The sequence below is a fragment of the Tachypleus tridentatus genome, chromosome 12 (genome assembly GCF_004210375.1).
Source record: "Tachypleus tridentatus isolate NWPU-2018 chromosome 12, ASM421037v1, whole genome shotgun sequence".
Classification (NCBI taxonomy): Eukaryota; Metazoa; Arthropoda; class Merostomata; order Xiphosura; family Limulidae; genus Tachypleus; species Tachypleus tridentatus.
In genome coordinates, this window is record NC_134836.1 from 120863487 (window position 1) to 120983017 (window position 119531).

Here is a 119531-nt window from a genome sequence, read left to right on the forward strand (position 1 = left end):
TGTGGGGAAGAGACTCTCAGAGTATGAGAATGTGGGGAAGAGAATGTCTAGAACAGAAAAATACTCTCAGAGTATGAGAATGTGGGGAAGAGAATGTCTAGAACAGAAAAATACTCTCAGAGTATGAGAATGTGGGGAAGAGAATGTCTAGAACAGAAAAATACTCTCAGAGTATGAGAATGTGGGGAAGAGAATGTCTAGAACAGAAAAAATACTCTCAGAGTATGAGAATGTGGGGAGAGAATGTCTAGAACAGAAAAATACTCTCAGAGTATGAGAATGTGGGGAAGAGAATGTCTAGAACAGAAAAATACTCTCAGAGTATGAGAATGTGGGGAAGAGAATGTCTAGAACAGAAAAATACTCTCAGAGTATGAGAATGTGGGGAAGAGAATGTCTAGAACAGAAAAATACTCTCAGAGTATGAGAATGTGGGGAAGAGAATGTCTAGAACAGAAAAATACTCTCAGAGTATGAGAATGTGGGGAAGAGAATGTCTAGAACAGAAAAATACTCTCAGAGTATGAGAATGTGGGGAAGAGAATGTCTAGAACAGAAAAATACTCTCAGAGTATGAGAATGTGGGGAAGAGAATGTCTAGAACAGAAAAATACTCTCAGAGTATGAGAATGTGGGGAAGAGAATGTCTAGAACAGAAAAATACTCTCAGAGTATGAGAATGTGGGGAAGAGAATGTCTAGAACAGAAAAATACTCTCAGAGTATGAGAATGTGGGGAAGAAATGTCTAGAACAGAAAATACTCTCAGAGTATGAGAATGTGGGGAAGAGAATGTCTAGAACAGAAAAATACTCTCAGAGTATGAGAATGTGGGGAAGAGAATGTCTAGAACAGAAAAATACTCAGAGTCTCAGAGTATGAGAATGTGGGGAAGAGAATGTCTAGAACAGAAAAATACTCTCAGAGTATGAGAATGTGGGGAAGAGAATGTCTAGAACAGAAAAATACTCTCAGAGTATGAGAATGTGGGGGAAGAGAATGTCTAGAACAGAAAAATACTCTCAGAGTATGAGAATGTGGGGAAGAGAATGTCTAGAACAGAAAAATACTCTCAGAGTATGAGAATGTGGGGAAGAGAATGTCTAGAACAGAAAAATACTCTCAGAGTATGAGAATGTGGGGGAGAGAATGTCTAGAACAGAAAAATACTCTCAGAGTATGAGAATGTGGGGAAGAGAATGTCTAGAACAGAAAAATACTCTCAGAGTATGAGAATGTGGGGAAGAGAATGTCTAGAACAGAAAAATACTCTCAGAGTATGAGAATGTGGGGAAGAGAATGTCTAGAACAGAAAAATACTCTCAGAGTATGAGAATGTGGGGGAAGAGAATGTCTAGAACAGAAAAATCTCAGAGTATGAGAATGTGGGGAAGAGAATGTCTAGAACAGAAAAATACTCTCAGAGTATGAGAATGTGGGGAAGAGAATGTCTAGAACAGAAAAATACTCTCAGAGTATGAGAATGTGGGGAAGAGAATGTCTAGAACAGAAAAATACTCTCAGAGTATGAGAATGTGGGGAAGAGAATGTCTAGAACAGAAAAATACTCTCAGAGTATGAGAATGTGGGGAAGAGAATGTCTAGAACAGAAAAATACTCTCAGAGTATGAGAATGTGGGGAAGAGAATGTCTAGAACAGAAAAAATACTCTCAGAGTATGAGAATGTGGGGAAGAGAATGTCTAGAACAGAAAAATACTCTCAGAGTATGAGAATGTGGGGAAGAGAATGTCTAGAACAGAAAAATACTCTCAGAGTATGAGAATGTGGGGAAGAGAATGTCTAGAACAGAAAAATACTCTCAGAGTATGAGAATGTGGGGAAATGAGAATGTCTAGAACAGAAAAAAAATACTCTCAGAGTATGTATGAAGAGAATGTGGAACAGAAAAATACTCTCAGAGTATGAGAGAATGTCTAGAACAGAAAAATACTCTCAGAGTATGAGAATGTGGGGAAGAGAATGTCTAGAACAGAAAAAACTCTCAGAGTACTAGAACTCTCAGAGTATGAGAATGTGGGGAAGAGAATGTCTAGAACAGAAAAATACTCTCAGAGTATGAGAATGTGGGGAAGAGAATGTCTAGAACAGAAAAATACTCTCAGAGTATGAGAATGTGGGAGAAGAGAATGTCTAGAACAGAAAAATACTCTCAGAGTATGAGAATGTGGGGAAGAGAATGTCTAGAACAGAAAAATACTCTCAGAGTATGAGAATGTGGGGAAGAGAATGTCTAGAACAGAAAAATACTCTCAGAGTATGAGAATGTGGGGAAGAGAATGTCTAGAACAGAAAAATACTCTCAGAGTATGAGAATGTGGGGAAGAGAATGTCTAGAACAGAAAAATACTCTCAGAGTATGAGAATGTGGGGAAGAGAATGTCTAGAACAGAAAAATACTCTCAGAGTATGAGAATGTGGGGAAGAGAATGTCTAGAACAGAAAAATACTCTCAGAGTATGAGAATGTGGGGAAGAAATGTCTAGAACAGAAAAATACTCTCAGAGTATGAGAATGTGGGGAAGAGAATGTCTAGAACAGAAAAATACTCTCAGAGTATGAGAATGTGGGGAAGAGAATGTCTAGAACAGAAAAATACTCTCAGAGTATGAGAATGTGGGGAAGAGAATGTCTAGAACAGAAAAAATACTCTCAGAGTATGAGAATGTGGGGAAGAGAATGTCTAGAACAGAAAAATACTCTCAGAGTATGAGAATGTGGGGAAGAGAATGTCTAGAACAGAAAAATACTCTCAGAGTATGAGAATGTGGGGAAGAGAATGTCTAGAACAGAAAAATACTCTCAGAGTATGAGAATGTGGGGAAGAGAATGTCTAGAACAGAAAAATACTCTCAGAGTATGAGAATGTGGGGAAGAGAATGTCTAGAACAGAAAAATACTCTCAGAGTATGAGAATGTGGGGAAGAGAATGTCTAGAACAGAAAAATACTCTCAGAGTATGAGAATGTGGGGAAGAGAATGTCTAGAACAGAAAAATACTCTCAGAGTATGAGAATGTGGGGAAGAGAATGTCTAGAACAGAAAAATACTCTCAGAGTATGAGAATGTGGGGAAGAGAATGTCTAGAACAGAAAATACTCTCAGAGTATGAGAATGTGGGGAAGAGAATGTCTAGAACAGAAAAATACTCTCAGAGTATGAGAATGTGGGGAAGAGAATGTCTAGAACAGAAAATACTCAGAGTATGAGAATGTGGGGAAGAGAATGTCTAGAACAGAAAATACTCTCAGAGTATGAGAATGTGGGGAAGAGAATGTCTAGAACAGAAAAATACTCTCAGAGTATGAGAATGTGGGGAAGAGAATGTCTAGAACAGAAAAATACTCTCAGAGTATGAGAATGTGGGGAGAGAATGTCTAGAACAGAAAAATACTCTCAGAGTATGAGAATGTGGGGAAGAGAATGTCTAGAACAGAAAAATACTCTCAGAGTATGAGAATGTGGGGAAGAGAATGTCTAGAACAGAAAAATACTCTCAGAGTATGAGAATGTGGGGAAGAGAATGTCTAGAACAGAAAAATACTCTCAGAGTATGAGAATGTGGGGAAGAGAATGTCTAGAACAGAAAAATACTCTCAGAGTATGAGAATGTGGGGAAGAGAATGTCTAGAACAGAAAAATACTCTCAGAGTATGAGAATGTGGGGAAGAGAATGTCTAGAACAGAAAAATACTCTCAGAGTATGAGAATGTGGGGAAGAGAATGTCTAGAACAGAAAAATACTCTCAGAGTATGAGAATGTGGGGAAGAGAATGTCTAGAACAGAAAAATACTCTCAGAGTATGAGAATGTGGGGAAGAGAATGTCTAGAACAGAAAAATACTCTCAGAGTATGAGAATGTGGGGAAGAGAATGTCTAGAACAGAAAAATACTCTCAGAGTATGAGAATGTGGGGAAGAGAATGTCTAGAACAGAAAAATACTCTCAGAGTATGAGAATGTGGGGAAGAGAATGTCTAGAACAGAAAAATACTCTCAGAGTATGAGAATGTGGGGAAGAGAATGTCTAGAACAGAAAAATACTCTCAGAGTATGAGAATGTGGGGAAGAGAATGTCTAGAACAGAAAAATACTCTCAGAGTATGAGAATGTGGGGAAGAGAATGTCTAGAACAGAAAAATACTCTCAGAGTATGAGAATGTGGGGAAGAGAATGTCTAGAACAGAAAATTACTCTCAGAGTATGAGAATGTGGGGAAGAGAATGTCTAGAACAGAAAATACTCTCAGAGTATGAGAATGTGGGGGAAGAGAATGTCTAGAACAGAAAAATACTCTCAGAGTATGAGAATGTGGGGAAGAGAACGTCTAGAACAGAAAAATACTCTCAGAGTATGAGAATGTGGGGGAAGAGAATGTCTAGAACAGAAAAATACTCTCAGAGTATGAGAATGTGGGGGAAGAGAATGTCTAGAACAGAAAAATACTCTCAGAGTATGAGAATGTGGGGGAAGAGAATGTCTAGAACAGAAAAATACTCTCAGAGTATGAGAATGTGGGGGAAGAGAATGTCTAGAACAGAAAAATACTCTCAGATTTTGCTTGGCCTGAGAAATGCGCGCCTTAAACTATTGGATTATGGTGAAGCATCGAGAAAATAATTCCACACACAAACTTTTATTCCAGTTGTGGATCAGTTTGTTATCTCATTGACAGAGAAAATAACTGCCTATGATATTGTCTATAAACGATTTGGTTTTCTTAGTGAACTGGAAGACTTGAATGCTTCTGAACTCGACTCTGATACACTAAGATTGTGGGTCGAGCGCTTTAACCACTCGGATCCGGTTTGAAATGAATGTTAAAACTACTCATATTAAATTCAAAGTCAAAAATAAAAGTTAATTTCAAAGTCAGTTAAACATGTTAAATTATTAACATTTCTAAAACTTACGGTTATATTTTTCCTTTAACACACTCAGAATCTAAGCGTTAATTTTACAAAAAAAGCATCGTTATAGAATGGAGGTAAGAGTTATGTGATTTTGGAAGTAGTATGGTTTGTATCTCACGCAAAGCTTTACGAGGGCTATCTGCGCTAGCCGTCCCTAATTTAGCAGTGTAAGATTAGAGGGAAAGCAGCTAGTCATCACCACCCACCGGCAATAGTGGGATTGACCGTAACTTTATAACGCCCCCATAGCTGAAAGGACGAGCATGTTTGGTGTGACAGGGATTAGAACTCGCGACCCTCAGATCACGAGTCAAGTACCTTAACCACCTGGCCATGCCGGGACTCGGAAGCAGTACGTATTTATATATTCACGTAAGAGAATTTTTGCGCCATCTATTGGTTACATACGTATTAGCTTCTTACACTAATATAACATGCAAGTGGAACACTACATTATACAATTTTCTGATATTTATCTAAAGTTTTTCTTGAATCCACGTCCATGTTGCATATTGTCTGTAAATAAGGTGTATTTACAGACTTCAAGCTGAAAGAGAAATCTTAAGTAATTACCGTAAAACTCATACTTTAATTTGATTTTACAGTAAAAATGTATTGTTCTTAAGCCTATTTGCTGCGGAGGAGATAGCAGAGGAACCACTAACGTTGGATTACACGAAGAATAACGTCTGTTAAATTCTGTGAGAACGTCTTGATGTAGGTAGATGGTTGTCAATGTCGTATCGGAGTATGACTTCCATCGTTTCTCTGCTCGCTTACGAATAATGAGATATCGAAAACCATCTTACTATATAACGCCAAATTTAAAGTCATTTTGACTTTTACTGTTGCTTGTGTTATCTGAGAGTGAAAATTTGTGATAACATTTCCAGTTATCTTGAGCAAAACAAACGAGATCTCTAATATCTGTATTTTGGAAACTCGTTCCAACAGTCTATAATTTTAAGCTAGTAGAAAACAAGCGGTCAAAAGCACGGTCCAGCATGTCTTTGGCCCCTCTCCACTATGAACTCTCAGATTCACATTTCAGTCCCACTAACCACTAAGAGACAAAAACATCTTATAAACTGCGCTACTAAATTCTCACCAGAGAAGTTTTAAAAAGTATAAGTTATATTGTTTAAATGGAGAAAAGATAAAAATATTTTTAAACGGCTCTATAAGAAATTACGACAAAGAACGCCATGTAAACTAGATTGTTGGATTTTTAGAGAGAAAGTAAAATATTCCAAACTTTCGGCTTCGGCAAAAGAAGGGTAATATAGAACCACCATTAACTTGTATTGCAGAAATTCACAGGGGGAAACACCACAATAAATCTGTAGTGGTAGAAAAACAGTGAGAATATAGCAGTACAGAAGCGTTACAATTTTGGGACTTATAAGAAGAGGCTAAGCCTTAAATAAAGTTGAGTGTAATTATAACTTAATCGATGAATCTGTTTCACGCAGTAAAGTTTACTGTTTATTACAACTAATTATATATATAGCGTCAAGACTACTATTATGTCTTTTGCATCTCAATTAGTCTGATGAACCGTGGTTTTGACGAAAGGCCTTCTCGGTATTAAATATAGCAGATGCAGTATGAGTAATATATTGTAACATATCGTTTTCTTTGCTTTCACAAACGAGTTTATTAGAATAAACCTTAAAGTTACAGTTTCAAAATTGATATGTAAAACTACAGTGAACCTGGAGCGATTAGGAACATACTGCAAGTTTGGAGTAGCACGGAACAGTACAACAACGTATAAACTTAACGTTATAGTTTATGATGAAAGCAACGGAACACAGTGTCATCTTCAGTGAATTCCCTACCTGTATCGTTCATTCATTACTTTGTAGGACTCTAACAGATCCTTCGTCATTGTTGATAATCTTCATACCTTGAGTACACCTGGCACAAACTCTGACATTCTCATATGTACTGATTCAGTTTTAACTCTGCTGTAAACTGGTTGCCTTAACAGTATCAACTGGTATCACTCTGTGATTCTGTAACATCACCACTATACACTTCTGGATACCACTATACAGTGAACTAACGTAATTCTGGATCGTCACTATACAGTGAACTAACGTGATTCTGGATCGTCACTATACAATGAATTAACGTGATTCTGGATCGTCACTATACAGTGAACTAACGTGATTCTGGATCGTCACTATACAATGAATTAACGTGATTCTGGATCGTCACTATACAATGAATTAACGTGATTCTGGATCGTCACTATACAGTGAAGTAACGTGATTCTGGATCACCACTATATAGTGAACTAACGTGATTCTGGATCGTCACTATACAGTGAACTAACGCGAATCTGGCTCATCACTTCATCAGGAACTAACGTGACGTCAGGACAGCTCAATCTGCAACGTTAATTTATCTTATGTGAAATCATTTTAGAGTCTACTGACTGAGTGACAAGCAGTGGTGCGAATGGTTAAAACACGTGACTCTTCGCAGACTTCACTGGTTATTTGTTCCCCTCTTCACGTTTCATATTACCCCTTATGTTCTGAATCGGCCATGTTCTTCTTCCTCCCATCTTAACAATTGTTAATAACCTGACAAATGTTACCAGCATTATTCTTACATGAGGATCATGTCCTTGAATAATATTTCATTAGTGGAATGTTACTCCTCTTTCTATCTGATCACACACGGTTGATACGGTAGTGTGTCGCTTCGTTTGATGGTATATGTTCGGAAACAGTTCGGAAGTACAACGTCACTTGTGTCACAAGATATTTCCGCCAATGAGTATTCAATAATTTTATGTCTAATGTAGATGGTCTTGTTCGTGTAACAGAAATCAACTGGAGAAGGATTCTGAACCCTATCATAATCATGTGTGACAAGGATTCTGAACCTTATCATAATCATGTGTGACAAGAATTCTGAACCCTATCATAATCATGTGTGACAAGGATTCTGAACCCTATCATAACCATGTGTGACAAGGATTCTGAACCCTATCATAATCATGTGCGACAAGGATTCTGAACCCTATCATAATCATGTGCGACAAGGATTCTGAACTCTATCATAATCATGTGTGACAAGGATTCTGAACCTTATCATAATCATGTGTGACAAGGATTCTGAGCCCCATCATAATCATGTGTGACAAGGATTCTGAACCTTATCATAATCATGTGTGACAAGGATTCTGAACTCTATCATAATCATGTGTGACAAGGATTCTGAACCTTATCATAATCATGTGTGACAAGGATTCTGAACTCTATCATAATCATGTGTGACAAGGATTCTGAACCCTATCATAATCATGTGCGACAAGGATTCTGAACCCTATCATAATCATGTGCGACAAGGATTCTGAACCCTATCATAATCATGTGTGACAAGGATTCTGATCCCTATCATAATCATGTGTGACAAGGATTCTGATCCCTATCATAATCATGTGTGACAAGGATTCTGAACCCTATCATAATCATGTGTGACAAGGATTCTGATCCCTATCATAATCATGTGTGACAAGGATTCTGAACTCTATCATAATCATGTGTGACATAGCGATGTATGTCAGTCAGTGAATCATTTTTATAGAGTTTTATCAGAGTAGTGGAACTCGCAATTTTTGTATCAGTCTTTTATGGGAAACATATTTCCACAAGAATGTAGAATATATGCATCTTGGTAGCCAGGGGCGTAGATTTGTTACACCCGATGGGGGGGGATGATTTTTGCAACCACTTATGTGGACTGTTCAATTTGCAAATTGGTAATCTCTGATTACGTGAACCTGAAAGCTGTAAGCATGCAGTCACAGAGTAATCTTGTTGCCACGATACTTGCATGTATACTTAGGCCTACTGACTGATACTTACGAAGTATCGCTTAGATCGAAAAGCTTAGAAGCACGCCTATATTAAATATGTACATTTCGGCTACTGAAAAAGCCTACATCTAGGCCTAATTATGTGATTCGATTGTCAAGAACGCGAGAATCACAAGAACAAACACACAATTTGTAGGCCTGTGATGCAATAAAACGATTCAACAGACCAAACTGTAGGGGAGGATGATTGTATGCACCATACCCCCACCTAAAATGAAGGGGGAAAGTATCCCACCCATCCCCACAGGATCTACGCCCCTGTTGGTAGCCTAAAAGCTGTAGTTATTAGTGAATCTTTAACAGTTTGTAGCTTTTTAAGATGTGCTGAGACACGTGGCTGGCCAAAGCCTGAACGAGTGATAATAAATATTGCATATAAACTAATTTGTCTTATTTTATTCAGTTCTTTTATAGGTCAAGATTTATTATCACTTGCTCACACACTGACCGACCCCGGGCTCATTCTGGCCTAACTTTGGCTACGTTTTCGCTAACTGTTCGTCATATATATGTACATATTTATTTTAATTTCAGCTATAAAACTTTTGATATTCCGATACACCCCAGAAACTCCCGGCACGTTCTTACCTATTAGAATTTTTGTTTCAGGTATAGATATTGTATTTCTATAAATCTATTACAATCTGTGGGATCGTATTTATGTATCCATATTTACTGTTAATGTAAGTATATTTTTTCTTATTATTGATCAGTGTTAAAATGAAAAAAAGTACAGGGCGATTAGAATACTAGTACTAACCACGTAGTTTTGTTTTTATAGTTTCCTGGACAGTGGTAACTATCAGGTCATACATTTAACACAGCAATTTGGTCTGGCCCCTTTATATGTATATAAGCAGCCCCTGTATGGCTCTGTGACCAAAGATATATGTTACATTATAACATTGGATTGCATGACATTGCGTTAACACAACATTATTTTATAAAATATCCGGGTTGTTCGTTCTGTGAACGGTAAGCATTTGATCCTATTTAACTAAATGAAACAATTATGTCTTAGCACGTGATCCCGTCAATTCGCTTGGTGCAGGTAGCCCTTGTGTAGCTTTGCACGAAATTCAAAACAAACAAACCGTCAACTCGCTGATCACTTATCCTCCTCTTCACGTTTTGCACCATTCCCTGTTTCTGTAAACTAGTTTGTTTTGTTTTTCTCTTCAGTTCTTTTATAGGTCAAAATTTTTATCACTCGATCAGGCATTGGTCGACCACGTACCCAGTTAGGCCTAACTCTTTGGCTTCGCCGTTGCTAACAGCTTATCTTTTCTCTTTTCTTTTTTTTTTTAATTTGAGCATTCGACAACAATAAAAGGCAGTTTTGAACTGTTTTTTTTTTCATCTTGTTGTTGTTGCACATCAGTTACACACTTCGTACTTATCTCAATTGATAATATTTGTTTTCTGAAAGTTGGTGACAGAACAATGTACAATATTTCTCACAAAATATTAAAAATTTTTTTTTTTACGATTTCGAAAGAGAGTTAAATATCTTCATTGAAGGGGTCCCAAAACTGATAACAATTTTTGTTGTTGTTGTACTATTAGAAGACCTCAGTACTGACCACGCGAATGACACTTGGAAACAAACGAACAAAACATGAAAGTAGTCTTGCAGTTCTATTTCAGACATTCAGAACTATGGCGAGTAAAACAGTCAATAAGTAAAAAATAATTTTAACTTACGTTCTATCATTTTTTTTATCAACGCTCTTTAGAAGCAATAACATTTTAACTCCAGAAGAAACAAAATATACAACATCCTTAAAAGTGAAAAAAGTTGCTTGTGTTATTTTATTAAACAAAACGTGTTGATGCACATGCAAGGTCTGTGAAATTTATTTTCTGTAGGTTTCAAACAGTCAGACAAAAAATAATGATTTAAACACATTGTTCTTTGCGAAATCTGATTTCAAATTCTAGTTTACTTCTTTTTTATATGCATTTCGTGGATTATTTACCTTAGTCGTCCCAAACTTGGAAGGGTTAGGGGAAAATGAGAATAGTCGAGGTCACCTGGTGTCAACTCTTGGGACTAGTGTTCACTTTAAACAGTAGGGATTGATTCGCAGTATAACTTCACCACGGCTGAAGGCGTTGTAAAGTGACTGTAAGTCCCACTATTCCTTGTAAAGAAAAATAGTCCAGGAATTGACGGTGGGTGGTTTCATTTAAAACAGGGTCTAGGTGATTAGAGCACTTGACTCACAATCTGGGTGTCCCGGGTTCGAATCATCGTTACACAAAACATGCTTGCCCTTTCACAGTGTAATGTGACGGTATCCCTACAGATAGCGGTTGGTGGTGATGACTAACTGCCTTTCCTCTAGTCTTTCACTGCTAAATTATAGATGACCAGTAAAGACCACCCTTATGTAGCTTTGCGCACAATAAAAAAAAATTAAAATTCCCTAATTTTGAGTTATAGCTAGCTAGCAGTACTCACCACCACAATGGCTTCATCTAAACCTTTGAACTGAATAATGGAACCACCTGCCATTCGTATAACACATTCACAGCTGAAAATGTTCAGAGGCATCATTTGTATAACACTAAATCTCATCCCGACGTATTAGTCACAACGCCACCCTCGACCCCACAAAAGAACAGCAAACGATAATCACTCGAATAGAGGGTAAAGGTTAACAATTGGAATTTTAATCTTGACTGACATAACCGCATAAAACTCGTATACAGGTTTTATACTTGAAATAAAAATGGAATATAATCATAACAAGAAGATCATGGAGGAATGAAGATAATGAATTATAAAAATAGGGTTAGTAACTATAGTGGCTTGTCTATCATATTTATTTAACTTTCCATACTTCCTATGAATACGTATTAAATCATTCTTTTTTTGGTACCAACGTCGAAAATAAAGTTTAGACTAAAACACAATATTAAGGCTGGCAATGTCACGCAACAAATAAACACAGTTCGAAGCACGCTTGTATACGGACATAAGTCTATAGTTTTTTTATTAAGTACAGAAGTTGGCATGTAAGATAAATGATCAACTATGTGCACTCGTTTGCTTAACGTTATATTTATCGAAATAAGCCGAATATTAATAAAATAGGCCTAAGGTGATAGTGCTAAAACTGGAGCTTAACATGTTATTCATAAAATAAACTTAAATGAGATATTACTAAAATTGGGCCTAACACGTTATTCATAAAATAGACTTAAAGCAATATTACTACAGTTGGGCCTAACACGTTATTCATAAAATAGACTTAAAAGTAATATTACTACAGTTGGGCCTAACGTAATGTTAGGTCATCCCTTAAGTAATGTCGTTGTTTGAGATAGGATAAGTTTAAATGCACATTTCTTGGCTAGATGAAGTTATTCTCAAAGTCATATAAGTTATATGGGGTGACTTGATAGTATTAACTGTAAGCCAGTTCATTTCTTTACTGGTTATATGGGATTACCAGATAGCATTAAGTGTAAGCCAGTTCATTTCTTTACTGGTTATATGGGGTGACTTGATAGCGTTAACTGTAAGCCAGTTCATTTCTTTACTAGTTATATGGGATTACCAGATAGCATTAACTGTAAGCCAGTTCATTTCTTTACTAGTTTTTGTTTTATTTATTTCAGAAGCCCCAGTTATCATAGAGGTATCATAGGAGCACATAATGTTTTACATGTCCAGAAGAGGGAAAAGTGCTACCACAGCTACATGAAGCATTCAAGAGGTGCAGGTCAATGACATTCTGAATGTGAGGAAGTGTCAAAGATGGTTCAATAAGTTTAGAACTGGTGACTTCAGTTTGACAGATGCAGCTCGTACTGGGTGCCCTATTGAGTTTGATAACAAGGTGCTCCTAGCAACACTCGTGCTGTAACTGTTGAAGAATTAGCCCAGAAACTCGATTCATCTCTTTCCACTGTCCATTGACATTTGCAACAACTTACTAGAGTTTCAAAGTTGGAAAAATGGATACCACATGAGTTGTTAACTGATAATGTGACAGAACAAATAGACATTTACACATCTCTTCACTCTTGTGAACTTCAAGCTTAATGACTGGAGATAAGAAATGGGAACTCTATCAAAATGTTAAGTGTTGCCAACAGTAGGTTAGTGCACGAGAACCAGCTACATCACAGACAAAAGCAAACATATACCCTAGGAAGGTTTTGCTTTGAGTTGGTATAACCAAACCAGACAATCACTGTTGAAAGATACTATAATCAACTGGATTGACTAAACACTGCATTCAGATAAACCAAGAAAGCGAGCCCTGTTCTGGTGAATTAGAAAAGAGTTGTTTTCCACCATGACAATAAACGTCTTCACACCACTAGGATCACTTGCAGATAAATTGAAGAGTTTGGGTGGGAGAAACTTCCCCACCCCTCTTATTCTCGTGATTTTACTCCTTCAGATTATCATCTTTTAAGAAACTTAAAACATTATCTGAATAAAAAACAGTTTACTTCTATGAATGAATTAAAAAATAGCCTTTGTACCTTTCTTATCTCAAAACCACCTGATTTGTATAAGCATGGTGTTGACAATCTATTCAGACATTGACAGACTGTTATTGAAAGTATTAGAAAATACTTTATTGATTAAAGTTGTCATTTGAGTTATTTTTTCTCCATTTAAATCTTAGTGTTACAAACGACATTACTCATGGGATGACCTGATACTAAAATTAGGTCTAACATGTTACTCATAAAATAGGCCTAACACGTTATTACATTAATGTACTATACAACCAAAAGTATGTGGACACCACTTCTAATGAGTGGGTACGGTTATTTCAGCTACAGCTATTGCTAACAGGTGCATAAAATCAAGCATACAGCCATGCAATCTCCATAGATAAACATAAGCAGTAGAATGGGTCGTACTGAAGAGCTCAGTGACTTTCAACATGGCACTGTCATAAGATGCCACCTTTCCAACAAGTCAGTTCGTCAAATTTCTGCCACACTAGAGCTGCCCGGTCAACTGTAAGTACTGTTATTGTAAAATGGAAACGTCTAGGAGCAACAACAGCTAAGCCACGAAGCGGTAGACCACACAAGCTCACAGAACGGGACCGCCAAGTGCTGAAGCGCGTAAAAATAATCTGTCCACAGTTGCAACACTCACAACCGAGTTCCAAACTGCCTCTGGAAGCAACGTCAGCACAAGAATTGTTCGTCGAGAGCTTCATGAAATGGGTTTCCATGGCCGAGAAACCGCACACAAGCTTAAGATCACCATACACAATGCCGAGCATCGGCTGGAATGGTGTATAGCACACCGTCATTGGACTCTGGAGCAGTGGAAACGCGTTCTCTGGAGTGATGAATCACGCTTCACGCAGTCTGACGGATGAATCTGGATTTGACGGATGCCAGGAGAACGCTATCTGCCTGAATGCATAGTACCAACTGTATAGTTTTGTGGAGGAGGAATAATGGTCTGGGGCTATTTTTCATGGTTTGGGCTAGGATCTTTAGTTCCAGTGAAGGAAAATCTTAATGCTACAGTATACAATGACATTCTAGAGAATTGTGTGCTTTCAACTTTGTGGCAACAGCGTGGGAAAGACCCTTTTTTGTTTCAACATGACAATGCCTCTGTGCACAAAGCGACGTCCATAAAGACATGGTTTGCCGAGGTTGGTGTAGAAGAACAAGACTGGCCTGCACAGAGGCCTGATCTCAACCCCATCAGACACCTTCGGGATGAATTGGAACGCCTACTGTGAGTCAGGCCTTCTCGTCCGACATCTCACTAATATTCTTGTGGCCGAATAGGAGCGAATCCTCGCAGGTATGTTCCAAAATCTAGTGAAAAGCCTTATCAGAAAAGTGAAGGCTGTTATATGGGTGTGATAGTCGGGTGTCCACACACTTTTGGCCATGTAGTATATATAGCCTATGCATTATATCTGAAATGTACATTCAGCCAAGTTTTAAAAAAAATCAGTAACATTACATTTAATGTTTATGCTCATGAATACAAAGTTCCTATAGGGGAGCTACTTTGTTTTTATGTTTGAGCTGATATGGGAAAATAGATTTATAAACATTCTCGAACGCAACGAAATCATAATTCAGAAACTAACAAATTTGTGAGATGAGAGACTAGAGAGAAGGAAACTTGTCACACCAACGTTTAATCAAAGTTTGAAGTAAATATTTGCTACAATGGGTTGCGAACTACACACCTCCGGGTTCTCATTCTGAACACGCTGAATAACATACCCGGTCCAGTTAACTTGCAACTTACCGTTATATATCTGATGGAGAAGCTAAAGGCTATTCTGTTAATACAAGTCAAGTGAGAGACATTGTTCAAAACGTTTAAGTTTAATAACGAACACTGCATCCATTGCCAAGAAAACAGACATGAAATTATATTTAGGCTTACGAAACTTCACCTATGAAAATATCTTTATTACAATGACACAAGCTTCTGATAAACTAGGAAAAAATCTAGATAAAACGGCAACAGACTTCTCATACAGAACGTTTGAAATGTCAATAGTAAAAAATTATTGACTCGCACATACCACAAGCAAACAGACAAAATTACTAAAACATTATATTGAAATTAATATATTTTCCTTTCTTAATGGATTTAGAATTTATTAAAAGTTTGCTTATTTGGTCCTAATCACACCAACTTGTTAAAAGAGCCAGTAATAAAGTAGAGAGAATATAGCAGGTGTCTCGGTTTACAATTTTCTGACCCCAAGTCGGAGGTCAAGAGGCAGAAATTATCGGGGGCGCTCATAAATTTTATTTATCTTCGACCCACTCATGATCTGTATATTAATTTGGGCTTCGTAACAATATATATATATACACACACACACATCATTTTGTATACATACATGCACATGCATTAGCACGTACGCACGCAATGACGTGTGTATGTGACGCAGGAAAAATTTGGTTTGGTTTGCTTGGAATTTCGCGCAAAGCTGCTCGAGGGGTATCTGAGCTAAACGTCCCTAATTTAGCAGTGTAAGACTAGAGGGAAGGCAGCTAGTCATCACTACCCACTGCCGACTCTTGGGCTACTCTTTTACCAGCGAATAATGGGATTGACCGTAACTTTATAACGCCCCACGGCTGAAAAAACGAGCATGTTTGGTGTGACGGGGATTCGAACCCACGACCCTTGGATTACGAGTCGAGTGCCTTAACCACATGGGCCCACAGGAGATATTTTGAGGTGAAGGGGATTTTGTAGATATCATGTGGGTTTGTTTAAGTCATGATCTGGATCAGTAAATAAGCAGATGAGGAAAAACCAGTGACTGGTACTGGTTGAATTAACGAACGATGTTGGTAAAAAAGGATAGTGAAAGAACCAGCAAAAGTAGGTGGTTACCGTACTAGTAAAAGTGGATAGTGACTGTACTAATACAGAAGGTTGGCAATTATTGTTACAGTTAATGGAAATTAGTAATACCAACAAATCAAAAACAATTAAACAAAAACGTTATAAACTATGCTTTTTAAAACTTCTTTTGTAACTTTTTACGGTAGAAGTTGTTGTTGCATTGTTGGCAGCAGCTGTTAATATTAAAATTCATATACTTTACAACACTTTTTATAACAGTTATTCACATATGTACTTGTGTGTGTGTGTGTTACCATCGATAAGCCAGTGGGTTTATATCATTAAAAATCAACTTTTTATATCTATGGTGAGGAGAACACAGATGATCCATTGTGTAGCTTTATACATTACAATAAACAAGCAAAAACAATTATATTAAACTATGTTGGAGAACATCACGAAGGAAATGTAACACCTTCCGATCAAAATAACGCTTATTATATGTCAGTATTTTGAAAACTCTACTTCAAAAGCCCTCCCCCAGGGGCACAGTAATGTGTCTGCGGATTCACACTGCAAAATTCGGGTTTCGATACCCGTGATGGTGGACATAGCACAAATAGTCCATTGTGTAGCTTTGTACTTAATTTTAAACAAACAAAGTACTTCAAAGTTATCTACCTGGTGGATCAGCAGTAAGTTTACGAACTTAGAACGTTAAAATCCGAGATTTGTTTCCCTGCAGTAGGCAGTGTATATAACCAATTACGTAACTTTTCACGAAAAACACAACAACAACGACTCCAAGAAACAAAAAATTGAAAGGTAAGAAATTAATAAAACACTATAAACCAGTTCTAAATCAACAATACACCACAATTGAAGTTAAACAATGTTATCGTAAAACATATAATGTAAATAAAACAATGCAACACTATGTTTAAAAAATATTAGCAACGCCAAACACAACAATGTAACACAGTGTTGGGAATGACACGGTAACATACCAGCAGATGTCCATCAACAATGTAATACAGTGTTGGGAATGACACGGTAACATACCAGCAGATGTCCATCAACAATGTAATACAGTGTTGGGAATGACACGGTAACATACTAGCAAATGTCCATCAACAATGTAATACAGTGTTGGGAATGACACGGTAACATACCAGCAGATGTCCATCAACAATGTAACATAGTGTTGGGAATGACACAGTAACATACTAGCAGATGTCCATCAACAATGTAATATAGTGTTGGAAATGACACGGTAACATACTAGCTGATGTCCATCAACAATGTAATATAGTGTTGGGAATGACACGGTAACATACCAGCAGATCTGCATCAACAATGCAATTCAGTGTTGGAAATGACACGGTAACATACTAGCAGATGTCCATAAATAATGTAATATAGTGTTGGGAATGACACGGTAACATACCAGCAGATGTCCATCAACAATGTAACATGGTGTTGGAAATGGCACGGTAACATACTAGCTGATGTCCATCAACAATGTAACATAGTGTTGGAAATGACACGGTAACATACCACCAGATCTCCATCAACAATGTAATTCAGTGTTGGAAATAACACGGTAACATACTAGCCGATGTCCATCAACAATATAATATAGTGTTGGAAATGACACGGTAACATACTAGCAAATGTCCATCAAAAATGTAATATAGTGCTGGAAATGACACGGTAACATTCCAGCAGATGTCCATCAACAATGTAATATAGTGTTGGAAATGACACGGTAACATACTAGCAGATGTTCATTAACAATGTAATATAGTGTTGGGAATGACACGGTAACATACTAGCTGATGTCCATCAACAATGTAATACAGTGTTGGTAATGACACAGTAACATACTAACTGATGTCCATCAACAATGTAATACAGTGTTTGGAATGACACGGTAACATACCAGATGTATAGAAAGATCCGGTGTTTTACTGACAGAACCACAGCTGTGTACTAGATGTGTTTTACTGACAGAACCACAGCTGTGTACTAAATGTGTTTTACTGACAGAACCACAGCTGTGTACTAGATGTGTTTTACTGACAGAATCACAGCTGTGTACTAGATGTGTTTTAGTGACAGAATCACAGCTGTATACTAGATGTGTTTTAGTGACAGAATCACAGCTGTGTATTAGATGTGTTTTACTGACAGAATCACAGCTGTGTATTAGATGTGTTTTACTAACAAAATCACAGCTGTGTACTAGATGTGTTTTAGTGACAGAATCACAGCTATGTGTTAGATGTGTTTTAGTGACAGAATCACAGCTGTATACTAGATGTGTTTTACTGACAGAATCACAGCTGTGTATTAGGTGTGTTTTACTGACAGAATCACAGCTATCTACTAGATGTGTTTTAGTGACAGAATCACAGCTATGTACTGGATGTGTTTTAGTGACAGAATCACAGCTGTGTACTAGATGTGTTTTACTGACAGAATCACAGCTGTGTACTAGATGTGTTTTATTGACAGAATCACAGCTGTGTACTAGATGTGTTTTACTGACAAAATCACAGCTGTGTATTAGATGTGTTTTACTGACAGAATCACAGCTGTGTACTAGATGTGTTTTAGTGACAGAATCACAGCTGTGTACTAGATGTGTTTTAGTGACAGAATCACAGCTGTGTACTAGATGTGTTTTACTGACAGAATCACAGCTGTGTACAAAATGTGTTTTAGTGACAGAATCACAGCTGTGTACTAGATGTGTTTTAGTGACAGAATCACAGCTGTGTACTAGATGTGTTTTACTGACAGAATCACAGCTGTGTACAAGATGTGTTTTAGTGACAGAATCACAGCTGTGTACTAGATGTGTTTTAGTGACAGCATCACAGCTATATACTAGATGTGTTTTAGTGACAGAATCACAGCTGTGTACTAGATGTGTTTTAGTGACAAAATCACAGCTGTGTACTAGATGTGTTTTAGTGACAAAATCACAGCTGTGTACAAGATGTGTTTTAGTGACAGAATCACAACTATGTACTAGATGTGTTTTAGTGACAGAATCACAGCTGTGTACTAGATGTGTGTTAGTGACAGAATGACAGCTGTGTACTAGATGTGTTTTAGTGACAGAATTACAGCTGTGTACTAGATGTGTTTTAGTGACAGAATCACAGCTATATACTAGATGTGTTTTAGTGACAGAATCACAGCTGTGTACTAGATGTGTTTTAGTGACAGAATCACAGCTGTGTACTAGATGTGTTTTACTGACAGAATCACAGCTATGTACTAGATGTGTTTTAGTGACAGAATCACAGCTGTGTACTAGATGTGTTTTACTGACAGAATCACAGCTACGTACTAAATGTGTTTTACTGACAGAATCACAGCTGTGTACTAGATGTGTTTTAGTGACAAAATCACAGCTGTGTACTAGATGTGTTTTAGTGACAGAACCACAGCTGCGTACTAGATGTATTTTACTGACAGAATCACAGCTATGTACTAGATGTGTTTTAGTGACAAAATCACAGCTGTGTACAAGATGTGTTTTAGTGACAGAATCACAGCTGTGTATTAGATGTGTTTTAGTGACAGAATCACAGCTGTGTACTAGATGTGTTTTAGTGACAGAATCACAGCTATGTACAAGATGTGTTTTACTGACAGAATCACAGCTGTGTACTAGATGTGTTTTAGTGACAGAATCACAGCTGTGTACTAGATGTGTTTTACTGACAGAATCACAGTTATGTACTAGATGTGTTTTAGTGACAGAATCACAGCTGTGTACTAGATGTGTTTTAGTGACAGAATCACAGCTGTATACTAGATGTGTTTTAGTGACGGAATCACAGCTATGTACTAGATATGTTTTAGTGACAGAATCACAGCTATGTGTCAGATGTGTTTTACTGACAGAATCACAGCTATGTTCTAGATGTGTTTTAGTGACAGAATCACAGCTATGTGCCAGATGTGTTTTAGTGACAGAATCACAGCTATGTGCCAGATGTGTTTTACTGACAGAATCACAGCTATGTTCTAGATGTGTTTTACTGACAGAATCACAGCTGTGTACTAGATGTGTTTTAGTGGCAGAATCAGAGCTATGTACTAGATGTGTTTTACTGACAGAATCACAGCTGTGTACTAGATGTGTTTTACTAACAGAATCACAGCTGTGTACTAGATGTGTTTTAGTGACAGAATCACAACTGTGTACTAGATGTGTTTTACTGACAGAATCACAGCTGTGTACTAGATGTGTTTTACTGACAGAATCACAGCTGTGTACTAGATGTGTTTTACTGACAGAATCACAGCTATGTACTAGATGTGTTTTACTGACAGAATCACAGCTGTGTACTAGATGTGTTTTAGTGACAGAATCACAGCTGTGTACTAGATGTGTTTTACTGACAGAATCACAGCTATGTACTAGATGTGTTTTAGTGACAGAATCACAACTGTGTACTAGATGTGTTTTACTGACAGAATCACAACTATGTTCTAGATGTGTTTTACTGACAGAATCACAGCTATGTGTTAGATGTGTTTTACTGACAGAATCACAGCTATGTACTAGATGTGTTTTACTGACAGAATCACAGCTGTGTGTTAGATGTGTTTTACTGACAGAACCACAGCTGTGTACTAGATGTGTTTTACTGACAGAATCACAGCTGTGTACTAGATGTGTTTTACTGACAGAATCACAGCTGTGTACTAGATGTGTTTTACTGACAGAATCACAGCTGTGTACTAGATGTGTTTTACTGACAGAATCACAGCTGTGTACTAGATGTGTTTTACTGACAGAATCACAGCTGTGTACTAGATGTGTTTTACTGACAGAATAACAGCTATGTACTAGATGTGTTTTACTGACAAAATCACAGTAGGATGTGATGTAGGAAGACCCAATGCTTAACCATAGATCTAAGATTTTGCAAACAGTGGAATGTGTGAGCTGTAACATCATTTCTGCTTCAAAACATCATTTTACCAAAAACAAAAAAAAAAAACATTTTTACTTTTAGCTTGTACATCTCATGGCTAATATATCTATTAGTAAAAGGTAAACTCATCAATTGCGTATTTGTTATATCTTAGAAACACCCCTCAAGTTTATTGGTACTGTAAATCGAATCGAAATCCTTCCACAATGTATGTTACGATATTAAGGTTTTTTCAGATAATTTTACACTTCTTTCAAATAATCAAAAGTTTACATATTTATCGAGATAGAAACTTCTATTTCTCAGAAATTTCTGTTAAAAGTGCAACTTTCAAAGTAGATGTATACAATAAATCTAATTTATTTTAATTAATATCAATTATCACTTTTCTTATAGAAGCTGTAATAACTTTTGTTGTTTGTGATTTAATTAGAATTAACTTTAAGAGTGATTCGATAAGTTAAAACATTTTGTCACAGACGCGTGTTACGAAAATAAACACGTATTTTGATTAGTTGGTGTTTGATTATCTTCTGGAATTACTACCCATAACTGAGTTTAGAACATATGTTCCGTTTTTCAAGGCTTCTTACAGTATAATACTTTGAATGCGTGGTTTCTTTTTTCAACAAACGTTTTTTACTTTTGAATGAAAGACAAGAAAACATCTAAAGTATATTCAAATGTTTAATTCAATAAAGTTTTCAAAACGTTATTTATAAGAATGTAAATCAGCAGGAAACAGATACATTACCTTGTTTAAGTTAACTCCAAAGTCGTGAGGACTACGTTAAGAATACATTGAGTGAACAAGCTGAGGATGGAAACTAACTTATTAATATGGATGAGAAACTGCAACTGGACAAAGTAAAACAAAGCTCACGTTTCACACTATAGTGAGTTTCAAACAGATTCTAATTAGTTTACTGTCAACTTGGCTGAGATGCTGCACTCAAAGAAGTTCTCATCTGTAGAGTACTCACGTTATGTCTTCTAGGCTGAAGTTTGCCTCAGTTATATATACATATATATTTAAAATTCCGCTACCTAGTGGTCAGTCACTGCTAGTCAGACATCGCAAAAGAAGTCTTTAGCTCAGTAAACATCTCAGTGAAAAAGCTAGGATCTTTGTTGATACGTAGCATCTTCCCACTTAAGAGGTTGATGATGAGAAGACAGCGGTCCCAAAAAGATTCCCGAGTTTCCTCCACCAGAAAAGGTTTCAGAGGGTAGGAGATTTCATTACCCATGTAACAGTAGGAGAGGTAAAAACAGGTTAACACAACTGCCTGCAGCTCCCTTTCGGTGTCAACGTCATCAGTGACCATTTCCCTTACCAACATGTACAGAAAAACCACGTTGGCTGGGTTGATGAAGGCAACATCCTGCCAGCCCTGGATCAGCAATGACCGATCTACTGTCCTCAGCCACGTTACAACGTCACCACCATGGAAATTCTTCGCCTTCCGACACTTCTTCGACAAAAACTCTCCCAGTGAGCTCAGCAGCTCCGAGGTGGATGCCTGGATTACCGTCTTCCTGAACGTGCTTGAAGGTTGTATTCTGGACTCAACCGTGTCGCTGGCTCTTAAAGCTCCTGGAAGAACAGGACGGATTAAGTTGTGTCCCGATAACACTACAGGCTTTGATAGTACCGGTGGAAGAGCGACTTTCTGAAAACTGTTCTTATTTTTGACACCCATCTCCACTGCTCCAATACTGGTAGTCTTCAAGTTGTTACATGACGACGACTTCTGGATGTTCTTTTTGTTGGCTACAAGAGAGTCGATGTTATCCAGTGGATGTCGAGATGTTGTGTTCTTACTCTTTTCACTCTTCCTTTTACCAGGCACGCTGATGTGCTTCTTCCACGTGAGAGCGTTGATGAACAGGGAATGCTTCTTGAAATGGCCATACTGCTGCTGGGAACTGTATTTTTCTTTAACTTTAGCATTCTTGAGTTGCTCACTGGTTGGAGCATGTACTTCGAAAGTAGGTTTTGGTCCTTGTGGGAAGATGCTGAGAACTGTTCCCATTGCTCCAAATAATCGCAGCAAAGCCTAACAGTAAACCCACTACACTAAAACATTCAGCAGTAATGCTTATATTCCTCTTACGGTTGACCTTTTACTGTCAAAGTCAAGCATCGGAGTTGACGCTAGTTTTCTCGAAAACTGGGTGGTGTTGAAATCTATGAAGCATCTTACCGAGGGGCTGAACCAAATGCTAAAACAATTCTATCCTTTTCCTCCTTTAGGTGATCGTTTCATTTCAGTTGACTAGCCACTATGTTCTAGCTTCTTTGGTAAGTGATTCCTTTTGTTGGATGCCTCTCTCTGCGACTCGATCGAAATTGGATTTACGTGTTGTGGTTGCCACGGCAACAGACTGGAGAGTGCGCACAGTGGCGTTGCATTTTAGATTATGTAATCTAAGGTATGATAAAAAACAATACCAGCTTTGACTGGCTAGGCGTACAATAGCATCTTTTACAATAAACGATTTGTCATGTGGTAAAAGAAAACGTTTTAAGAAATTAATTTATAATTTTCATACCAAAAGATAAAACGTGAAAAAGAATCCACATTTTTAACATTCTAGGTAGCGTGTCCGTTATAGATTTCTTCAAAACATACGGTTTATAGAGAATTAATTTTCGTGACATTAAAATAAACGAAATATGATTACCAGCCACGAAGCTCACATTTATATAAAACCAACGGAGAGATTCGTAACAAGAAAGCGGTTTATGAAATAATAACAAAACACTGCTTGCTAACAATGCTTGATCAAACAACGCTTTACGACGAAGTCAAATCTCTTTACAACAATAATTCAAACAAATATCGCTTTACAACAATATTTTGAAAAATATCTCTTTACAACAAAACAAAATTGTTCCACAACAATATTGAGCTGTAGGATTATTTAGATGTAAGACTTTAAGATTTGAAAAACAAAGAATATTATTTTGGAAAATAAGATTTATTTCATTTCGTATATTGAAATAATTTATTTGAGACTGGTTTATATGACAACTAATTTTAACCGGCAAGACATATCAGCAAGTTTCTGTTGGATTTATTTATATATAAATACTAATAAAAAAAACTGTTGCCTTGCTGGGCTAATAAATGTAGTGTGTAGAATAGCTTTAACACGTTAAAAATAAAAAAAATTAAAAATGGTTATTTTTTGCACTTCAGTTCTAAAGAAAAACATAAAATAATTTAGAAAGTGTTTTTGTTAATGTATAGTGGTACAGTGAATATAAACACCTGGATGGAAGTAACATTATTTGTATTTCCAACCGTTGGTTCAGTAGTTTAACGTTCACGGTAAATACAGACCAGATACTCTATTGTAAACTTTGTGTCAGAACAATAAAACAAATATTTTATGTACTGATTCTGTTTGTTTGTTTGTTTAGTTTTAAATTTGGCGCAAAGCTACACGAGGGCTATCTGCGCTAGTCGTCCCTAATTTAGCAGTGTAAGACTAGAGGGTTTGTTTTTTGAATTTCGCGCAAAGCTACACGAGGGCAATCTGCGCTAGTTCTTCCTAATTTAGCAGTGTAAGACTAGAGGGAAGTCAGCTAGTTATCACCACCCAGCACCAACTCTTGGGTTACTCTTTTACCAACGAATAATGAGACTGACCATCACATTATAACGTTCCCACGGCTGAGGGGATGAGCATGTTTGGTGTGACGGGGATTCGAACCCGCGACACTAGGATTACGAGTTGACTGCCTCAATCACCTGGCCATGCCGGGCCTGCGCTGATCCTAACTGACTTTCGAGAAACGCGAAATTGTGAAATTATAAATTCTATTTATTATTCAAGTACTCGGAATGGGAAATTTCGCTTTATTTCATGCTGATTGGAAGATTCTTAACACACGTTACACGCTAGTGTGGCGATAATAAGGAAATTTATATCAAATCCACAATAATTCATAGGCAAAACCTGAGTGTTCTTTTCTTATTGTATAAGACAATAAGTCCGTGTCGTTTGAAGACTAAGCAAATTAGGACATGAAGATTATTTTAAGCCAAAAGTAAGAACATAATAAAACTGTTTGATATGGTGATATTGTTGTATCGTAACTATACTATATAATATTACAACAGAAGTTCTCCCACGCTAGTACAGCAGTAAGTCTACGGATTTACAACGCTAAAATCAGCGTTTCGATTCCCCTCGGTGGACTCAGCAGATAACCCAATGTGGCTTTGCTATAAGAAAAAAACAGAACAATAGTGAAACAATAATAATATTATATGTATATATTGTTAGAGACACGTTAAAGAAGACTCGAGAAATAGAACATTACAAACAGTTTTTAATTTTACGAATATTCTAATATCAAATAATTTATATTATATTCCTGAAGAAGTCGTGAAACGTTGGTTAAAATGAAAGGTACCTTATGGAGTCTAAAGATGTTTTTCTAACCTTTTATCCAAATATCACTTTGAATTAATAATTAATGTAGTTTACAATACTTGAGAAATTTTCAACACAACTACGTTGGATTTTTTTTAGTGTGTAAACTTTACAAAAAGGCTTGATGAAATGTTTTTTTGTTTCATTTGACTTTTCCACCAAAATGATATTGTTTTTGTTTTTTTTAATTTCGCACAAAGATACTCGAGGGCTATCTGTGCTAGCCGCCCCTAATTTAGCAGTGTAAGACTAGAGGGAAGGCAGCTAGTCATCACCACCCACCGCCAACTTTTGGGCAACCTTTTTACTTACGAACATTAGAATTGACCGTAATATTGTAACGCACCACGACTGAAAGGACGAGCATGTTTGGTGTAACTGGGATTCAAACCCGCGTCCCTCAGAGTGCGAGTCGAGCGCCCTAACCACCTGGTTACGCCGGCAGGTCCCAAATTGTTTTTAAAGAGACTTTTGTGAACTATGTATACACAAAGTTGCTTGCAGGTCGATCTGTTTCTGGGTTAAAAGTTTCCAGATAACACGAGTCTCAAAACTGTAAACAAAATACCATCAGCATTCTTAACTAGTTTTTCAATCATAAGGGCCCGGCATGGCCAGGTGGTTAAGTCACTCGACTCGTAATCCAAGGGTCGGAGGTTCGAATTTCCGTCACACCAAACATGTTCGCCCTTTCAGCCGTGGGAGCGTTATAATGTTACAGTCAATCCCACCAAGAGTTGAAGCTGGGTGGTGATGACTAGCTGCCTTCCTTCTAGTCTTACACTGCTAAATTAGGGATGGCTAGCACAGGTAGCTCTCGTGTAGCTTTGCGCGAAATTCAAAAAACAACAACAAACCAATCACAACGTTTATATGTTATATAGAAAACGAGTAATTTCACCATTAACTCCCCTTGTTTATTGTCAGCTTTCTATGCTGTCAAACATGTGAAAAGATAAAATAACCAATTCGATGCTGTCAGTATGTGGACTATATCTTTTGTAGTCCTCCGGTGAGACAATGGTCAGTTTATAGAATTACAACTCTAAAACTCGGGATTTGATTCCTATTGGTTGACACAACAAATAGCCCAGTGCTCTAAAATATTTCGCTAATAAAACTACCAAAGCACAAGACGTTTAACTCAACCCAACCTATTTTAATACCTCACCAGCAAACCAGAAAAGAAACTAAAACCTAAACAAAACAAAAACGTAATATCGTGCCTCTGACAAAGAGCTGGCGTAACATTAATCACTGTGGCAATCAAAACAGAACACATCTCGTTCTGAGTAAACGAAGAAAACTTTCTTCGAAACCCAGAACTCGTGAGATTCAAACCATCAGGTATATAATTCTGAATTGCTTATTATCATCTGATAATGAATCACGTTCGTGTTGTCTGCGTTTTGATTGATTTAAAACTGCAACACTAATGACTTTATATCGTGAACAACTAATCCCAACATATACAGATAGATGTAGAAAATATACAGCAATTTGGAATTTAAAGCTTATAGTACAGAGTTAAGATCTTTGTTTTCATTTAGTAGGAATAAAACATGAATTTTAGGCTCCAATACCCCTAGTGGCACAGCGGAATGTCTGTGAACTTGCAACGCTGGAAAGTGGGTTTTGATATCCGTTGTGGGCAGAACACAAATAGCCCATTGTGTAGCTTTGTGTACAATTCCAGTACAAACAAACAAGAAAAATATTATTATAGATAAATAAATAAAAAAAAAACAATTATCATTCAACTGAACGTTTCGCCATTATGGCTTTATCGTGGTTGACAGAAAACGTGGTAATTGATTTCTCTGAAAGAGGTCTAAAGGTTGTCTGAAGGGTCTCTGTTTTAACTGCTCACACCACTATGTTGCAGTGTGTCGTCTGTCAGTGAGTCAATCGACACTAAAATGATGTTGCATTTTGTTATTGTTGTAATTCAGTTAAACGTGCACATGCCATGAATCACGAGAAGAATTATGCATTATATAGACTGCAACAAGACATGGCACAAAAAAAAAATATTTGCTACACTTAATTTTGATTTTTTAAATTATTGAAACAAAATTCTTTCGGTAGGCTGTAGAAGTACGTCTAGTTTAATATGCATATACGTATGTGTGCATTTCAAATAGTTCAAATCCACACGTTAAGGTTATCAATTCCTTTGGGACGACCTGGAAACATTACAAGAATAATAGACAAATCCCACTATTCGTCCAGACAAGAATAGTCGAATTGTTAGAAGTGGGTCCTGCTTCGTAGCTAACTCCCTCACTGTCAACTAGTTCAGATTTATGTACAGGTAGGCCTTCTGAAAACAACCGTGCGAACATTTTAAAAGAAAGAAATAACACATGAAACTTGGTATTTACGCTTTTAAACTTGTAACTTGAGTTTTAAATATTAAACGGCATTAAAGTGTAAACCTCGTGCAGTTTCGTTGTACATAGTGATTTTTACTCAATGGAATATACTTCACAGACGTAATTCTCCACGGCAAGACTTTGTTTATTTCTCTAAATCAGTACATATTCTAGCGACTTTAAAGATACTGCGTTTTTTTGGATATAAAATATTGCAAAGTAATCGATAAGAAATTACTTTTAGCGAAAAGCCATATAAACCTTTTCTTGTCAACAGAAGAGCTACTTGGGCAGAAAAAAAACAAACAAACGTATGTATAAGTTGTAGAATATCATCTCTCCAGTCAGGGTAAACTTTGTTTTACGTTTTATTTGAAAATACACTAATATTGTCTATGTAGGGATGGCACGGATGGCCAGATGCCCGTACTAAATTCACATAAAAGTCATCTAGATTTTTTTCTCTACGAGTCATCAGAAACTAGATATGAAGAACTATCTGGTTAGTCGCTCCATGTCCGGTATATATGCCGCTTTTTAGCTATTCAGAGCGTCCAAAGTTAAAAACCTGCAAATGGCCAAAACTGAGATTTCTTATTTTCATTCATCATAATATTTATTCAACAGGTCTAGCACCTACCTACTTCAAGCAGTAACTATAATGATATTATCATCTGATAAAGTAAAACAGTCTTCATAATATTTGATTACCTATTCTATTATTATTCTGTGTAAAAATTATAAGACTTTAGAATACACTCTTTAATCTAGTAACCCACGTATGCCATCTTATAAAGATAGTTAACAAACAAGAAAAAGGGGAAAATATTCATAAATTAAAAAACAAACAATGTCGAGTTGGCTACTGAACGTGAAGAAAGGAGGCAAACAAGGTAGGGATGGAAGTGAACATATCACTTGGTCCAGTTGATCCTCAAATAACAACTAAAGTGTCTCAACCTTACGTGGAGAATAACAAGGTAGAGATGGAAGTGAACATATCACTTGGTCCAGCTGATCATCAAATAACAAATAAAGTGTCTCAACCTTACGTGGAGAATAACAAGGTAGGGATGGAAGTGAACATATCACTTGGTCCAGCTAATGATCAAATAACAACTAAAGTGTCTCAACCTTACGTGGAGAATAACAAGGTAGGGATGGAAGTGAACATATCACTTGGTCCAGCTAATGATCAAATAACAACTAAAGTGTCTCAACCTTACGTGGAGAATAACAAGGTAGGGATGGAAGTGAACATATCACTTGGTCCAGCTGATCATCAAATAACAACTAAATTGTCTCAACTTTACGTGGAGAATAACAAGGTAGGGATGCAAGTGAACATATCACTTGGTCCAGCTGATCCTCAAATAACAACTAAAGTGTCTCAACTTTACGTGGAGAATAACAAGGTAGGGATGCAAGTGAACATATCACTTGGTCCAGCTGATCCTCAAATAACAACTAAAGTGTCTCAACTTTACGTGGAGAATAACAAGGTAGAGATGAAAGTGAACATATCACTTGGTCCAGCTGATCATCAAATAACAACTAAAGTGTCTCAACCTTACGTGGAGAATAACAAGGTAGGGATGAAAGTGAACATATCACTTGGTCCAGCTGATCATTAAATAACAACTAAAGTGTCTCAACTTTACGTGGAAAATAACAAGGTAGGGATGGAAGTGAACATATCACTTAATAATGATATCACATATCACATAATTTTTAATCATAAAATGTTACTATATTTGTAAAATAGTCCTAAAAGTAGCACTTTGAACGTTACCTAAAGGAAAGGAATAAGGGTGAAACCTCAAATTCCATCCAGACCCAAAGATTTCGGTAGACATGATAGACAAAGTGTGGAACCAATTAATATAAACATTTTATTCTCCGTGTGAAGTACTTAATCTGTTCAAGGTTCCTTAATAATACAGAGTAAAACATGACAGTCCTTGATCTGTACAAAATTCCTTAGTAATAAAGTGTAAGACATGACAGTCCTTCTCTGTATAAGGTTCCTTAATAATAAAATGTAAGACATGACAGTCCTTGATCTGTACAAGGTTCCTTAATAATAGAGTGTAAAACATGACAGTCCTTGTTCTGTATAAGGTTCCTTAATGATAAAGTGTAAAACATGACAGTCCTTGTTCTGTACAAGGTTCCTTAATAATAAAATGTAAAACATGACAGTCCTTGTTCTGTATAAGGTTCCTTAATAATAAAGTGTAAAACATGACAGTCCTTGTTCTGTATAAGGTTCCTTAATAATAAAGTGTAAAACATGACAGTCTTTGTTCTGTATAAGGTTCCTTAATAATAAAGTGTAAAACATGACAGTCTTTGTTCTGTATAAGGTTCCTTAATAATAAAGTGTAAAACATGACAGTCTTTGTTCTGTATAAGGTTCCTTAATAATAAAGTGTAAAACATGACAGTCTTTGTTCTGTATAAGGTTCCTTAATAATAAAGTGTAAAACATGACAATCCTTGTTCTGTATAAGGTTCCTTAATAATAAAGTGTAAAACATGACAGTCTTTGTTCTGTATAAGGTTCCTTAATAATAAAATGTAAAACATGACAGTCTTTGTTCTGTATAAGGTTCCTTAATAATAAAGTGTAAAACATGACAGTCCTTGTTCTGTATAAGGTTCCTTAATAATAAAGTGTAAAACATGACAGTCCTTGTTCTGTATAAGGTTCCTTAATCATAAAATGTAAAACATGACAGTCTTTGTTCTGTATAAGGTTCCTTAATAATAAAGTGTAAAACATGACAGTCTTTGTTCTGTATAAGGTTCCTTAATAATAAAATGTAAGACATGACAGTCCTTGATATGTACAAGGTTCATTAATAATAAAGTGTAAGACATGACAGTCCTTGATATGTACAAGGTTCCTTAATAATAAAGTGTAAGACATGACAGTCCTTGTTCTGTATAAGGTTCCTTAATAATAAAGTGTAAAACATGACAGTCCTTGTTCTGTATAAGGTTCCTTAATAATAAAGTGTAAGACATGACAGTCTTTGTTCTGTATAAGGTTCTTTAATAATAAAGTGTAAAACATGACAGTCCTTGATATGTACAAGGTTCCTTAATAATAAAGTGTAAGACATGACAGTCCTTGTTCTGTATAAGGTTTTTTAATAATAAAGTGTAAAACATGACAGTCTTTGTTCTGTATAAGGTTCCTTAATAATAAAGTGTAAAACATGACAGTCCTTGTTCTGTATAAGGTTCCTTAATCATAAAATGTAAGGCATGACAGTCTTTGTTCTGTATAAGGTTCCTTAATAATAAAGTGTAAAACATGACAGTCTTTGTTCTGTATAAGGTTCCTTAATAATAAAATGTAAGACATGACAGTCCTTGATATGTACAAGGTTCATTAATAATAAAGTGTAAGACATGACAGTCCTTGATATGTACAAGGTTCCTTAATAATAAAGTGTAAGACATGACAGTCCTTGTTCTGTATAAGGTTCCTTAATAATAAAGTGTAAAACATGACAGTCCTTGTTCTGTATAAGGTTCCTTAATAATAAAGTGTAAAACATGACAGTCTTTGTTCTGTATAAGGTTCTTTAATAATAAAGTGTAAAACATGACAGTCCTTGATATGTACAAGGTTCCTTAATAATAAAGTGTAAGACATGACAGTCCTTGTTCTGTATAAGGTTTTTTAATAATAAAGTGTAAAACATGACAGTCCTTGTTCTGTATAAGGTTCCTTAATAATAAAGTGTAAAACATGACAATCTTTGTTCTGTATAAGGTTCCTTAATAATAAAGTGTAAGACATGACAGTCCTTGTTCTGTATAAGGTTCCTTAATAATAAAGTGTAAAACATGACAGTCTTTGTTCTGTATAAGGTTCCTTAATAATAAAGTGTAAAACATGACAGTCCTTGTTCTGTACAAGGTTCCTTAGTAATAAAGTGTAAAACATGACAGTCTTTGTTCTGTATAAGGTTCCTTAATAATAAAGTGTAAAACATGACAGTCCTTGTTCTGTATAAGGTTCCTTAATAATAAAGTGTAAAACATGACAGTCTCTACAGGCTGTATCTACACATCCTTTCACCCTATGGTTTTCCAGCTGTAAGTCAGCCGTTTTTAATCCAAATCACAAAAACATTTTATTCTGAAGTGAAGCTATAGTAAAAACGTCAGACCGACAGCTCACGAGACGTTTTGCGTGGGCGTGTGCAAAAATTATCGTCAAATTTGAGCAGTTGTTAAATAACTTTGCACGTGTGATTTATATTTATAGCAAATAAGACTCCTTATCGTAGGTTGTAAAGGTCTAATACTGTGCCAAATTAAAATCCATAAAGTTAAGTATGTTTTCATATTAAATAAAGTTTTTGTACATCTGGGGCGAATAAAAATAAGGCAGGAAGAAACTCAATGAAAATTGCAGCTGTTTATATCTCCGGTATTTCTTATTGGATAAGTTTGAAATTCGGTTTGTGGACTTAGAATTCAGTAGCACACATCAACTGAAAATATGTGATGATACAGTCCGGGATACAGAAAGTGGAAAATCAATAAACTATTACTGTTTCACTTATAACGCAGTGTGTCCTGCTGTAGGTTGTTTTGGCTGTACGACACACTACCATGTGTCTTGATTTTACTTATCCCTTACAGTTGGGCTCTTCTAGCCCTATCATGGTTGAAACCAGATTTAACACCTTTTTCACTTAGGTTACAACCAGATTTTTACACCTATTTCATTTCGGTAAACTTTGAAGCCCTCAAGGATTATTTTATTTTTCACTTTAAGAGCTGACACATACAATTCCATGGGGTCAGTCTCTACGTATCTGATTAATTGTGATATGGTAGGGTCATGTTTGGCCTCCAGACCAAGATCAATAAAGAAGGCTCAAGACGTTTTTTTTTGTTTTTTAATTTCGCGAAAAGCTACACGAGGGCTATCTGCACTAGCCGTTCCTAATTTAGTGTAAGACTAGAGGGAAGGCAGCTAGACATCACCACCCAGCACCAACTCTTGGGCTACTCTTTTACCAACGAATAGTGGGGTTGACTGTCACATATGACGCCCCCACGACTGAAAGGGCAAGAGTATTTGGTGCAACTAAAAAAGAATGGTCAGCAAATGAAAGTGAATCACGTGTTAATTGTATATTGTAGTGAATCATCTCAAACATTTGAACATGAGTGTTGGTTTGTTTTCCGGTGAGCGTGTTCTGTAGAACCAGTTCTACGAGTTTTTGTTATTAATATCTGTGCTAGTTATTAAATAAAAACTTTACCAGAAAATTATCTGTAAGTTTATTGAAAACTACCTACTTCTGGAATGTTTCTTATTATTCTGTTTCAGGTTAACCTGGTACCAACCCCCACAGTGTTCTAATATTTTATGACGCAATAAGCTAAAACCTGTCACTCTGGCGGTGATCGTTGAAACGACAAATCTACATCAGACAAAGTAATGATAATAACAAAAATACCAACACCGGGACATAAAGGAATAATGGTAAACAAACGAATTTTTGACACCTATACTGGGACATAACGGAATAATGGTAAACAAACGAATTATTGATACCCACACCGGGACATAACGGAATAATGGTAAACAAACGAATTATTGATACCTACACCGAGACACAACGGAATAATGGTAAACAAACGAATTATTGATACCCATACCGGGACATAACGGAATAATGGTAAACAAACGAATAGTTGATACCTACACCGGGACATAACGGAATAATGGTAAACAAACGAATAGTTGATACCTACACCGGGACATAACGGAATAATGGTAAACAAACGAATTATTGATACCTAGACCGGGACATAACGGAATAATGGTAAACAAACGAATAGTTGATACCTACACCGGGACATAACGGAATAATGGTAAACAAACGAATTATTGATACCTACACCGAGACATAACGGAATAATGGTAAACAAACGAATTATTGATACCCATACCGGGACATAACGGAATAATGGTAAACAAACGAATTATTGATACCTACACCGGGACATAACGGAATAATGGTAAACAAACGAATTATTGATACCTACACCGAGACATAACGGAATAATGGTAAACAAACGAATTATTGATACCCATACCGGGACATAACGGAATAATGGTAAACAAACGAATAATTGATACCTACATTGAGGCATAACGGAATAATGGTAAACAAACGAATTATTGATACCTACACCGGGACATAACGGAATATTGGTAAACAAACGAATTATTGATACCTACACCGAGACATAACGGAATAATGGTAAACAAACGAATTATTGGACATTGATAGTTGAACCGACAAATCGTGACGTCTTGTCACAATAAATCAAGCTACAGCCATGTATTCTACATTGAAGAAGTGAGTGATGTTTTCCGTCAGTAACATGTGCATTACCAACATTAGAAAGATAGCTATTTATCTCCCTTCATGACACCTAGACCCAAATATCAGCACAGGATAAAACGCACTATTGTACTCGTTGGAAGAAATAATAGGTTCGTTTTGTAGCTTCCTGGACTCTGCTGATCACGTGGTCGACATAGACCCCAACTCCATATACGTTTTTCTTATTGGTTATATGTTGACTCTTGTTTCTCGTGGAAAGCTTTCAACTGATAGCGATGGTTTTCGTTTCGGTTGTTGTTACGTCCAATGTATATCTGTGTTTTTCCCACTACTTGCATCAGAACCCGAAGTTTAACATTGTAAGCCCATAGCTCTATCACTAAAACAATGGGGTGAGGGGGGGAACAGGGACAGCTTTCACCAACAATGTTTTTTTGTTGTGTTTTGAGCACATATTTCAAAATTGTGTAACAAAAAACAAAATGAGCGAGTTAAACAAACAAGTAACAGCTTACGTAAACAAGTAAACAAACGAGTGCATGAGTGACTCAAACAAGTAACAACACAAGTTAGGCCTAAGTAACGAAATTAATCTGAGATACATTTATTTTTTAACAGATTTTATCTGGATCTTGTATCAGACACGCTAATGATATATTAGGTTTCGTAACTTGCAAAACAACATTGAACAATCTACATGTCACTTACACTCGGCCACGCCCGGCCTCGGTGTAGCTTTCTCTACCATTTGCACACACATGCAACAATAAAATATTCGGTTATTGCTATTTTATTTAAATGACGATTGTAAGATACTGCGTCGACTATTTGTTTTCGAGCACAGCTGCACGATAATATGACTATATGAGTTTTTGTTCACCACGGGATCTATCCCCCCCTATCATAATGTTATCAGGCTTACCATTGGCTCACCTCGGGCTTAATTTTTCGACCATTAAATATCCTTACCCAATAAATTTCGATACAAAGAACGCAATCATTAGAAGATATAGTGCGCATGCGTAAGAAGGATCTGTAACGTTTTGGGTTCAATTCTGGCGAAATTATTAAATTGCGTATTTCAAGGAAATTTGAACCAGTTTTCTTTGTTTATTTGTTTGTTTTGAATTTTCGCGCAAAGTTACACGAGGGCTATCTGCGCTAACCGTTCCTAATTTATCAGTGTAAGACTAGAGGGAAGGCAGCTAGTCATTACTACCCACCCCCAACTCATGGGCTACTCTTTTACCAAGGAATAGTGGGTAAACCCCTCCATTATAACCCCTCCACGGCTGAAAGGAGGAGCATGTTTGGTGTGACGGAAATTCGGACCCGAGACTCTCAGATTACGAGGTGGGCACCATAGCCACATTGCCAGGCCAGGCCAGTTTGAAATAGATAGACTGGAAGGAAGCCAGGTAACCAACTCCACTCACCGCTATCACTGAGTTGTTGTTGTCCGACCTGGAAATGGGATTTAGATAGTCAAATTTTAAAGCGCGCTCATGTTTTTGTTTCAGGCGTGGCTTAAAAGCTAACATGCTCGAACCGTGAATATAAAGACACGAGGTTTAGGTTCCATTTCCAGACTGCAGTTGAGGTTGCCAAATATTTAATTGTTCGTTTGCTTGTTTTTGAATTTCGCGCAAAGCTATACGGAGGCTGTCTGCGCTAGCCGTTCCCAATTTAGCATTGTAAGACTAGAGGCAAGGCAGCTAGTCATCACCACTGACCGTCAACTCTTGGGCTACTCTTTTACCAACGAATAGTGGAATTGATCGTCACATTATAACGCCTCCTTGGCTGAAAGAGCGAGCATGTTTGGTGTGACGAGGATTCGAGCCCGCGACCCTCAGATTACGAGTCGAACGCCTTAACACGTTTGTCCATGCCGGGCCTTAAATTTAGTTGTTTCATATATTAATTATCTCGGCAGGGCATAGCCCTGTGGTTAACGTGTTGGCTATGGTATGTCTCCAGATTTACAACGCTAAAATCAGGGGTTCGATAAAAAAAAAAACACAAAAACACACCAGCTGCAGAGACACTATAAAAGTACTCGTTAACCAGATTATTCGGTTAAGAGTTGCTGAATATGCGGATGGTGCTAGTGACTGATTTCCTCCCTCTGGCGAGCATTCATAACCAGGAATGTCTGACTGGACCTTATGCATCTCTTACTTGAATAACTTCCTGATGGATCAGCGGTATGTTACGGATTTGCAACGCTAAAATTCGAAATTCGATTTCTCACGGTGGACCAATCAATTCGTACACTTTTTGCACGTGTGTCATTCAACTTGAAATATCAAAAGTTATTTTATTGATGGAACTTAAAGCAAGTGAATTGAAGAAAACAGTCAAGTTCATTTTATTTGCTTAAAATAAACAAAAACATTTTAATTCAACTTTTGATGTTTCGTGTTATTTAATATTGTTTTAATTTCTATACCATCGAACGTTTTGTAAATATTATATCTCGAGTCACTGAAAGATACACATTTCAAAGTTTACATTTTAAATTCTGTTTCATGTATTTGATTTGCTGAAACTTGATAAGTAATTGTTTTTTCCAAAAAATGAGCAGAAACTTCGTTTGCCTGAGTTGGCGTTTCATAGCTACTCTGGGTCGCAGGAAATAGCCGGGTTATAAAACGTTCTTGTAACGATAGGCGTTGAACATTTGTTAAGTCGGGTAGTATGTGCTTTTCTTCGTGAGTGATGAAGGTTGGTTAGACACTATAGTAGTCCTGGTTAAACCTATTATTAAATTTCGAAGCGAAATCATACCAGTTAAATGTCTTGATGTTTGGAAAACTAATAATTAGTTTAATTTTCGTACATACGTCTGAATAATTCGTGCGTGTTTTTATTGTATCGAAATGAAATATTTTAATCATTCACAGCTAAATATAATCTGTTACCTGGTGGTTGTTTGTGTTTTCTTTCTCAGCGGTAATATTGGTGAGTAAACTTGTATCACTTAATATTTACTTTTATTTTATATTAAAAAGAAATCGTAAAAACTGAACGTTTTTCACTGTTGATATATTTTGATGTTTAACTTGCAAGGTCACAAATTCCTGTGCCATTAACGTTTGTTTGTTTAAACTTCATCCACAGTTTGTTTGTTTTTCATTCTCGTGTTTGCGCCAAAGTGACTGACAACAACAACAACATGTTTCAATAGATGTTCAACATCTGTGAAGTTCCTTTTAAATGTACATCTCGCTTTTTATTGTTTTTCAGCAAAGATGTTGAAGTATAACATAGCTTTATTAAAAGTGTTAAGTACAACTAATCCCGAAAGAAACAATAAAGCTTACTGGTAATGATGGTAGTGATAATTACGTATTATAATTTATTTCGGACGAGTCTCGGATTTATTACGTTACGAACGTTGCGTATTACTACTTCAAATAACCGGAATTTTAATTTGAGCTCAGTAGTAAGTTAAATGTTTAGATGTATTAACTTTATTTACCAACAAGAGCGATACACGTAATTTCTTTTAACATAAATATATTTTAATGCATAACATAACAATATAATTTCTGAGACGGTTATTACTTATAGTTACTGCAACTGGTTGCTTATATACGCGAGTTTAAAAATTTACAAACAGTAATTAGTTTTATATGTGGTCTAGAACTAAACATTTCATCGACGATCCAGGACCACGACGAGCAAAGTAATTCTGAAATGATATTGTTGCACACCTCGACGAAGCTTGCTAGCTTGATTGGTCTCGCATGGCTGACTCCTACTGATAATAATATTTAATATCTTCGTAGAAATTCTAACGTCCAAAGTAAGTCGCTGAAATTGAGCAGTTGGTAATGGTTAAAATCTATCGCTTCCCTGGTCCAATTCAGTAGTTTCCCGATTAATAGACGTTACTCACAATTGTAACTTCCTGGACTTATAACACAGTAACTGTAACAAATATTCTCCTCTCCCGTCTCTCGGCTAGCCGCTTTTTTATATAAAAAAATCACACAAGTTTGTAGAAATTTCGACAATATTCTCGCGCGTTTTCGTCAAACAAGTATTGTTGATTTTTACGCACACGAGCATTGTATAGTTTTCAAGAACAGGCGGGACTTGAGCAATACACGCTCAAGAATTTACGTCATAGGGAAAAAGGAAACTACATAGAAACAAACGTAGACACTAAAACAAATGAACAACAGTAACTTTGTTACATAATAGAGGAAGAATTATTTAGGTTTACCAATACTGCTAAAGACTGTACAAAGAGGGGCTTTAAATAACAACGCTAATAACAATGAAAAGAAAAAAAGGTACACTTGTAAGGAAATTGATAATAATAATGATGATGCCCGTAAAAGCTGTTGTGATATAAAATAAGGGGAAATGTTTATTCTGTAAAAACTGTTGTGATATAAAATAAGGGGGGAATGTTTATTCTGTAAAAACTGTTGTGATATAAAATAAGGGGGGAATGTTTATTCTGTAAAAACTGTTGTGATATAAAATAAGGGGGGAATGTTTATTCTGTAAAAACTGTTGTGATATAAAATAAGGGGAATGTTTATTCTGTAAAAACTGTTGTGATATAAAATAAGGGGGGAATGTTTATTCTGTAAAAACTGTTGATATAAAATAAGGGGGGGAATGTTTATTCTGTAAAAACTGTTGTGATATAAAATAAGGGGGGGATGTTTATTCTGTTTGACATCGTTAAACGCAAATTTTCTACAATTTATAAATTTTTCATTGGAGGTGGGAGGAGCTTGTTCTCAACAAAACGTCTTGTGTTATTTTAAAACTGCTTAATATAATGACTTGTAAATCAATCATTCAAAAGCTGCACATTGGTGTTGGAGCACAATAAGTCTAACTCCAGCTTCACCCCCTTTTCTCTTTGGGAAATTTATCGAGCTTTATCAAACACTTAATTTTTATTCTAATTTTACAAACGAATTTTATGAATAACTGCGGGAGTTTGTTTATTACTAGTGAAAAGTTTATTTCATTTGCTTACTGCCGATGGGTAACAATTTTGACAGTATTGCGCATTTCGTAATTACGGTGAATGTGAAGTTTCGTAGAAGTTGCTTAAAACGTGTTTTTGAATGAAATTGAAATAAACATACAACTGTTAGTTGTGCTGCCCTTGTTGAGCTGCTTTTATCACTTTATCTCCTCACCGCCCCACCCCAGATGGTCACTTCATAACGGCCCGTCGCGCCAAACATGCTCGCCCTTTCAGCTGTGGGGGCATTATAATGTGAAGGTCTGTCACATTATTCATTGGGAAAAGAGTAGACCAAGAGTTGGCAGTGGGTGGTGATGACTAGCTGCCTTCCCTCTAGTCCCACACTGCTAAATTAGGGACGGCTAGCACAGATAGCCCTCTAGTAGCTTTGCGCGAAATTAAAAAATAAAAACACTTCAGAACTTAATTAAATATAATTAAATATTAATTGAAAATGTACGAAAATTGCCGCTGTTTTAATATTAATTTTTTTTTTGTTATTGAATGGAAGAAACTTTTGGAACTAAGAAATGTAACATTCACTCTTTACTTGTGCTCAAATTTTCCACCCTAACTTAAACATTAGACTGTAAGATCTTCATAACATGATTAATAATTAGTAGTCTTATCTCGCATTTGTTATCTATGAAAGTTTCGAATTTAATCAAACTCTACGTATCACCACTATTGATCATAGGTAGCATTGGTACCACAGATACGTATAGGTCATTAACTCTCGGTAATGACTAGTAGTAGTGCGCCCTCTAATGGTTGAGCGATAAGTCTGGGATCTTACCTTTGAAAACTTCGTTTCTATGCTCGTGGTGAGCACGGCCCAAGGTGTAGCTCTGTGCTTAAGAAAAAACACTTTCAGTGTTGCCAGCAGTGCTAATACTCTCGTCTGAACTTGACCCTGCTTATAGCGACGTTCTTTCCTTGACACGTTCGGTGTTGTGATGTACGACAAGAAATTGTCGGTGTAAACGTCCTTTGTCTTGGTTTCAAACATGATTTTCACAATGACACCGGTCCGGCTTATTTTTCTATGGTTACCTTGTGTACAGGGTTGCTGGCGAAGTGTGTAATTCTCCTAAACTGGTATCATGCAGTAACACGCTGTATTATCATAATAACACGTTGATTAAACTGGACTTACCCTGACGTAGAGATTAAATAATTTGTGTAATACGAAGTTTAATTACTATAAAGTATAAAATATCATCATTGCGGAGTCAAAAGCATCGTGAACATTTCTAATTAATTCAGCTCTGTGTAAGTCTCGGGGATGAAAATGTTAGGTTTTTTTAACCTCATTTGAAATATGTGGTATATGACCCACTGTCGGGTCTCGCAGCACTAAATGAAAAACACTTCGCGAGTGTGCCGTGTGACCCCATCATTGGAATGTAATTCGTGACCTGTTTATATTTACCACCTGCCTGAGCTGTTTCATGTTATTTTCTGTATAATATAGAAGATGGCTGATTCAACAACCAGAAAATTTTATATGAATCACCGAGTTATCAGAAACTCTCTCCCAATCGATTTACTTTCCCAAATTTGTTTCAGACATGAAGTTGATATAAAAAAAATGGACCATTTATGAAGTGCCGTACATCATTTCAAACGTCCTTAGCTTCAGTGCTATGACGAAAAAAGCATTTAAAAAAAGTGCTGTGACCTTCCAAGGGGCCACACGGTACATTACTGATGAGATACTGTGGCCCTCTGGTGTTCAGTGTTAAAAGTAACGCAACTCTAAAGGTGTTTGAGAGAGCATCCTCGTGGATTTGTTTCTTGAACTTGTTTCGTGTATTTGCTGATTTTTCGTGCGACTGTACGGAGACTTAAGTTAAAATGTTGATTATTGGTAGTTTCAGGAGCAAATGCCAGTCTCTAAGAACAACTGTGTTAGACAAAGATCAAAAGCTTGGGTACACAGAGGGTGCGTGGGTGGGTGCACATCGTGGTGGAATTTTGTTTAGGTGTAGCATATCAATTTGACGAATGACTTAAGGCTTTTAAGAAGATTGTTCCAAAGTTGGTCAAAAATTAGTACAGTCTTCGCAAAGGGATGTGTAGTGAAAAAGGTGGGATACCTCGTGTTTGCACGTGAGTAGGTAAACGTGCCGGATCTGGGAGGTTTGTGACAGTTTGTTAAAATTATTGGAAACAACAATAGATTGTTCTTTTTTGGAGAGGAGTCCAATAATAATAATTGAAAAACACTCAACGAACTTTGGAAACGAACTGAACGCAAGACTTGTCTTGTATGATTATAATTGTAACTGATAGGTGCAAGTTTTTTCTTACTGACCGGAATTAGGAAAAATATTTGGCCTGAAGTGGTAGTCCGAAACGATAAAATGTTCCTAAAGAACTTGATATTTAAAAATTGGACCGATTTCAGGAAGCTATAACGTCTATAACATAAATCGCTTTGGATACAAAATTTGTTACTAAATATCCAATCAGTCAAACATTGCAGTAAAATACAAATGGAACCAAATTACGGAATATAGCCGCCATGATTATGTAATGCGGTCCTGTGGGAGAGCTATAACTGAACTTGAGTGGCTGATAAGTTGATATCCAAATTATGTTGTTGATTTCTACGTTTTCTAGTTTAATGATTATTTTACTGAAAGCTCCTCTGTTTTGTTTTTCCTCTTCTCGAAGCTTCCATTATTGGGTAAAAACCAAAAATCTACACGTGACCCACTAATAACAACGTCTTGTGTGGCAGGAGTTATTCAGATTTGTTAGGTTTAATAGTTCTGCCGCATCTGTTTGGTTAGAATTTTGACTTTCTGTCTCGTTCTTCACTAGTGAAGAGCTCGGTTTGTGCTAATGAGTGGGATAAACTGGTGCAATGGAGAGGTGGTACTGTTGATTGATCAGCATATGCCCACCCTGTCTTTGCCACTCGACACACCCTTGGAGGCCGCAGCCATTTGCGTTTCCTTGGGTTGTATAATCACTGTTCTCTCTATCTGTCACCTGGAGAGACATATGATCAATCAGACCTTGATGCTCTCGTTGAACAGTTGCTATCTCCCTTTTTCATCCTGAGGGATTTCAATGGACATCATCCCCTCTGGGGAAATGCTCATATTGATAGGAAGGGTTGCTCTGTAGTGTATGATTTCTGATCACAACCTTTCTTTTTGTTACTGGTTCTTCCACTTATTTCCATGCACCTAGTCAGTCCTTTACTGTTATTCATCTCTCAGTGTGCTCCCCTTCACTATTCTCCCATTTTTCATGGAGGGTTGACAATAATACACGAGGCAGTGATCATTTTCCTATAATTTTGAGAGAGACTGGTCATGGTCGATCCCATCCGACCCGCGAGATTTGGTGGAAGCTGAATCGAGCAAACTGGTCCTCTTTCACTGCTTTCGCAGAATTTGATTCTGTCATCGTCTGTAAGCCATCAACAGACGACTGTGTGGAAGCAGTAACTGACTGTATTATACAAGCGGCTGCTCAATGTATTCCTAAAATCTTGACACGTTTTCCACGATATCCTCGTCCATGGTAGAATTCTGCCTGCCACATGGCACAGAAGGCTCATAAACAGGCCTAGAATACTTTTGTAGATATCCCACACTCTCGCACCGCATCACTTTCCAGCAGACCCGTGCACATGCTCAGTGTGCAAGACGTCAAAGCCAGAAGGAATCTTGGATGAAACTCACAACCGGCATATCTTCTACCATCAGTTACAAAGTCATATGGGACAAGATTCGATAGGTCAGTGGGCAATACAATTCTGTCCTCCTCTCGAACATGCTTTCTAATGGCCAGGAAGTAGCTGATACCCGGAGCATCGGCGATACTCTAGGTGGAAGCTATTACCAGGTATCTAGTACTTTTGCTTCTTCTTCCACCTTCTTAGCCATCAAGACTCGGGCAGAGCAATCACCTTTTTCCTTCCAAGCTGATTGTCTCTATGACTATAATCGTCCCTTTACACTGGTAGAACTCAAACTGGCCCTTTATCTGTCTGGCAGTACATCAGTTGGACCTGATGATGTACACTATGACATGCTGTGTCATCTATCTCCTGCTTCTCTACTATTCTTCTGATTGTTTTTAACCAGATCTGGCAGGAGAATGTTTTCCTGATGCCTAGCTCCAGGCTATTGTCCTACTTTTCTCTAAGCCTGGGAAGGATCCCAAGATTCCTTAACTACTTCACTTTAGTTTTCACCGATATTCAAAACCGACTGGCCCATTTCTTATTAACATCTACTTCTATTCAGTTTTTCTGGATACCAGGCCATGTTGGTATTCGCAGGAACGAGCTTGCAGACACCACAGCTAAATCTATCTGCTCTGGCACTATCACTGCTGTGCCTATTCCATACATGGACTGTGGTCCTGTATTCAAGGCTCGGCTCCATGCCAGCTGGCAGTCCATTTGGAGTGAGCAACGTGAAAACAAACTTTTCCAAATAAAACCCTATATTGAACTCTGACCGTCTTGCTTTCGTAAGGATCGGAAAGAGGAAGTTGTTCTAACTAGACTACACATTGATCACAGTTTTAACTTGTTTTCTTTTATCTGGAACTAATGTACCAATATTTAGTCTGTGTCACAATGAGCCACATTTTACTGTCTTGTCGTTACGACTCTCAACGACGGCACCATTTTAAACATGTTCTGTCCCAAGGTTTATCCGTTACGTTAAACAGTGTTATTGGCGAAGGTGACACTGTCCACTTCAGAAATGTTTAGGTTTTTAAAGGCCATTAATCTTTTTAATGCTATTTAAGTTGTTTAATTAAATTAGGCTTTTTTTAATGTGATTCTCTTTTGAGAAGTGAAGTACAACTTTAAATTCGATTTGAAATTAGAAAATGGCCGTAATGTCAAATAACTCTGAACTAGAAAGGTCAACTTCAGGTAACTGACATTGATGTTTAAACTTACTCGTTGGTCATCTTGGCGAGTTGTAATAATTAGTTATGCTACAGAAAGTCCTTTACAACTTGTTGTACTGTAGTGTTTCTCTTACTGCTGTAGACTAGATGTAAAAATTGGATTTAATGTTGTTTATGTTTTAATTCAAAAATTAAACTTTGTTTTGTTTTACTTTAATTTACTATCATTAATTTTAATAATTTTACTTTAATTTTAACTTTTTACCGGATGTTTGGCGTAGATAGCCTAGTTGGTTTGTGCCATAAAACACCAAACTAACCAAAATGATGCACAGTAGAGTAATGTATTCAAAACGAGGACCTGAACATCAGGAACCTTATTAACCTCATAGTCTTGAACTCCGCCCTTTCTCCTTCACTCTTATTACTGTTTTGTTTGTGGAACAGAGCTATTCAATGGACTACGGGTGTCGAATCCCAATTTTCACGTCAGACGGACACTCAAACTATTTTACCTTTCTTAAGTTCTTCTCGTATTTATGGGGGGGGACATGAAAGCTAAATCTTCTTTGACCTTTACTCAAGGCCAGATTAACGGTTTTATTGGCCTTTGGCTTTTTTCTCTTATGCAGGCCCCTTCGAGACAGTACTTTTTCGTACAATACATATAGCTTGAGGGCTCCTAATTAGTTTGAGGCTCTGGGCTTCATTCTGGTAAGTGCGTGCCTTGATTCAGGTGGGCTTTCCAACTCTGAAATATTGCTCCACTGCACCAGTGTAATTTATAAGTTTGTGTGTCAACTGTAGCGATGTTTTGTTGACAAGAGGTAAGTAAGCCAAATCCCGAGGTTTACATACACGTGGTTGACCTCAAAAGTCGATATTAAGTAGAGATAGTCTACCCACGTGTCACTTATACACCATTTAGTATCAGTGTGATCCCCTGAGTTCATCTCTTCCACCCATATCACTCCATACGGAGGAGCTTTGTTGTAATGAGAATATGGGTGGAGCCATTTATTTTGTAAGTCGGATCCACTGGACTTGTGGGTAATAATGGATGAGGGTCTTTTATTTTGTCCTTTTACAAATCCTGGACTCGGTAAGCTCACTTCCCAAACCCTAAACTTAAATCGAAAACCGACAGGTTTGTACACTTATTGGTATTGCTTATGTTACCTGCTTGGCATAACCATGTCGTTAGTGGGCCTGGCTCTCAATCTCAGGGTCGCGGATGCTAATCCCCGTTCCACCAAACATGCTCACTATTAGCCACGTGGGCGTTATATGTTGTGATCAATCCCACTATTCGTCAGTAAAAAAAAAAAAAAAAAAAGCCAGTGTTTGCGATGGATGGTGATGACTGGTTGTCTTTCACTGCTAAATTATAGATGGCTAGCACAGATAATACTCTCGTAGATTTGTGTGAAATTCCAAACAAATGAAATCTTTTCTCGTCTTCGTCTAACTAATACCGTTTAAGAAAAACACCCAAATACCTATCCATTCATTTCGTCTTCGCAAACTTCTTAAATTGTTTTTCTACACTTTGGTTACTAGATAACATGTTTTATGTCGCTACGATAAATACAACAAAAAGATAAGAATTCTCAAAATAAAATTGCGTATTGAACATCCGTGGACATCCGGGAACTTTAAAACAAACAATCGTAGTATATAACTATTCTCCAACAGGCGGCGGTATATACTCAGATCTGTTCTATTTATTGTTCATATAATCGTTCAAAACTATAATTGTTGGAATTCTGGTTGTGTTGTTCTCTTTATGCACGCACACACACACACACACACACACACACACACACACACACACACACACACACAAAAGTTAATCTTTTCCATTTAGGACACGTTGTAGAGCTGTTGAAACCTTTCCACACTTAATGTGTTATCAGATGTTACTGGTGCTATGTTTCACAAATGTATTATCAGATGTTACTGGAACTAACGCCAAATCTGAAATTTTATCAATAGGAAACAGGTTTAGTTTCGTGTTACAAATCATGTGCAACTGAAGAAAATGTTTACTTTAAGGAAGTTTGACAAAAATGCTTTCTTCTCCAGCCGTTTCTATCAACGAATTTTGAACATTTGTTATACAGTTTAAAATATAGGTACGTAACATTACCCCCCCTTATTATAGTATCCTGATACTTATTACCGTTCTCTTGAGATTCACCGTGTCGGTTCTAGAGTCGCTAGAACCGTTAACCGAGTCTAGTATATTGTATTTGGATACAGTTTACTTCCGAGGTGAATAAAGTTTTGGTGTGAATTTAACAAAATAAAGTTTAAATCCTCTAACTGTTAGAGTGAAACGTCACCCAAATTGTGGAATCATGTACTATAAGTTTCAGATTTGAAAATATTGTACCATGAAAATCTTTATTTTAGCTGAAAGTTAAATTACGTGTACAGTCACATTCTACAAACAAATAAAACAAAAACACGAAGCAATTAATTACTGATTACCTGAGCGGTTTTTCCCTGTTTATTAACTAGGCCTTTTGTTTCGCGAAGTGGAAAATTGTCCCACGTTAACCAATAACGTCGTGAATTTAACCGTATTTGTTTCGGAAAATGCGTGTCCTTCGTATTTAGGGGTAGCAGTAAGCTTAGAGGCTTATAAAACTAAAATTCGGTGCTCAATACTGACAGCAAACACGATGTGAATAGTTGATTTTGTATTACTGCGCTGAAACAAAGCGAACGCATAGTTATGAGACCAGATAATGTAATATTTGGAGATCAACTAATAACGAACATGATTACTTTTTGTGGCTTGGATTCACGTTCCAAAACGAAACAGAATTCAAAGATAGAAAGTTAGATCGCTTAACAGATCAAGAATGTATAATTCAAAAAATTATTTTTCACAATTTAGGATATCGGTCACAACTGTAGTTCCCTGACTTTGTTGATTTAAAAAAAAAAAAAAAAAAAGCTATATTTAAGAGATTCGTTCTTGGCTCATAAGTTAAGGGTAACACTAGCGTTTCACTTAATGTTTATCTAACTCTATGGGCTGTGTGAAGTTTCGCTTGGTGTGTCTCATTGTGTGGGCTATGTTAATACTTGAGTTTGGACTGCGTTTGTTGTCTTTTTAATTATGAAGCCTTACTTATTTTATTTTTGCTATACAAGTCTATTTTGTTTAATTTACGGTTTTCCCCTAACCTAGCTGATTTTATTTAGGTCAGAAATAACTAATACTTGTCTACCTTGGAAAAAATTATTTTTATTAAAAATTAAATCAAACCAGGTGTTGTCTAGAATACAACTTACAAACTGTTATGAAACAGTGTTTATCGATTGATATCGAAACTATATTTGACAACGTTTGAAATATTTATTTTTTGCTTAAGTATTGCCGATAGGCGGCGGTTGAGGGTATGACGCAATTTGGTCCGAAAGTGGTTAAAATTAGAACTGTGAAACTTCGAGATTCAATTCGTCAGCCTGTTCTTTTTCGATATTTTGGAATTCACAGAAGCACAAAATTAACAATATTTCACAAATACATAGAGTTCCATAATATTAATGTAGTTGAACTAGAAATGTATCAAACAACCATAATAAAACTAAGTTACGATACTTCGAATGCTCATTTAGTTGTAATAAAGTGATTTTCATAACGTGTTGTAAGTCCAGTCGACGTAATGATGACGAATTTCTTTTGTAACCATTCTTGAAGTTAACTTTGACACAAGTCGTAGGCCTAAGCTCAAAAAGAGGTCTTTCAGAAGCTGCAATACTTATTTGTCTTAAGATACAAGTCGTAGGCCTAAGCTCAAAAAGAGGTCTTTCAGAAGCTGCAATACTTTTGTCTTAACTCGCAAATAAACTTGCAGAATTTTCTCTCTAATTGATCGAAACTGAATAAACGTGACAGTTTGCAGTAGTAACATTAAATTGAAACATTCATTGTATACTGATAACTTACTGTCGTATTTAACATACTTTTGTTTTTAAATAATGAACAGAATTTCTGATTCTATAGAGGGCAGAACTTTTTTAATACATTGTATCAAGATTAGTTAATAAATTCCAAAACTGCAACATTAAAAGTAACATTTTCAACCAAAACTAAACAATTTTGTTTATGGTAACGTTATAAAATGTGACAACGCATTCTGTAAATAGCTTATCTTACAGTTGTTGGTTGGTCTGCAAAACAGATTTTTATTGGCTTGAATATTTGTGAAAATTTCAGATTTTGAGCAACGTTAGCTCTTCTACTTGGAGTTGCGCGGCTTTGTGCCTTGTTTGTAATTGGACTATTTGAAATCTTATTTTTGACGGGATTGGATAACTTGGTACTTCGCCATTTTGATATCTAACGGGGAATTCTTGATCCAATCTGCTCACTTTTCTATAACTTATTACCACTAGCTTCGGTTTATTTCCTCTTCTTGAACTGTGTAACTACATTTAAATGTTCCTTTTATACGTAGCGCTAAAAATATGCACAATAGTGCTACAATGTAAAAAAAAACATCGTGTGATATCTGGAGGAAGGCAAATAAAATAGAAAATGACTCGGGCCCACAAATAACTGGAGGTTCAAAGATCTCGAGCGTGTATGTATTTCGCAACGTTGCGACGGTTTAATCACCAGAAATCAGTGATCCAAGTGAAATCTTTATTCACACAACAGCTAATGTTAATGTGTTTTTTACTTGACGGATCAGCTTCCAGTTTACAATAGAAGACCAACACTTATCACTGAGGCAAACCAGACTAAGCTTGGTTGGGACACAACTAAAGACATATTGTTTAAATTTAGATCGGAGTCTAATGCGGTATCACACAATCCTTAGGCTACCGTCATAAATTATTAGTTCTATTAAACGTATTCAGTAAAGATTAATTCGTTCTAATTTAAAGTTTGTCTTTTGGAATGATTATGACTTCGCTTCAGAAAAGGAACGACACATAAACAGGAAAAAAGTAAGTATAACCATATGCAACAAATATTTTACTATATAACCTTTGTCAAAGTAGAGGGTCAGTATCAGGTTAGACACTTTCCTTACAAAGAAGACGCGAAAACTCCTGGTTCAAGATGGTCATCACAAACTAAAGTTGTACGTGTCATGCGATATAGCAGGAAGATCCCCTCTCAATATTCTAAAGCGTAACATGTTTACTAACTTGACCTTCATGCCCTTAAGTTCCTCGTGTATAGTAAAAGGCGTACATTCAGTTTTAGGTCTTTTAATGGCCGCCCTCCCCTTCGATGTATGTAAAGTAGTTAATCAACATTAATGTTGTCAATAGCTTGGTTTATAGTGTTCGATAGTCGTTAGAACCAAACTAGTGTAGTTTAACATGAACACTCGTGTTTTCACTGTCACTGTCAGAAAATGCTACGAGTTTAATCTGTTGTTTTAACCTGCATCTGTTTATTGTAAAATTATCGTGTGGCTGAGGTACGAGTGATTAATAGAAATAAGTAAAGATATAACTAATTTCTAACAAGGTTTGGTTAATTAACGAAGAAAATAATCAGATATTTGTTACGATCAAATCACGTGACAACTAAATGCAATACACCAATAAAGAATAAACCTTGTAACAGAAGGGTAAACCCCAGGATAGGAGGTTTACACTACACAAGAACTAATTACTACTGGAGGGAAAAACAAAAACACGATAAAACCAGTTAGATTAGTTGCATATTCAAGTTAATCATCATTAGTTTAAAAAGAAAATGGGCTAATGGGCTAATTTAGCTAGTACAGAAAGAGGAATAACCCATGCCTAGTTTTTAAAGGAAGTAGGTTTTTCACTCATAGCTTCTCAAGGACCATCAAGAGGGTAAAATTGTGCTGTACACAACTAAGTTTTACATATTCCCCAATAACGTAAATGATTGTGCTTAGATAACTTATCAGTCTGTGTAAGTTTAACTTTTAAGGTGACAACTTAGAAGTGCTGTTTGATTTTTAATACATAACACAACTTAGTGCAATCGTTTTTGATTTGGGTTATTTTCAAATAATCTATCTTTTAATGAACAATTTCTAAATAATTATTTTCGCTCAAGTTGGAGTAACGATACATAAAGAATCGGGCATGCCAACTTAACACCTTGATACAAATAAACTTCGAGCAGGGTCGGTGTTAACGGAAGGACTGGTTTTCTTATCTTTCATTATCTTCAAACCTATTGTCATACATGAATCCGATGTTGTTTATTTTATATCTGGTTGAACTTAATTATTGGTTACAAACTGCATGGAGCTGGCTGGAGCTTCGTCGAATAACTCCCGCTAGTACAGCGGTAAGTCTACGGATTTAGAACGCTAAAATCAGGGGTTCGATTCCCCTCGGTGGGCTCAGCAGGTAGCTCGGTGTGGCTTTGCTATTAGATAAACACGCACACTTCGTCGAGTAAATGGACTAACGTATTTAATAGTGTGTGACTGTTCTTAACTGTCAATAAATATTAACACCATCACCTTATACAGATCATTTGTTAAGTATGTTTACTTGTAGTTTTTGGTATAGAAAGTTGAGTTTGTTTTAAACTGCAGAGGTGAAGTGGGAATCGAAGTTTAATTTTTTTTTTAATATCCCAACAGAACCTGGAAAGTCTACAAAACGTGTCTACAGTGAAAGACAAAGATATGACGGGTGGTTCAACAACTTAGCTCATCCAGAATGGGGTTCAGTAGGTGAGGTTTTCGTCCGTAATTCTTGATAAGGTAAAAACAAACATCTGTTCGCTCATCCCTTCATATAGAACCAAAACGCACATTAAATAACGTGGACAGCTACTGCTAACCCAACATTTAGTGTATTTGTATGGAGTATGTAAGAAATGTTACGAAACCGAAGTTTCAGTTCTACCTTGATGCTCAGACTGAACGTGGAAAGGCCTGTGCGTTGCCTGCCGGGTGTTTCCCACATGTCTACATGTATACGGGCCTTAAAATGGAAATGAATAACCTTAATCTCCCCCCCCCAAAAAACACAACCAAACACAAATCAACCTTTTCTTGGACATGGCAATGAATAAACACAAGCTGAAGTTCTGGGGTGTGCGTGGGTGTGTGATTTACTTTCCAAATCTCGATGTAGAGTTCTGGGGTGTGCGTGGGTGTGTGATTTACTTTTCCTGTTCTCGGGTATGTATGGTTAATTTCCCCGGTTTCTGACGGCAATTTCATTTCAACGTCACTACAGGTATCGATTGGCACCTGTATATTTCCTTTACAAGTAAATCAATTTCCATGGACCCGAGAAATGAAAACTGTTGCCCTCATGTACGCAACTATTTCGTGTTTACTTGTCAGAAAGGATGTCGGTTTCAGAGAAACAAGTCAAAGAAACGTACTTGATAGGAACGACACGTCTCAGTCGCTTACCCAACAAAATTTGAGTTTGAAACTGGGGTTACTGTGGTCTTCACGTGAGTCGTTAGCTCGTGATTATACTAACGATATTAATTAAAGATGCACTGTTACATGCAAACTAATATCTTGATAAACTGGTGTGCATTCTACTGAACGAAAGCTACTTATTATTATTATTATTATTATTATTACACATCAAGTGATATGTTTACTTCCAACCCTATCAGGTTTGGTTTCTTTATTCAAGTTCAGTAACCAACCCTGCATAGCCTTTTTGGTTTTATTTTTATTCAGTGATAATTTCTTTTTCCGTAATACATTTTTACATGTTTGTAAGATGAAGTACGTCATTACTAGATTAGTATGCTCTAAAGTTTTCCATGGAATAACAATACAATAGGTGTCTTCAGAGATCGTAAACTGTTTTCACATACAATACAATGATATTTGCTGTTATAACGAGGTATAGACTAGGCCTGTTGAAGTAAGATCAACAAAAGTAAATCTCTTAGCTATTTACCGGTTTTCGACGTTAGGCGCTATGGATATCTAAAAAGCGGCATATACATCAGAAATAGAGCGCTGTGCCAAATATTTCTTCATATCTCACTTTGAATGGCCTTTAGATAAGAAAACCAAGATGCATTTTGTACTACTATAATATGGGTGTACGTGTCATCCACACGTACTAGCGAGATCTCCGATATGTAATGTTTGACTCATTCTCTTATTTTGTAAACTTTTTACAAAAAAATCGCATTATGTATAAATCTGATCACAATGCTTCCTCCTCTGTTCAACTTTTTCCAAGCTTTCATATTTACCTTTATCTTTTATTTAATTACACCAGCTTCTACCAGTTCATGACTTAACTAAAACACTTGCAACAGAAGAATACACTTAATCGATAATAAAACTTTGTAATATTTTGTATTTAAATCTTTACAGAAAGTCAACTTATCCGGAAAACACCTCCTTCCTATTTAGACGGTGTTTATAAGCTTGCCGACAAAGGCAGGCCTAGTTCTCGAACAGTCAGCCAGGTGGTGTTTAGGGGTGATGATGGACTACCATCAGAGCGGAACTTGACAGCTTTATTTGCTTTTTTCGGTAAGATTAATATAAAATCTTAATACGCATGCTTGAGAAAGTGAGCGTACAAAGTTTATACGTTTTCATTTTGAACAACACGACTTGAAGGTTACCGTATTCATATCCTAATGGTTAACTTTTTTAAACCTCAGATCTCTTCTAACATCAAGTTACCGATATTGTGTAGCGTTTCGTTAATCTCTGCTCCTTTGGAAACCACTCGGTAGACTCGGCAGATAGCCTTATGTGACTCTACTGTAAGAGACACTCACTCACTCCTTTGGAAAAATGTCTCCCTAAATCTGCTCTCATTTTACCAGTTACTTTGAACATATTTGAAGGTGTGCTCATTTCTTTAGAGGTCATATGTGCTCTAATGGTGATCAGTGTCATTTCAGGATTAAACCTCCTGGATGAGAACCTCTGACCAAATCTCCTTGTGTAACAAATTTGCACCTATTAACACTTTTAATTAAATATAAAATAACCCCCCTCCCGAAATTAACATCTAACACTGGTCTTTCCTCTGGTCAGCAGTTCAAATTAAAAGACTGTTTCAGTTGAACCCAGGGATGATTGATTTCTAAGCCTACATGCGTAAAAAAATATCGCCCCTCCTCTTATTTTCAGTTTGAAATTGGAGCTTATTTTGTTATGTCGGTTGTTGCTCCCTCTGACGGAATAATATGAAGTCTAAATATCATAAACGTGACTTGTAAATATGGTTTGTAAAGACATCTTTTTGAAGATTGTCTTTTAAACGAGTCGCACTATTTATTAATAACCTTTTTTAAAAAGGGAAGTTTAACTTGCGAACTTTTAAAAATCTATAAAATGGTGACTTGGAATGAAGATTATTGTAAAAACTCTTACTACGATTGGAATAATAAACTTTTCGGTATAGCTGACGTCAGATAATTACCAATGCGTCACGGAACAAGCAGAGCACGTGCTCATGTATGTTTTGTGAATTACTGGGGGCGCCACTTAAGTATGATTACCCGCTCTGATACCTTACAAGATTTGAAACGGTATCTCTTTCCAACTTTTAGGCTAAACTTCACAAACCGATGCAGACGAATTCGAGATCCTGTTCGAAGTTATCGTTAACTGCGCAGCCTTTTAGCACCTGCAACACGATTTATTATTAGCAAGTTTGACGAGTACACCGAGCGTGATAATATATTAATATTTTCAGACTTCAATTATAATAAAAACAAGTAGAATTTCTGGAATGACTTGTATTCTTCAAATGTCCCTGGAAAGAATTAATACCACAGCAAAACTGTCTGAGATTTAAATGTTTATTATTAGAATAATAGTAATTTGATCGGAAATGAAATTTTTCTAGTATTCTTTAACTGGTTATTCCATTTGCGTCAGCGAATGGATTAATGTATCTGAAGTTAGATTGTACAGAGTGAAGTATTTATCATAGAGTATAAATACACATAGATGAGAAGTTAAAATAAATATTTATCTGGATTTACGAATTTTGTAGAATTTGTCGTGAATGAGGCAAAAAGGTTTCTCGTGATTAGCAAATGACGTTTCGCACGTGCAACACTACACGTCCGTACAAACTTCTACCTTTTAGGCGAATCAAGCCACGTGTATTAAATTCGAGGTAAACTCAATATTAAACATAATTTTCTTGCGTGGATTTTCAGTTCATGTACTTTGAAGAAAGTCAAAGGTATTGATTTTATATAATGTTTTACAAAAAAGTAACTTCGACTGACATCATTATCCATTAATTTACTTAAACAACAAAAACGAAAAAAAAACATTACAGTTGGTGGAACCAATAATGTGACATCGTTATTATAACACAAGTTTTGCAATTTCGTTTACGTTAAATGCTAAAAACTGAACTTAAACCCAGGTCAGGTTGTGTTTTTGGAGACTTTGATGGCCAGCGAACCAGGGTGTCCAATAGAGTTACACAAAATTGAAATCGACACATGTGATGCCACGTTTGACAAGGACTGCCAAGGAAAAAAATACATGCCTTATTACCGAGCACGTTATGATACCAAGACTGGACAGTCACCGAATAGCCCAAGGGAACAAGTAAGTGTGTGTCTGATATTTGGAAATATTTGTTCTATTGCATTTTCTATGAGCTTGAAGTACTTTCCTAACCATTTTCACTGAAACTATTCAGCACTAAGTTAAGGTCAACTCTTAAACTTTACGTAATCATCTAACAATTTTGTCTCATTTAGGAGGCACAAACCCATTTACGTTTCTTGGATTCGTTAATTACTGGTCAGATATCTACAGAAATAGCTTCTCTACTTTTTACATTTAACTAGGAAATAGGGTAATTGAAGAAAGACTTGTACCACCCGTCTCGAGTCCACTTGCTAAAACCAACATTATCTTGGAGTTAGTTACTCCTGTTATCATAGGTTGAACATTACACCTCTACTAAGCAGTACCTCTCCTGCAGGAGATAAAAAAGACAGTGTAGATAAACCTGTTGAAAACTAACTAAAGTTGATATATTTTTTTCCGTGATATTATTCGACTTCACCACTAGGTGGCGTGAAGGGTTTGTCACTCGATATCGTTTATATTCAGTGCTTAAGTTACATTTTAAGTTTGGAACCCTCTGGTGGCTGAACGGTACATTTGAGGGCTTTCAACGCTAAACATTTTGTTTCAATATCTGCGATAGGCACAACACAGTTTTTGTGACAGGAATCTCTTGAGAAATGTTTTGAAGACGACCATCTTTCTTCTCAGCAGAACATTTAAGATCCATTTACTGTAAGTCAGTTTACGTTTGTGGAACTAGCAATCTGTAGATACGTACACCACCTTGTGAAAGATTCCCGAATATAACAAATTACCACAATGAGAGTAGCCCGTAAACTTGTCACGCTACCTATGTAACGACAGGCTATTATACCTTGCTCTATAAATGGGTGAACGAATACACACTGCAGTATTAGTTGTGTTAGAGTTAATACGTTCGAGGTTTTTGTTGTTACTTTGTATATCTTATGTACATTTTATTACAGACATTGCAATAACAGCTGATTGTAAAATCATACGTTAAGGTTCGGGTTCATTACGGTTTCGCTAACACCTTCAGTAGATCAGTACAGAAAAGGTTAAGGTTCGGGTTCATTACAGTAGCCGAAATATTAATATTATCCATATTATATTTTATTCTGGTTATATTAGCCATCTAAGTACTATCCGCAGACAACGAATCTTAGCTTTAGATCAGTGGTGCACAAAGTCCGGCCCGCGACGTCCAACGGGAAAGTCAAACATGGAGAGTTCGCGCCTACGCGAAGATTAAGCGCTATAGAAGAATATGCATCAGATTAGAAACTGGATGGTTCCATAGTTGTGTCGAGCAATAAAGAAAATTTAATAAGAAAATCTCGTTAATGTATAGGCATTTAATCATTGGCGCAATGACGTAATATTTCCGTAATTACGAAATCTCACGCGTTCCAATTGTTCTTAGATTTACTTACGAGCCTTATTTTGATATTATTTCGTGACCAAAATGGCAGCTAATCGTAAAAGAAAAGTTGACGACGAAAACCGGCAGTTTCGTGATGATTGAACTGCGCAACACTGTTTTGTTCAATAACAGAAGAACGTGATTTGTCTGCTGTGTCATTCGACAGTAGCAGTGGCGAATGTATCCAATATAAATCGTCATTATGAGTCGAAGCATAAAGATTTCCACAACGTTGTCGGTGATGAACGAACAGCTCGATTTGAATCTCTGTGGCGGTCGCTGAATCACCAGCAGAACGTTTTTCAAAGCAATGAGCAGATTTAGGTGCAGCATGTGAGGTCAGTAACGATATTTCGTTGATGATAGCGAAATCTGGCCGCCCGTTCACTGATGGTCATTTTGTCAAGCAATGTATAATTACTGCATCGGAAAAGTTGTGTCCGGAAGCAGTTCGCAAGTTACAGACGGTGGATTTGAATCGTATGACAGTTCAACGAATAATTTCACACCTCTCGGTAGACGTGACAAGGCAGCTTACAAATAAAGCAGCCAACTTTGTCTACTTCTCTCTGGCAGCAGACGAGTCGACTGACATCAGTTCAACAACACAGCTACTAGTTTTTGTTCGTGGTGTGTCGTCATCGTTTGATATCACAGAGGAACTAATCGGCATGGGTTCCATGAAGGATCAGACAACTTGGTCTGCTCTATTCGAAGAGATAGTACGACTGTGTAGTAGTTTCATTGGATTTCACGAAACTGGTAAGTGTGACAAGTGATGGAGCACCAGCCATGACAGGAGAAGGTAGCGGGCTGGTAGCAATGTGGATGAAGCATCGAGGAAAGCAGAACAGACAGCTGGTGAAGTTGCACTGTATTATTCACCAACAGAACCTGTGCAGTAAAGAACTTGGTTTTCAGGCATTGATGGCATTAGTGACGAAAACCATTAATTTCATCAAATCAGGAGGGCTCAATCACCGTCAGTTTCGAAGTCTTCCTGAAGAAATTGATTCAGACTGTATCACTGAAGTACGCTGGCTGAGTCGAGGGAAGATGCTCAGAAGATTCTGGGAGTTGATTGATGAGGTGACAGAATTCCTCAAAAGCAAGAACAAAGACAAAGAAGTGATTTCCATGACTGATCCAGCATGGCAAGCTGATTTGACCTTTCTGGTCGACATGACACAACACTTGAATGATTTGAAGTTGCAAGACAAAAAACAGCTTGTCTGTCAGCTTGCAAATCACGTCTCAGCTTTCAGGACAAAGTTTCAGTTGTTCCGGCAGCAAGCAGCATCAGACAACTTCGTGCACTTTCCCACTTTTCAGTCACAGCTACAGAAGAATCAGGACATTGACACACAAGTTTATGTTGGGAAGCTAGATACCTTGATTCAATCCTTCAACTCAGAGTTTCATGACTTTGACCAATGCAAATTGTTGATGAAACTTTTTGCTGATCCATGTCGGTGGATGACTTGTCAGCAGAATATCAGCTCAAACTTACTGATCTTCAGGCATCTGATGAACTGCGTGCTATTTACCGAGAAAACAGTTTGCTTGACTTCTACAAAACGTTGCCTGATACATTTGCTAATCTGAAAGAGAACGCACTTGTCCACACCAGCGTGTTTGGCAGCACGTACTGCTGCGAACAGGCTTTCTCGCATATGAAACTGAATAAACATATCACTCGCAATCAGCTGACTGATAATCATCTGTAAGCAGTCTTGCGTCTTTCAACGTCAATCATCAAGTCGGACATTTCTAAGCTCGTAGATGACATGCAGCACTATCCATCGCACTGACTTTGTGACAGTTGACGTATCATAACATTTCTTAGAATAATGTGCAAACTCTTTGATGTAATCGTTATTTGTGTGTTCTTAAATGTGATGTCCATTTTGTGTGAAACAACTGTGGGACGATTTTAATCTTCACTTTTTTGTGTCCCCCAACGGTTACGAGAAGTCTGTTTGTGGCCCCTGACTCAAAAAGTTTGTGCACCACTGCTATAGATGAGGGCGCTGTGGGTTTCAGTTGGTATTTGCTCTTGGTGCTTAAATTAGTTTTATTTGACGCATGAGGTCCTATGTAAAGATCAAATCTAGTAGACTGTGTATAACCATGGACTTTAACTTATCTCTCCTAGTTTGATGTATCTTACATTTACCTTGTACTGCAGTCTAAATTACCTGTTTCACACGTGATATTTGTTTTAGGCCTAGCTTCTTGTTATATTTCACAACAGTCGTTTCGCTTTTTTTAAACGGAAATATTTCTTGTTTTAGGTGAATATGGTAACAAGCTGGATTGACGGAAGTTTTGTCTATAGCACCAGTATAGCTTGGGTGAATTCCATGCGATCTTTCAAAAATGGAACGTTTCGTCAAAGCAAGGATGGAAACTATCCGCCAAAAAACACTGAGAGGGCGCCACTGTTGGACTTTCCTCCACCAACATATTTCGGAACACAAAACCCGGAGAGATTGTTCCGTGTGTAAAATGTTAATGTTATGGTTGTGATGTCACCAGAAGGTTAATTTGAATGAGCAACTTAAATTAATCGGACTAAGGCACTAGCGCACGTGGGAGTTCACAATATTAACGAAAATTATAAATAGATGTTATAATTTTTATTTCAGATAAGTTTCCGTTAAATTATGTTACTACGTTACGTATTACTATCTCAACCTTCAACTTGAATTTGAGCTTAGTAGTTAATTAAATGTTTATCTAATGAATTTATTTACCAAAAGGTTGATACACAATTTCCTTAACATATATTTTAATATATAAACATAAAACAATATAATTTATAATAACTGTTATAAATAGTCATTAAAAATGATTGTTCACATACAACAATTTTACAAACAATATCGAGTCTTGTATCTGGTCTAGAACTGAATATTTTATCGCCGAGCAAATCTACGACCCAAGTCCACGACGGGCAAATTCAGTTGATATGGTTGCCCCTAGCTTAAAGCCAACTAATTCTGTTGGCTTCACACAGGTTAAAACTCATGTCTTAACGAGAAAGATATTTAGTGCCATTGTAGAAGTAATAACGCCCGCATTAATTCACTGCAGTTGAACTGCTTGTAACAATATTTGAAATCTATAATGTTCCTGTCAAATTATTTAACTTTCCAATTAATAGACATAAATCACAATTATAGCTTTTTAGGTCTATAGTATACTGACTGTAGTTGTCCAATAATATTCTATCTTCGGCGCGTTTCTTTTACACAAATCACGCGAGTCACTAGAAATGTCTCCAAAGTTCGATTGCAACAATATTCTCGCGCGTTTTCGTAAACAAATATTGTTGCTTCTTGCAAGAAATCTATTCAAGTTTCGAGAACAGGCGGGACTTGCGCAACGCGTAGTCAGGAATATACATCGCATGCAAAACAGAAAACTATAAAGTAATAAACTTAGACATTAAAATAAACGTTTAACAGTAAATCTGTTGTGTATGCTATACAAGGTTTCTGGTTCGAATCCCGTCACCACACATACCGCCCTCTCACCTTTTCGGGTATTAAAGCGGCAGTTAATCCTAATTTTGGGTAATAATGTGTGGCTCAAGAAGTAGCGGTGGATGATGTTAACTTGTAACCTTCCCCCTCTATTCAATCAGACTTAAATCTTAGTCCTCGATCATCTTCGCTTGAAACTGGACAAGCAATCTATATTCTATCCATTAACGGTAGAAAAAGAGAACCATGATAGTTGGTCTTAACAGTTTTATTCGTATTAAATTAAGTTATATAGTTGCCGTTCTACATGCAATTAACTTTTCTTTAGTACTAGTCTAGATTGGAATTAGAAATAATAGTGAGTTGGTTGTTTTTGTGTATAGATACTTCAAAGATCTAGATTAGAATACGATTCTTGAATAACAAGTCTTAGAAATTTGAGTGAAACTTTTGAAAAATCTAAATTTTAACGGAGGGCAAAGCGCTGTGAGCAAAATGATGCAACCTAAATTATTTCCTGGATCAGTGGAATGCTGAATTTAATCTGGATCTATTCTAGTCTGTCAACCAACGAGATTTTTAACGTTTTTGAGCTTAAGGTGTTTTTAATTACCATTGTTAGGCCTAACGTATTTGTCTTCCAACGAAACTTACAGCTGTAATGATTCATTTATTTCCTTTCCACACGTATTGGTAAAAACGTTATTGTCCAACCCCAATTTAATTCGTTTGAAAATCATACCAGCACGAGATAGTAATATTCAAAACCTATTTGTTTGGCCTCATATGAACCTCAAATTACAGATTTGTTTTTATAACCTCACCACCGACAGGGTTACATATTACGTCACGTTAAAAAAACTTTAGGTTTTGTCGTGCAGATATATTGTAATATTAACTCTTCTGAATAAAATTCGTTATTAGGAAACGTAACCAATAAAGGCATGGACTGACAAAGAATCTGTTGCATAAATAAATTGTTTAAACAGTCAATTGATTCTGAACATCAACGGTAATTCTAGGCCTAATAACTTGTGTATAGGAAACGCACCCCTTCAAACATGGCAGATCGTGTTTAGGGAGTTTAGTAAACAGTCTACGTTTTACAAGTTAACTGAAATTAAAGAACAAAGAAAATGCTTCTTTATTACAATAATCAAACTTCTATCAAACGAAGTACGAAACTTCTTCCTCAAGTTGCTTTCTTGGAGTTTCAGCAAGTGGAACACAATTATCGGATTTACTCAGGGCGCACTCTACTTGTTGAAACTAGAGCTATTGCTTTAATTGTTGCTGCTTGACTTATAAAATAAGCTTCCTGGTACTAGGACGCTGCTATTTTAATTTGACCTTAAACTAACATGCCTTATTCCTGAACAATCTCGATTAATTTTATGAATCATGTAGTCTGTACTCGGAAGTTATTTTAACGAATCAAGGAAAGAATGGCATTGGTTCATTTCTCATCCAAAACTTGTTTATTACCCGCGATCAGTTTGTATATATGCGTGGGATGTAATGTCAACGACTTTTTGTTGTTGCATTTATTAATTTTATATCACAACTTGATTCGTCAAACTCTTGAATTTTACCATGCAGAAAGTCAATAGAGCTCTTTTCATTTTTCAACAGTTTAGAAGTGTTATTTAGTTCAACAGCAGAAACGTGTACCTTTTAGTTAGTTTTAATTACTTTTAATCCATTTTTAATAACTGAAGTATTGATACCCAAACTTTTTGTCACAAGAAGCGGAAGCTTGGAGCTAATTCCGAAAGTTATAAAAACAAGTAAAATTCTTCACTTTAACAAATTTTAATAAATTTTTTTCTATAGATATCTATTAGCTAATACTTAGAGGATATCTACTGAACTCTCAAAGTTAAGCCTATCGTATGTTGGTTATAAACTAAACAAGCTACGCAAAAGTAATGTTTTGAAAAAACCTTGCACTGCATTCAGTTCATATTTTCTTCACATTACGAAATTCTTTCGATTATTCAGAATGTAAAATTAATACTCGAATTTAAGACTAAATAAAAGTAACTTGTAAGAGTTTAAGTTGTAACATTTATGTCTGTTAGAGTATTAGTATAACGGTTATGCAAACTGCAAAATTACCCTAATTTATCCAACAGTTTCTTTATTTTTAAATCGAGACTCGTGTAGTTATTTAACGGGTAAATTACTCACGGTATACAAAATCCCTAACTTTAACTATTCCTCAGTTCTTGGAAATGCTCAAACCAACCAGAATCCAGCTCTCTTGACTTTTGGGATTCTTTTCTTCCGCTGGCATAACGTCCTGGCTTCCAGAATCCAGGAAGAACATCCAGAGTGGCCCGACGAAGATGTTTTCCACAGAGCCAGACAATGGGTAATTGCTTCTTTACAAGTAAGTACTATATAAATACCCGTTTTACTCTTGTAAGAAGTTGCTTCACAAACAGGTGACATATTTAGTAGTATTTGTCCCACGTTTTTAATAAGATTGAAGCAAATTTTATTAAGTTTAGTTAGTTGTTGCCAGCACACGTCACCTTGTGACATATTCAGCCAGTATAACTAGTTGTGTTACATATTACGATTTCTAATAACCTGATACGGAGTTAAAATCTAATTTAAATTTCAGTTAATTGAATGTCATATATATCAAATTTGATATTTGCTAACAACATTGATACTGTTTTCTTTATTAATACAAATATATTTTAATATACAAACAATATACAAATAATTTATAACAACGGCTATTATAAATGATTTGTTCACAATAAAATTTACAAACAATACCGAGTCTTCTATCTGATCCGGAACTTCTTTGATATCCTAAAGGGTACTTACACTGACCGAATCAATTTCCAGTTAATGTAGGCACAATTCACTTAACGGGGAAGCTATCAAACTAGCTCTTCGCCGATTCCACGTCAATCACAAGTCGAGTTCTTCACCGCTGAAGTAATGTAATGTATTTGTAATAATACTAACATTCGAAGTTAATCCACTGAAGTAAATAGTTTGTAATGTTCGCTTCGCAATACAGATTTAATAGTATAACTTACATGCTTTTCTAGAACTGAAACAAACGGATATTAAAATTATGTAATACAGTGAAACCTGTCTAAGGCGGAATCGCACGGGACCGAGTAAAATTTCCGGCTTAAGCAGGTTTTCTGGCTTAATCAGGTGAACATGCATTTCCTTAATTATATATATTTGTGAGCGAAACGTTACACTTGCTTGACTCAAGGGAAGTAAGTCGTTTATGGATGAAGCTATACTGTTTCTGCTATATTTATTAGAATAAGAACAAAAATAGACATTCAAAATATACATAAGTATACAAAAGTACACACACTCTTAATAAAATTCATTTTAAGAAAGTGTCCAGTTTCAGCTGTTTCATTTTTTAATGGACTTTCTTATGTGGTTAAAAGAGAACACCAGTTCTACGGCCTTTTCATGAAGTTCATTTTCCACTTCATTTTCCATACAATTTGATAGTATTAATATAACTTAACACTAGTGATGAAGTAGGAATTTCTATTTCCTCACTATCTTTTCCATTTTGTTCATCTTCTGAATCTCTCACACTGTTACCATCTTGAGATTCTATTATAGATTTTAAATCAGTTTGATCAGTTTCTGTTAAAACATTCTTGTCAACGTTCACAGAATCATCTGCATCAATCTTCTCAATCAGAGTTTGGATTTCACTAGAATCATCATAACAAACAACTTCTAAACAATCTCCATCATTATCAAGAATAAATCCACAGTTTTGAAAGCACCTTATTATGTATTTTATTAAATAACTTAAAAATGCAATTGTATCTAACACGTAAATTGTCATTGTCATTTCAGATGCTCTCTTACAGTCATCCACGTTTACAATAATATACTGAAGCATCAGTTTTCTGTATTTCAATTTTATACATTGTATAATTCCATTATCTAGTGGCTGTAGAACTGATGTACATGGAGGTAGAAAGACTAAAGGAACATTTGAATGTTAAACTTTTGGGTGACAAGTTACATTATCTGGGAAAAGTAGAATATTCCTATTTTCTTGTTCCATTCTTTTGTTTAATTTGTTCAAAAATTCCTCGAATATAACACTTGTCATCCACGCTTTATTATTCACTTTCCATTCCACAGGAAGTTGATTCTTAAATTTTTGAAACAGCGTTGATTTTCACTTTTACCCATAACTCATGGTTTCTCTAGTTTTCCATTAGCAAATGCGACCACAAGTACAGTAAATAGTCTTTCAAACAGCGACCTCTGGAATAATGACGGTAGAAATAGGAACAGAATATATTTAACCAATACTTACCGTAACAAAATGTCTGAGAATTTATTAATATTTAAACAAATTATTCAAAAACATTTTTCCTGCCTTACTCAGGTTCTAATCCTACTTGTTGATATGTGAGGTGGGTGAAAGATAGTTTTCCTTCTGCGTTACGCAGGTTCCAACATATAGAGGGCCTTTCATAAGAGAAATTTTTAAGATAACGCTGCAAAATTTTGATACTTCTGGTGTGTAGGGGTTTCCGCCTTAGATGGGTTTTACTGTAGTAGATCCGTCACACACTACATGTGGAATCTAGAGTCGGAATCAGTTCAAGGGGAAGAATCAGATGGAGCTTGTCGGAATGTTCTGTTAGTGTTAAGTGGAAAGTTTATTTGGACAAAATCGAACATTTCAAGACGACATGATAGGAACTGTTACGACAGAGTCGTCTGAAGGAATAACACTTTAGGACTTTTTTTTGACGTTGATTTAATTACCTTAAGTTGAGTGAAGAATCCACGAGAATATATCGGTTAACTTTACTAATAAGGTTTACAACATTCTTTTAAAACGATATTAGTATAAATTATTTATGCACTTAACTACTCATGATTTTGCTATAGGATCTAACAACAACCCCACTAAAGAAACAAAATCTTAAACTCTCTAATTTTCTACCAAATTGCTTAAATGTTTCTTGTTTTTAGTTACATCTGTGTGAAATAATTAGTTTGACGTCAAGTAAATACGACTTGAACTAATACAAACATGACAAACAACTGGGATTGTATGTAAAGTTGTCAATTTTTAACACTGTCGGGACAGACACTTCCTCGTTTCAACAAGGTTCACACCGTGTAAACACATTTCATCGGTTTTGAGAAAACGCAGTTTCGTGGCACCGTATTTGTAATGGTGCTAACTCATTTTCTGCGATGAAGACACTTGCCGATACGAACGAAACTGGAAGCGAGTAGATTAGTATTGCTATTTTTTGTTTGTTTTGTTAATATAAACTTTTTTGCTGAAGATGTTTCCTGCTGTGTGTGAACAAAAAATCTTTTGGTTCTGTTTGCAGAACATCATTATGTATGAATTTCTACCAGCACTACTGGGTGAAGACGTGGCCGAGTACACGGGTGAGTGATTTGTTCGTATGACTTCAACACTAGTGTAGATTAGGGTTAAGTATAATGCGGTTCGTTACGACTCTGCATGGCGGGTGTGGATTAGGGTTAAGTATGATGTTGTTTGTTTATATTTAATGCTCTTAGGTATTTTTTTTATGAACAGTCAGTTATCATATTGTGAAAGAATGTTTGTTTTTGGTAGCAGAAATGGTACTAATTGAGATAAAAATGTTTTGTCTTTTAATATTTTGGAAACCGAAGAAAACGTGACGTTTTAAATGGAAAATTGAATCAGTATAATATTGATTTTATTGGATATTTGGCAACTTTAAACCATTGAGGTTGGAATCACTTGTTTATTCAGTTATTTGACAAGTAAAATGTTTAAATCGGAAAACGTAACTGTGCTTAATTGGATAGGGGGCGACAATACTTAGTTTCCATGTCTTTACTAAATTAAACAGAAAAGGTTAAATTGTATCATGATATAGTGTAGTCATAATTAAGAGGATTGTGGTCATTCTTCAGTTTGATCAAGTGACCTACTACAAAGTCACTTCACGTGTACCACCAGTGACTAAAGTACACTTCATACTTCCAAGATTCAGATCAGATGAAGCGCTCGCTTATTGGATCTCCTAAAAAAAAAAAAAATTGTAGTGGTTTGTGTATCAAGTACGTGTAGAGTTTTGTCACTTAAGTGGAAAAGACGTGTAGCTGGCTCAAGACGTTACAAGTATCTGTATTCCACATGGAGTCTGTATTCTTATTTTGCACTTATGAAGGTTAAAGATAATGTAACTATTTAATGGAACGGCATGTAACATCCTTGGTCCATTCATGCTAGAAATAGTAACACGTTAGGGGCTCTCAACAAGAAGTACTAGCAGATGAGTCTGGTGTTTAGGAGCTCTGGACTTGCGAAATCGAATGCCAACACCTGAGATACCCGTTCTTTCAAAAATTTTTTTTGTGGGGGGGAGACATAATGAACGACCGTTTCCACTTTTATCTAGTAAAGAGTAACCCAACAGGTGCAGTGGGTGGGCCTTCATATTTTGGTTTATTACTTTAAACTAGTGATGCTTAGTGGAGTTAGCCCTCTAGTGGTGAAACTCAAAAAATACTACGTGGTAATATTCCCACACCACATTCTTAAATTGGCACAGAATATTCAACAATATATGTTTTGTAAACCATAGTTTCTAACTATGTGTGTGTAAAAACGGCTCGTTTTTTACATATATTTCTCTACAAGTGGGTTTCCTCGATATCACCAGTTTTTAACTCTGTTACAGGATACAACCTTGACGTTCATCCAGGAATATCCCACGTTTTCCATAGTGCAGCTTTCCGGTTTGGTCACTCTCTAATCCCTCTTGGTCTCTACCGTAGGTAAGATGAGTTGGTTGGCTAACCATATCTTTGTCTAAACGACATGACGAACTAAAATTTGTTATCAAGTGAGGTATTTCTGTGAACAACAGCTGTGATCCGGTAATATCTGTGAAGTTCTACCAAAATATTTAAAGTACAAAACATTTAGGTTTCATAATATTTGTTCAAAATAACTTTTCATTAGTTTTAGTACTTAGTACACGAAGATTGGTTTTTGTTATTATGGAAACCGAAGAGTTAAACCATTTTTACACTTGCTGAATCCGGACGTAGTTATTCTTGACTAGGTTTAACTTAACCCTGTTTTTATTGTTAAATCAGCTTTTATGTGTACATTTTCAGGGACGGACAGTGTAACTACAGGCCTACGGAGAAGGGTTACCCAGCATTGAGGTTGTGTTCCACCTGGTGGGAATCTGACGTAAGTTGTCATAAGGTCTTGTAACAACATTCGACGTGTAGCAGCGTTTGATATGTTTCTGTAACATCTGTTTCTCTTTGTAAAGTAGTTATGTCTAACAGTTTTTCATAATCTCAAGTTGCGAAAATGTTTCAAATTTCTCGATGAGGAGAAACCCACTTGAAATAAAAAATGTCTCTCAGAATGGCTCGTATGAGTAATAACACGTCACTAATAAAGCAGGGAACAACAAGGTTCGACCTTCCTAGGCCATCTCTGTTAATCTGGAGATGACCTGGAAAGGTCGAAACGTTCTCTACTTTATTAGTGAGTGTTAGTACCCATACCAGCCGTTCTGAGAGACAATGTTTAACATTTTCGCCACATGACAAAAAAAAAAAAAATCTTTTTAAAGCTATATAGAAGTGTAAAAAATACATAATGTTTCCAGTTATTTATTAATATAATTTGTTATATTTACAAAATTTAGGTGATAGCAGTAAAGTACTAATTCGTCACAGGTCAATAGTCGTTTGGCAACAGTTGGTGAGTGACGACATAATTGGACATCTATTTCTGGTTGTGTAATAGTAAATTTCAGTGATAATGGTTTTTAATGTTCTATTTGACTGTTAGGGCTGTTCAAAGAAGCGAATGTTTTGGAAGTAGCTTTAATGTAATTTGTACATAAATAATAATTTCAGAATGTGTGTGTGTGTTTTGTGTTTTCCGTTAGTCCTAAGAAATTTAGGATTGTGAATGGGGTACGACGTGGGATGAAAAGTTGTACGATTTCACTTTTATTCCAAAGAATAACGTACTTGGATCAGTGTTATGTTATCACCTACATACTAACTTGTTCCAAAGTTCCTGTCATTCTCGGAAGCAAGGCTGGAAGTCTTCAACTGTTGACTGAGTCCTGCTTTCACACTGTTATGGATGGTTGGAATATTATCAAATCTTTCCTTTTAACATGATTTTTGAGAACAGAAAAAAAAAATCGCACGAGGCAAGATCGTGATAATGCGGGGTGTGTGTGATTGTCAGAGGAATGTTAGATCGTGATAATGCGGGATGTGTGTGATTGTCAGAGGAATGTTAGATCGTGATAATGCGGAGGGTGTGTGTGATTGTCAGAGGAATGTTAGATCGTGATAATGCGGAGGGTGTGTGATTGTCAGAGGAACGTTAGATCGTGATAATGCGGAGGGTGTGTGTGATTGTCAGAGGAACGTTAGATCGTGATAATGCGGGATGTGTGTGATTGTCAGAGGAATGTTAGATCGTGATAATGCGGAGGGTGTGTGATTGTCAGAGGAATGTTAGATCGTGATAATGCGGGATGTGTGCGCTTATCAGAGGAATGTTTTTTTTTTTTTCTAACAACACTTGAAAAGACACAGCAGTTGTGTGAAGGCACATTGTTTTGATGAAGACGCGTGCAGAGTTTTTCAGTTGAAATCCACTGACACGGTCCAAAGGAAATGTCCACTTCATCAGCAAGTTCGGACAGTCAACCGTTGATCACTTCGACGTTTTTTTTCTTTCATCTTAGCGACTGTTTCATCAATCGACGATTCGGTGGTTGCACGCAGAATCCCCTCTACAGCTTCTGTGTTCACTGCTGAACTGTATGCCATATCTCTTGCCCTGGACCATATTGAAGCTGAGCAGTACTCCGACTGCACTATTTATACTGACTCCCTTAGTTCTCTACTGGCCTTGGAATCACTTCACGTTGGCTCACACCCTGTTCTCACTGATATTCAAAACCGACTGGCCCATTTCTCATTAACATCTACTTCTATCCAGTTTTTCTGGATACCAGGCCATGTTGGTATTCACGGGAACGAGCTTGCAGACACGGCAGCTAAATCTGTCTGCTCTGGAACTATCACCATTGTGCCTATTCCATACATGGACTATGGTCCTGTATTCAAGGCTTGGCTCCGTGCCAGCTGACAGTCCACTTGGAGTGAGGAACGTGACAACAAGCTTTTTCAAATGAAACCCTATACTTTGGCCATCTATCTTCCGTATGGTTCGGAAGGAGGAAGTTGTTCTAACTGGACTACACATTGGTCACAGTTTTTTAACTCATCGTTTTCTTTTATCTGGAACTGATCCACCAGTGTGTAGTTTGTGTAACACTCAAATCACTGTAAGCCACATTTTACTTTCCTGCCATCGTTACGACTCTCAACGACGGCACTATTTTAAACATGTTCTGTCCCAGGGTTTGTCCATAACATTAGACAGTGTTATTGATGGTGGTGACACTGTCCACCTTGATAACGTTTTTAGTTTTTTTAACAGCCATTAATCTTTTTAATGTCATTTAAGTGTTTTATATTTATTCATTGCACCTTTTTAATTGTGGTTCCCTTTTCAGAGTCTCATTCTCTCTAGTTCAATTTGACATTGAACAATGGCCAGAACATTAAATAACTCGACACCAGGACTGGAAAGGCCAACTTCAGGTGACTAACGCTGCTGTTTGAACTGCCCGTTAGTCGTCCTGGCGAGTTGTTATTACACTTTTGCTGCATGTCTTTTAACACTTTTCTTATTTTACCTTTTGATAATGGCTGTTATGACAACATAACCCAGAACTGGAAAGGCCAACTACAGGTGACTGACGGTGGTTCTTGAACTTACCTGTTAGTCTTCCTGGCAGGTTATGATCATTACCATTCTGCTACAGGAAGTCCTTTACAACTTCTCTTACTCTGGTTTCTCTCTTAACATTGTAGACTAGGTGTCAACATTGGGTTTATACTTTTTCTGTTTTTCAATGATGTTTTGTTTTACCTTCATTTCCTTTTATGTATTTTACTACATTTACTTTATTTTTACCTTTTTACTGGATGTTTGGCGCAGATAGCCTAGCTGCTTTGTGCCATAAAACACTAAATCAATCAATCAATCAAATCAATCGACGATGTCAACGATCGCCCAGAACGTGGGTCATCTTTATCCACTGAAGCAGTAATCACCAAAGGCAATGAACATTTTGAGGACTCCTGTTCTTCCTTTACCATTTTTCACACACAACTTGATACAAACACGTTGTTCTTGTATGTCCATTTTTTATGACGACAGTGGCAAGAGATTCGTCTGTCTTTGGACACGTTTCTCACAACACGGGTATAAGGTCTGGAGAAATGACGTATTGGTGGAGTTGATCACTGTGTACTTTGTACACACTTCAGCGAAGCTCGCTGCTTCTATACTGGCACCTGTAACAGAAGTCTTAATGTTTTGATCAGACCTCGTATAATACAGTAACTTCGTGCATTTAGTGAAAATAGTTTTTTTTCTAAGCAAACTGTTTTAACGTCTGTTAACTCTCGTGCTATTAAACACATTCAAGTGAACGACCAGTATCACAGTTAAACTTCGAATGCCAAATGCAACGATTTTTTTCTGTTTTTAGGTCATTGTCCCAGAAACGGGAATAGAAGAGATTCTTATGGGATTAGCCTCGCAACTTGGAGAAAGAGAAGACGAAGTTCTTTGTTCTGACCTCAGAGGTGATTATTACGCTGTTATGACGTCATATACAAACGTTTTCTGTGTAAACTACGCTAAATTTATTTATTTATAGTCGGTGAAAGATTAGCTTCATTTGCTTATTTCCAGTCTGGTGATTTGTTTGTATTTAAGTATAAATTCACACAATGGGCTAACAGTACTATGGCCACCACTGGCATCGAAATATTGGTTTCTAACGTTGCAAGTCCGCAAACGTAACGTTGTGTCATTGGAATTGTCCAGTCTGAAGTGTAGGTTTGTGGCAGAGCGGGCACATAGTACTAGAAATGGAATTTCGATACACGTTTGTAAGAATGTGTTCAGGCCACCGAAAAGAAGGGGCGTGGTCTGACTTGTTCTTTTTGCGACTTTAAAAATAGTACCCGGAACTAACAACGGACACCAGTATTATTTATTCAGGCTCGTAACTGACAGCTGTTTTGGTTTGACACCATCTTTTATCACTGTTATATAATACTGGTTATCTTGTGTTGGTACTACTTTCTTTCGCGCATGCAGAGAAAGTTAGTTTGTTATCAGGTAGCAGTTGAAACTGATTAGATGAGTTTGTAGCCAATTCTAGAGTAAGTTAATTGATTTCTAGAAAACGGGGATAAATGCTGTTCAAACAAGCCTAATTGTATCACTTTAATTTCTAAGAATAATCTATAATTTGTATTGTTTGTATGAAGGTATTTGAAAGTGATTGCAACTGGGATTCAAGCACTGAATTTGTTAGGCTTGAATCTACTTTTTGTTTTCAGTGACATTTTAAGTCACTGTCCAGCAATCCTGTAATTTGTTTTTTAATCGTGTCCAGTAGACCTGAGTTGTTCTGCAGCTACTAATGACAATAAATTGTATAACGAATTCTGTGGTTTGTTTTTTAATCGTGTCCAGCAGACCTGAGTTGTTCTGCAGCTACTAATGACAATAAATTGTATAACGAATTCTGTGGTTTGTTTAGGGGTTTAGTGATAATTCTGTTTCTATTCAAGTTTAATAACCCGCCTTATGTTTCGAATTTCTCGTCATATCAAATTAACGTAAACATGCAGACTGTGTATATAGGTTAATGGAATCCACTAACTAACTTTGTTATACGTTAGAAATGGGAATAGAACACTTGATAAATTTTCTGTTCTAGACAACTTGTTTGGTCCTCTCCACTTTACCCGTCGTGATCTTGGAGCTATTGACATCATGAGTGGTCGAGACAGCGGAGTCCCGGACTACAATACCGTTCGGATGGTCTACCAGCTTCCCCCTATATCCTCGTGGACCGAAATAAATCCTAACGTGTTCAAGAAACGACCTAATGTAAGACTTGTTTCTTAAAAAACAGATTAGTAGCAGTAACTGTACACAGTGTAAAGAATAACTGTCTTTATAAGACGGCCATCAATTGAACCTTAATATATTTAATCTGTTTTAAAAGTTATATAAATAGCTATAAAATATTGTTTGTTATAAAATGAAAACAAAAAACTTGCAGCTATGTAAATAAGGCTTAGCAAGGTGTTAAATGTAAATAAGGCTTAGCAAGGTGTTAAATGTGAATAAGGCTTAGCAAGGTGTTAAATGTAAATAAGGCTTAGCAAGGTGTTAAATGTAAATAAGGCTTAGCAAGGTGTTAAATGTGAATAAGGCTTAGCAAGGTGTTAAATGTAAATAAGGCTTAGCAAGGTGTTAAATGTAAATAAGGTGTTAGCAAAGGTGTTAAATGTAAATAAGGCTTAGCAAGGTGTTAAATGTAATAAGGCTTAGCAGGTGTTAAATGTGAATAAGGCTTAGCAAGGTGTTAAATGTGAATAAGGCTTAGCAAGGTGTTAAATGTAAAGGTGTTAACAACGACGAATATATATAACTTAAAACAAACATTTGTTTGAATTTTTAATTTTGCACCGAAATTTTAGTGAAACAAATTCCGTAGATGGCATTAAAAGTTTACTCTTTGATTCGTTACTCACACTGCACTTGATTAGTTTAGGCCTCACTTGTGCTTTAGAGGGAGAATTGAAGAATCATTTAGGCCTCTCATTATGCTAGGATATTAGCAATCTGGTATCCGAAGAAATGCTTCACCGGAAAAATTACAACTGAAATGAAAACCCTCCCATAGAACTATATATATAGTCCCTAAAGACCATAAACAAATTTACCTTTGAAAATGTACAATGTTCAGCGTATGACTACAACAGAAACCAGAGTTACTAGATGAACTGTTTAAACCATGTTTAAGGTTCTATCACACTTAACCAATACTAAAGATATCAGTATGCGCTGACTCAATTTTACTTTCCTCAGAGGTAATCGCCTTGTACGATCCATACCCATGAAAGAAGATATAGACAGTATCACTAACTTCACATCTTCATTAGTAGACACCATCCATACAATGCTTAATCACACACTCTCTCTCTCTCTCTCTCTCTCTCTGGTGCTTGGGTACATATATTTTGTATACACCAGACCTCTTCCTCCTTCCATTACATTGTTGGAATGGAATGATAAACATGTAGTAATATCAACTTTAGACTGGACCTTTTCAGGACAATGTCCATTTATATATTTTTTAAGTCTAGTACGTAGGTGGCTGTTTATTTTTAGCACTATTTTATTAATTATTATTACTTAAATTTGATTTTATCTAAAGATCAGATGTACAAATTTATCGGGGAAAGGTGTTGGAAGCAATAGCACTCTGGATATTGGTATGTAATACTGTGAATTTATCCATGTTTAACAGAGTTCGTGATGTATGTTGACATTTGTGGTAGGTATTTTTCAATGTTTTTCATAGTTAACAATGCTTAATTTTGTTCTATACAATATTTTTTAAGTTTGGTAACACTTTCTACAAACAAAAGAAATGATTAACAATGACTGATAAAGCAGTAGTGAAACTTGCCATATTGTTGATGCAAACACTGGAAACCCAAAGCCTTTGACACGTACAAATAAAAACAGGTTTTAATACAAGTGTTGTTCAGATACGTCAATGATGTACTTCAAATTGTGGAATCGTGGAAAAGAAACCCTACCACAGATGTAATATTCCACCCATCAGTCAAGTTCACCCTAAAAGTACCCAACGCAGAAAGATTTTTAGGGTTGCGTCTGAGAACGTTAAGTATCCAAGTCTGACAGATTTGGAGCTTCATATCTTACAAATAATGTAAGAAACCAACATTTCTCAAAACGAATTAAAAGGGAAACCGTAATAGAACTAAATGTAATAAATATAAACTACTACTTCGTTATGTGTCATACAGACAACACAAAATTATTTTAAAACACTACTATTACCAAATGGATACCCCGAATATCACGTCAACAATGTTTTCAAATCACAAAAACATTACAACAGCAACGGACCTTAAAAGATGAAAACATTGACGAAAACGTCCGTGATGAGCACTCCTTGCATAAACACGATCACAACGAAGATTCGAGAAGCTATTAAATAAACAATTCCAATTGGCAATCAACATAACAAACGCATAACACAAACACCAGATAAAACGCTGAAAGAACTTGTTATACACTATCCATTCTCACAAACAGTATCAAAAACTACAGCTACATTAGATAAAACAAGCAGGAGAAATGTGTCGCATCAAAAACGTGTTCACAAATCATTTGTAATCCACGTGAAGACGTCTATATACGAGAAGCCAAAGACCTTTTTGCACGCGCATCTCAGCATACATCAGTGCCATATATACACAAATGACCAACGTAAAACTGCCTCAACAGAAAACTTTCAATATGAAGATGGAAACCCATACGCAGAAAACCCAAACCCATTTAAAATATCTATCTTACAGAAAAACAAATATATTAAAGAGAGATAGTACATAGAAGGTATATTAATTAACTGAAAAACTCCAACAATTAACAGACAATGGACGGTACGTGTTACTAAACCACACCATTCATAAAACAACGCATTGTCCTTCATGCACTTAACACTGTTCACTTACATACTCTGGAGTATCGCACATTTATTATGTTGTTAACACTAATAGTAAGGTATGGATCCTTAATTTTTATTATTTCTTAGCAGCTTCTAATTTCTGTTTGTGTGCTTCCAGTTAATCGTAAAACGTGTTTCTCTAATTTAAGTAATATCATGTCTTTATATAGCTACGTATAACTATACTATAGTATTAGAACAATACTGAAACAATAATAATGCATTGTTAAACGCACGTAACGATAGACTCGTGAAATATAACATTACAATTTTTATAACTTAACGATTATTCTATTATCAAACAATATTAATCCTAATGAAGCCGTAAAGGCGAAACGTTTGTTTAAATGAAAATATATTTTGTATTTATCTGAAATATAGTTGTTTTTTAAACTTTTATCAAGATATGTAAATCCCTCTAATTTGAGCAACAAATTTTGAAAGACGACAAACTTGTATCAACAGTTCTCATTTAGAACGAGTAAAACTTGAGTATTAATATAATTGTTTGTCGTTACAATTATTATTGGATGAACGTTTCTATATCACGACGTTTTTCAATGGTTAACCTAACATCACGTGACTACTTAATAAAAACAAAATGTCGGATACTTTTTAAAATTATTTCAGCTAAGTCAGGAGCTTGACAAATTATACGGCAGTGTGGATAAGCTTGACTTGTTTGTTGGTGGCATGCTGGAGACTGAACCAGGAAGACCAGGGCCACTGTTCGCTAAGATCATAATGGAGCAGTTCCAGAACATTCGAAAAGCAGATCGTTTCTGGTTCGAAAATGAAAGAAATGGGTAATGATATATGTTTTCATCTGGATTTGGGTTGGCCAGTATTACTTAGCGTCATATTATTTACCACTAAATGTTCGTAATATGTTAAGTTGATTCTTTAAGAAGTGGACCAACTCGACTTAAATCTGAAATCCAGTATTAAGGAAATAAAGCTAATACATGAAAAGGAAACAGAGCAAAAAAAAATAAATGCTTATAGAAAGTGTAATCCCTCTAACGGGGAAAAATATTAAAAAAAAATACAAAACTTACACCATTTACAGTATTATCAAAATTATCGTTATAATACAAATAGTAAATCGTATATCTAATATTTAATGTTTTTATGAGTTATTTTATCTCATAATAATAATAATAATAATAATAATAATATGTTGCTTTATTTATTTGAAATGGTAGATCAACATCAATTCTTGTGTAATGACTTTCCTTTGTTATTTTAAGTGTTAATGGCTGGGTATATTACTTTTATATTTAGAATAAAATATTAACGTATTCACACCTCAAAATCAAAATGATTAGAAATCAGATACTCAACCATAATTAAATAAACTAAACATTTTCTTACAATATTTAGGGATTATTTTAATGGGGATATTTTCATAGATTTTTCCCTTTTATAAATATTCACTTGCATATTGTTGTTTTCATTCAAAACACCCGCTTTCTTCTCTGAAAGTTTTTCATATTTTGAAGCAGTTTTTCAGAAAGAGGGAGGGGTCTATTGGTAAATGTTCTAACTGTTGGTGTTTGATATTTCCTGGTTTTATTGACGTTACGTGAAGTGTATACTGTTGTTTCCCACTGTAATGATTAAATTAGTAAAATTACCTTCTTGAATCAGTTCAGGAGTTGCCATGGTTACTCTGTCGCATTTTGTGGTTTATAAGACGCACCCTAATATTGGAAGTTGTATTTTTACACAAGAAATTGAGGTAGAATAACAACTGATTCACAGTAACAAAACCTAACCACATCTCTGATTAACAACTTTTAGTACCCAAACAATAACACTTGATAAAAATACGTAGATATTTCTAATACTGAAATGTTTCGAAATACAACAGTTTGAGGAATAATTGGAAAACAAGTTTAATTCTTCATTCTTCTTCGAACCCAATAAAATGACCACTTTGGTCATCTTTCCAACAATCACTACCAGCATCGATACTGTCAGAAAACAGTGGTGTCACTCCACTTGATTAGGTCATCTTCTTGCATTACTGATACCGTATTTCTTGAAGGACTTAATGATTGTCTGATTTAGTTTTTCATACAGCCAGTGGGTGTAAATCTACGTGTGCCCTTTATCCACTGACTCCTTTCTTTCCTCAAGTTTTGAATGGTTTGTTACTCTATATATCCAATGATTGTAGTTGGGATGTCAAACTTTCTGGACTGACAGCAATTTGTGTTTTCTGTTTCTTAGTCGTCTTGAGTTTATGAGCATTAAACTGGTCTCCCAAACGGAACTGGTTTTCTTTTCCAGACTTATTGAAGTCAAAGTCTTCATAGTAATTGTCTTCATAGTATTTATTCATCTACCCTTCCTGGTAAACACAACTTCTTGCTGAATTTTGTCCTTTGGCAAAATTTTTCGTTTAAAACCACAAGTTTTGTCTTATCAACACAGCATCACAGAATTCCTATATAATGACATTTTTTATTCCCAGATGTCTTAAGTCAGGTTTTGTACCAAGCATCTACAGGGTTTTATTGGTTTGGCTCATAATTTGTTTGTTTCCTGGTATTGATAACAAACTTGTGAAATTTTAAGATCTTGATTTCATATTCATCTAGCATTCTCTGGGTGACCTATGTGCAGATCAACATGGCCAATCCTTCTTTCATGAATCTGTAAAACTAGCTTGGAGTTCGTAAAACAAAATCAGTCTTTTTTTTTTTTTTGTCCTGGTTTCATTCACACACATTTTCGTCAACATAGGATTACCACGCTTTTTTACATTCAGCACCCAATCCTTAACTTCTAGTTCTGACCATATTGTCAACATAGTATTACCACGTTTTTACATTCAGTACCCAATCTTTAACTTCTAGTTCTGACCATATCGTCAACATAGGATTACCACGCTTTTTTACATTCAGTACCCAATCTTTAACTTCTAGTTCTGACCATATTGTCAACATAGGATTACCACGCTTTTTTACATTCAGTACCCAATCTTTAACTTCTAGTTCTGACCATATTGTTAACATAGGATTACCAAGCTTTTTTACATTCAGCACCCAATCCTTAACTTCTAGTTCTGACCATATTGTCAACATAGTATTACCACGCTTTTTTACATTCAGTACCCAATCTTTAACTTCTAGTTCTGACCATATCGTCAACATAGGATTACCACGCTTTTTTACATTCAGTACCCAATCTTTAACTTCTAGTTCTGACCATATTGTCAACATAGTATTACCACGCTTTTTTACATTCAGTACCCAATCTTTAACTTCTAGTTCTGACCATATCGTCAACATAGGATTACCACGCTTTTTTACATTCAGTACCCAATCTTTAACTTCTAGTTCTGACCATATTGTCAACATAGGATTACCACGCTTTTTTACATTCAGCACCCAATCTTCAACTTCCAGTTCTGACCATATTGTTAACATAGGATTACCATGTTTTTTACATTCAGCACCCAATCTTTAACTTCTAGTCCTGACCATATTGTTAACATAGGATTACCACGCTTTTTTACATTCAGCACCCAATCTTCAACTTCCAGTTCTGACCATATTGTTAACATAGGATTACCACGCTTTTTTACATTCAGCACCCAATCTTTAACTTCTAGTTCTGACCATATTGTCAACATTGCTGATTTTTAATGAAGGTTTTGTTTGCTTTTTTGAGAGGTCCTCAGTTCTTTCTCTTGCTTACGCCAGGCTTTAATCATTTTCTTGGTAGAATGTGGCCCAAATTCCCTCTCTAAAGCTCTGTTAACATGTATTTTGGCAAAATAAACTACGCGTAATTTATAACGAACAGTGTAAGTATGTCTGCTATTAAAATTTATCGTGCTACAAGCGTTATCACGAATCCAAAATTCAAAATTTACCGCAGTGTGGTAGAAATGGTCCCTATACCATTGCTTTCCTGTTAACATAGACAAATTAAAACAAAATGATCTCGGTATTATGTGGAACGAAATAGGTTAGGCCTAAGCTGAATATCAACCTTCAATGTACAACACGTTTATTTATTTTATGGTGGATGTTATAAGCTGCAGAATACGGTAATTGTAATTTTGTTAGGCCCGTGTGTTAAGTTTGAAATCTTCGTTATTGGCATGTACTTTTCACTTTTCCAATTCTGGACTTCTAAAGATTATTTTTGAGAATTAATAGATACACTTTCAGAAAGTGTTCAAATATATATCGGTTTCTGATTTCCTTCATCTGCAACAATAACTTAAGGGCCTGAATGGAATTATTATGAAATATTTCGTGTAAGCCTAAATTAGTTGGTTAGTATATTATTTGCCTCGATGAAATCGTAATGGCAAAATGCTGGCTTTAATAAAACCACTTAAGTTTGTTTTTTTTTCTTTTAAACAAGGTCTATTTGATTCTGTATAGTATCGACAATTCTTATATTGGTATTTATTCCAACCCTTCCTCAGCTTGTTGTAGTGTTTGGTTACATTATAAAGTTTGTAGTTTTAAAAGGATCTCTTTAAACGATCCTTAATGCTGCTGTATTTCATTTCTGGACTTTATTCCTGTAAATCTGATTCTTTTTGTGCTAAATATATATAACTATACTCACGAGCAGACAGACATCTTTGTCTTAAACGAGTATCTTGTTCGAGATTAGCTTTAAGTATCAACATTGTGAGCGAATTCTTGGTAACTTGTGTTTTATACATTTAAGGATTTTTACATCGGAAGAAGTTCAGAAAATTCGAGAAATCCACTTGTATGACATCATAATCAACTGCACTGACATTCAACCCGGTCATATTCAAGAACATGTTTTCACGTGGGCAGAAGGTGAGTTGACCCTTACGCAGTGTTTTTACGTGAGCTCGAGGCGAGTCGATCATCAGATAGCACGACGTGTTTTGTGTTTTATATAGTTTTATCGAACTTTGCATTTTCGAGTTTTCTTGTAAGTGAAGTATCGAGTGATCTTTTCTGTTAAGTTCTAATATCAGACGTTTATTCACAGGTGACCCCTGTCCACAGCCGATGCAACTTAACAGTTCTGATCTCGGACCCTGCATCTTCGTGGATGGCTATGACTATTTTCGCGGCAGCGAAGTAGCTTTCATTTTTACATGTATTGCATTGGCATTCATACCAATTAGTAAGTATTACAGTCGTGTAATATAGTTAACAGGGCTGACTAAAACTACGGCTTTTTTTTGTTGTTTTTTTAATTTCGCGCAAAGGTACACGAGGGTCATCTGCGCTAGCAATTCCTAATCTAGTGGTGTGAGACAACAGGGAAGGTAGCTAGCTAGTCATCACCACCTACCGCCATCTTTTGGGCTACTCTTTTACCAACGAATAGTTGGATTGATCGTCACATTATAACGCCCCCACTGGCTGAAAGGGCGAGCATGTTTGGTGAGACAGGGATTCAAACCCGCGACCCTCAGATTACCCTTTTTGGTTATGCATGGTCGTAGTTTCGTCGATCTTCAATCTGAATACCAGCTACCTTCCATCTAGTCTCGCACGGCTGAAGATAGCGCAGATAGTCCTCATGTAACCTTGTGCAAAATCAAAAAACAAAAACTAGTTCGAAACGCCATCCTTTCCAAGTATTAAAAACAACTTTGTTTAACGTGTTACGCAATTTTGATAATTTTGTCACCTGTACTGTTAAGTATATACTTCTGATATAGTCACGTAGTCATCAGCGTTGCTGTCCAAACTATTAGTTTTCATTGTTGGAGCCACCGTGGAAATAACCGACAATTACTTGTTTGTTTTGGAATTTCGCACAAAGCTACTCGAGGGCTATCTGTGCTAGCCGTCCCTAATTTAGCAGTGTAAGACTAGAGGGAAGGCAGCTAGTCATCACCACCCACCGCCAATCTTGGGCTACTCTTTTACCAACGAACAGTGGGATTGACCGTAACATTATAACGCCCCCACGGCTGGGAGGGCGAGCATGTTTGGCGCGACTTGGGCGCGAACCCGCGACCCTCAGATTACGAAGCGCACGCCTTAACGCGCTAGGCCATGCCAGGCCTACCGACAATTACTAACGTATTCTTCTGTTTATAATAACTTCATTATTAAGAAGATTGCTTGGATTTCAGCTTGAAATATTTAATTATAAACAAACTGTAAAAATAATTGATTTAGATAAGGAAAGATACGTTCGTTTTTGTTTTGTTTTTATAACATTTAACTCGATGTGAGTTAGAATATCGAAGTTAAGTGCTAAACTTGTTTAATTTTTTTAAAGCCAGTTGTGGGTGATGCTTAGCACACGTGGTTTACTACTTGTCAACCGAAATGAAATACACTTGATGTAGGCTTCATTATTTATTATTATTTTTGATATTGTTGTTTGTCGGGCATTGAGGTTATCATATTCCAATGAAAAAAAAATAGTCGGGTGCATGTCGTTTGGGTAGAGGCCCGGCATGGCCAGGTGGGTAAAGGCGTTCGACTCATAATCCGAGGGTCGCGAGTTCAAATCCCCATCGCACCAAACATGCTTGCCCTTTCAGCCGTGAGAGCGTTATAATGTGACTATTCGTTAGTAAAAGAGTAGCCTAAGAGTTGGCGGTTGGTGGTGATGACTAGCTGCCTTCCTTCTTGTCTTATACTGCTAAATTAGGGACAACTAGCGCAGATAGGCCTAGTGTAGCTTTGCGCGAAGTTGCAAAACAAACAAACGTTGGGGTAGAACAGATGAAAGTTATCGAAGTTTGATGCGAGACATCGGACAGAAAACACGGATGTGACGTAAAGATCACCCAAAATACAACGCTTGTGAGAATTTATGTATTTTAAATTTCATCTTGTTGTAAAATAAGGTGTAATTGCTCGATTTTTTTTTTTTTTTTTTCAGTCTGTGCTGGCCTGGGCTACGCCGTCATTAAAATTCAAAATCGCATCAGGAGGAGATGTCGAACCCTAATGGTAGATAAAAGGAAGAATGGCTACAAACGATTTTGTAAGTTAGCATGATGGACCTCCATCTTTTTAACTTTTTTTTTTTTTTAAATTACACCAGTTTACTTATAACCACTACCTGTCTTCACATTAATTTTTAGCGGATTTCACGATGTAGTACGATGGTTATTTATTAAAACAGTGAATGTAACTTTTGAGGAAATTTGAGGTATGTTTTTGTTTTATTTATTTATTAAAATGACATTTGTATATATTCACAACTTTTTCGGTGGGACACGATCCCTTGTTTAGGAAACACGAAACTAGACTATCACTTATACTAAATTTACGTTAAACATTCCATGACGAGTGCGTGCTCATGAGACCAAGGGGTACTAGTCCTTCCCCTTTCTCCCAGATTCCTCAACACAATCTTTGAATAATCGAAGAAATCTTCGAAATTATCCAAAAATTAATTTTAAAACTGGACGAAGTTCAGTGTGTAGTAACCATGAAATTGTATGTTAAATCTATCTACTTTTATCGTTCAAATTTAGTATTCCCCCACCACCTCATATCAGTAATGAACGAACACCATGTTACCTATTACTGGACTGAAGGTGATGTAATGTATCTCCTTGTTGTTTCCTACACTTCACATTCGAAACATTGTTTTTATAAACATATTGGTCGTATTATATTAATGCAAGCTCAACTCTGTTAAGATTTGTAGGCCTAATTGATGTGAGCTCAACTCTGTCAAGATTTGTAGGCCTAATTGATGTGAGCTCAACTCTGTCAAGATTTGTAGGCCTAATTGATGTGAGCTCAACTTTGTCAAGATTTTTGTAGGCCTAGTAGTCTTTATAAAAAATTAAAAATAAAAAAATGCTTTATTACAGCAGCTATTTCGTTTTTACTTATAGGTTGTTTAAAACTGATTCCAATTGAACGGCGTGTAAGCATTTTGTCTTGCGCATGTCGCTGCCAAAGAAATCTCTTGTTCAAAATTATAAATCGTGAGAAACAAAAGTGGGATTATTGGCTTTTATTGTGCAGTTCTTGTCGATACGTATGCATACAAACTTTATTAGGCAACGTTTCGCATTGCGTGTGAAGTGTGGTATTTAACAGTGGAATCGAGATTTATTGTTTGACACAGTGTTAAAGATCTTTATATAACAATGATATTATTGTTAACTAACAATGAAAGTGGGAAAAAAATCAAATACAAGTTATGAATCAACATATTATTTGTATTACAGCTGTGCCGTTCTGAAAATTTCATAGTCCGTATTTTGTATCAGAAGTTTACTCTCGTAAATATATAACCTGAAAATATTAAACATGCTTAATCGTCTAAGAATAACAAATTATTTAAGGTAGAAAGAATGTACACACACATATCGCTTTAACACTCTGTATTTAAAAATAACAATATTTGATATTTTAGATGTGAAGGAATGGGTAAATCAACATTACAAGCGCTTGGTGAAGTTAAAAATCGGACCAGATGATACAATTTATGCAATCAACCGCAAGGGGGAAATATTGCGAAAGGTGGATTTTAAAAATATGAAATCTTTGGTTGTTGAGATTTCTCGGGAGTCTAGGAAGAAGCCACTGGTTCTGATTCGATGTCCACGTGAACACGACTTTGTAAGATTTCCGTGTATAACGTTTTTTTTTTTTTTAAGTATTTATGTTAAACCATTGTTAGTTATAAATTGTAAAAAAAGTCTACAATTCCTAATAATTAAACTACTGCTAAGATTATTTGTAGGTGAACAATAAAAGCATCTAATGAAACTGATAAATAACCTCGTTGTCACCATTGTTAACGAGTTGTGAGGATAACTTAGGTGCTAAAATTTCGGGATTAACACTAAGTCAGTGGTTGTTAACGGAGATTCTTGAACGTCAGCAAAAGATTTGTTGTCACTTCCATGATTTCAATTTGCAGGTCTTGCAATTTGAAAACGAAAATCTGAGAAAGAAGTTCTTGCATAAATTGGAAACATTTATTCACACACACAACAAAAGCCTAGAGTTCATCTACACCCCCAGGGACACATTGTTGACCAATGCCGAGACCAAGGAGAAGAGACAGAGTCGGCTAGAACACTTCTTCAGAGAAGCGTATACACTGGTACGTAACCACTTCTGTATAACTCGTAACCACTTCTGTATAACTCTCTATAGGAATTAGATTTCTCTCTCTTCGTTTTGACCTGACCAAAAGTTTGTGTGGAAATGAACGTGTCCGAATTATGAACCCGATCTGTTGCCACAGAAACAAAGATTCATATTTTGGAGTGTGTCCCCCTTATAAAAAGTGGTGAAAAAAGTGGTTCAAACAGTAGTTGAAGTTTATGGGGAAGGGGTGCTATTAACTAATTACTTCCAGTCTGTCTATTTAAAATTTGGTATTCTGTGCAAAAATATCCCCCCCCTAAAAGAAAAACAAGCTTTTGAGAAATCTGTCTTTAAATCCTGGAAAATATTTTCACGAACAAACAAAATGACAAAATAATTTGAGATTATTTCTTCTTATAACGCGCTCCTAGGTAGTCTGTGGTCATTTATATATATGAAGTTAGGTGTATTAAAAATATGTCCACAGAACATTTAATGATGTCTCTTCAAAGCTAGGATATTTACTACAACACCATATGAACAATTTGTACAGTTATGTTAGGTTCGACAACTAAAATTGTGAAGTTTTGGAAGAAGTCGGAAAAATATTGATATATTCTATTAACTGTTGCCTTTTATAAGTTTGTGGAGATTTTGTAGATGGTTCATCTTTGATAATTTCTTTTAACTTCCTATAATTCTTTAGTAGGAATATTAAACACTAAGCCTAAGGAAATGTCCCATTTATTCGCTGTTAAATTACAAATTAGGTACATGTGAACCTGGTATGTGATAACTGCCATCACCTACAGTAAAACTAATTTAAGCTAATTCATGATTAAACTTTTTTTTATAATTTAAACACTTGTTACACGTTTCAAGGCGATTGGTCTCAAACCTGGAGAAAAAATGAACGAGGAAACCAATAGAGACGTTGTCGCTGTTATGCGGATAGCACTTTCGAGGAAAGAGTTTGCAGAAGCTTTGGGGATGAAACCGGATAGTTTGTTTGTTAAGTTGATGTTCAACTGCGTGGATAAAGACAAAAATGGAAGGATCAGTTTTCAAGAGTTCTTGGACACTGTCTTGTTGATCTCAAAAGGTAAGATTACCACTAAGAACATCATTACATAAACGTAACTTGTGCTGAGATAACGCCTTGTTTTCAAAAGGTTGTAATGACATTTAGACTGTAGCCGTACATAAACGTGGTTTACAATAAATACAAGACCAAAAAAGCTGTTTGACCAGATGAAAAAGATGTAACTTCTATTGAGATTTAATAAGTAACGGACAGCTAAGAGTTGAATGTTTAATTTCTTGTTAATGACACGACGAACTTTTTGTGTGTTATTTGATAAATTTATCGATAACAAAGATTCTTTATAATTACCAGACCTCCGTATTGGTTCTGTTTGAAATTCCAAATGAAAACGTACTTCTTTGGTGGAATCCGGTACTGAGTTTTATGGCTGGCTCTTGGAGTGGGCGATGAGTGCCCTCGCGCAGGGCGCACACCCAAAGGGGGCGGCAAGTGAAAAGTTAGAACTGGCTACAGTTTGTCTATGACAAACTCTTCTGGACTTCGTTATTTGGTATTGATTGATAGTTCGATTTGAATGGTTCACGAAGAGAACGCGATGTACCTATATGTTACATAAGTGTTTCTCCATTGTATGTGGTTATTGTTGTTGTACTGTCTGTTTTTTCCATCTCAATGAGTGTTTATGAAGAGAAAATCTTGTTACTTGCAGGCAAAACGGAAGATAAACTACGAATAATTTTCCAAATGTTTGACGAGGACGGAGATGGCCTTATCGACAAGGATGAGGTGATGAAGATGCTGAGATCCCTGGTGGATATAGCTAAAACTAAATCCTTGACAGAGAAACAAGTGTCGGACACAATCGCAGGAATGTTTGCAGAAGCTGGATTAGACAACAAACAGAAACTCGACTATAACGACTTTAAGGCCATGATGAGTGAATACAGAGGAGATTTGATATCCATTGGTTTGGACTTCAAAGGTGCTTACGTTACGAAACAAGTAATGGTGTGTACTTGTATAGGTGCAGCGAAAGACACCACTGAGGCCACAACTAATAAGGTTTCGTTGAAACCAATTTTGTAACAAAGTTTAAAAATGAACTAAATTCTGGTTTCATTGGGAGAGGGAAACTCGTAAGTTATTCTTCAGAATCAGTAAATACCCAATGCACCAGTAAAACACTTATTTCCAAGCTTTGACGCTTCTGTGTCGTTTTTGGCCTCAGGCCAAACTGTAAAATTTTATCACTATGTTCATTTACTTTCGAATTAAAAAGTAGACGTGAAAAATAGAAATTTGGATTTCTTGTTTTCCACAAATTGCTACCAAAGAGGCCTTTCAGTTAACACCATAACTCTTCCGTTTATGTTTTTTATTAAATTGTAATCAAAATATATGAAGTACTAATTACCGTTTTCTGTAGAATACAATTATCATAGTTGATCATCTGTAAACAATAGGCCCAGCATAGCTAAGTGGTTAAGGCACTCGACTCGTAATATGAGGTTCGCTGGTTCGAATCCCCGTCACGCAAAACATGCTCACCCTTTCAGCTGTGGGGGCGTAATAATGTGACCGTCAATCCAACTATTCATGGCTAGAAAAGTAGCTCAAGAGTTGGCGGTGGGTGGTGATGACTAGCTGCCTTCCCTCTTGTCTTACACTGCTAAATTAGGGACATTTTGCGTAGGTAGCCCTCGTATAGCTTTGTGCGAAATACAAAACAACCCAAACTGTATACGCTGTTTAAATATTAAACAAAAAATGACATTTCTGAACTTTAGCGATGAACGAAAATATTTTTTGAATAATAGCATCCAGTATTTAAAAATGCAGAAACTTATTGTACGAGTTAAAAAGTCAAATATTTTTTTAAATTATATTCCATGGAAAGTTTCATCTTCATGTTGTTTTTGAAGCTAAGAAGCTGACCAGTCTTTATTTAAAAATAGTTACTTCCAAGTTAAAGTAAACATCTAGTATCATTCTTCCATTGCTGAAATAAACCTATTTACAGGTAAAGTTAACTGCAGTATCTATATCTGACCCACTTTAGTTTTGACATTGGACGAGTAAACGACCTATTTTCATTCCGATTATTGCAAGTGACACGACCAACCATAAGAATGACCTTAGATGAAGATGTTACTCATTGGAATTAAACGAGTACTCTTCTGTTAACCTCAAAATAAACACACATTATTTTATCCTTAATATTACTCATCACCTTGTCGATAAAACAATTACTGATGTTATTACCCTTGGCTCTTGAGTGTAACAAATTTATTTTTCTAGGTGCGAAACAAAACTTTTGGAATGCTTCGACAAATGTTGGAAGGTACGTTATTGATGTAATACTTTATTTCTGTGTTTGAGTATAAACACTAACACTCTATTAACGTACAGCCAGTTTTGTTGTGGATAATGTGAAATATATAATGTCGTAGTCTGTTGAGAAATAAAGTTCTGAAGATTTTCATTTTAGAAGTCGGTACTAGAAAGAGTTGTAAATAGCTAATTTTCTGCCCTTCCGTGTTTTATAATGAAACCTGTATTATTCCAACATAGTTGTTACGCGTCCAACTTAAATGTAGTTGTTAGCCATTATGCCGCAGCTAAAAATATTTGTGAGTGTTTTTCAAGTAAAAAGAGATGTCAAAACTATTAAAAATCTCCGTCATCTCTTGGTTGATTTGAGATATAATTTCAGTTTTTAACTCGGAAGGTAAAACCCTTTCGATTGTTGTTTGACCACATCTGAGACCTTCCCCTCTAGTGACACAGCAGAATGTATACAGACTTACACCGCTAGAAATGGAGTTTCGTTACCCATAGTGGACAGAGCACAGATAGCCTATTGTGTAGCTTTGTGCTTAGTTCTAAACAAACAAGAAATTTCTTAGGTTTCATTAATTTTCTCTAATCCTGCATAAAATAATTCCAGTGTGAGGGTAGGCAAGTAGAGTTCTGATGAGTAAAAAAACAAAACACCCATCGAATCGGGTACATTGTGGTAATGCTTCACTGATCCCTGTTCACAACGGAATGAGCCAGGGTATGAACATTTATTTATAACTCCCACATACTTGTACCAAGGGCATGTAATAAGGGCTTTGTTGAATTAATATACTGATCAAATTTAGGGTCTGAAATAACCCATGGTATCCCATGCAGTGTCTTAACTATATAGAAAGAAACTAACATACGGTATTAGTATATGCTAGAATAAATCAATTTGATAGCACTACACAAATAAACTTTGATAAGAACGGTGCTTACGTGTTAAGTTATGTTGTCATGCCACGTCCCTGATCGTCAGTAGAGTAGAGTTCGTATGAAAGCTTTACTTGATGCTGGTTGGATGACAAACTGCTGCACGCTTGAAACGCTCCCCAAACACTGAAGTACACCCTGGATCACGAGACAGGTAAATCAGGACAGAAGGGAGACTCGTTTCTCATGCTTGAGATCAGCAGCAAAATACCAAATAACTGGTGTTCAGATCTGTAGTTTTAAAAAGGCTCAACAAGAATATCTGGTCATTTAACAGTTGGAAAACCTTTCCTTCGGTCTCTAAATATTATCTAGACCTGATTGTTAATGATTGAAAAGGGGTGTTATGGATGGATAAGTTCAAAGTTTTGGTTCAAAGCTTGAGCTGTACGTCTGGCAGAAGAAAGGTGGAAGATAATTACCTCAACACGTAACACCTACCACGAAGCATGGGGGATGTGGTAGTTTATTAATTCGTGAATGTTTTTCTGTTGAGGCAACAGGAGGCGTTTACAAAAAGAGATGGAATAATGGACCAGCGCAAGTACCTTCAGACACTGTCATGGTATACCCAGTGGTTTGTGATTGTAGAATCTTTTACCTATGATAATGATGCGCAAAGGTAATGACTCCAAACTCTCATGTAACTTATGTAGAAATAACTTACCTAAAGAAGCCACTAGTCATTCAAATGATTCAATGGTCTTTGCAGAACTGTCAACCCAATGAGCAGACCAGAGATTTGATTGATCCAAAACTTAATCAAAATTTACTTCCAAAGAAACTTTATGATAATGTATTAAACATTATCCAAAATGTCACTTTGATTAAATATGTTGCACTAATGCCTGAAACTGCCTGCAGTTATTAAAGCAAAAAAGGACCCACAAAATATTAACTGTTTGCTCAACTTCCAATTAGTTAGTTATACGAAATATGAATAAATAATATTTTGATGTTTCTCCCGTAATTTAACTTCCATTGTTCTTTGAAGGTTTCTGAAAATTAAGTTTTGACTTTGTTCTAAGATTTAAGACTGAAGTTTGGAAATATCCTAAGTTGTACAATTTGTGTACACTGTATATTTTTGTTGTAGCTCAAACTTTAACTTCGAAAACTGTTTCACTGATGTTTAAATGACCTGGGGTAAAGGTAACTTGATTTGAATGAATTAGGATGATCAGTTTCGAAGTCTCCCAAACCTATGAAGGACCTCCAATCTGGATTCGTCAGAAATGGAACAATCTGGTGAACCTTCTTGAGGAAAACCGGCAGGAAATCTTCTACCTCTTCATATTTGGTGTTGTCAACGTCGTCTTCTTCATTGAACGTTTCTTGTGTGAGTTGTACGTAAAACCATCTAAAATAAGTTAAGGAACTAACGGTGCGTTAGGCCTAGTTTAAATGTAATCAAGGCTGTGGAGCACCTGAATTCGTTTAGTATAACTAATGTCGCTCTTGCGTTATTGTTTAAAATATGTTGATTTTGTTTCGTGTGTGACCTTTACCCAATTACAGTTGAATGTAGTTTTAAGGTATGCTGCAAACGAGAGAGAGAGTTGCTCTATAATGTGCTTTGTTTATCCTTTCTAAAAACGTGTTTGTTTTTCCAGATTATACGTATTACGCCGAACACACGGACCTGCGTCACATCCTAGGACTAGGGATCAGTTTTACTCGTGCGTCTGCGGCTTCCTTGTCCTTCTGTTATTCTCTGTTGCTACTTACCATGTGTAGGAACTTGATCACCAAAATACGAGAACATTCCATCCGCCAATACATTCCAATGGATTCACACGTTCAATTCCACAAAATTGTGGCTATGACAGCTTTATTTTTCACGTGTAAGTTTAAGTTATGTAAACAACAAACAAACTCTCGAACCAGAGCTGATGTCGTAGATAACTTAATACGCCCTCAAGTTTTCTGTCCGTTTCTTACCACATTATTTGGGAAAGCTTCTTAAAAAAAACTAGCCCATGGGCTGTCTCTACTATGCCCATCACGCTATCAAAATAAGGATTTCAGTCGTACGTTTTCAGACATACCGCTAAGCAGAACTAGACTCTTAAGAAAATTACTCTATGTAAATCAAATAATAACAACAACAATTACTAGCTAGAAATCATTTTAAAAAACCACCAGATGGCCAGGTTTTGACTTTTTTTACAGAGGAACGTGGCATTTGGCTATCGATTAGTGTTCAGTCACAGGTTACTCAACTGAAACCAAATGTTTGTCGTGTACCATAATTCTTGGACATGCACATTTGTTGTTGTGATTTACAAAAAAATATTCCCTGAGAGTAGATGGCGTTATGTAGTTGGTCACGTGATAAATAGCTAACTTTTTCCTCGTTGAGGAGAATATATTTAAACTGACAAAACATGAGAGCAAAGGCAATAAGGAAGTGAAGTAATGCTGATGATGAGTGTTAGGACTGGCATTGTTATATATTAATCTTCTGATGATGAGTGTTAGGACTGGCATTATTGTATATTAATCTTCTGATGATGAGTGTTAGGACTGGCATTGTTGTATATTAATTTTCTGATGGTGAGTGTTAGGACTGGCATTGTTGTATATTAATTTTCTGATGGTGAGTGTTAGGACTGGCATTGTTGTATATTAATTTTCTGATGATGAGTGTTAGGACTGGCATTGTTGTATATTAATCTTCTGATGGTGAGTGTTAGGACTGGCATTGTTGTATATCAACTTTCTGATGGTGAGTGTCAGGACTGGCATTGTTGTATATCAACTTTCTGATGGTGAGTGTTAGGACTGGCATTATTGTATATTAATTTTCTGATGGTGAGTGTTAGGACTGGCATTATTGTATATTAATCTTCTGATGATGAGTGTTAGGACTGGCATTGTTGTATATTAATTTTCTGATGGTGAGTGTTAGGACTGGCATTATTGTATATTAATTTTCTGATGGTGAGTGTTAGGACTGGCATTATTGTATATTAATTTTCTGATGGTGAGTGTTAGGACTGGCATTATTGTATATTAATTTTCTGATGGTGAGTGTTAGGACTGGCATTATTGTTTTTTTAATTTTCTGATGGTGAGTGTTAGGACTGGCATTGTTGTATATCAACTTTCTGATGGTGAGTGTTAGGACTGGCATTGTTGTATATCAACTTTCTGATGGTGAGTGTTAGGACTGGCATTGTTGTATATCAACTTTCTGATGGTGAGTGTCAGGACTGGCATTGTTGTATATCAACTTTCTGATGGTGAGTGTCAGGACTGGCATTGTTGTATATTAATCTTCTGATGGTGAGTGTCAGGACTGGCATTGTTGTATATTAATCTTCTGATGATGGTGAGTGTCAGGACTGGCATTGTTGTATATTAATCTTCTGATGATGGTGAGTGTCAGGACTGGCATTGTTGTATATTAATCTTCTGATGATGGTGAGTGTCAGGACTGGCATTGTTGTATATTAATCTTCTGATGGTGAGTGTTAGGACTGGCATTGTTGTATATCAACTTTCTGATGGTGAGTGTCAGGACTGGCATTGTTGTATATCAACTTTCTGATGGTGAGTGTTAGGACTGGCATTATTGTATATTAATTTTCTGATGGTGAGTGTTAGGACTGGCATTATTGTATATCAACTTTCTGATGGTGAGTGTTAGGACTGGCATTATTGTATATTAATTTTCTGATGGTGAGTGTTAGGACTGGCATTATTGTATATTAATTTTCTGATGGTGAGTGTTAGGACTGGCATTGTTGTATATTAATTTTCTGATGGTGAGTATTAGGACTGGCATTGTTGTATATTAATTTTCTGATGATGAGTGTTAGGACTGGCATTGTTGTATATTAATTTTCTGATGGTGAGTGTTAGGACAGGCATTGTTGTATATTAATTTTCTGATGGTGAGTGTTAGGACTGGCATTGTTGTATATTAATCTTCTGATGGTGAGTGTCAGGACTGGCATTGTTGTATATTAATCTTCTGATGATGGTGAGTGTCAGGACTGGCATTGTTGTATATTAATCTTCTGATGATGGTGAGTGTCAGGACTGGCATTGTTGTATATTAATCTTCTGATGATGGTGAGTGTCAGGACTGGCATTGTTGTATATTAATCTTCTGATGATGGTGAGTGTCAGGACTGGCATTGTTGTATATTAATCTTCTGATGATGAGTGTTAGGACTGGCATTATTGTATATTAATTTTCTGATGGTGAGTGTTAGGACAGGCATTGTTGTATATTAATTTTCTGATGGTGAGTGTTAGGACAGGCATTATTGTATATTAATTTTCTGATGGTGAGTGTTAGGACTGGCATTATTGTATATTAATTTTCTGATGGTGAGTGTTAGGACTGGCATTGTTGTATATTAATTTTCTGATGGTGAGTGTTAGGACTGGCATTGTTGTATATCAACTTTCTGATGGTGAGTGTTAGGACTGGCATTGTTGTATATCAACTTTCTGATGGTGAGTGTTAGGACTGGCATTGTTGTATATCAACTTTCTGATGGTGAGTGTCAGGACTGGCATTGTTGTATATCAACTTTCTGATGGTGAGTGTTAGGACTGGCATTGTTGTATATCAACTTTCTGATGGTGAGTGTCAGGACTGGCATTGTTGTATATCAACATTCTGATGGTGAGTGTCAGGACTGGCATTGTTGTATATTAATCTTCTGATGGTGAGTGTCAGGACTGGCATTGTTGTATATTAATCTTCTGATGGTGAGTGTCAGGACTGGCATTGTTGTATATTAATCTTCTGATGGTGAGTGTCAGGACTGGCATTGTTGTATATTAATCTTCTGATGATGGTGAGTGTCAGGACTGGCATTGTTGTATATTAATCTTCTGATGATGAGTGTTAGGACTGGCATTATTGTATATTAATTTTCTGATGGTGAGTGTTAGGACAGGCATTGTTGTATATTAATTTTCTGATGGTGAGTGTTAGGACAGGCATTGTTGTATATTAATTTTCTGATGGTGAGTGTTAGGACTGGCATTATTGTATATTAATTTTCTGATGGTGAGTGTTAGGACTGGCATTATTGTATATTAATTTTCTGATGGTGAGTGTTAGGACTGGCATTGTTGTATATCAACTTTCTGATGGTGAGTGTTAGGACTGGCATTGTTGTATATCAACTTTCTGATGGTGAGTGTTAGGACTGGCATTGTTGTATATCAACTTTCTGATGGTGAGTGTCAGGACTGGCATTGTTGTATATCAACTTTCTGATGGTGAGTGTCAGGACTGGCATTGTTGTATATCAACTTTCTGATGGTGAGTGTCAGGACTGGCATTGTTGTATATCAACTTTCTGATGGTGAGTGTCAGGACTGGCATTGTTGTATATCAACTTTCTGATGGTGAGTGTCAGGACTGGCATTGTTGTATATCAACTTTCTGATGGTGAGTGTCAGGACTGGCATTGTTGTATATCAACTTTCTGATGGTGAGTGTCAGGACTGGCATTGTTGTATATTAATCTTCTGATGGTGAGTGTCAGGACTGGCATTGTTGTATATTAATCTTCTGATGGTGAGTGTCAGGACTGGCATTGTTGTATATTAATCTTCTGATGGTGAGTGTCAGGACTGGCATTGTTGTATATTAATCTTCTGATGATGGTGAGTGTCAGGACTGGCATTGTTGTATATTAATCTTCTGATGATGGTGAGTGTCAGGACTGGCATTGTTGTATATTAATCTTCTGATGATGGTGAGTGTCAGGACTGGCATTGTTGTATATGAATCTTCTGATGATGGTGAGTGTCAGGACTGGCATTGTTGTATATTAATCTTCTGATGATGGTGAGTGTCAGGACTGGCATTGTTGTATATCAACTTTCTGATGGTGAGTGTCAGGACTGGCATTGTTGTATATCAACTTTCTGATGGTGAGTGTCAGGACTGGCATTATTGTATATCAACTTTCTGATGGTGAGTGTCAGGACTGGCATTGTTGTATATCAACTTTCTGATGGTGAGTGTCAGGACTGGCATTGTTGTATATCAACTTTCTGATGGTGAGTGTCAGGACTGGCATTGTTGTATATCAACTTTCTGATGGTGAGTGTCAGGACTGGCATTGTTGTATATCAACTTTCTGATGGTGAGTGTCAGGACTGGCATTGTTGTATATTAATCTTCTGATGATGGTGAGTGTCAGGACTGGCATTGTTGTATATTAATCTTCCGTATTTCAGACTACTTGCTGATTTTAAGGTTGCTATCAATTGCGGCTCAGCATGGCCAGGTGGACAGGGCACTCGACTCGCAATCTGAGGGTCGAGGGTTCGAATCCTGGTCGCATCGAACATGCTCGCCCTTTCAGCCGTGGGGGCGTTATAAAGTAACGGTCACTCCCCCTATTCGTTGGTAAAAGAGCATTCGAAGAGTTGGCGGTGGGTGGTCATGACTAGCTGCCTTCCCTCTAGTCTTGCACTGCTAAATTAGGGACGACTAGCGAAGCTAGCCCTCGTGTAGCTTTGCGCGAAATTCAAAACAAACCAAAATCTTCATTTTACTGTAGAATTAGGATGAAATAAAACGTGGTTCGTATAGAAACGACAAATCGCTGCAAATAGAAAGTGAAGTAACACTGAACTGTTCATGAGTATAGGGAGAGGTGTTCTCGATATTTTTATAGTTTTTCTTATGCGAGTGACAACAGTTTTATTTACACTAAAGCTTTGTAAGATCAGGTGATATTTCATATGAAATTATGAAAACGAACTCGCTATTAACGAACGAATAATGTTCATTTCCATTTAAATTCGAACGTAGTGAAGCCATAAAAATATCTAGTTTATACGTACAGTTAAAGTAGCCATTAAAAATGAAAGCCCAAAGTAAGGGCGTAAAAATGAACAAACAGAAACAAGGGTCTATATTAAATACCGCCATGATGTAATTTCTATTTATATATAAATATTAGTGTTTTCATAAGCACAAATAATTTCAGAATGTTTGTTTTCAAACATATCCCGATTCTTACAGTGATCCATTCCATCGGACATTTAATCAATTTCTACCAGTTGTCCACCCAGCCGCTAGGACACCTCCGTTGTTTCTCAAAAGAATTACAATTTGCGTGAGTTTAAAAAAAGAAATTTGGTTTTATTTTTAGTTTATTTTAACACCTATTTTAACACCTTTCCAATGTGTCGTCATTTACTTCTGTTTAAAGTTTTTGTTTTATCTGTTTGTAAATGACTTAATTTATAACAACTTTTTAAGACCTTCTGTTCTTAAATAGGAACTTAAGCTTCGTCTTAGTTTTTTATATTTTCGTCTTGTGATAAATAAGACAGTCCTTACAAAAGGCTTGTCCAGTTACGCATTAATATATCGGGTCAAGGTAGTACAGTGGCAGCCAGTTCCTTGACCATTATATAGCCACGGTCACAATATTTGAAGAGTATAATACGTACGGTAGTACTTACAGTAGGAATGGGCCAGATGTGCAAAAACACATAATCTCGCATACTGTAAAGAAAACTTCATAAGCGGTTTATACACATGGCTGAGTAGAAAACTCACCCAACTGGAAAGTATCTACTTTCTGAACTGCTGGCTTGTTCGAGTAAACATGGTTTCACAAAACATACCCTTGTATACTCTCGTCTCTAAGATGTGCCGGTCAAAGGTCAGCTGCAAACTCCTTGTTAACCTGAAGATGACCTAGGAAGGTCGAAACATTGTTCTCTGCTTTATCAATAGTGTTAATACCCATACCAGCCGTCTTGAGATACATTTTTATTTCAACTGGGTTTCTCGTCATCAAGAAATTTGTCATTGTATCTGAATAACGTTCTTTTAAAAGCACAACTCTCTCCTGACTTGATCTTATAAATATAACTGCACATTATTCAATTACGCCATTTTGGCTAAAAGCCTATTTCTTATTAATTGACAGAGTTAAGTAAAACAACCATTTTGCAACACTTAACGAGATAACAGTGTGCTAGTAGTCATATTCATTGATTACGAACACGCTCTGTGAGTTGCCAAGAAAATCTGCTTTCATGACGCATGCAAGTGCACTATTACTTAGGAGCATGTGCTATGTGATCTGCCTGAGGCTGAATTAGGTGGATAAAAAAAAAAATGTGGACACTATTCTATACGTGTAGGTTCTAATTTGATAATCTCCCAGCAAAGAGATCATTACTGTAGGAATAGAGGACGTTGGAAACAGTAATGCTAAACATCCTCAACAACCCTTAGCCATTAATGTAGCTAAAGGAAAGGCTGTCACCCTGTTTACATGGAAGAAAAACTATAGTTAAGACTTCAAAAATCTAGAAATGTTGAGTTAACTCTTTAAAAAAAAAAAAAAAACTATGAAAAGAGTAGGCATAGACCCTACTCCAACTTGAGAATTAGTACAAAAAAACAAGCTAGAACACCATTTTAAAACATTTTAAGTAAACAATTAAAGGAATAGGAGCACATCAAAATAAGTAAACAAAGTGAAGTGGGCGTGGCCGCAGTTTCGCCCATTCCTGCTCAGTGTTTTACTTTGATCCAGTAAGACTTGAACAGAGTTTTATCAGTAGCTAACTCTTTCTAATGACTAGCATTTAAATTTCAAAAATAGGCTTTTTTATACTTTCTCACTTCTGATGACTCAGTTAGCTCTGTCTTCCATAGTCAAAGTATGGCTGGAGCTGCTTGTATCACTTCAGACATCAACAATTGCGATGTCATGCATTTTATCTGAGTACGTTATTTGGTTAGATACATATAACTTCACTTGGCTGCTCAGACAAAGCTCCCAACAGGGAAACTTAGTTAATATACATGTAATTTAGTTTGAACAATTACCAAGTTACAAACAGCACGCGAAGTAGTTATGGGCGGATCGATGGCTACACCCTCTTTAAGGTTGCACTGTGTTAAAAAAAACACCGTGTTATAATGTTAACCTGTTCATTCCTACCAGGTTTCCTTACTTTCTAAGTTTAATAATAATAAAAACCTTTTTACATTTAAAAGTGACAATCTCGTTTGAAATCCGTTTCTACGTTGTGTTTTTTATCACCTGTTGAGTTTTTTAATTCATTAATAAATATTTCACGTATTGTAATTCTTCGTAGGTGTCGCCATATAAAAGCGAGTTGGTATGCTAAAAAAATTCTTATCAGAAACTTTCATGGTTTCTTAAGACGCACAGATTGATAGATTTTGTTTTACGAGTGAGTGATTTGAGACGTCATTTTCAACCTTATGGCTACACTAAGTTTTTTGGTGTGTTTTTTTTCAGCTCCGACTTCCAACCTACGATAACATACTGGTTATTTCAAACAATAACAGGTGAGTGAAGTAACTGTGTTCACTGTTATTAATAACTGGACATAATTTCTGGTTTTACACAAACTTGTCTGAAAATATTTTAGTAATTTCTCGTGCATAATTTAATGTTCATTTATTATCACGTAATTAGTGCAATTAACAAATTGTCTAGTGAAATTAAACAACAATGATTTGTCCGCGTCGCTGGCAATCGTAACCTACTAAATTCTGACTTTTACAACCATCACGCCTCCCCACAGTTCAAAAACCTCTACAGGGTTTATAGGCTGGAGCGACTTGAAAGCCATCAAATACCTCCCTAGATTTACGGCCAATGTGATGAGCGACACGATGCAGTATGTAATCGTCTATTCACAACTCTGCATCTCGTGCACAAAGACCTCGCTGCAGCCAGTGACCATGCGCATTACTTGGTGGAAACCAAGATGGAATATGTGTATACGACAGCAAGAAGTTGTTGCAGTATTGCATGTCCAACGTTCATTGTATTTCAACCCCATTATGACGATTAACTTGTCTCTATGTAAACAAGCAACGAGTTGTATACAACACTGATCCTACTAGTTTATTCTAAAGCCATTCAACAGAAAATTGTAACGGGCTAAACGTGAGAGATAAGCCTAATCTGTAATCGGGTTAAACTGACTTCGGGGAAATTCTGCCTCTTGTCTTCATTTACTTCTAGATAAAGGAAAATCGAAAAACAAGACCATTATACAACGGTGGAATCCCCCGGAAACAGTGGCGGCGTCAAGGGGGGCTTGAGCCCCCCCCTCCCAAATGAGCCAAGCCGCCCCCAATATTGTTACCTAACGCATTCGTAAAACATGGAAAACACAATCGTCGTCGTGTTTAACAATTAACATCAAAGAGACAGATCTGTAGAACTCAACGTCTTCATTAAGATGAAAGATAGTGAGCCTGATAGTGACCTTACTTTTCCTCAGAGTGTATTAACTTCACATGGGATAATTCGTTTCTGCTATTTAAACTATGTCTTTGTTATATTTCTTTTGATTTGTAGCTTTACTCTTAATGGTATATTAAATGTTCAATCTAAGCTAATCTTGATTTTCTTTATGTATTACCTTGGGTGGAATATAGGTGAGCTTCCTCTTTTACATATACACATATTTGCATAAACAGATTATTTCTAATTTGTAATAATGAATTATTAATCAGAGTATGAGTTTCCAATGAAAACTGCATTGAAAACGCAGTAAATTACAATAATGTAAATACCAAGGTACATTTCAGAAAGCTGTGCTATTTTGAACTATCTATACTTCATATTGATGGCATTTTGGGAAGCCCCTCCACAGTTTAACTCGCCCCACCCCAAACGAAAATATCCTGGCGCCGCCACTGCCTCGAAACCGGTATAATTCGATGAGAAATAATTTGGCTAGTATTTATTATTAGTTAAAATATTTTCTACTAGAGGGCGTGGTAGTGTATCTAATACAAATCATGTTTTTATTCTATAGGTGTCACTGCCATCTTGCTTGTTATCACAGTGTGTATAATATTCATATTCGCCCATCCTCTCATCAGACTAAAGGCTTACAAATACTTCTGGCTTACCCACAATCTGTACATTGTTCTGTACATTCTTACATTGATGCATGGTCTGGCCAGGCTGACTGGGGTAAGGGGCCGTTTTATACTTCATTATTAAAACCTTGATTGAATCGCAGTAATTCAACCATTCATAAACTTTTATATATTTAAGCAAAATTATTGTGTTTTTTTCCTTTATTTTAAAACCTCGTTTTCATTTAAGGTTAATGCAATAATTGTATTCTTGCTAAAGCTTGACGTATCTGACTGACTTTTGTTTTTTCAGAATTTTCAGGGGTTGAGAAATTTTGGTAATGAACTTCGAGGGTTTTCTTTTTTTTAATTTCAACCAGTGCTTCGTCATTGTACGGATCTAATATCGTAAGATCTGGTGTGAAAAATGGTTCTTCAAAGGGTTCTAACGAAGCCCCAATGGCGAAAATCAAGTTAAAATATTTTATTTATTTAACCCGTGTAGAGATGTCTAACTTTGTTGCTAAAGTAACTGACTTGGTCAAATAACGTCATTGTTGTCAACTGGAGTGGTCTTTTAATAACTATTCCTTAGTTGAATGTTGTTTTTTCCCTATAAAGATGGAAAGTTGAATCGCCATACAAGTGAAGGGCATAATACTATACTATAGTTTGTGTAGTTTCGATTAACTTGCATACATAGTGTTTAAAAGTTAGGGTTATAGATTGCTGTTGCAGTGTTAGCCACGCGAAAATGCTAACAACAACAACAACACATTGTTATTCAATCGTGTGAGAGAATTGGACAAATGTTTTATTGGTTGTATTATTTCATCTTATAGTTTGTTCTTAACTTAGAAATATACTCGTAATTTATCAATCAATAAAACTGTACTTTAACAGTTCGGGGATTGGCATGGCCTGGTGGTTACGACACTCAACTCGCAATCTGCGGGTCGCGGATTCGAATCACTTCAAACTTGCTCGCCCCCCTTTCATCCGTGGGGGCGTTATTATGTAATGACCAATCCCTGTATTTGTTGGTAAAGACTTGCCAAAGAGTTAGTGATGGATGTTGTTAAGATTTCCAAAATTCCCATGGCTAGGTCAAGTTTTCGTCTTATGAAGATACGAACGTTTTGTCAGTTTATTGAACCAGTGATTCTTAATGGTTGATAGTTTCAACACTTTGGGTCTCTTGGAGGGATGTGCTAATCTATTTTAATGTTATAATCAAAACTCGGATTTTATTATCAGTACGGGCATCTGCTCTATATTTAATATCTCGATAAATTTGACCATAACATTCAACATGTATCGTTTGGTCATCATTTAACCGCTCCATTATCACGTGCTCGCGCTCTTTAGTTGGCCGTGATTTGGCCACAAGTTTATTGCGCGCTTGTATTAAACTGTCTGGAATATTAAAGTTTAAAATGAACAAAGCTGACAGTCTTCTAGAACTAAATATATAAAACTGGTTATTTTATCACTTCTATGATATAATAGGTTAATTCAATGCTGTATTTTCATATAGAACTTGTATGATATTTTATAGCTCTGTTTCAGACGAATTCGTAACATGTGATTAACTACTTGCTCGTAAAACAGAGCTGTGTTTAAACAGACAGAGCTGTATTCAGTTACTTGTCTTTCCTTAATGTTTAGCCTATTTATCATTTACCCGCCCTATTCCATTAGGTAATATAAACGTTTCTATTGGTGATTCGGGTCTTTCCGTTAAAGATCTCAGAATAATATTTAAAGAAATTAAGTTTCAGTACTTTATGTATTGTTTGTTTGTTTTATTGAATTTCGCGCAAAGCAACACGAGGGCTATCTGTGCTAGCCGTCCCTAATTTAGCAGCGTAAGACTAGAGGTAAGACAGCTAGTCATCACCACCCACCACCAACTCTTAGGCTACTCTTTTTCCCAACGAATAGTGTGATTGACTGTAAATTGTAACGCCCCCATGGCTGAAAGGGCGAGCATGTTTGGTGCGTTGGGGATTCGAACTCGCGACCCTCGGATTACGAGTCGAACGTCTTAACCACCTCGCCAGCTTTATGTATTAATACTTGATAGTTAGTTTTAATTAGGATATTTTTTTCCAAATTACTTAAACTTTACCAATGTTCTCAACTCGTAGCCTCCACGATTTTGGTATTTTTTCATTGTTCCGGCTATTGTCTTTGTTCTGGATAAAGTTACCAGTTTGCAGACGAAGTTCGTGGAACTGGACATTCTGGAAACTGAACTCCTTCCATCCGGTAATTTCGCCATCTATTGTTAGAAATAAGAAAAATAATATATAATATTAGGACTAAGTACTTTTCTAAGTTTTTAAAGTGTAACTTTTCATTTTTATCTTGGACAAATTAAATTGTTAAATTAATGAAAATCGGTCGCCCTTAAGCATAGATAACATCAAGAAAATCGTTTTGTAGGCGAGTTGTTTGTTTTGAGAATGTCCGAATAAATTCTGCTCTCGAAATATTGGATACTTGCAAGCGTATACAAGGTTTAAGTGGTAAGAAATGAAAACCGTGTGAGAACTACTGCTTTGTGAATTTTACAAATAACAATGATAAATGTCACTTGACCAATATGCTGACAAAAGTAATACTAAAAAATATTACTAATTGTTTGTTTTTATGTTTGCGAAGATAGTCTTGCGTCTTTAAGTTAGAAGACAGGTCGTCACGGCCATATGCCGTGAAACTGAACTGTTCTCCTTAGCGTAATATGTATGTGTGTGTGTGTGTGTGTGTGTGTGTGTGTGTAATAAAATTGTAGTGTTCGCAAATCGTTTGCTTGTATTTAAATTCATTTTCGTACTGAAATTAAATATTTTTGTATACCATTTACTGCCGGTAGGGGACAGTGTGTCCAATAGAGTAATTTTATGTTCGTTAGCGGCCCACCATTTGTAATAAGATCCAATCAAAAACTGGGTTAAAACATTATGTAAAAACAATAAAACGTTATCTTGGTTTTAATTAGTGAGACCTGTGCGGTATTCACGGTGTTGTTGTTAACCTTTTAAATAGTGAGACCTGTGCGGTATTCACGGTGTTGTTGTTAACCTTTTAAGTAGTGAGACCTGTGCGGTATTCACGGTGTTGTTGTTAACCTTTTAAGTAGTGAGACCTGTGCGGTATTCACGGTGTTGTTGTTAACCTTTTAAGTAGTGAGACCTGTGCGGTATTCACGGTGTTGTTGTTAACCTTTTAAGTAGTGAGACCTGTGCGGTATTCACGGTGTTGTTGTTAACCTTTTAAGTAGTGAGACCTGTGCGGTATTCACGGTGTTGTTGTTAACCTTTTAAGTAGTGAGACCTGTGCGGTATTCACGGTGTTGTTGTTAACCTTTTAAGTAGTGAGACCTGTGCGGTATTCACGTGTTGTTGTTAACCTTTTAAGACCTGTGCGGTATTCACGGTGTTGTTGTTAACCTTTTAAGTAGTGAGACCTGTGCGGTATTCACGGTGTTGTTGTTAACCTTTTAAGTAGTGAGACCTGTGCGGTATTCACGGTGTTGTTGTTAACCTTTTAAGTAGTGAGACCTGTGCGGTATTCACGGTGTTGTTGTTAACCTTTTAAGTAGTGAGACCTGTGCGGTATTCACGGTGTTGTTGTTAACCTTTTAAGTAGTGAGACCTGTGCGGTATTCTCGGTGTTGTTGTTAACCTTTTAAGTAGTGAGACCTGTGCGGTATTCTCGGTGTTGTTGTTAACCTTTAAGTAGTGAGACCTGTGCGGTATTCTCGGTGTTGTTGTTAACCTTTTAAGTAGTGAGACCTGTGCGGTATTCACGGTGTTGTTGTTAACCTTTTCCGATGTAAATCGGTGTTGTTGGAAAACGGTAGTTGTGATTCCACAAATAAATTGATGCATAGTGTATGTTTTTAAAACAACAACAAAGGTGTGGGTTACATTTAGTTAAATACGACAGTATTACAATATGGCTGAAGTTAGTGGAACATTCAGTATTGTAACTTCATGTTACTAAAGCAAAATGTGTTTTATTTACTTGTCTAAGAAGGCACATTATGTTACTAGTAATAAGCTCACAGGTATTTTATAAACATAATTTGGTGACTTAAACTTGAGTGAATATACTGTGTTTGGGCAGAACACGAGACAAACCAATTATGCCTAAACATCATGTCCTCACACACCCAGATTTTCCGAGCTTGCAAGTCGATGCTTATCACTTAACACATATATTTTATATATAAACATAATGTAGTGTTATGTAAACATAACATAGACATAATATAAGTCTATGTGCATAAACTTATATTGAATATAACACTTTCATACATGATTCAAATCTCGAACTACGTCATCATAAATAACCAAATACCTACAGTAACTTCGAACAAATAAATTATGTCACCAGACATGAGTGATCAGCCCATAGCCCCTTTGCGTGCGCGTGTCCAGTTCACATTAAGGTTGTATCTAAGTCTACCTGTGTTTTAATACTTGAGGTATTTGTACAGAAATAGTACTCTTCATACAGAAAGTCAGTCTGAGGTGAAGTTCAAATATTTTTAGTTTCGTTTCCAGAAAAACAAAGATAAACAAAAATAAACTGTTAGATTTAATGTTAAAATTATAGAGGGTGACCTGTTAGATTTAATGTTAAATTTATAGAGGGCGAGTTAATTCAAAATATGCATGAGACCCCCAGGAGGACTTGACGGACATCCATCCAGCTGCTTCTTGTCGATTCCATCTATGGCATACTTCATTTACATCCAATGACCTTGACGGATTATATCGCTAGAATTCGATTTTCGATCCTTCAGTGGGTACGGCGCAAATGTAGCCCGTTGTGCAACATTGTTCTCAAGTAAGCCAAACATTACTGATCTGTTAGTTACGACGTACGAATATAGCATAACGTTATTATGTACTGGAACTTATCTACCTAACTTCTGACCACAAATGTTCTACAACTGAACACAAATATATCGGGAACAAAAATTATATTAACTTCTGTTCATTTGGAAAGTTTTAGAAACTGAAACTAATCTGGTTATAGAATACAGATCAGAGACAAGCATTGAATTCGTATGTGTGTTTGTAAGACCAAATTATTGTCACCTATTTAACCACTCTAAGTGTAAAAGACCTAACGTGACTATAAATGTGTGTGAATGATTGAACTTTCTACATTATTTGAAACATCTTGATCTAATATCAAGATATAACCTCGGTTTGATTGTTCGAATTAAGGTTTTAGCGACAATAAAAAAAAAAAAAAAAAAGGAATCTTCGTATGAATGCGCACACACACGCGCGCACTCTCACCCCGCTAAAAATTAACGTTTCAATAACACTGTAGGGAAGACACCAACACCAATAATTCATACAATACTCAATACAGTTTAAAACGAAACTACTGGAATACAGTGGATATTGGAGATCAAGGAACTCCTATGAACATAACTATACAGTACTGTGAATACAGTGTATCAAGTGGTCGTTCAGGGATCTTTCTGACACCACAGGTATTCCCCCAAATTAAGTGAAATTACAGTAATGTGAAAGACTCGTAATAAATAAACCAGAGTCCTCTTGTGTACGCCTGATTTTCTTAACCTTCAATTTTTGTATTTCTCTGCTCAAGTATTATTGCTTAGATTTCTTTACCCCATGAACTGTATGAAGATATTCTAGTAATAGTTTGAATTCCAAAATGTGGAATTTACATCATGGAAAGAGAGGAAATTCCTGTTCGACATTTTTTTTTAAATGCGGAAATAATTTTGTAAACAATTGAGATATTCAAATGAACCATAATTAACATGAAAACATCATTGATAGTAACAAATCATATTGAAATGTAATTTTATTATCTTGTTTGCATGTACAAAAATGTTTGTACAAAATGTAAACTTCTGTCGTTTCTGATGACCTTTTTAACCTGAAATTGGTGTGAAATTAATATTTTTTATGTATTTCAGAGAGATGTTGGTTGAATATTAAGGTTATTGACTTTTGATCACTTATCTTGCCAGATCTACCCTTTGAAATACAGAAGAAAAATGTTTGAATTATTTAAAACTTGTGAGATGTTTTTCTTCAATTTTATCTCGTGTATTATATTTTACTCAAGCGTATTTGATCCGAATATTTCAAAAGTAGGTAAAACAACTTGTTTTTACAGTGAAAATTTTATCCCTAACTGAGACAATTCTAATTACTTTGTGGGCCGATTATAAGGCGATATTTATTTTATTATTAATTAAGCTGTAAAAATTCGTAGACATGACACTTGACTTTTCACATGGTTTCTGAAAATAGGGTTTCCTGTTGCTAGAGATCACCGTAACATCAAGCCAGTACGGTAATTGTGTCGCGTTTTGAAGTTATTTAATATTTCGATTCTTTCGAATTTACAATTTTAGTTCTCGTAAAATATTATTTTTAGTTTTATTATAGGCTCAAACGCTACATTACTTAGTTTCTAAGTATTTACTAGAAGTAAGAGTACAAATAGTATTTCAACCTTACTGTACTTGTCATCAGTTGTTGGCAACACGTTTCCCTTCATTCAGGGGTCATCAACCGGACAAGTACTGTGGTTCTTATTTCTTAACCAGCTTGAAGAACTTTAAATTGAGGGACACGTGTCGTTGGTAATGGATATGACACGTGTGGTGTTGGAATACTATTACACAGCTTTCTATTCCTTAGTTTCCTCGTGGAATATGGTGTTTTAATTCTATTCTTATCTGTAGACGTCACTAAAATTAAGTTTACGAGACCACCAAATTTCAAGTACCTGTCTGGTCAGTGGGTTAGGGTGACCTGTACGGGTCTGCGACGAAAGGAATATCATTCTTTCACACTGACGTCAGCACCACATGAGAACTTTTTGTCGATCCATGTGAAAGCACAAGGTCCGTGGACTTGGAAACTTCGAAATTATTTTGATCCTAGCAACGTTCGGAGTGAAGAAATGCCAAAGGTATTTATATAATTAAAATGATAACACTACTTCCCGCTAATTCTGTTTTTAATGACTTTACCGTATAATGTCATACTGACAGTCTGTAACCTGAATCATGTGTATTCGTATAACCCATTGTTAACATTAGTTACGTTTTTGTGTAAAAACGGCTCGTTTTCGGTCATCGTCAGTTCACAATGAAAGAGAGTTAACTGACCGGAAGCTGACCACATGTTTGAAAGGGGTTGTGTAACTGAGTGTCGGAATGTAGAGGGCGTGCTTAGATGTTTGAATATACAATTTTATATTTATTTTTTATTATTTATTATATCATACTTTAATATAAATATAAAGGTGTTCCTTTATATTGGTTTATTTTGAAACGCAAGCAATTAACACAGCATTACATCCACCACTATACTGGTACAGATATGTAGATGACACGGTTGTGGGATTCAAATCTACAGAACACATACTTAATTTTTTCAATCACATTAACTCTATACATCCCAACATTAACTTCACATGTAAACAGGAAGAAAACAATCAAATATCATTTAACCTCGAAATTACAAGAACCGACACACAATTCAAAACAGAAATCCACCGAAAAATCACCCATACTGGACTATACATTCCTTGGGACTCAGCGCATGAAACAAAACAAAAACTCAACATACTAAGAAACCAAATAAACACAGCCATAAAACTATGTTCACCAGATAAAATTAACGATGAATTAGACAAAGTAAAACAATACTTCGTCAACATCAATAAGTTTCATCCACAAACCGTAGAAAACATTATATGCACACACCTAGACAGAAAGCAAAATCAACCAACAAAAGTAAATATATCTCACGAATCAAAAAATCACGAAACCATATACTGCTGCATACCATATATTCCCGACATAAGCAGAAAAATAACCAACATTTGGCAAAAATTAGTAACAAAATATGACATTCCAGTTAATACCAAATGTATTCAAACACCAGGCACAAAACTGAGGTCTATACTATGTAAAAACTACACTGACAAACACCACACCAACATTATTTACAAAATACAATGTGATAACTGCCACGACTTCTATATTGGAGAAACAAGTAGAAAAATGGAAACCAGATTCAAAGAACATAAAAAAGTCACCTTCGCATGTTTTCGAACACTGCAAGTCAAATAAACACAACATAACCATAGAAAACACTCAAATACTAAATAAAAAAACAAACATAAACAAACGCAAAATTAAAGAAGCCTTACTTATACAACAACTTAAACCCAAAATAAACCAATATAAAGGAACGCCTTTATACCTATATTAATACAAGTTTCACTGTGTCGGTATTTGGGTATTGATGTTAAATACCCAGGATGGTCAGGTACATTTGACCTCTTCCTCCCTCCCGAACGATTATAGCGTCTGTCTTTAGGTGTTTTTTTTTTTTATTTATTTATTTTTTTTAAGCTTTGGGCCAGAGTAATAGAATAACATCATACTCGGGCCCATTTCAGGGCTCAGTCCATGCATGGACGAACAAGAAGTTTTTTTTTTTTTTTCTTCCTTTTACTTTTTCTCTTGTTTTTTTTTTTTTTTCCTTCATCGTTCCAGTTTCACTGTCGGTATTTGGGTATTGATGTTAAATACCCAGGAGGGTCGGGTACATTTGACCTCTTCCTCCATATTAATATAATAAAATAAATAAATTATATATTCAAACATCTAACACCGCCCTCTACATTCCGACACACAGTTACACAACCCCTTCCAAACATGTGGTCAGCTTCCGGTCAGTTACCTCTTCCTTTCTTTGTGAACATGACGATGACCGAAGAAGGTCGAAACGTTGTTCACTCCTCTACGTAAAAAATTTTCTCAACCCAAACGAGCCGTTTTTACATATAAATGTTTAACTGTGTTTTATATAATTCACTGGTTTTGTTTGGATGGCTAGTAATTTTCAACCAGTTATTTTCCGGATAATTACTCTAAATTATCTTTATTGTCATTAACTTGAAAGTGGAAGATAATAAATGTATTTATTCTGTTTTGTTGTGTTTCTGAGGGTAACTTTTGGAATGTGCTTACCCCACAGATACGGCTTGAGGGGCCGTTTGGTGGTGGAAATCAAGACTGGTATGAATTTGAAGTTGCTGTCATGATAGGGGGTGGCATTGGGGTGACGCCTTACGCCTCAATTCTGAATGACCTAGTATTTGGAACGTCCACCAATAGGTATTCTGGTGTGGCTTGCAAAAAAGTAAGTTATTATGCACTGCATTTTGAAACGATCGTTCAAAACTAACTCAAACTAAACACTGCCACGTGTTAGTGAATAAACGTAAGGTACTGACAATGAAGTCAGTGGAAAAGGAACAGTTTAAAAGTTAACATTCTATTGTAGTGTCCAGGAAACCGAAGTTATGTGAACTGTAACCCAACTGACTGTTGCATTTGTTTTCTATCAACATAACGTTTAACTTCAACTAAAAATGGCTTCCCAGTGGCAAACGTCCTGTCTGTGAATTTGTTTGTAACGGTACAAACCAGATTTTGATAATCTTGGATAGCCAATTAGGCTGTTTGTGTATAATTATGTTTATTTAACCGATTGTTTTATATGTTCCTTAAAACCTGATCCACTAACTGTGCTTTGAACTGTGGTTGGCAAAGAAAGAACTCTAAGTACATGATATAATTATATGTACAATGAATTATTTTATTTAAACTCTAAGTACATGATATAATTATATGTACAATGAATTATTTTATTTAAACTCTAAGTACATGATATAATTATATGTACAATGAATTATTTTATTTAAACTCTAAGTACATGATATAATTATATGTACAATGAATTATTTTATTTAAACTCTAAGTACATGATATAATTATATGTACAATGAATTATTTTATTAGAAAATAAGCTTAATTATTAATTAATATTTAACCAAGTTTGTTGACCAATTTTTGAAGGGATTCGACGAAATGGTAAAACAATGGTTCACATCCAGTGTTGTATAATGGAATTCATGTTCACATCCAGTGTTGTATAATGGAATTCATGTTCACATCCAGTGTTGTATAATGGAATTCATGTTCACATCCAGTGTTGTATAATGGAATTCATGTTCACATCCAGTGTTGTATAATGGAATTCATGTTCACATCCAGTGTTGTATAATGGAATTCATGTTCACATCCAGTGTTGTATAATGGAATTCATGTTCACATCCAGTGTTGTATAATGGAATTCATGTTCACATCCAGTGTTGTATAATGGAATTCATGTTCACATCCAGTGTTGTATAATGGAATTCATGTTCACATCCAGTGTTGTATAATGTATTTCCGGTCCATAAGTGGTTAGAGATAATTGTTTTTCATTTATAGATATCTTTAAAACAGTTTTTACACAGATATTAACTTGTAGTTAGTTACGAGATGCATTAGTTTATTGGATATTATGTGTATAAAACTGTATATCTATTCTTCAGTTTTGTTAGTAGCCAACAATAATTATTTCTAAACCTTAGAACACTCACCACTGGATTGTAAAAATTACACTTACTGGATGGCTGACTACAGTGATTTAGTTATTGAATATTATTCACAGCAACGTTTTATGTTCTGACGTGTGATAGTTTGTATTTCTGGTAGTAAATAAAAGACGAAAAAATACTGTGCGCAAGAATAAAAGTAAAACAAGAAACAGATCTTTAAGATGACTTTTTCTTCCCGTTATTCTGAATGAGTCAGTCACTGAGTTGGTAACCGGATATCGTTAAATTATTAGCTAAATTTCTCTTGAGGAAAAAATAATAAATTGCTCTGTAAGCACTATAAAAAAACAAAACAAATAAAACACTCGCCGTGCATTGGTTTGTTCCAAATACTGAATAAATTAAAGAAACATATTCAAGTTTTAAAACAAATCACTACATTTGACGTGATTACTGTACTGATATAAACGTGAGTGTTCTAATTTCTAAAAGTAAGACTAGACTGTATATTTTAAGTGCGGGCTGTCGGTAATACACTAGAGGTCGCACCCTACGTGTGTTCGTAAGTCTAGTCTAAAGGTTGGACGTTTGTCTTTAAACTTCTAAACAAAACATGTATTATAAAACCATCTTACTGTGTATGTTCAGGTTTACTTTCTTTGGATTTGCCCCTCCCACCGACACTTTGAGTGGTTCATCGATGTCTTGAAGGACGTGGAGAAAAAAGACATAACTAATGTGTTGGAAATTCACATTTTTATTACCCAGTTCTTTCATAAGTTTGATCTCAGGACAATTATGTTGGTAAGTAGCGCCATTCCATATCAGCTACAGAGTATTTGTTATATTTAGTGTTTACTTAACTTTACTCGGTAAATTTTCCCCTGAGAAGCATCCTTATTGTTAGATGACGTATGAAACCATCTTGATGTTTAGTGCAGTGTAAGAAATGATTCTGGAAACGCCGAATCAAATGGGTGGAAAATGCAAATATAAAGTTCTCTATTACGTAAAAACGAGCTGACTGGAAGTAGTTACTTGACAGTCTGTACTATAATTGGTTATCATCCAAATAATGACGGTGGTAAACCATTATCTCCTACTGTTCCCAGCAGTAGTGTGGTGATTATGCTGACGATTCATAAATACTACATAAATATCGCGTAACTGACATGCACTAGTCTGTTTCTATTTATCGAATAGTTGTATTAACCAACAAAAAATGAGTTGTGTAGAAACTCTAAAAGAAAGTATAACGTTTAATATAAGTGTTCGAGGTATATAAAGCACCTAACACTTGTAAAGCGATTTTAAGCAACTTTTATGTGGTGAATGAGATCCAGTAGAGCTTTGGAAGTTATCTAGTAAGTGTTGGTGCTTGTATATTATTGAGAGGTCATAATGATTACGTAACTACTCAAAATAGACCGAAAAATAACCAAAAGGCCTAGTTAGCATAGAAAATGTATAGTAGAACACGCTTTTGGACTGTTGAACATGTTTGGAAAATCTGTACAAGACTTTTCTCCATCTAACGGGAATTGTATCTCTGAATATAGATATATATTTGGTGTTTGTGAAGATGTCAGCAACTTTGTTTCTGAAACACATCTATGTATACGTGTGTAATCTACGTATTCGACTCGTTTGTTGGGTATAAGTAATTGCTCTGAAAAAATATAAAGTATCTTGCAACCTGATTTATTGCTAGTTTTTCATGGTGAGGTGTCAGTTTTGTATCGATGCCAAAGGTATATCAGTAATGCTATTTGTATGCAGTATAAAACGTGTGAAAATGTATAGTTAACTGTCATGTATTTAGTTTAGTAGACGGATTCTGGTAAGAAACCAGGTGTCTATTGAGCAGTGATAATCTTGTCTCGCACAACTTTCATTTGAAATTGGTAATGAGCGAGTGGTATTAAAACTTCGGCTGTAACCAGAACCTGAATAGCCAGAAACCCATAAACACATGTTTTGAAAACCACGTGTAATATAATTCCAATTCGTGAAACTTTATGAATCACGCTGTTATCTTCGCTTCTATCAGTTTTTAAAGTGTAGTGTTTTTGTTAGTCAGTGCTAAGAATTCCTGTTTGAACTGTTGCTGTTGTCCCCCGCTGATACTGATTTATAACGCTAAAATCAGGGGTTTAATTCCCCTCGGTGGACTCAGCAGATAGCCTGATGTGGCTTTGCTTTCAGAACGCGCGCGCACACGCACACTACTGTTGCTTCAGGAGGTAAGGTTTTATTACTTGCCCCGCCTCCTAACGGTAGTACCTTATTTGTCGTTCACTTCTGAAGAATCGCCCTTCAATAACTCTACGTACAGTGAAAGGGTGGGACGTTGTGGACTTGACACCCACATTTTATTTTTATTTAACTATATTTTTTGTGTTATTTACATGTAGGGTGTGAATGAAGGTAAGTGTACCCCCCACTCTCTGTAATAGACTGGTCTTTTGGAAATGGGTAATACATTGGAATGTGAACATTGATAAACATGTGTGATGGTTTAGCCTTAACCATTACTTATGGCGCTACGAACATTAATACCAAATATTTCTTTAGTGGTAAACAGCCAACAGTTTCCTAATTGTTAATGGTTCTTCTTTATTTATAGTATATTTGCGAGAACCATTTCCAGAGAATTTCCAACTCGAGCATCTTCACGGGCCTGAAAGCGATCAATCATTTCGGTAGACCAGATATGATTAACTTCCTAAAATTTATCAGGAAAAAATATAGTCACGTGAGTACTTGTTTGTTTCCAGCTGGGATTAAGCGATTATAATTTGTACAGTAAATGCGTTAAAATTTGAATTAAAAATTTTTTTGCTTTTTGCATTCGTAATCAGAGCCCTCTATAGAGTGATTGTAATCAGTGGTTGTTACTCGACGGTATGATTGATCCGTTGAAAACTAGCATATTTGACAACAATAGGCCTAATAACTAAAATTCACAATAAACAAGTCCCCCTTTATTTAGTTATATGACTGTAATATGTCTGTGTATTTATTTTTCTAATATTTAATAATTGTTATCGTAATATTTTCAATTTGAAAATATGTAAACAAAATTTGGTGAATTCTAACAAAATTGCAACTTTATGCTTTTGTACGTGCTACCTCGTGTTCGTTATTTAAAACACTGACGTGGCAGTATAAAAATAGACAATTTTAAGTATAGAGAAACAGATATATACACCGTTATTAAATATTTTTAATAAGGACTGGCTTCTAACTCTTCAGGGATCGCCTTTAGGACTAATGTATTTAATGGATTTGCATCGAGGTTTTCAGAATTGTTAGTGTATAATGGAAGGACTTTGGTCATTTCGATAACGTTAGAAAACCAAACGACCTTTTACTCTTTGTTTGTTTTGAATTTCGCGCAAAGCTACACGAGGGCTATCTGCTCTAGCCGTCCCTAATTTAGCAGTGTAAGACTAGAGGGAAGGCAGCTAGTCATCACCACCCACCGCCAACTCTTGACCTACTCTTTTACCAAGGAATAGTGGGATTGACCATCACATTATAACACCCCACGGCTGAAAGGGTGAGCATGTTTGTGAGAGGGGTTCGAACCGGCGACTCTCGGATTACGAGTGGTTTAACCATCTGGCCATGCCGAGCCGACCTTTACTCTCCAGATAATGTGAAATAAATGTTATGAACTCTGTCGAATTGCAATAACAGAATGTTGCCTGAAATGTTAAGGTATAAGATTATCACAGTAAAAGTCGTTGTTTCCAAATTTTATTACTTTATAAATTGATGTATTTCGGTATTTTATAATGGCGTAACCACATTGAAGTAGATGACATTTTGGACTTTTCTTTTATAATAATAATTTGCTCTTGTCCTCAGGCTTTTAGTATTAGGCCTACTATATACTTAATACCAGATTCTTTATTTAATTTCTTAAGGATTTTTTGATCGTTGGCGACGCGTTTAGTTTAATCCAGAGTTCATCAGGCCAGCTGGGCTACAACAAACACAGAAGTGGTTGGAACAGTATTTATATAAACTGTTCTTTTAAAGTGATAAGTTCAAATATGGCATCGCATCTCGTGTGTGTCCCCAGCTCTTTTGTGGTTTACATTGCAACCAGACGTTCGTGTTACACAAGTCCTCCTCGGTATATACGTATATTTCTTGTTTGTCAGTATTAATTCTAACGTGTTTAAAGTTCCCACCCACCCACTCATCTCGAGCTTAATCTTTATATTTTGATTGGATGTAATGTTATATTCTTCCTTTTTATAGGACAGTTGATTCAAGTGGTTGATGTGCTCTATTTTGTAAGGAACAAGCAATTCAGATAATCGCCATCTAGTGATTAATGGTGTTACTTTAAAGTACGAAATATTTAATGTTTTATTGTATTTGAATAATAAAATGGTTCTAATTAATAAGACACCGTATTGCATATCTGTTCTGTTTTATATTTTATTTCTTTCACTTATATTTTACTTCCACGTATATGATGTTTTAAAAATCTAATAATTATCTTTAACCCTTAAACAATCAAGGACGCTTTAAGTAAATGGCGAATTGAAATACAAGCTGATTTGTTATCAAAGGTTTTACATTATTCTATAACCCTTGTATGTGTCCAACAAACTTCCTCCTTTCAAGTAACTGAGGTCGTGACCCCACTTTTTTTGTTACAGATGAATAAAGTGGGAGTGTTTAGCTGTGGTCCTACTACCCTGACGAAGTCCATAACCACGGCCATCGACACTGTTAATAATGCTCGAATACTTCCCCGTTTCATTCATCGGTTCGAGAACTTCTAAATGTGTCTCATGGTGTTTGGACAATGTTCTCGTTCCATTCCTAATGCAAGATCAGAAAACTCGAATCTCTAAAAGAACAGTCGCACGAGACAGGCTGTAACAGGGTGGCACGTACTGTGAATAATAAATACTGGAATAAACATACCAGACTTTTACAAGTCTGTCTGTCTGTTTGCGTCAAATCTTATTTCTCTGTTGTGTTTTTTGTTTACAAATATTTAAAGGTATTTTTATAACAGTAGAAATGATATCTTTTTAACGTACGTTTTACTCTCCTAAGGAAAACGTTTCTAATCTGTAAGACTTCCGAAATTCAATCTATAAGTCAACATTACTCTAACACAAGTTTACATTAATATTTTACAGATTTTAACTCCTAATAGAAATCTCTTCAAAAGTTAATGAACTGTTCGACTGGTTCTTATTGGAAGAACAGTAATTCTATTTTTTGTTCGAAATGTTCCCTTTTTAAAATTTCCACGAAATTAGATATTTAAATCATGTACAACTGAAACGTTACTGATTTCCGATGCTGGTATTGGCTAACATGCTCGCCATAAAGTACTCCAGTTTCGCCTGTTTAACATCTCGCGTCAACGTTTATGAAACAAGAAAATTAGTTTTGTTTATCGTGTTTGGTAGCTCGAAGTTGTAACGGGTTATAAATAATGGATGGAATTACGTTAAAATAAGTGTTTGGATAATTATAATTGGTTTACTTTTAAATAATTATTTTAGTTGCTTGTATTCATATTTACAATAAAATGTTATTTTCTATAATATTTAATGTTTTATGTGTTGTTGCTCTGTTGGTTGTTTTTGTAACTAACACAATCCGTGTCTCGCTTTCTTCTAATAACTTTTTTTAAAACCTAATTCTTTAGAGTATATTATGATATTCAAAACACGATTTACCGCACTCGTTGTAGACGACGCATTTCGTTCAATCCAAAATTCTACAGACCGGCTGGCATACAGCAAACATACCAGTGGTTCAAACGTTACTTATATAAAATATTTGATACAACAATAATTATGGTGTTGCTTATATAAGATATTTGATACAACAATAATTATGGTTTTGCTTATATAAGATATTTGATACAACAATAATTATGGTGTTAAGACCTATTAGTTGGCGAAGAATTGTTACAACTATACTCTCAGAGGACACTAGGCCTATTACATCCTTCAAACTACGAAGTTTCTTTGGAGATTTCCTAGAATTGGGGTAAAAGAGACTGTTTTTTTTTTTTTCAGCGTTTATTTTAATACTTAGTAGACAACGCTTACCATTGTTACGTTTATTACAAGTAGAAAAAAAATACGTTATCTTAGATTACAAACGAATCTTTATGTCAAGTGATATTACGCTGTTCCTTTCGAAGTCACACTTTTTATAGAAATATTAAATGATCAGTATTTAAAAGTTCTTACAGCCAATCAAACAAAAGTACATTTATATGAAAATCCGTGTTTGTTTTATTTATTTATAAGTGAGATTTAATTATAAAATAAATTCGTAATTACACTGGTGAGGTTTCCAGGTTATTCTTTACATGTATGCTCTCCGTGCTTTAAAGCAAGTCATTCACGTTTACGTGCCTCTACAGTGCCGTAAGTATCTGCCCGAAATTACGGACCCGAATCGTAACTACAAATATAAATATAAGAGACTGGTTATACTTTTAGTTACGCTGCTGCCCCTTGATCTGTATATGCAAGGTTTTATTGTCAACAAAAACTGCAAGTACAGGCCACTATATAACCGAGAAATATGAACTATATTAGACCATGAGGGAGAAGAGAATTATGAAAATATTTACCTTTTGTGAAGTAAAATAAAAGTAAAAAGAAAACTCTTGAGGCTTAACAAAATCACTTTTGTGAGCAGTTCCGGTAAGGCTTAACAAAATCACTTTTGTGAGCAGTTCCGGTAAGGCTTAGCAAAATCACTTTTGTGAACATTTCCTCTTCCAACAAATATCTAAGTTTTTGCTAGTACTGAAAACATTCTGCTTCGTAAAACAACTGAATTTTCTGACAGCCAAAATCTACGCCATCACTCTTATTAAATCGTACAAATAATTGTTCTAATGAATTAAAACATTCTAGTTAGTTATTGCAGGACAACAATGATAGCCAAATAATTCTGTTGAATTATTATTAAAACTAAAGTGTATATGTAATTGATCAGTTTAACCAACAAGTATATTTATTACATTAGAAATGTACACAGATATTTAATAATTTTATAGACTTTTACGTTATTGCCCTAATCGTTAATCTCGAGGTGATACCTGGCGTTTGAATTGTGTATCAAATCTTTCACAGAAACCTTCAAAATGTTCAGTGTTTGTTTATCATACTAAGTATTCTATACAACAGGGCCTATTAGTTTAAATTCTAAACCATTTAATGCACTGCACCAGAATAAAACTTAACGCCCTCTAGTTAGACAACTTATTAGTTTTAGGTGTCCTAATACAAATGTGTTTTCAACAAATGCAGCTAAAGTTTGCAATCAAATAAGATAAGATATTCCTCCTCGGCCACTCGAGAGAGACTGGAACCAAGAACATCTCGGAAAGATATAACCTCGTCTTTCAAGCGAATTATTAGTGTGTGTGTGTGTGTGTGTGTGTGTGTGTGAGAGAGAGAGAGAGAGAGAGAGAGAGTGAAGGTAATTAAACCGTTCCAGTTGCCCACAGTTTTTCTTTTCAAGTATTTACTGATGAACTTTATAAAAGAACAGTATTACTATAAAAATGTTGTATACGAACATGTTTCACTGTGTGTTTTTGTTGTTAATTCTCGTGTATTTAAGTGTGCGTGGTGACCCTGTGGAGGTCGCCTGGATTTTGGAAGATGGCAAGCAGTTTGAGTTCTTAAGATACCTCAGAATATTCCCCACCCTTTAAGCAGGTGGTGCGTCTTAAGAGTCGTAGTCAGTTCCTCGGCAAGGACTACCGGTGGTAGGTTTCTTTTGACCGGCTTCATCACCTCTTGATGTCCTTCGAAACGAAGGATGGCAGCAGATGGCTTTTATTTATTGCTCGGAGGATGAAGGTATTTTCAAATTAAGTGTTTTTATTAAAATGCTAGTTGATTGACCTTTAAACAAATCTTGGTTTCTATGTAACTTAATTACTGCACTCGTGAGTTTATAATATTGCAATACTACAGGCCTATTATATTTTTTACACTAAGTTGTTATCGTCAGGACTAAGAAAAATTCTTCTGGACGTAGTGCTGGAAGACCACGACTTCAAGGTTATTATGTTCACATTTGGCCCTGTTCAAGATGAACTTGTTATTCTGAGAACACTTGATTTAACAGAAGTTAACAAATAAAATCAAAAGTTGTTAATGTGATTTTTTTCAGCGATCCTTTTGTCAGTAGACATGAACTAAACTTGTGACAACTGGTTAAAAACAATTCATCTATCATTACGCACACATTCTTAAACATTTGTACATGAACTAAACAAGTGACAACTGGTCAAAACAATTCATCTATCATTACGCACAAATTCTTAAACATTTGGACATGAACTAAACGTGTTTAAGAATTTGTGCGTAGTAATACATAAAGGATTGTTTTGACCAGCTGTCACTAGTTTCGAAGTGAGATAGCAGTTGGTCAACAACACCAACCGCTAACCTTTGGGCTGCTGGTCTGAGCGAATAATCGTCATTCTTGTAGAGCCACCTAGCGCGTGTTACTGGTAAAATTCGAATTCTGTGGTGCACAGATGGCGCATCGTGTACCTTTATGTTAAAACAAAACATACTATGCTAAAATGAAATGAAATAATTGTTGCCTAAGTAAATTATTTCAAAGAACTGAACGATAATAAAATAAATATACAGGGTGGCCCGTAAATCTCTATCCATCCATATTATATTATATTAAAATAAATATAATTGTTTATGATACTAACATTTTTTTAACACACTTAAGGTTTAAATGGTAGACTTAACTGGATATCGTATTCTATATTTCACAATCACCCAAGTGCCACAGCGATATATCTGCACTAGAAACCGGGTTTCTATACCCGTGGTGGGCTGACCATTGATAGCCCATTAAGTAGCTTTGCGCTTAATTACGAACAAACAAAAATTATTTCGCTAAAAATAAATAAATTGTACTTTACATTATAATATTGTAATAGTACAAGCCTATTATACTTTTTATACTACATTTTTATCTCGTCTTTTGGGAATTTTCAAAAACATGAAGAGTGCACAATATTCTAATCTCAATTACGTTCGGCACGTTTCGCCCAATTTGGATATAATCGGACCAACTGGGACACAGTGGTAGATAGAACATTTGTTTTTATAGACTGTTAGAACATGAATTGTCTTAAAATGTTTTTTTTTTTTCAGTTCATCGAGTTAGTCCACTCACAATCTCCTTTAGGAGATTAACAATGATATTTTACCTGAGGAGATAAAATAACACAACTACAATCTAAGAAAAATAACAATACACATCGACATGGAAGTTTTAAAAAAGTGTTTATTCAAGTACTGTTAGTGGACACCATGCGACTTTCCAGAAAGGTAAGTAGATGTCGTCCATGCTCGAGTCTAACTCCGTAGAATATCAATATATGTTAGATATTTACTTCGATAATTATGTTTAATTAGGTCTGAAACACTTGTCACTACTTTTTCAAAAGTTTATAAATTATGTAAGATCACTCCGTTTTGACCATTATTTTTTATTTATCTTCGTGTATTCTTGTAGGATTTAAGGCCAAGGATAAAAACTGTAACCCATAGTTTCAATTACAAAGCAACAGATGGCGATAGTATACTGTTATAATCCTTGTTAAACAGAACACTGCTGCTCTGTAGAACCTTCGAATTTTAATTCTAAAATATTTCTACATTTACGACGACTTCACGATAATTTTGTTAACATTGTTGCCTAAAACATTTTTTACTAAATTGTATTCATATAAATTGTCATTTTATCGTACAATTTATTTGTTTATTATTCTAAATTGTTTAATAGTTAATACACTGAGATGTTCGTTTTTGGATTCCGCGCAAAGCTACACGAGGGCTTTAAGCGCTACCCGTCCCTAGAGGGAAGGCAACTAGTCATCATCATCATCATCCACCGCCAACTTTTGGGCCACTCTTTTACCAACGAATAGTGGTATTGACCGTAATATTATAACGCCCCCACGGCTGAAAGGGCGAGCATGTTTGGTGCGACGGAGATTCGAACCCGTGACCCTCAGAGTCGAACGCCTTAACCCACTTGGCCATGCCGGGTCTACACTGAGATGAAAAGCCGTTTGAAAACGTCTATGATTTGTAGATTCGCCCGAATTTCTCAATCGCACGTGCTATTAGTCCTAATATACAAACACCACCATCACCAAAACAACCAATTTCTACCAAACAGCCCGTGGGGTATTGTTATGTTCCGGTCGGTTACATTATTCGTTGATTAAAGAATAGTTCGAGTTGGCGGTGGATGGTGATGACTAGCTGCCTTCCCTCTAGTGTTACGCTGTTAAATTTGGGACTGCTACTCGAGGACTATCTACGCTAGCAGTTCCTAATTTAACAGCGTAACACTAGAGGGAAGGCAGCTAGCGTA

General features: G+C 36.0%; 2 protein-coding genes across 2 annotated transcripts; one reads left to right on the forward strand and one right to left on the reverse strand.

Moving 5' to 3' along the window:
• Positions 1–21517: 21517 nt before the first annotated feature.
• Positions 21518–23443, reverse strand: LOC143234534 (cyclin-dependent kinase 5 activator 1-like). The gene has a single exon (XM_076471962.1). The coding sequence runs from the start codon at positions 23146–23148 to the stop codon at positions 22177–22179; it is 972 nt and encodes a 323-aa protein (XP_076328077.1). The 5' UTR covers positions 23149–23443; the 3' UTR covers positions 21518–22176.
• Positions 23444–37034: 13591 nt separating this feature from the next.
• On the forward strand, positions 37035–114089 carry LOC143234535 (dual oxidase-like). The gene is made up of 31 exons (XM_076471963.1): positions 37035–37289; positions 50826–50918; positions 52548–52709; positions 54577–54764; positions 58473–58677; positions 61892–62058; positions 65039–65099; positions 66389–66485; positions 66831–66909; positions 70325–70421; positions 71570–71742; positions 75032–75207; positions 79103–79221; positions 79400–79537; positions 81263–81367; positions 82760–82965; positions 83270–83455; positions 84325–84544; positions 85197–85469; positions 86786–86828; positions 88939–89102; positions 89377–89607; positions 94773–94866; positions 97042–97091; positions 98579–98739; positions 100775–100895; positions 105379–105608; positions 107690–107854; positions 109749–109904; positions 111727–111855; positions 113780–114089. The coding sequence occupies exons 1-31, from the start codon at positions 37208–37210 to the stop codon at positions 113903–113905; spliced, it is 4497 nt and encodes a 1498-aa protein (XP_076328078.1). The 5' UTR covers positions 37035–37207; the 3' UTR covers positions 113906–114089.
• The last annotated feature ends 5442 nt before the right edge of the window (positions 114090–119531 follow it).

What these genes read in the sequence shown, in the direction of transcription:
- LOC143234535 (XM_076471963.1), top strand. Translation starts at nt 37,208, where the DNA reads ATGAAATATTTTAATCATTCACAGCTAAATATAATCTGTTACCTGGTG. An exon ending in TTCGAAAATGAAAGAAATGG is followed by an intron (nt 75,208 to 79,102) that starts GTAATGATATAT and finishes TATACATTTAAG; the next exon opens with GATTTTTACATCGGAAGAAG. An exon ending in CTTCATTGAACGTTTCTTGT is followed by an intron (nt 89,103 to 89,376) that starts GTGAGTTGTACG and finishes TTGTTTTTCCAG; the next exon opens with ATTATACGTATTACGCCGAA.
- LOC143234534 (XM_076471962.1), bottom strand. Translation starts at nt 23,148, where the DNA reads ATGGGAACAGTTCTCAGCATCTTCCCACAAGGACCAAAACCTACTTTC.